Genomic DNA, 111,970 nt, shown 5'->3' with positions numbered 1-111,970 from the left:
CGTACTTCAACCACTTTTACGTATACTTAATAAAGTTCATGAAACATAATATATTAAGTATACGAATAAAATATTTTTTAAAATATTTATTATACGTATTATTCATAGTTTTATCAATAGATAGATATTATAAATATAATATATATATTATAAGTTTAGTATACTATAATAGAAGTGAGTATTATATAAATATATTTATATTTTTATTTAATACCATATTTTTTAAACATTAAGAATATATTATAATAGACCTTTTATATTTGTATATACAGGCCTTTACTGCATATACCTTAATCACAATTTAGATGGACAAAGTTATTCGGCTTTTATTATATTTAGATTTCTCCGTCTTGTAAACCGTTATATATAACGCATAATATTTAAAGCGAGCTTCATTAATCTATTAGACTAGAAGATGAATCGAGTTTATAGAAGACTTCAAGCCTAAAACAAATTAATCTAAAAACGATCGAGAGATTATAAAAAAAAATTGTATTCGATATAGATATGCAGACATATGTATGTATATTTATATTTAAAGTTAAGCTCAGTTCGTTGTCCCGACCATCAATATACATACATACATATTAGCATATTGTTAATTTTTTATATATAGTTTATTTTGAAGCGTTTTTGCTATTCTTCTAGTCAGTTTGTTCCATATAAAAATATATATGTAAATAAAATTAATTAAAATATTTCAATATACAAACTTAATGCTAATAAACACTAATATTTTAGAAATGTCATCAAATCAAATACTGGCAAAAATTTCCCCATCCCAAATTAATCAAAATAAGTCTGTAAATAAGCTTTTTGGCACTCGATTGTTAAACAGATTAAAAAAATTTCATCAAATGCGAATTCCACTACGTAAGAAATAGATAAATATACCGTTGCACGGGGTGTTGGCTAGCCGCACGTGAGACCTGCGCACGCGAGAGAGTGAAAGAGAGCGAGCTAGCAGTAAACCATGAAGAACTGTAGCTTTTACGGCTCCCACGCAAAATAGCGAAAACGCAATGCACTTTGGCAACGGCGCTGACTGAGCAGCAGTAGCAGCAGCGACAGAAGCAGCGCTGACGACTACAAAAACAAAACAGCTGCCGCTGCTACCGCGACTAACGCAAGCAATAACAATTTACACAGCATATGTATGTATGCATGCAAATGTGTGTGTGCATACAAAGACATTTTATTTGCAGAATAACACTGCAAAATACTCTGACGGCGACACTCAAGGCGAGCAAGCTTGTATGTGAATACTTAATATATGTATGTATGCATGCATATTGCACTATATTTGTGTGTATTTAAGTATGCATGTATGTGTATGGTCATTTCTATGCTATAAGTATGTTTAAGTATTGTATTTATTCATACTTAGTGATGCACATTTATCGATATACAATGAGACATATGTATGCCACACACACACAAGCGCGTACTTTCATACATATGTACATAAGCTAGCGCTAGCGCTAGCGCTAGCGTCAGCGTCAGCGTGAGCAGAAGACGGAAATACCAAACCAACGATGACGAACGTAAAAACTACGCACCAAGCAACAACAAAAACAATAACAGCAGCAGCAGCAGCAATAACGCCAACAAAAGCACCAACAATAAAACACAGCACGATAAACAAACAAACATGCAGCGAGCAGGCTGAGGTGAGCTGCGAGTGCGAGTGCGAGTGAAAAAGCAACTGAATGCGATAGAGCTAGAGTAGCATAGCACCTGCCTGGCACAGGCAACCACACATCCACAAAACAGCGCCCTTCCCCCTCCCCCCTCCCAACGATTCGACTAACTCAACTAACGAGCAAACAAAATTAAACAAATACTTACATATACACATACACATTCATACAAACATATACATGTGTATGTATGTATGTAACTAAGCAATGGCAGATTGAGGCAAAAATTCTATCAGCTTTTAGAAATTTTACTACGCCGTAGTAGAAATTTGTAGATGTGTATTTATTGTTAGTGTTATTTTCTGCCCTCGTTCGTTCAACTCGGCCTCGCGGCAGCCGCCACCCGCCGCTCCATCGACTGGATCCAAACCTGAACCGCTCCTGTCTACTTGTTTGTTTAATTTTTTGCCATTCTGCTTCGCATTCTATTTGTTTGTTTGACTCGCTGCGCATGTGTTGGTGGCAAGAAGCAACTAGCGTTCATGCGAGGGCTGTTAGAAGCGCTTATCAAACGTTTGCTTGTGCCAATGAATACATATATTCAAATATCATATAAATACGCATACGTTATTTAAAAATAGCTTAACTATTATTAGACTATGGATATTTATAATTGTTATTGTTAATATTGTTGTCAGTTTACCTAAGAATATTTGCGCATGCCATGATTACTCTTGATTTTATTGCACTTACATATGTACATACGTATGTATGTGTGGAGCTGCCCTCGTTTTTGTGTTTTGGCGCGTACTCTGTTGCTGTTGTTTTTTAAGCATGACAAAGCACCGTACAATTTCACAACAGCAACTTCATTATGATGTTCGGCTTGTTTTTCCACGAAACAACTGTTTACCGAACGTGGCGGCTCTGCCGCTGCAGACGTCAACAGCGCAGTGGTGGCGCTGTCTGTTCTCTGTGCATACATTTGTACATACACACACATATACACGAATATGTAAGTATGCGTTCGTGTGTGCGTACGTTGTGCTTGTTTCATTCAAACGTCCACCGAGAAATTTCATTTCAATACGCAGCCCAGCCAGCGACGCGTCGCAGTCGTCGCATTTGTAGGTTCGTTACAAATCGATTTCGATAAGTTTGTCAGTGTTTGTCGGGAAAAAGCGACGCACAGTTTAGATTCAGACGTTAGCTGGTGTGGTTCGCGAGCGCTTGTATCACAATAAGAGAGAGAGTAAGGTTTGGGCGCGCAGATGAAACTAGCGGTAACGGTAACATCGCGTTTGCTTCTGAATAGCAAGTGCGAGTGCGAGTGTGAGTGCGGGAGGAGGCGACGTGCCATTAACAGCAGCACTCTGCTGTTGCTGTTGCTGTTACTGTTGTTGTTATTGTAGTTATTATTGTGTGTTTGCTGAACAAATAAAGGAAAAACAAATATGCGCATAAAGAAACGGCTTTGATATAGTTTCTGAAATGGAATGCCAAATTACAACAAATTCTAAAATGTAAAATACCAAATACGCAAATTACGCTAAAAGTGTTTTTTTAATATAAGCACACATACATACAAGTATATATATATATATAAATGTATGTAGATATGTATATACCATAATATTATTTTTATTTACTATCTCGCTTGCTGTTTGTGCGTGTGCGTGCGTGTTTACGTGTTTGTGTGTGTGTGTGTGTGAGTGTTTGCAGTTCGTTTTTTACGTGCTTTGAAATTTATTTTTAAGTTTTTGATCCGATTTTTATGTTGTTTACTTTTTGCGATGTTTGAGTTCAATTTGTTCCTATTTTTCGTTATTTTCGGAATTGTCAGAGGCCCACAAATGTTTATCATGTGAATTCGTATGAAAATGTTTTACAAAATTGTACATTTTTAAATAATTAATATAATTAAATAATTAGTTAGTGATGAATCATAAAAACTATAACTATGTAAAGTGAAATAAATTTAAACAAAATAATAACAATAAATTTGTGCTGTGATTAAATATAAAAACTACAGATTTACAAAAAAAAAAAAAAAAAAAAAAATTATATGTACACATAATATTAAATAAAAAAATAAAAAACAAAATCTGTGAACAAAAATCCAAATCGAAGCTGTAATAAAAAGCGTGTCATATTAAGAAAAAACCCAAATACCATTCAATTTCCTATGAAATCCACGGAAATAAATACGAATGAAAAAAATTTAACACGTAAATAAACAAATGTGTGAAAAATCCCATGCCAAATGGAAGTGAATTCCCAACAAGTTACTTAACGAGTCCCTTAAAACTATGCTATTGTCAAAAAAAAGGGTCCCAAAATAATTATAAAAATAAAAAACAAATTATTTGGAAAACAAGGTTAAGTGAATCGATAAGACCAACAAGAAATGCCCTAAAAAGCGCTTAAAAACAACAAAAACAAATATATAAACGAAAGCTGAGTCAGCTGAATTAAATTCAAGTAAAGAAACAAGACACAAATTAAAAAAATTAAAATAAAAAAGGAAAATTACATTTAAAAGCCAACTCAATAAAATTAAAGTAAAATACTATGCACCTACAAAGCCCATTGTTTTTCCCCGTTAAATACACATGTGTGTGTGTGTGTGTGTGTGTGTGTGTGGCTTGTTTGTGTGTTCGCTCTTACCGTTATGATTCATTCAGCTGTTCGCGCAGCAGCAGCAGCAACAGCAGCACTTTGCGCTCTGCGCAAAAAGTTCTGAGCAACGCAATAATACGTGTACTAAAAAAACATTTGTATTAAATACAATGCGTGCTAAGCTAAATTATCAAGCAAATTGTCGTCGCGACACCAAAGCAAACTAGCGAACGAACGAGCAAACGACCGACCACGAACGACTTACCAGGAAGCAAATCGGGCGACAAAGATAGATGTCAAATCGAAATGTCGCTCACTCACACACACCCATGACAGCGTGTGCCTGTGTGTGCGTGCGTGTGCACATAGTCCGTCGCGCAGTTGAAACGAATGAAAGCGCACGTGTCCCTGCTCAATTATGCTTGCGCGTGTGTGTGTGCGCGGGTGCGTGTGTGTGAGTGTGTCTGTGTGTGTTGTGTGTTTTTCTGTGCAAAAAAGCTTCCGTCTATTGTGAATAACTGGACTGTTATCGATGCTTTTATTTTCGCTGTGACTTGTGACATTTGGCGCAAACGTTTTCCTCGTCACCGAGAATTTCTTTTGAAAATGTTAATCGATGGCCAGGAAAAACAACTGCAAGATACTTGAAATGTTTATTTTTCCTCTTCGCTGAATAAGCAATTAATTATAGAATGATACATATGTATGTTTGTATCTGTACAATGGAAATCAACAAAGAAATCAAGTGTGAATTATGATCAGAATTGCATACGGGTTCGGCTCTTTAGATAATTCATTTCCGCTTATCTAGTCTATTATTGCTTAACAAATATTGCATTTATAGGCAAAAACAAATAAATCAGAGACCGTAAATAGATTTCGTTAATCTATTGAATATATGTATGTACAATATAATTCTGTTGGCTAACTCAAGAAGAGTATGTCTATTTTTTTTTTTTTTTTTATTCTTCTTTATATATAAATATATTAATTCTTCTTTTATATATAAATATATTAAAAAAATATACAAGTATTAAAACAAAAAAAAAAAAAAAAAAAAAAAAAAAAAAAACAATAAATAATTTAAATCTTTATGTCTTATTATTACCGAAATTCTTGATAACAAAATCAATTTCCTTTTTATCTATAAATATAATAAATAGATTGCATTGTTATACCCGAATTAAACAAAGATTTTTAAATACATGCATACATACCTGTATGTACGTAGAACAGCAGGAGTGAGTGTATGCATCTTCTAGTCAGGTACTCCCGATTAATTTTACGGGGAAATCCCTCCGAAAAATTGTATTATTCTTGGCTATCTCTAGCCAAACAAGTCATAAAGTCTATGCCTTTAAAGATTTTAATATATTTTCTATAGTATGCTCTAATCGAAGATTAAATCACACTGATTTCCAAACGAGAAATGAAAGACTAAAAAATATAATAATAAATGATTAGGAAACTTTCATTTGTTTAGTATAACAACAATTGAGGTCAAAGTTCGCAAAAATATATAAATAAGTGAAAATTAACTAATACAATTAAATGAATTACTAAATTGAAGCTATTTCCTTCGATTCCAGTGTTGCGAGCTTATCAACAAAGATCAGTTAATAAAATGTTGATTGAATGCATTTCGCGTTGCATTCCATAAACAACTAGAACCAGAGAAACGGAACAGAAATTGAAAAAAAAAAAGGAAAAACTTATAAAGCTTATTAAGCCAAGGGAAAAAACCCACCGAATATATAAGCAAAATAATCCCAATAAAGAGAGAGAGAGAGAGAGAGAGAGAGAGAGAGAGAGTAAAAGATTCAAGTGACTTTTGCTTGAGACAGCAAATGAACTTCAATCCAGAGAGTTTTGTAGCCACAGCAGCTGCAACCGTCCAGAACTCTCATCATCCTTGCCATCAGCCAGAGCAGCAGCAGCACCTGCAGCATCACAATATACCACTGCCGCCCAGTTACGGGATCGAGATCAGTATCGGGTCGGGCAGTGGTAGGAGCAGTGTCGGAGGTAGCGGCGCTGGTGGCGGCGGCGGCGGCAGCGGCGGCGGCGGCAGCGGCAGCGGCGGAGGTGGTAGCAGTTCACCTAAAATCATGGAATGGACCAACGACGATGCCTTGGAGTTAATTGAACAGTATCGCTGCCATACGGAACTGTGGAATCGGGCCGATCCCAAGTACAAGGACAAACTGTGTCGGTTCCGGGCGTGGTCAGAGATTGCGGAGCGATTCGGCTGCAGCAAGGCTGAGGTGGAGCGCAAGATGAACGTGCTGCTGACACAGTACAGGCGCGAGAAGCACAAAATGTTTGTGAAAATCTATCAGGGCATACAGCCGAATCCGTCCAAGTGGTATGCCTTCAAGCGTTTCGATTTCATGGAAGCCGGCGGCGGCAGCCTGAGCGGATTACCAGCCGGCTTGGGCGGCAGTGCCGCTTCGTCATCGTCCAGCACGACGCACAATGGACTGAATGGACTGGCCGCTGCAGCGGTCGCTGCTGCTGCTTACGAGAACAGCACCATCGCTGCAGCGGCCAATGGTGGAGCCACCGGCCCGATGGGGTGTGCAACTGGTGCCACAACAACAGCATCTGGAGCGGCGATGCCTGCATCACAGCACAGACGCATCAAAACCAAAGAGCTCAAGTATTTTGGAGCGGTGAGTAATCAGCGCAAAAAATAACCGAATGCGTAAGCATTTGTTCCAATGACATCGGCATCAGCACGGTGACAAACAAACCGCGAAACTCAGCAGAGAGAGCGAGAGAGGAGAGCGAATGTGGTGTGCATGACCATTGACTAGCCAAGCGGACCTATTGTATAACCCATGGCTGGCCAAGGGGTGTGAATCAGGCCCATGTGCAATACACCCATAGTTATCTATGTGCATATGTATATGTGTGCGTAGGCCTTCATTGATTATTGATAGAATGAAAGAAAACAAGTATGTATGCTTATCGCCAAAAATTTATGAATAGCAAAGGATGATAAAGATTTGTTATTAACCCAATAATGTTTATGATTATGAATGAAACATAAGAAGGGGATTTTTTTTTTTTTTTTAAATTTTTTTTATATAAATTTAAAAATACATGTATAAGAATAATGTGTACTTTTCAATATTTTCATTTGAAAGTTACATTTGCTTTGCAGCAGTCACCCCACACACACACACACACACATGCACACGCCACTCTCCGCTGTCACTCGGGTGTTAATTTCAATCAAAAGCGCAAAGTAAACTGTGTGCTGAATACGCTGAGACTGAGAGTCCAATGAAACGCCATGTGCGCAAGTGACTTGCTGTTTCTGCTGCCGACAGCGAGAGAGCGAACAGCATTTACCTCGACTATCCATCTCTCTCTCTCTCTCTCCCTCTCTCACACACAATCGTTGTTCGTATCATTTTTGTCTTTGGCTGTGTGTGAGTGTGTGTCGGTGTGTTTTGTTGTTGACGATCAAAACAGAATTAAAATTTTACCCATAAATTTTTCTTAGGAATTTGCTGCTGTGTGCGTGAGGTATTGCCCTGAGTTACGAGAGAATCTGTGCATATGCATATGTGTGCGTATTTAAATAATGTACTGTGTGTGCGTGAGTTGTTTTTATGTATTTGCTTTGTCGCGTCAAGCAAGCAAGCAGCAGCAGCAGCAGCAGCAAGCTTTCGTTGCCGTTGAGGGGAACGAGTGCTGCTGACATTTCGTCGCCGTTGTCGCTCACATGCTCTGTTTTTGTCTGATGAAATGTTTGTTTTGCACGGCAAAATACGCGCAGCACTTGCCGTCGTCGACGTCGACGTCGTCGTTGCCGTTGTTGTGAAGTTTTGGTTTGTGGTTGCCCCGTGGCCTGTCTTGCGCCCCTCTCATGCATGTATGCGTATATGTGTATGTGTATGTGTATGTGCATGTATGTACATATGTATATTTGTACATGCATGTATGCATGTGTGTTGATTGTAATTCGTTTGCTGTTCGTTTTCCTTGTGTGCTTTTGTTTTTATTTTTACTTGCGCCTGTGGTTTTCATTTGTTTTATGTTGTTGTTGCTGCCGCTGCTGCTGTTGTTGTTTTTGCTGTGTGTCAGAGTTATCAAAACAAAATGCCAAGCAGCAGTATTGCTTTAGTTGCTCCTGTTTTCATTTGCTTGTGCTGTTATTTCTAAAAAATAAATACAATTCCGTACGCAGTAGCAATTGAATATTCTCGTTTTAGCTGTGTAGGTAAACTCTATTTATTTTTATTATACTGTCAAATTGCATATATTTTAATATATTTTCTCGCGCAACATAAAAGTCTATTTCTATTCCTTGTTCAGCCCTCACACCCACACCCACACACACACTCACACAGAGTGCTTGCTTGCACTTTTTACTGTTTTTCTCAGGGCCGAGTTGTTTTTGTTATTCGTCATTATTTGGGTGCTGGCGCCCACGCTTACGCCCACCCTTTCCACACTTAGCCTTCCACTGTACATACCTGAGTAAAAACATATGTATGTACGCATGCCACTACTTCTATTCTTGTATATCCGTGTATGTATGTATATACTTTGCTCATATTTTACAACTGTTTTGTTGTGGAATTTTCTCCAAGACACCAAATAACAACAATGTGTCTGTCTTGTTGTTGTTGCTGCTGCTGCTGGCATTCGCGTCCCGCAATGTTGTGGTTATGCCCAACGACAGCAACAGCGACGTCGACGTCGACGTCGATGCCGATGCCGATGCCGATGCCGACGTCGACTTGAGGCGTCGTAGACTGCATTTTGATACCGCTACGCCGCCCTTGCCCATTCCCGTTGTTCGTTTCGTCTATTCGCTCGTATCCCTGTCCCTAATCCCCTTTCAGTTTGTTTGTGTTTATAAAATGCACGCCTGCTTCCTATTGTTCTTGTAGTTGGTTGGAGCAGTAGCAACTGTTGTTGTCGCTGCTGTGTGTTTGTAATTTGCGTGTTTTGTTTTCTCTCGCATGCGCTTTTATAAAGCGCCTGGTGCGCGGGCCCCCTACAGAGCCGAGCTGAGCTGAGCTGAGCTGAGCAGAGCAGAGTAGAATTGGGCTAGGGTGGGGCGGGGCAGGGTGGTACCGAGAAGTGCAAACGCAAATAAGCAGCAGTAGTCACAGCAATGCAACCAAAAACACAGACCCAACCAGGCAGCCAGGCAGCGAGGCAGCGCAGCTGGCTGCAACTGCGACGCCAGCGTTTGCTTTTGTTTACTCATTCATTGCGAAGTTGCTTAGCTATGCGCGCAGCGTTGCCAGCTGGGCAAAAAAAAAAAGAAAAAAAAAATAGCAACAACAACAGCTCCAGCAGTGGGGTAAAGGTCCGAAAAAAGGTTAGGTGGAGTTTTGTTTTTGTGAAAGTTTTGCAAGAATTTGGTCTATTTTGCTGCAGTTGCTTACAGGGTGAGTTTTTGATAAGCCCAAAGCACGCGAATATAAATGTTATAGAGAGGGAGATTTGATGACAGATTGTTCAGATTTGCTGTACGATATAGGGAACTGGGGCTTTGATAAATGTGAGCGTATTTAGTTAATTGTTCTGATTTGGGCCATCTAACATCCTAATTTTTTGATAACTTTCAATAATGATCAATCCTATTTCTTTTATTTGTAATGTATAATGTATCTATTTAAGTAATAATACTGCGACACATAAACTTATGAAAGACATGACAAACTCGCGACTAAGTGATGCTCGCTTACATTTAGGCAACTGGTGACGTTCTGTTAGTGCAACTGTAACAGTTGACTGTATGAGTGTGTGTGTGTGTGTGTGTGTTGAGTGCAAAAATGTCGTATAGTCGTTTTCAAACATTTGCGTGACTACGAACTAAAACGACAATCGCTGAAATTAGAGATGATGAAAGAGAGGTGTAAAAAGGATTAGACAATATATACATAGCTAGTATTTGGAGTTGTTGGCCAGCATTGTGTTATTTATATTTATTCGCTGGCTTGCTGATAATCAGTTTGTTTACATTTTTCAGTTTCACTCGACCACACAGGCATGGAGAGCAAATTTTCACACACACACAAATACGAATACGAACTAACAGACACACACACGCGTATATAATTACATACAAACATCTGTATGTATAAATATAAATAGAGCGAGAGAGTTAATTTAGTTTGGCTGGCGACTCTGTCTGTTGAGGCACGCAAAAACAAGTCAGACACGCACATACATATGCACAATAGCTCTAAATACGTAAACAAAACAACAACCAAAAACAGCTGCAGCAATAAAAATAACAACAAAGCAAAACGGCAACGACACAAACAACGAATCGAGTAGTTGGGCAGTTGTTGTTTTTTTGTAAATTTGTAGAAAGTTCTAGGCGCCTGCGGCTAAAGACGCAGCAAGTTTCAAAGACACAAAGAGAGAGAGAGAGAGAGAGACGCGAATGAGTGCGGAATGATCGCTCATGACTATGTACATTATTAGCATGTTGTTTGTCGTTCGCCCCACCAACGTGGGGTAGGTTGTTAATATTAATGAAATACCATAGCTGCTGCTGCCGCAGTCGTCGTTGACTTAGCTTTTCATCTTTCCTGTGCGCTTCTCTTCTTCACATTGGGTTTATAGGTTGCGCTTCACTTAAAGCCGTTAGAAGGCTCTCACTAATGCGCTCTCGCGCTCTCTCCTTCTGGACATACACATGCACACGCATAGGCATACATGATAATGTGCAAGCAACAACAAACTGTATAGGAATCTCCCGTTGACGCTTGCTGTTGGCTCTCTCTCTCTCTCTCTTCTCTGTTTGTGTGTGACGTTATGATGTCGCTTTTTAAAACTTACTACGCCGCTAGAATATTTCGACAATATGAGTTGTGTTGTCGGTGTCGTCGCGTCGTTCGATCGCAGCAAATGCGCGAAAATTTCATATTTGCACTATGCATTATAACAGTAAAAGCCATAAAAGTAACCAGCCTATGGTATCGCCGTACCGCAGCATTACAACTGCTGGAGCTGTAACAACAAAAACTGTACTAAATTTGCTTAAGCACAACAATTTAGTGTTATAATAATATAAATTGGCAAAAACAAAAAAACTACTGCTAGAAGTTGTGAACGTGTATGTAATATATAGGAAGTTGACATTTCGGTGTGATATACATACATATGTATAAATACTATGTGAAGTTTCCAATCCTCCTGTATTTTAGTCCTGTCAACTCGCATATCGCAAGTTCATTTCTTACACACCCATATACATATGTATGTGTGTGTGATATGCACGACCTTCATAAACTAAAGTTTATTTGAAACCTATGAATAATTCGCGATTAAATTTTGTTTACCTGACTATCATATCAAATACATGCATGTAGGTCTTTCGTATAGAAACAATTGTAGTCGAAAATAGATTTTGTTTTAAAGATATGTAGAGCTACCAGTCGTAGAATAGCATTCATAAGAAGCTTCATATAATGAGCGTATACTTTATTGGTAAGCAACAATTATTTATCTTTTCAGTATTTTGGGTGGTGTACTCCTTTTGAAGGTGTACTTCCACGTATTCATTATGATTTAGTCGTATTTGTAATCTAATCGATCTGGGCTTTTTCTTATTGATATTTAAACCATTAAACCATTACCATTATGAACTTTTCTGTGGCATCATGGAACTTAGGGAAAATGTTAAGACAAACTATCATCGTGACAATCCCATATGTTCCACATATCCAGATTCAAAGTAAATGTATGAATGTAGTATTATCTTAGCCGCAGTTATCTGAACAATTTAGAGCTATATAATAACCGTAATACAACATTAATAACTAATGAATTTCAAATCACTTTGTTTATTTTCATAGATGGGCCTAAATATACCTATGCTGATAGCAAATAGTCAATCGATGGACAATTGGAATACGGCGGGTCAATACTCGCCGCCGATAGGTGGCGCTGGTGGCGGTGGTACAGGAGTCGTGGTGCCTAATGCACAGCAGGAGCAGCAGCTGCGCGTTTCTATGCCAATGTCTTATGGTGCTGGTGGTGCCGGTGGTGCCAGTGGTGCGCCCTATGCGGTCGGCGGTGGAGCAGGTGCTGGTGGTGCTGGTGGTGCTGGTGGCGGTGGCGGTGGCAGCAGTAGCAGCGATTTCCAGCCCAGTCCCCATAAAACCATCGATACATCGGATAACGAGGATAACATTATGAGAGATGAGGCGACGGCGACGGCGCTGGGGCAGCTGGCGGCCAAAGTGGAGCGTCGCTCCACGCCGCTATCCTCCAATATGGGCGGTGGCAGCCGCAGCGGCAGCAGAGACGGCGGCATCGGCAACGCCCTGGATGCTGGCGAACATCCTGTCGCCGAGCCAGCGCCCATTGCGGCCGCCTTGAGCGAGGCCGGTTCTAGTCCAATACCCAACACAAACACCAACATACACGAAGCGCATAAGAATCACCTACTGAAATCGAGTCCGGGTTCGGTGCGTGCCGTGACGCCTCGGCATGCGCATGAGCAGCTGCATCATGGCCATCATACGCTGCGCCAGCATCAGGATGAACTAGATATTAAGCAGGAGCTCGTTGATTACTTCCATCCGCCGTCCGTTTCAGCAGCTCCGCCGCCGCCTGACTCACATCGTTCCTATAGCTCGTCCGGCGAGGAGAATCGCCTGCATTTGGACATGGCGCAGGACTTGCGCGTTGCCCAGGCCAAAGCTCAAGCCAATTTCGGCCAGTTCGTGCTGCCGCCGCGCAGCAGCAGCGCCCAATTGGCAGCGGCAGCGGCGGCTGCCTCCATGCCCCTAAATATGCGCAAACTGACGGCCGGCTCCAGTGCCGGCCACATGCTGATGAATTCCCTGCTCAGCTCGAGGGCGAGCATGTCGGATGGCGACGACAATGATGAGGCAACCGAGTCGGCAGCTAGTCCTGGCCACATCAAGAGCAGCGTCTCGGCCCAGGACGCCAGCTCGACGGCGGCAGCGGCTGCTGCGCTATACGCAGAGAGTCTCACCCGGGACGATTGTGATTTCGTGGGCTCCAATGTGTCGATGAAGCTGCGCACCATGGATCGTACGCAGCGCATCATTGCCGAGAAACTAATTAGCGAGGTGCTCTTCTTTGGCCAGTTCAATGAGCTCGAACGCACCGCGTGCATCCAGCCCAAGTGACAACGACATCTGACCAGAGAGTGGAGGCGGGTAGGTTTAGTTACGGGAACGGGAGCGGGAGCGGGACTAGGCATGGGAATGGGAATGGGTTATACAGCTGCGAATGGCATGGCAACGGGTTTGGAAATGGCTTGGAACATGGCAAATAGACCTAACCAAATTTCACTGTGAAATAACCAAGAAAACAACAACAACAACAACAACAAAATACAAAACAGTACAATTTACTTTTAGTTAATGCGAGTCCTAGGGCTCATCTGTACAAAGCACATGTGGGCATATGGGGGGCGGGGAATGGCAGCGTTACTTAGGCATAATAGAACAGCTATATATGTAGTCAGTGACATTCAGTGATTGAATAATAGAGTCAAGTCGAAAGCAATTTCCAATCGACTGTCTATCAAATATACATCTATATATATATATTTGAGCTCACAATTGCAAAACACAAAACTAAACGACAGAATCTCAGTATTACTTATAAACAACAACAAACAAACCAACAAACAAAATACATAGCTATATGTAGCATATACCATATACATACGTACATATATAGATAGATAGATAGATAGATAGAGCAGCTATAGCAATATCTAATCTCAGCAAGCATTTGCCATGTTGGGCCAACAGACCAACCATGTCCACCTGGGGTTACCTTTGCCCAAGAGAATCACGCCCACGTTGGGCGTAAAATGACGAAAGACAAAAGTTGACCAGTTGCTGGTCAAAGTGCTGAATAGAGTGCATTCAATTTGCAATTTGATGGATCGAAAATCTCGTTCGTTTCGCATTGGTTCGGGCAGAACCAAATGATGTACATACATACCTATATAAAATAGCAACATGTACAGATCTATATGTTTTTATAGTTAGTAGTGTTATACATATACATATATATACAGATACAATACATATATATATATATATCGATGTACCTTATTTTAACAACAAAGAGAAATGTTTTTGTAGTCATTTAAGTCTGGTCGTTAACTTACAAACACCAACACACCAACAATACAGCAACTGAAACCAACCAACAAACCAACAAACCAACATAGCACTTAATTTAAGTTATCTAACAATCCATCGGCGAGCAGAGTGCGTAGATCTAAATATGAATATGAGTAAATATATAAATATATGCACTATATACAAATACATATATATATATTAAAATGTATAACTAATGCTATACAGGTCGTCACTAGTTGTTAATAAACCAAACAAATAAACAAAAAATTGAAAAAAAAAATACGAGAAAAACAAAAACAAAAATACACTATTATAAATAAATATTGTAATATTATTGTACATTATTTTGCGTAATGATGTTTGCTTAATGTTTAAGTAGACTTAGTGAAAATACAAAAAAAAAAAAAAAAAAAAAAAAAAAACAACAAATTAAATGAAAAATATTAAATTTATTTATAAAACAAGTTTTTAGTCACATTTTTTTTTTAGAATAATTAGAAAAAGGAAAACTTTTTGTTTCAACAGGTGATAACGTTTAGTTTTTTTTTAGTTTCAAGTCTTTAGTTATTATTTTGGAAGCTCTGAAACCTATTGGAATTGGGCAATCGGAGTATTATATATGTTGCTCTTTGAGTGTTACAAAAAGCGATCAGGTTTACGTCATCTGAGCTCTGCCGTTGTTGTAAAGTTAAACTTGATTCCATCCAATTAGAATATATAAATAAATTAATGAATATAACTATGTCAAAAAAAATATAAAGAACCCATTTCTGACTTGCTTAAAATTGAGTGCAATAACAGGTGCTTTTATTTCAATTCTTTTTTTTATATATTTTTTTAAATTTTTGTAATAGAATGGAATAATAGATTTGTGGGGTTCTTTATATTGGAAAACTATCTTTCTATTTGCCCAAATGAAACAATTATAGAATTATCTAAAATTATAATCATAATAGATAGATGCTTTGATAGATTTTTAATATATTTTGTGCCAACAGATCAACTTATTAGGCCTAGCCAAAACATACTTAAAAGAGCATACAAATTTCGTTAATAAAAGTTAAGGCGCAGTAAAATTTGAACATTTAGGAGAGATGATGGTTATAATTGTAAATTAAAAATTAGGTACTAGGATCGTGCGAGAGACAATGAATGGTCATATTTGTGAAAAAACTTCTATTTTACTTATATTATTATTCAAAATATGTTCCAATTCTAATATATCTCTTGTCATTGAATTATTTTTGCCATTAATTACAAAAGTTCTTAAATAAAAATATAAGTAATACAATAGATTTAAGTCACAAATAAGATCATTTTCTGTAGACTTAACTGGCAAACGAAATAACGGAATTGTCGAGGTACACAATTTAAAATCATCTCTAGCTTTCCCACAAGGCTTATAAAGCGAATTGAATTAGTATTCAACAAATATGCTAAATCAATCTCAACTCTTAGATCTAATGCGAACATAGTGAGCATTGTTGAAGTTACGGAACATTTGTAAGCAAATACATACATATATTTTGGATTAAATTATATGCTAATATACAGTTATTCAATATGGAGTGTCCTGGATTAGAGCGATTCGATTAACTAATAAAACACACAATTTTGAGGCTGCTTAAAACAAATTTAATTGGTTACATACAAGGCAGAGACTTAGGTAATTAATTATCACTTAATTGTTTTAAGACTGCTTTGCTCAAATACCCTTGACTGAGAAAATCATGATCAAGTTTTAGTATTTTACAATTTATTTATATTTTGAATGATGTTTTGCATGCCAAAATGGAAAGCGAAACGCTTAACATAAAGAGAAAAACCCCAGAATTATTTGAAACTTGCTGATGTCGGGTTTTTGGATGTGTTGTGTATTGGGACAAATTAATGTAAGTGTGTAAAATGCAGACTCCGATTTGTGCATGAATTGTCGCAATTGTGTGGCGGTGTGGCTGGCAAGACTGTGTCTGCCTCTGCTCCTCTTCGAGCTCAATAATCAAAATTGAAGGATGCATTTCGACCCCCACTGAATTGGAAGAACGAACGAAACATTTGATTTGGATCGAAGTCAGCTGTAAAACATAGAAATTTTGCATGAATAAAGCGTACCGATTTTCGAATATCATTAATATTACTAACCTTGTTCTTGCTCCTCGATGTCGTGTCCACTGTCATAACGATTTTTCTTGCGAGCATCGGAAAGAATTGCGTAGGCCTCGCCGATTTCTTTGAATTTGAGCTCCTCGTCTTTACGATTTTCGGCACTGCTGCCCGCATGCCTGTCCGGATGATGGACCAGGGCCTTCTTGCGATAAGCCTTCTTAATCTCATCCTCAGTCGCAGTGCGTGATACGCCCAATATCTTGTAATAATCCTTTCGCTTGGACTTCTTCAACGCAAACTTGGCATCGCGCAGTAAACGCTTTATCTCCGGTGTCTTTTCCAACTGTAGAGCTGTCTCATAATCGGCTACCGCCTCCTCAAACTTCTCGAGATCATTGTGGCAGCGGGCGCGCAGCAACAGCGCCTTCAAATACTGCGCGTTGAGCTCCAGCACGCGATTACAGTCAAGAATAGCTTCACGTAGTGAGCCGATGCGCGTATTGACAAGCGCACGATTGTAAAGTAGCTTAGAGTTAATATCCTTATTGTGCTCGTCAATTTTCAGTGCGTCGGTGTAAACGACATGTGCCTCCCGATAGCGTCCCGACTTGAACAATATATTTCCATTTTCCTTCATCTCCTTGAGCTGCTTGCATTTGCTGCGCATGCGCTTCGATTTCTGGTGATCGGGGTCCAGTTGCAGTGCGCGCTCAAAATGCAGTATACCCTTCTCCAGATTGTCCGTATAGTAAAGGCATAGACCACGAACATAAATGGCATCAGCGGAAGTGCTGTCCAGTTTCATGACGCCAACGGCGATATCCAAGGCCTCATCACAACGTCCCAAATAAGCCAGACACTCGGCCTTCAGCAAGCGATATCTGTCAATTGGTAATTGAGTTAATCAAACTAATATTGATCACAGGGATTGCAAATACTCACCGAAGGCAGGCAGGCGCTATCTTCAGAGCGCTGTCCAAATAGAAGACTACATTCCGATAGGCTTGTGTGTCGTAATTGTTCTGTACAGTGGTCTCCAATTGGCGCAGCTTCTGCACGGACTGCTGCTCGCTAGTGAGAGCCGAGCTCTGCGGCTCCAATTCCAGGACAGTCTTAATTGCCTGCTCGGTGCCAATGATGTCGCCCAGTGCCAGGCAGCACTTGGCCACACGCACATAAGCCTTCTCGAAACTGGGATCCAGACGAATCGCATGACGGGCATCCGTAAGGGCGCTGTTATAGTTGAGCAACATCATATAACAGGCGGCACGATTGCCATAATAGGCAGCCGAATCTGGACATAGCGAAATGGCATCTGAGTACAACTTCAGAGCATTCTGATAGTTCTGTGCCTTGTATTGGTCGTTGCCCAGTTTCTTTTTCTCCTCGGCAATACTGCAAAAGTAGAGAAGAGAAGTAAGTAAATGAATTGCCAGTCGGGAGGTTTAATGTGGGGTGTGTGTATATGCCGTATATGCAAACCAGAGGTCAATGTGCTGCTCGCTTCGCATTTTAATTTCAAGAGACTTGAAAAAATAGAACAAGCACAATGTCTGTCAGTTGTATGTTATTAATAGCAAAAGAAATTCAGCACTTTTCTTGTGGAAATCGACTTTGTTTTCTTCTATTTTCTTTTTCTTTTTTTGCAAACGTAGTCATTTGCCATAGAGGACACAGCTCTAGTATTTTCATTTAAAATAGATTTGAATATTGCATGCGCATAGGGCAGGCGCAGGCAGACTTTTCTAGTCAATATTTACATAGAATAATTGCGCGAGATGGCAATAGACGAACGAGCTAACACGAAAACGAATTGTTTCGAATTTCCCTATTTGCCAACAAATAAAACTGAATTTTACTAAACTGAACCCAGAGTTTGTTTTTCAGCATTCTAATTTAATTCAATCACACGCGAAATCAAATCGAACTAACGAAATAGCTTGGGGCATCTCTCATGGCTGCCCGGTAAAACATGGCAAATAGAATCGTGGAAAACCTGATTGAAGAGTGAATCGAGCAACCGCTGGATATATCGATATATAAACGAGGATTCATATTGGCTGAAGTGCCCAGAGCTCTTTGCATAGGTTAAACAAAGAGCAAGATAAGAGACAACATGAGTCTATTCTCGCTGTAATACTCGACGACGTACGATCTCAGAGTCAAGGCCTTATGCATTAATAAATGCATAGAGAGGAGAGTTTCAATATCAAATGTTCCATTTCCATTCCATTTTTTGAGCAAGTTTAGGCATATAAATAGGGAAGTCGACAGTGTTTCCACGACACAGTAAGAAATCGGGTGCCGAGCAGCAAGGTGCTTCTTTATCCTGACTGGAACTTGGATACCAATTTCTCTGAAGCTCTTGCAAACTCTAAAAGCGTCAACTAAAAAGTCAATATGTTTGTGCTGCAGAATAGCATGAGTAAATGAACTCAACGTGCTTTATGCATTTGTGGAGCTGCATAATACCTGCTGCTGACTGCCGAGTGCTAATTCCACAAGGGGTACGGTGCCACCACCTCAGGGCATTGGCTGCATATTGAGTCCACTGTAATATAGAATGCATTGTATGACAAGATTCTCAGAATTGTTCCTAAGCACGGCATCTGTTTTGCTGACGTCTTTCTATTAAGGTTAAACTAAAGAACAAGACTAGAGATTCTAAGCAATGTACAATACAAAAAGGTTTGTAATCGACAGCAATTGGAACTAAATGAAATGGTAAAGGAAGCAGTAATAAATATATATATAGATTTGCTTGATATAATATATAAGTTATATATATAATTATAGGTTATATAATATAATATACGCATTAAGAATATATATAAGCTTTGAGGATTTAGCCAGATAGTTAAGTTATTTATCAATATATAGAATTTATATAAATAAAGTTGATTTTTTTCACGAATTAGAATTTTTTAAATAGATTATCAATATAGTTATATCAACATTAATCAATTTTCCTGAAGATCTGAAGCAAATGAAAACAATGTATGCATGTGATGTATATACCCGTTTGGAATGCTGCTCGGCAAGGCGACACACCTCAAACAAAATTCTCTTGAAAGTTTTTAATGCAACTGCTGTATATATATATATATTTGACCTAATTATGTACAAATCGATGATGAGGCAATATTGCCTATAATGTAGTTCAGCTTAAAAGAATTTTCAAATTTCCTTAGTTAATTTGCTAGAGCTCTTAACTCATTTTCATTTCAAGTTACTTCGTAGAGTTATAGATAATTGAAAATATCTATTAATAAATGAGGCGTGAATAATACCCATACTAAATAAAATAAAATAATAATAAAATATGTGTTATATAATTATAAATAAAACAACAACTTACTATAACATTTTTTACTTTTCTGTAGGCTTGCTGTTTTTCGGGTTTTCTTTCTGTTTTTTACAATTTCTTTTTTTGCAGCTGCCTTACGAAAGCTAAAAATGATTTTCAACGTTTTCTCTGTAGTCTTCTGTTTTCATTTATTTTACTTTATTTTATTTTTATTTCTTTTCATTTTTTCTGTTGTTCTTGCTGTAAATTTGTCTTTTGCCTTTGCACGTTGCTTTTTAATGATGTCTGACACACTTTTTTCACACGTAAGAAAAACTATTTTATATATTTATTTGATTGAATTTTTTTTTAGTACAAGTAATTAAAACAAAAATTTTGCTTTTAGTATAAAGACAACAAATTCAAAGCCCAACGTGACAGCAAGTGCTCAACGACTTATCAACTGAAATTGATATAACTGATTTAACTAAACCCAAAGACGATCAATTACGCCATGCCCGCAAAACCAAATTGCGATCCGACAAACGAAGAGATTTACAGCGATGACAGAAACGCACTGCGATTGCAGACAAATGCAACGCGGCCAGGCGAAGCAGATGCGAAATGCAAGAGAGCAGAATGAGCAAGAAATTCTAAATGCGAAAAGAACGAACTCTTTGGGAGAAGGCCGACAGTTGAATACTCTGCGAGAGATACAAAATATGTAAAATTATTTGTCACATTGCTCCTAGAGAAGGCATTTGATATAGTCAGGAATTATTATACATATATATATATATATATATTTATTATACATACATACATATATATATATATATATATATATATATATATATATATATATATATATATATATATATATATATATATATATATATATATATATATATATATATATATATTGTATATATGTTTAGTCTGCGTAACAGATATCTCTTAGAGTAAGCATATAGCATTGATTCTGATTTAGCTAAGATTTATTACATATGATTTTTATCAAAAACCAACTTCTGTTAATGAACATTTTAAAAAGTTCGCAAACAAATGAAAATACCTCTTGCAAAGGTGCAAACATAATCCAAACGAGATGCGAAACTCGTTTAGTCCCACACTCTTTTTTTCGTAAAACAAAAATTACAATTGGCAACATTATGAAATGTTCTCCGACTATTAACCAAAGAGACTTTGAACTTTGTCTTTGCTATTCGACTTTTTTAAGAACTCTAAAAAAAGAAATTTCAATCTAATACCTAAGATCATTATACGAAATTAAGAGAATTGAAATAATTATCTCTGTCTGTCTATGAATTGCAAATATAATTTATATCATCAAGCTGAAAAGTTTAGAGGACTGTGCTATTTATACATAATAGATATATCATTTTACTGAATATATTATTTTATTTTATTTTTCTTTCTTTCAATTCAGACCGACCCATTTAATATGTAATTGATATTATCATTTCTACTAAAATTATAATAATATAAATTCTTTTAATTTTCAAACATTTCTCAAAATTTAAAATGATCTAACTATAAGAGTTCTATTAACATAGAGCTACCATACCATATCATACCATAAATGATTTTTTTTTAATCCATGCAATTTTTTGAAAAAAAAAGCCGATTTCTTAAAATTTTTTTAAAATTTAGAACTGTAACTCAAAATATAAAATATAAAATTTCATTCATGCTGAAAAAAAATATGGTTTTGAAAAGCTTCTCGCAACTCTCGCAATTCTATGATTCATCATTCACATATTATCTCGACCTGAAATATATATACAAATATATTTGATTGTTGTTTATAAATGTATAAATGAGATAGATAAAAAAAAAAACCCAAACGTGATAACAGCAATATAAAAGTTGATGTTTTGTTTTCAAATTTGTTGTTGATTTTAGAATACATTTCGAGAAAAAACTAGATTTTTCTATATAGAAAAAGAATTTGAATTATTGAAGTATATACAAAAAGAAATAGCACTGAGTTTAGCTCTAACAAGTTTAGAAACCACTTTAAGCAACCGCAAATGTTTTATAACTTAATACAGTGGAAATAATAACCAATTGAGTGCTTATGCACGTAGGAGTATGAGAATACGACGACCTACAACTAAGAACATTCAAAAGTATGTATTTACTCACACTCAAACACATATAGTGGAATATGTATAACTAGCTTAAGGTATGTGTGTATGAAGCACAATATACATACATATACAAGCCACCAATACACTTAAGCTTAAGCGAAAACGTGTTTCTGCACAACAAAGATTTCAATTGGGCAACATTAAATACGAAGAGGGAAGGAGATAGTAGAGAGAAAGAGAGTGAGCAGAGCCAAATGCTTATGCAGCTAGCTGCTTACGCATAGCAAATACCACGCACAAAAAACCACTTTCATCGGGAGTAAGCGACTATGCAATCCTCAATTTAGAGCGAAATTAGCAATTAAATTAATTATTGATGTTTGCTTGGTGAACATAGTAACAATAGACGATGTACGCGATTATTCAAAGACATTGATCGATTATATAAAAGTACAACGAGCTCAAAAATGTATCACAATTAAGCAATGAATAATTGCGTGTCTGCTTTTCGCAGCTACTATGTATTTCAGATTGTTTTTGGCTGTCAAGTTGACTCTGACATTGCCATGGGACAGGGCCACACATACATATGTACATACATACGTACGTTCGTTTCTGCGTGTGTATGAATGTATGTTGCTTTAGTTTTACTTACGTTGCGGTGTCTTTGGGCACAATTTGCTCGATTTCATCGGCTTCGGTCATCTCCACTTCCATATCAGATGATGAAGAGATCTCCTCGCGTTCGCTATCGCTAATTTCGATGACGTCCATTCGCAATAACAAATATGGGGCAGTAAAATGGCCTTTGCTAGGAAGAAGTTTGTTTGTGCTTTTTTTCTCTCCTCTTTGTTTTGCACTAGCAACCAAAATTCGTTTCTGAAAAATGATTTCGACAACTACCCTGGATTTTGTGCAGTCAACTCCGTACTATCGTCACAGTTATGGAAATATTTAATAACGCTGATGTTTTTGATCTATTGCACAAGCAAAAACAATACTATTGTCGCATGTTATTAAATTTGTTAAATTAGTCCTAAAATTTTGACCCGACAGACAGCATCAGCGTGCTTATGAAAGAATGAGTAAAGCTATCGATGTTGCTGTTGACACTTGCGACTATTTTCAGAGATGGTGGTGAACAAAATATCGGCTTTAAAAAAGTAACTATTATAAAAAAATGTCAAGCATATAATAATAATGTCCTAGCGATGGAAAAAATATGTTACTTTAAAATAATACACTTAAAATATATTTTATAATATACAATACTTATAATAGTTAAACAGTGTTTTTACTTATCGATATATTTAGTATTTTTTCAGAAATTAGTAAAAATTCAAATATTTTGGCTGAAATATTTTAAAATCATTTCGATATTGGTTTTAACTTCCACAGCATTGCCTTTATGATAAGACCAAATTATATCTCCATTAAATTTGTTTACATATGTATAATATTTGTGAATAAATATTTTCAGATGTAATGATTTCTTTTGACTTAAAAGAAACCCGATTACAATAATACACTAAGTAATTAAACAAAGTAAGTAAGTAAGTAAGTTATTAAACAAGTAAATTTGAATCAATATATAAATATTTATATTTTTTTTAAAGTAGCTATCGGTCTCGAAAAATTGGGGTTACCATATTCCTCGATACATTTAAACAAGTTCTGTAGCAAACAGCTTTTTGTTATATGTTATTGGCGCGAATTTAAAGCAAATATTCGGATGCAAAAAATAAGCAAGCAAATTTTAGACGGAGAACATATTCGCTTTACACTTTAATTAGTGCCTTTGGAAATCTGGTAATATTTATATATATGCAGGCATTTCAGGTCTTGAAATTGCAATTTTTATAAATATATGTATATTTAGTAGTTGTTTTTTATTTTCCCATAGCTCTCTTATGACCAATAAGATTTCGTCAAAAGACTTTTATTTTACATTTTAGAAATATTTAAATGTTATTTCAGACCAATCCATCACTTGTAGAAGCTGAAAATATACATAGCTCCTTTCCAAGATTCCGTCATTTATTCCGACAATTATAATCAAATCAACTAAAAATGTGATTTGGTTATGAGGCCTAAACCATAACTGAGCATGAACCAAAAAACTATAATTTAATGTTCAAAATGTTGAATTTGTAATTTTAACACAATTTCTTCTAGCAGGTGAGGAAGAGAAGTTATTTATTTATTTATTTTTTTTTTCATATAATGTTATTTAGCTGCGATTCTTGATTTGATGATGATATTTCTACATGAGAAGTTTCATTGTTTTCTTACATATTCCGAGTTTCTTAAATTTTTGTCTTAGTCAAGATCTGTTAATGTATAAAATTGGCAACTTTTATATATGTGAGTTTATAAAGTATATATTAAATATTTATATATATTTAATCAAATATTGATGTTAATGGTTTGAAGTGAGAAGCTTTAATAATTACATATGAAAAAGAATATATGTATATGTATGTAGAGTAGAGAATAAATACAGAAAAATAATTTTTAAACTGTTTAATCAGTTAACCACAAGCTTAAACACATTCAAATATGCGTAAATTTATCAAGAAAAATTGTATTGCAAATCCTTATGACATATAGCCGAAACTTATATAAAATTTACAGAACTTAAGTAGAATTTTAGTTACATAGCCTTGTTTTATGATTTGTTACCTAGCGGATGATGTATCCTTATAATCATTGTTATATGATATAATGCTATGAACTAGAACTATGATCTGGAGCTTTATCTATTCATTAATGATATGCGCAGAGCAAAATATTGTGTTGAGATCAAACTCTAAGAGAATTCAACGATCCCAGTAAACATATTATTAAAAGAGATCAATAGAAAAAAAAAAGAAGTTCTTAAAAAAAGTATGTCCAGAAAAGAGATACAACTCAAATATATATACAAATATATATGTATGTTATATGTCCTTAGCCTGTGGTCCATATAATTTCTATTAAAATTTATTGTACTATTTAAGACATATTCCATTTTTAATTTTTGCTGTTTTTTATTTTATTTTTGTATTCTCTTATAAAGCAAAATTTTAATACAAAGGAATTTCTATAATCGTTTTAAATACATATTTCAGTCTACAGAAAAGCAATGGGAATTATAATACTTGCCATAAAAGTACATATAGACACATATATATACACATATATATACACATACGAGTTCTTATAAATGTGTTTGGATGTATAACTGCAAATACATAAAAAAAAACGTCTATGTATCAACATATACTCAGCTACATACAAACATACATATGTACAATGTGGAAAAAGAGCAGAACAAAAAAAAAAAAAAAAAAAAAAAAAAAAAAGAAATGTTCTCAAAAAAACACGGCAATGAGAAGAGAACGATTTCCGATTGGTGGCGCCAACTGAAATTGAATAAGATACACAAACACATACATATAACAGAAAGAATCGCCAGCGGCAGCCACTGGGAACAAATAATAGAATAAAAGAGAAGGAAACCCACAGCATTAACGCCGAACACACACACACACTCATGCATTCGTATATACTACAAATACATTCGTATATGTACATGGTATGTGTGTGTGTGTGTGTGTATAAGTCTGTATGTATGTATATATGCATGCTTGCTACATTCATATAAAATACATACATATGTATATGTAAATATCAGAAGATGCCACAAAGGTGCGACAACGACAAGTATTTGGTATTTTATTATAAGTATAAGCGCCCCAGGCCAGGCCCCAGGCCAGCCCCAAAAGTCGAACATTCGTACTTCAGTAGGGCTCCCAACTCCTGCTATGTAGCCCAACACACGCACACACACGCTCACAGTGCATGTTTTAAAATGTCAACGAGTGCGAGCGGGATGGAAGGACGACTATTGCTAAACCGTTCAGAATCGAAGCAAAAAATTGCAAGAAATATAAATGCGACGCCGAAGACGAAATGGAAAATTGTGAAACGAATGAGAAACGAAAAGGGAAACGGTTGACAAACCCACAAATAGCATAAAAAAACAGTGAATATATGAGATGGACTTCATCCCGAGCAGTAGCGGCAGCAGCAGCAGCAGCTGTCTCGCTTACACACCCAAAAGCCGAGTTTGATAAGAATAGGGTAATGGCAATTCGAGTGTGTAGAGTAGGTTCAGCCAGCGGAGGGGTTCGAAAAACTTTGTCATTTACTTTTTTAATTGAAATTAAAATGCTTTTCCAATAAGAAAATGAGCTGTGTAGCTAACAAAAATAAAGTAAAACGAATCGCTCGCTAAGCAGCTGCGCACAAGCTGCCACCAAGTCGGAGTCGAGATCGAAGTTTAACGTCGGGAGTACACGAAGTTTTTTGCAAATGCAATGCATTTATTTTAATTTACTCTGATATAAAGAAAAGCAAAAAGTAAAAAAAAGGAGCCAACGAACAGAAATGCAAAACAATTGTCATTTGTTTATATAAGCGACGTCGGCCATTGGAGTGAGTGAGCGCGCGCTACTGGGCAGCGCTCACTCTCAACCATACACACACAATGCAAATATGTAAATGTGTCGCTCACGCTCCCTCATGTTTATTGGTTGCAAGCCACCTGCTCTGTGTGCATGTTGTATGTGCGCGTTGTGTAAGCGAGTGCGGTGCTTGCAATCCATTGAGAGCAAGCGAGAGGGAGATTGAGCGAGAGAGAGAATGTGCCCTGTTGCCTGAAACGAAATGAAATTGAAACGCAAATGAAATGAAATCGTCGCAATCAAAAAACGCCAAGCCAACAAACGAAATGAAAAAATAAATAAAACGAATGTTACCGTATTGTATAGGGCGGCGACAGCAGCGTCAGCGTCAGTGCTGCTTTTTAGGAAAGTTTGAGTGAGAGAGCGCTGTCAATGTATATATGTATATACATACATGCATTTGTGTGTGTGCTGCTTTTGCTGCTGCTGCTGCTGCTGCTAATTTTCTTCCGTCTCAGCCATCGTTCTCGTTCTGTCGTTTCTGCTTCTGTGTTTCATTTCATTTGTGTTTGTTTTTGTTTGTATTTTATTACGTTTGTCATTGTGTTTTCGGGGATGCTAACACAAGCGCACAAAGCCAGACAGCGTCAGAGACATACACACAGCCAGAAGTAACTATTATATACCACTCCCACTTTCTGTTTGTATTGGTGTACAATTCAAACAGCAACGCATTCGTATACATATCGTTTCGGGTTTTGCACAATCGCAGATACACACACGCACACACTCACAGGCACACGCATACATACATCTGATTGTGTACATGTATATGTAATGTAGATGGGGCTGCAGCTACTACTGCTGGCGCTGCGGACGCCGAGCCTTGGTTTGAACACTGGAAACTGGCAACGAAACGAAACACATTTGGCTCGCCTTTCATTACGAATTTGTCATTCGTAAGCAAAGGTAATGCAATAAAAGTTTTGCGCGCGCATTTCCATTTTCGACTCTCGCGACATCGTGAACGAAAATGTATCTCGGTACATAACGGAACGACGCGCCTCGTGGTGTGGGTGTATAAAATATAAAGAAGAAAAAAAAAAGAAAATACTTTTGATTCGTGTGTGTATGGCCTCTCGCTCTCTCACTCTCTTTCTCAGTCTAGCGCGTTACAGCGGCTTTACCAATTAATGTGTCTTTGTGTGTGGGAGGTTTGTGCGAGTAGTGAGTGACGATTCCCATTCGAATGCAATTCGTTTCGTTGATTTCTTGCAGTCTCAGTTATCGTCGTCGTCCTCTCGTGTGCTGTGCTCGTCGTGGCCTCAGCGCCAGCCAAAGGCCCCCAAAAAGCTCAGTGACGCGCCGTCGGTACGTTAACGAATAACGGTTTACGTTCTCTCTCACTGTCGCCCAATTGGCGTTTTGCTGAGTTGGTGTTTGTTTTCCAATTCTGATTTGTGCAAAGATTATACAAGAATTTTGATTGAAAAATTTATAATAATAAAAAGAAACATATCGAATCAATAATGCAAGTTGAAACAAACTAACACAGAAATTAATGAAAAATATATTTAAAGTGCGTGTTCGCCTTATAGGAATATTAACTAAAATTAATTACGTTTAAATACAAATTATTTATGAGGTAAATTTCAGAGGAGTCCAGACTTGCTTGAGCTAATAATTGATAAAAAGAAAAGTAAATCTGAAAAAATATAAATTAAATAAAATACATGTGAAAAATATTTCATAAAGAAAGAATTTTATATTATTTCAGAATTAGGAGTTTTGAAAATTTATATTAGATTGTTTACTGAATTATTTCATGTGCATATAATTTATATTATTTGAGATATATGCCCATTATATGAAGATTAATTATGGTTTATCTTCAGGAAGTACTTCCATGAAATAGTTTTTTTTATATGAGTTTTTCGGTATTTTTCATTTTTATATACTTATATCTGAAAATTTCTTATCTCCAAAACAATATACTTTTCAAATAGATTTCGATGTAGGTTTGCATAAAAAATGATTTATTTCTTCAAGAATAATAAACTGTCAAAGTTGATTAGTAATTTATTAGACAAATAATCAGTAAAATAAAAAATGTTGATGGTTCCTGAGAATTCAAAGTCAAAGCTCACATAGAAGATGAAATAAATATAGTTATATATACAACGCATACAAATTATAATAGCTAAAACGCTTTGAGTTTTTCTATGAAGTCAAGACTCCAAAAATAATTAAAAACGTATTAAACGTTCATTAATTATGTACAACGTGTCCATTTTTTAGTGAACTTTTAACATCGGCTAACAACAAAAAGAAGAAATATATATATATATGTATATAAACGGCAAGAGATAAACGTTTTTTGTTAGCCAATGATGAAGCATGGATTCTATCAATGTCAGTAGCCAATCCGTGACAAGTGAATTCAGTGAACAACAACAGCAACAGCAACAACAACAAGCCGATGAGCGGTCAATGAACAACAACAATAATACAACAACAATCAACAACAACTACAATCAGAATCACAATCACAGCCACAGCTATATCAATTGCAACAGCATCAGTGCACACAAGATTTTGGTTGGCAGCAACATGAATACAACAGCAATGCTAATGCATCATCAGCAGCAACAGCAAGCGGCAGCTGCTGCCGCCGCCGCCGCTGCAGCGGCCCAGCAGCAACAACAGCAGCAGCAGCAGCAACAGCAGCAGCAACAGCAACAGCAGCAACATCAACAGCAACAGCAACAGAATGGCTGCCGAGACGGCAGCAACAGTTCACGTGGCGCTGGCGATGACCGTCCAAATGGACGCAATTCGCACACGGGCAATGGTCGTGGCTCCAGCTGCTCGCCGGCCAGCAGTCCGACGCGTCATGGCAGCGCAGTGAGTCCGGTGAGCTCCTTGAATCACTCGATGATGGCACAAATGGCGCAACAGCAGCAACAGCAGCAGCAACAGCAACAACAGCAACATCACCAGCTCAGTCCGCCGCCGCATGTTGCCGGCGCATTGAGCACGGGTTTGGCTCCTCGCATGCCGCACGGCTTGCCGCCGCATTCACTGGGCCTGCTCAATTCACTGCAGATGATGCATCATGCGTCGCCGCTGGAGCTGATGGCTGCTGCTCATCATCATGTGCCACCGCGTTCATATAACTCACCGCCGCCCATTTCCACCTCAGATCCGAGTGCCAACGAGTGCAAGCTGGTGGAGTATCGTGGCCAGAAGGTCGCTGCGTTCATAATTAGCAACGAGACAATGTTATGCCTGCCGCAGGCCTTTGAGCTATTCCTCAAGCATCTGGTGGGTGGCCTGCATACGGTCTATACGAAACTGAAGCGCTTGGACATTGTGCCGCTCGTTTGCAATGTGGAACAGGTGCGAATATTGCGTGGCCTGGGCGCCATACAGCCGGGCGTCAATCGCTGCAAGCTGCTCAGCTGTAAGGACTTTGATGTGCTCTATAGAGACTGCACCACGGCCAGGTATGAATATGAGAATTGTTGTTCAAATTGTTCAATTTTTACTTATTTCCTGTTCACGTACGGCGGCCCGTTGCGTGAGACCCGACCAAAGCCCATTTACATTTACCCCTCCCTTCCCTCATAGGCATAGGCATAGGCATATGCATATGCATAGGCATAGGTTGAAGCGAAACGCATTGGCTATGCAAATAGTTTGCAAAAATATATCAAGTCTATCGCATATCGATTGATTTCTGGGCGGGGAGGGCACGGGCAGGCAACTAATCAAGAAACTTTTGCCTCTGATGACATTTGGCGGAAATACGCAATGCAAACCGTATTGCACATGCCCAGCCCACTCTGTAGCTAAACTCAAACTGGAGTTTCAATTGTTAACTAACTACCTCTATATATATATATATGTATATACATATATAATCGTTGCGTAAATTTGTTAACGATTCTAACAATAGTTTGCAAATAGTTTTTACCTTTTGTTGTTGCCCAACACACAAATCGCATATTCGACGCGTGCGGTGCCCTGTCAAAGCATTTCCGTTTCGATTATAAATAACAGCAACAACAACAACAGCAGCAGCAGCAGCAGCAGCAGCAACAACAACAACACTGCCTTAACCTAGTTACTATATAAGGCCTTTAAATATTTTTATAAATACATGCATATATGCAATTCGTATTCAGTATCTAAATCTGAAATGATCATTACATTATGGAAATTATTTAAAAAATTATAAATATTTTGAGATCTTGTAGCCTATAAATAATATATGTTATCAGTTCTTTCAGTTATTAAAATTTGAAAGCTTTTAGGAAATTTAACAAATTTTTATTCAGTAATGTGTTGAAAAATCAAGCCTAATTTTAAACAAACAGTTTCTGATTTGATTTAACTAATATAAAGCAAGGCAAATATTTAGAAAATGTATAGACAAATGTTGGGAATTCATTTTGACCAAAGATTTTTGGTATTCAATTTAAAAACAATTTGAAAATCAGTATTCCATGAAAAGGGCTTAAAATACAGTTGGAAAATTATGATGAATAACAAATAGAGATACATTTTTTTTTTTTTTCATTTTCGGATTTATGAAGAGAACATAGAAGAAAAAAATTAAAAAAAAATTACTACTTCAAATATATGATAAATATTGGAAATATGTATATAGCTAAAGTTTTCAAACTGAGAAATTCATGATTTATAACAATTATTTATTATAATAATTGAAAAAATCTGTGCAAAGCATGAGCAATGAAACGTTTTAATATTTTAAAGAATTTTTATATAATTATTTTATTTTTTTCATATTTAATGCAATATATATTTCGACATTATAATTTTTTTTTAAATATTTAAATATTTTGATATTTATTATATTATAAATATTCTTTAAATAAAAGATAAAATATATAACAAATTTTATCATAGGAATTAAATGATTCATAGAATTATAGAATAATAGAAAACTTAGAAAATATTGGAGGTATATGGTTATGAGGTTATATGTATGATAGATATTATCGAAAATATATGTTAAATGAAATAATAAAAATATATATTTAAATATGCAAAACGCAAAATGTTCTATATTTTGTGTGCACGCCATCAGAAGACAACATAAATAAGACAACACACATATGTAATTGGCGAGTGTTTTTTAGTTGGGTCTCAGTGAGCCAGTTGGCCTGTCCTTCAGAGGAGAAAACCACGGGTATCTGCAAAACCGCGAGCCGCATAAATGCAATGAAAAACAATATAGTTAATTATGGAAACAGTGCTCCAAAGTGCACATGCGCTGAGCAGAATTTCCAAGGGCCTCAGTTCCAGGTCTCGGGGTGCGCTCAACCAATTGAAGAACAGTTAAAAATGCGGTTAAACCTATTATTAGCTTGAAAGACTTGCGTAAAATTGAAACAAGTAGAGAATTGGGCGCTGACAGAGCCACAAAACTGACCAAAAAAAGGGTAAAGCTAAAAAACCGCTAAAGGCAGTTGGCAGTTTTATAGAGCCTGGCCAAGGGCCTGCCGGGCGCTGGCTGTAGCTGTTAACGGCAACAAAAGGGCAACACGGGAAACCAGAGGAACAGAGGCACAGAGGAATCGAGCGGAATAGAGGGGAAACGGGGGGGAACAGAGGAACAGAGGAACAGGGCTGGTACAAGTTGCACCCCATTGCGTTTATATTCTGTGAGCCAGGGTAATTATAAAATGTAGTTGTTGCTGCTTGCACGGGTCTGCCAAGGGTTAAGGCGTGTGCATTTTCACACCCGCTTGCCCGCCATGTGTACATAAATGAAACATAATTCTAAAGTTTTTTACAATACGTTTTTCTCTCTCTCTCTGTATTTTTTTTTTTGTATTTTGCTCTGTCGAAGCTTACACACACACACACACACACAATTGTTTCTCCTTTTCTTCTTCTTTTTTTTGTATAGTACGATACTTCACTTGTCTCTTGTTCTTCTCTTTTTAATTGCAGATGCCTATCGATCAAGCCGCCAGAGAGGTAAACACACAAGTATAATAAATAAAAAAAAAAAAAAAAAAAAAAAAAAACTATGGCAATCTGTTGAAATCGCAAATCAATCGTACATTGAGCTGTGCGTTCTGTGTGCACTTGAGAGTTTTTAGAGCGAAAAAAATTGTTGTTATTAAATAAATTGCATAATGCGGAAATGGGCCGAACCGCGAGCCCGGATGTTATAGGACCCTAAAAATTCAATAAATAGAGCGTGTTAATGTTTACTCTTTTACGTAAGGATAACACAAATAGTGATCAAGCTACAAAACAGTTTTACACTCTTGACAAATGTGATCTGATGCCCCAAACCATTCAATGATATTTTGGAAACTTTCTTTATTTTTCACTCTAAAAATACTCGAGAGCTCAGCCGTTTTTCGTTATTTTGCAATATTTTTTTTTTATTATTATATTTGTTTGCCTTTTTGTCGCGACTTCTATTTCAAGACATATCCTCTATTGACAATTTTTGTTATCCTAAAAAACTACACATTGACCCGGAATTGAATGAATTCACTCTTCCCCCCTTATCTGTCAAGCCATCAATCCATCAGTCTATCAAGTCGGAGTCCATCAACTAGTTTGTCAGTTCTTTCAATCGATTGATTTGCCAAATTCTCTGGCAAATTGAATTTGATCTCATCTGACGCTTGGCTGTCTCTTTGGTCCGTCGCATTGACCGAAACGTCGTTTAGAGTTGCGCGCGGCATCCACAAAGTCACTTTTTGTTGTTGTTGTGGTTCGAGGTGGGGCAACAATTCGCTCGTGGATCAACGTTGCTATACTTGAGTTGCCAGAGACACTCCTTTTGACTCGATTCGATTTCGCTTGGCGTGCCTAATAGTTCGACTACGTATGTAAATGAAAGCATTAGGGAAAATATATATGTGTATGTATATAGATGAGTGTGATATAGAGAGTGTGACAAATGAAAATATTTTACTAATAACTAAATTTAAAACTTATTAAATTTTCAACTGCTAATGACTAATTCATCACTAATTATTCATTAACATTTTAAATTTTAATAAGACTGGATATTTCAAAAAAATTTTAAATTTTAATCAAATTTTTGGTTTTATAAAAAAATTGTTTGAGATTATTAAATCAATATTTCAATATTTATAGGTTATTTCTACAATTTGATGTTTATTAGTCAAATAAATCGAAAAACAATTTATACAATAAGATATAAATATTTCTGAAGCGTTTGCCGACTAGCTATACAACTTCATAAGATTTTATTTTTTTTTTTTTAAATATAGTTTTTGAGAAAAGTAAATTTCCCGTTGCACTGCTTCTGTTAGATAGATGTGAGCTTCAATCCGCGGTTGTTTGATGATTCAAATTTGCATTTCTCAAGTGCTACTTAATTGAGTGGAACAAAATAGTAAAGAAGAAGAAGCCCCAAAGCTAATATAAATGAAGCAACAATAGATCAATTTATTTTTATAATAAATAATTATAAAGAAATACAAAAAAAAAAAAAAAAAAAAGGGAAAATGCGGCTAATATTCTCTTAGCAGCATTTGCTACTTATATATGTATATGTCTATATATATAGCATACTAAATCTGTAGTAGAGGACGTTGGAGTTGCAGTGAATGTCTGTGTATCTGCGAGCTGAGTTGTTTGTAAGCAAACACGACACCCAACAACAACGACGACGACGGCGACGTTGTAGCATGCTTTGTAATTCAGTATGCGAACTAAATGAGTTATTAGCACGCCAATTGAAAATTGAAGTCAACAAAAATCATCAAGAGAAACAAGAAAAGCGACTTGCCTGAGGCGAGTGTGGCTACACTCGCTGGACTGTGAGAGCTGCACTGGAAAAAAGAGAGAAGAAAATAAATTACAAATTGTATGCCAGCCTTAGAAATTGCTAGCCAAAATCCTTAATTAGAGCCGACTACTGCGTATTACTTACACAAATATATATCTTTATGGGAGGTCTGGAAAAAAATCGTACTGTAAATTCTGGTAGGGAATGTGAATGTGGCTTAGACACTTTGGTCAAACTGAATTATTCGAATATGTTTGTTGACTGTAAACATAAATGTGTTTTGCCTACTCTCAGCTACTATTTCTAGCTGTCTATTCAAGGTGCATTTGTCAATGGGCAACAGCAGCTAGTGCAATTTGTTAGCTTCCCACTTTTGTGCTCTCCACAACTCAGTGAACTTAAGCCCCCAATTAGTATTGTGTATCTCCCCCTATATGTATATATGTATTCTTGAGGGGCGTAAAACTATGTGAATGTCGTGTCATTTGTACGTTTGCATGTCGTTTTTACAATGAGTTCCTAGCATTGGCTCTAAGCTCGATAGTTGCGTAAGGCGGCGCTTCATGGAAACTCGCGCTGACTCTGGTTCAATCAATCGGCAAAGAAATCGAAGTCAACTTCAAACGACTTGGAGGCTTCTTCTGAGAATTTGTGCAGGTCGACTAACTCTGTGAATCGAGTCGTAGGAATCAATTTGTTGCCCATGTAGATTCAATTAAAGCCACTGTTAGCGGCGCATAATTGAAATATGGAAATTTCGCTGGCAATTAACTGCAGTGCAGTTGGCGATTTGAACTGCAATCAAATGCTTGTGGATGTGAGGTGGCAACGTCGCAATAAATTTAATTGATTTGCCAATGCGAAACAACGATAACAGCTTGGCTTCGGGCAGTGGGTTAAGCACAGCTTGTATGAGATCTCTGGTGTCTGGTCTGGCCTCTCTACATGCTCGACTCCCAGTCCCAGTTCGAATTCGAGTTCTGCCTGTGAAAGCTCTCTGACAAATGTCTGGGCAACGCCCAACAGTTTAGGCAATTGCAATTGCAATTGCATTCATCCAATTCTCTTCTTTTTTGTTCGTTTTGTTGCTTGCAACACTTTGCGCAGAGCAGGACTCGATCACAATTCAATGTTTCACAGATCGGCTGTCCCTTGAGCATTGAAATACACTTGGCGAAATACACAGCTGCAAACTGGTTCGCTCTCTGTCAGTTAAATGCCTTCCTCAGCCGAGCAAATTGTTATATCGTCTGTATAAGTAGCAACTGCGAACCAGTTTGCATGTTTTGCTCCTCTTCCTCTTCCTGACTAGACGTTTGTTGTTGTTGTTTTTTCCTTATGTTATGCAGTTAAATTTTGGGCAAAATTCTCAAGTCAAGTGCATGATCAAAATCAAGAATGTTTGATCTTGAGTTTAAACTGACAGTGGATTATGTTTATACATATATATTTTGACCCATATTGGGAAGAGTTCTGCCTGATTAGAGTGTTAGTTAAAAGGTTAAAATCAAATGGAACAAGGATATTAAAATAAACTTTGCTGAATATACTGCAAGCTGTAATTCGAAGAGAAAAATTTATTGAAAATTGAATTTTTATATGTTTTAAATTATGTCAGCATATTACTTCATCATGAATATTTGTATCTTAAAATCATATATAGATTTTTTGTTGTTGCTATATTTACCTTTTGATTGCGTTAGTTTATTAAAAGTTAATGCAAAAGATATATATATACATATATGCTTGTAAATTTTTGCAATAATTTTCATGTAACATTTAAAAATTATCAAGACTGTCAAACCTTTTTAATTTATCAATTTTAATCTGATTTTAGTTTCTTACGAAAAATAAGTAGCAAAAATTCTGTTGTTTTTTTGCTAACGCAATTTCTCTTGTTGAATTGCCCTAAATTTCTATTTAGCTATGAAGAACATTCTGCAGGTGTAAATCATGAAACCTTATCCATAAAGGTATACAAATTGCTTATTCCAGTTAAACCAATTTCTGACTAGCTCAATCAAAACAGATGTATGTACATGGTATGTACATTTCAAGCTTGAGAGACAGAGCTACTCCCAAGACATGTTTCAACGGAAGCTAGCATCGGAATGGACGCCTGCTTATCGGTGGCCCTGTTTACAGCAATCAGAATGAGAAAAGAATGAAAAAAAAAAGAGAAGAGAGTGTTGCTAGCAGATGTTGTTTGCTCCAGCTGTCGCTATTTCTTTAGTTTTAATAAATTCATTAACTTGACTGACGCTTGTTTTGCACGTCATAGAGAAACAAAAAAAAAAAAAAAAAAAAAAAAAAAAAAAAATAAAATAAAAATTAAAAAAAAAAAAAAAACTTTCGCTAGGGTCTTTCGCTTTGATTCTTTCGCAACGATTCTAGTAAGTGCATTGGAGCTGGCTCTCTTTACATAACCCGCAAGGCCATGTCCACAGTGTCTCTGAGTGTGTGCGTGTGTGTGTGTGTGCGTGTGTGCGTATGTGTCATAGGCACAATTAAATCTTTCGAGTCGGCGCTTACATTCAAATATTGATATTTATTGTTGAAATAACTGTAAATATTTGCAATCGCTTTATGGAGTGCAACTCTATCAGGGCAGTAGCAGCAGCAGTAGCTTCTTCTGGACCCACGCACAATTATAAATTGTTCAATCTGTGCCCACATTGCTACCGGAGTTTATTTACTTGTTGCTGTTTGCCCCAGGTAAACAACAGGTAGGCACAATTTTTTTTTTGTTTTATTTGTTTTTTTTTTTTTTTTAATTTGGGTAATTGTTAATTGTTGTTGACTGCGGCTACTGGAGATAGTTGAGCTGCACAGAGTCTCTCTATTTGCATTTAGTTCCTGAGTATTTGCGGCAGACGCAGCTAATGTTTGTTAATATTTATCTGAATAACTTGTTTATCATAAATGCCTTCGCTCTGACTGCTGTGCAAACTTGTTTGTGCCTTAGCCTTAGCTAACTAATCGTACGTACGTCAAGTATTTGCTTATTTGCTTATTCAAATATTTTTTAAGCAAATAGTAACAGTTTCTAATGAAAATTATACGAGAATTTACATCGCTATAGTCACAGTTGAATTTTTTTTTTTTTTTGTAATAAAACAATGCTGGATATTTAATAAAAAATGTTGAGCCACGTAGTTTGCTTACATTTTCTATTCAGTTATCAGAATTTACATTTATAAAGATCTTTACTATTTTGAGTCTGAATCAGAATATAACCATATATATTACTTCAGCTTATTTATTTTATTACTAATATATTTTTTATTTGCAAAGGTGAATTTATGGTATTTAAATTCTAATAATATTTCATCATTCAACTGTTGTTCTACAACCTGCCTGCTTTTTTTTTTTTCTTACCACTGAAACAGAATTCACTTAGGTAAAATTAAAAATCAAGTAAAATTTGAAAATATTTAAAAGTTTTTATATACAAATACTAATATTATAAAAATTGAAATGCTCGAAGAAACTCTCAAGCCACACTTCTATTTATATTATATATATATGAAAATACATATACATATATATGTGTATATATGTATATCTATAAGCAGCATAAAATAGCCACCGAAATTTTTGTTACGCCTGTAAGTTGTGTGTGATCTCATTTGCCTTAAACCCATTTCGTTTGGTGTGCTACAGCTGCTCTATACTGATACCAAGCCAATTGTCATTGCTTTCAACCCAAACAGTAACTCTCTGCAATTCCGCAGTTCCAGACCGGGTAGACCACCAAAACGTGGCCCAGTTGGCCTCTCGCTGCCGCCCACGCACCTAACACAGCATCCGCAGCTGAAGAAGCACAGACTGGACAATGGCGATTATGCATACGAGAATGGCCATATTAGTGGTAAGTAAAGAAATTCAACATTTATTCAAGTGCAATTTTGTCGTTGCCATTTTTGCCATTTTCCTTAGACCAATTTTAGCCCATTCGCATTGAATATCTGTTATGGCTGTCGGCGCCGCCATAATCACGATTTACAAGCAGCGAACAAATCGATTTTACCAATTGCCGAAACGCACTTGAAATTGTAATAAAATCATTTGAGATTCGCAGCCAAGTGGCTTTTGGGCTAACTGTTTCACTACTCGTGCAGCCAATTGGAAGTTGCAAAAAAAAAAAAGAAATGAAAACTGTGAGAGAGTACGAGAGAGACAGGGCGAAGCTTGTGTGATTTGTGGATGCCTTGATTATAAGTTTGGCGAACGGATACATATACACAATGCGCAATTGTTTCGGTTTCAGCTACAAGTTTGTGCACGTTCCCAACTCTGAGCAGTTGCCAGTTGGCAGTTGCGCGAGTTCCCAGCTTCAAGTTCAGATAAATGCCCATTTGTCCAAGGCAAGCAATCAAATCGAAAACGTTTCGACTCGCCACTATGTGATTTGTACAGGAAATCGCATTTAAAGAGTTACAAACAGATATTGTTCGGACTTATGACTGCTGCTGCTCCAAGTGCTGCTCCGACTCCGACTGTTGCTGCTGTTGTTCGAATTGTGTTTCATGTCTGTATCCAGGCATTGTAATTATTTTAAGTACTTCAAGATACTTGCCCATACCAAAGTAACGCTCGCAATTAATTGATTTTTACATATTTGTTGGCTCTCTATGAATTCCTGAAGCGTCTGACAACTTCGGCCACGCCCCATTTTATTAATGTGTCTGAGCCAACGCACAATATCAGATACATCTATCAAAAAAAGATCTCATCCTCTTTCTTTAGAACCATGCGCCGTCGGCGCCTCTTTACAGAGAACTCGAAATCCATACAGTTGTTGTTTAGCCAAGTCATTCCTCAATCCCTACAAAGCAGCTGAAAATCGAGAGAAAAAAAAAAATTACATCTGAGTGAATTGTGGGGCGTTGATTTTTGAGTGATATTGCACTATTTCCACTAATCTGATGAACCATTGCAACAAACATTTTGTTATTGCATTGTGAATGCATTAAAAATATTTTTAGCATTGAAACTATTTAAGGTTAATCCGTTAATACATATTAAATTTCAATATCTAAGCATATATAAATATATTTATTTACAATATATATATATATATATATATATAATGAACTGTTTATCAAATTTTATTTGATAATTATTTTTGTTTTATTTACGCATCGAAATTTTTAGGGAATTTTTCTTTAAGAAATTTGTTTTTATTTATTTTTTTATAAATAAATATGGAAAAAGTTAAAGAAATAAGAAATAAAGTATCATTCATTAAATTTTAATTTATAAATTTACTTACTTTTAAAATAGAATATTAGGATGTCAAATACTAGACATATCCATAATCTATATTAAATGCGTATGTATCAAATTATTATTATTAAAATGAAACATTGTCTGTCTGCAAACTTTTTGATAAATTAGTCATCTTTACTGTGTTCTCTTTGTTATAATACAATGTTAACAATATCAAACTACTATATGATAAGGCTTCGATAAGCTAATCATACACACATTTAGTTATTCCATGCACAATTCTATTTCATCCATTCGATGAAAAATATCCATTAATGCTTTCATATGCTTGCACAGCATTCCCTTGCAATCAAATATTGTTTTAGTCTTTTCTGAATCAATAATACTCAAAGCCTTTCACAGTCTTCGACTATTTCCATCCTAATTGTGTTGCAGATATAAATCGTATGGAAAAGTCGCCGCTATTGGCCAACGGCTATAATCCTCCACCCATAAACCACATGGCCTTTATGCAAATTAATGCTCATCATCCTGGCGCTGCGGCACTGATGTCACCCGGCATGCCGCCGCATGGGCTCCACGCTCGTCCCGAGAGCCAAATGTTGAAGGCGGCGGCACAAAATGCTGGCATGTCGGCCGCCAACATGGATGCATTGGCTCGATCGGGCATATGGGAGAATTGTCGTGCCGCCTACGAAGATATAGTGAAGCACTTAGAGCGGCTGCGCGAGGAGCGCACGGATGAAAGGCAACAGGCTATATGCGCCGGTGGAATCGATCGTTGCGGCAGTGTTGTGAATGAACGGGAATTGAAGCCGAGAGATCTGAGTTCGCGCAATTGTAAGGCATACAGATGGACGGTGGCTGTTGAGGAAAGTGCTGATAAGTTGTTTCGATTTGCGTACCCCCCAGGCTCCCCCACGCGCCAAAGTCCAGTTCTCAATCTGAGCAAGTCCGGCGGCAATACGGACCACGGCGGCAGCAACTGCGACGCTGGCAGCGAGCGCAGCGATTGCCTCTCGGCAGCGGCATCGCCGCGTGGGTCGCGCAGCCTCGACGAAGGCAGTCGCAGCGTTGGCGGTGGCCCCATAATTGGCGTCGAGGACGATGAGGAGGAAGAGAATCTCAGTGATGAGAACCAATCCGAAGTCGATGAACGTTGCCTGGGCAAAGACGATGAAGGTGAGTAAACTTTGCTTTTCTCTGCGATAAGTGAAAACTCTGACTCGCTGACTGGCTGACTGGCTGACTCGCTGACTCTACTAACGCTGCTGACGCTGCTTTGTGTGCCTTTCAACAGACTTGAGTGACACGGAGCGTGATAATCTATCCACGGGTTCGGCGGCCGCTACTGCCGCCGCTGCCGCAGCCGCTGCTCATTTGCATCAACATGCTGCAGCCGCTTCGCACCATCATCAGGCCCATCAGGCACATCATCTGAGCGTGGTGGGCTCGCCGACCGCCGATGTGGCTGCGGCCGCTGCACTGCAGCATCAGCGCGCCCTCAACTACTCGCAGCTAGCGGCAGCCGCTGCCGTGGCCAATGGTGCAGCCGCTGGAGCGAATGCGGCAGCAGCCGCCGCAGCAGCAGTAGCAGCCAATGGACCCTCAACTGCCGGCGGTCGGGCATTGACGCCTAACGAGGCCTTGTTGTCATCGAATGACGGAACTGCGGCAGCCGCTGCCCTCGCTGGCGGATTGGCGCTGGGTCCGCTCGGCCTCGATTCCCATGCGGTTGTGCCCGCCAGCTCCACGGAAACATTGCTGCGGAATATCCAAAGCCTGCTCAAAGTGGCTGCAGACAACGCCAGGCAGCAGGAGCGCCAGCTCAGCTATGAGAAAGGTAAGCTTCAAGAATAGCAAGACCAGCAATTATGTCTTTCCCATATGCTAAACAAATCGTGCTCTTTGTGACCGTAAATAATTTTGCACTCTTCTCTTTCCTCTCTCATTTCTCGTTTCTCATTTCTCGTTTCTTCACATACTTTTCCACACAGCCGAGCTTAAGATGGATGTTTTACGCGAACGCGAGGTCAAAGATTCACTCGAAAGACAACTTGTGGATGAGCGCAAATTGCGTGGTAAGTTTAAAGATCTAACATAATTATTTATTAAAATTTTGTGGCTGTTTGACTATAATCAATGATAAATTATATAAGGAAAAATCTAAAATTACGTGGGTAATTTGCACATTTATCGAATCGCTGAGCTGGAAAATACGCGTTCTCTAATCGATTACAGAACAATAATGCCGAAACAATTAACTTATTTAATTAGAAATAAATAGCAAGATCTTGGTAAATTTGATTTCAAGTGAAAGTGTTTAGCTTCAATAAAGTGAAAATATATGTATATGAATGCATAATGTATGAAACAAATATGCTTCTCAAGCAAAAGCGCCTCAGTTTAGCTCTGGCTAATCAAATCAGCAACCATTCAGTCAGTCAGTCAGTCAGTCAGTCAGAGCAAAGAGTTGATATTCATATCTAAATATGAACATTTATAGCCTGTGCCTGACTATTTATAATATTGTATGAATTCTGCGTGGTATTGAATTTAGCGCCAAGCCAATCCCTTTTGGCAGAAGGAGCCGAGTCGTTCCAGTCGCTCGAGAGTGCCTATGCCAACTCCAATCGTGTGCGCTTAATGTAAGCTGACTCAAATGACAATGACACCTGATATGTCGATGTCGATGTCGATGTCGACTGGCCCACTCTTGCGCACTTCTCGTCTTTCTCTGTCGGCGCTCTCTGGTGGTCGTTCTGTTCGTTTCGCCGGACTCGAATAGGTTTTAAGTCCGAAAAGCTGCCGTTCTCTCTGACTCCGGCTCTGACTCTGGCTGTGGCTCTGGTTCTGGTTCTGGGGCGACCTTTTCAAGAGAAATCACAATTCAAATGAATTTAATATCATTTCATTATTTAGTTACACTCGAACGATTGGCAAAAAGTAGCAACTCCATCGTCGACTACGACAACGCCACATCATTAGAGGCGGCACTCTGGGGGGGGGCGGGGGCACGAGCACTGGGTCTCTCGACTCGAGTCTTTCAGTCTGGAATTTGAGTTGCTTTTGGTTACAGACAAAAAACTTTGATTTGACGCACACACAAAAATCTTTTAATTGGTTGTTATTATATTTTATGATGACTCCAAAGGCGAGTTCTGAAAGGGTTGTCAAATGCTGCGGGTGTGAGAGCTCTGCCGTTAGAATAGAAACCTAAGGGTGAGTCTGTTGGCAGCAGTGTCAACGCGATCTCAAAAATGTTTCGATTGTAATAAATTTGTGAAATATGAAACCAAAAACAGTTAATTACTAAGATGGCAGGCTATTAAATATCATTCTACTATACCAAACAGAAAAATTAATTTGAATGCTCCCATTTGATAATTATAAATTATCTTATGTACAAATTAATATCAAAGCCAAATTCACATTTTCCATCATTTCTGAGCCGGCAAACATTTTGGGTTTTCCTCTTATATAGCCAACTAATTGTATGATGCCATGTGAGCGCTTTCAAATTATGTTTTGGGGCCGACATTTGGAATAGCCTTCACTTATTTGTAAATGCAAATTTGAGTTCCAAAAATTGTTAACTCTGAACTGTAATTGTGGTTGGCTTCAGTTCGCCTTCATATGCGGGGTATATTGATTTTCAAACATTGTATGTAAGAGATGTAGAGATATGTAGATAACTTTATTTTTCTCTCTTGAATAGAAAGATATGTATATAGATGTGTAAGGTGATATGTAAGGAGAATATATTTAAAAGCTTTATAACTTTTTAAAATCGGGAGTTATTAGTTGAAAAAACTTCTCAAAAGTGCTTGGGTATGTAATTCGGAAAAACTGAAGCTTAAGCGTCAGCTAAGATGAAAATAAATGTTTCTTTCTACTACTACTTCAATTCAGTAGAAAACTTTGCATATATCCAAATACACTGCAGTTGCTAATTCCACCCATAATAACTCAAGTTTCTTTCAAATTGCGAGTAGCCAATCATTCAGTGAGCCAAACACAATTTATGCAATGTTAAAGTCACTAGAAATTGAGCTTTGTGTACGTGTGTGTGTGTGTGTGTGTGTGTGTGGGCCCCACACTACATTGATATTACTTCAGCAACACAGGCATCTAATTGCCATTAATAATAAAGCAAGCCGATAAATATCTTGTGGCTGTCGAACATGCCAGCAAATCGGCCAATGAAATGAAAGATTGAGTGCAGCAGAGCAAAAGGAATGAGATAAAAAAAAAAAAAGAAAAACATAAAATATCTTTGCAAATTTGGTATTCGAATCGATAGGTTCGACTGGAAAATATTTTTGCTTAAGCGGTCTGCAGACTTCGTCTTGCTGCATTTGCTACACCCTTTAAATGGCTATTACCACGCTTGACTAACCTAATTAATGCTAATTTGATGATGTACCAGTTTCACAGACTTAACTGTCGCACGGTAAGAATTAGCACACGTGACGATAAATCGATTGAGTTAATAGACTTTTATATGAGTTCATTAGGCAGAGAGTGTAACTATATATGTATAATATAAGAGAATTGTAATTTATTTAGCCATGAACAGCGGCTTATCAAACAATTCATATCAATCATTTGACAACTATAAATAAATGTTTAGTTAACCTTTTTAAATCCCTTTTCATTTCCGTTCGTTTCACAGTGCTTTATCAGAAGCGTTTTCGACGCGAGCGCAAAATTCGCATTCGATATCAACAGCAGCTGGGCGACGACAGCAGTAAAGGCAACGCAGGTGCGAGCGCCAGCAATGTCACCTGCAGCGAGGCAGAGCTGGGCGCTGGCAGCGGCACGGCTGATGGCAAGTGCAGCAATGTTGGCAGCGATGGGGCTGAGGCGCCAAAAGGTAAGTGCTGAAAAGGCAGAAGAGCAGAAGGCCACACAGACCACAAAAGCATGGCTAACAAAACGTATCCCGTCTATCCCCAACGCCTTTCGCTTTCGGCTCTCTCGATCCTTCCTGCGCCCAACGCTTTGATAACCAACACAGCGCCCTCTGTTTTGTTTTTAAATCCATAGATACTGACTGCGGCAGTCGAGGCGGCAGCGATAAGTCTGACAAGTCCTTAAGCTCCTCGTGTGATGTGACCAGCCAAACGGTGCAAGCGCCATCCGCCCCACACTCGGATCCACCCACACACTTTAAACGCGAGCCGCACTCCGACCACGAGGGCTCCATGGAGCGCCAACAGTGCAGCAGCGCCACGCGCGACAACGAGCCACGCTGCTCCAGTCGTGACCGCGAGGACCAACCACCGCCCATTGCTGCCTCAGTTACTGCTGCCGCTGCTGCTGTCGCTGCCGAGGGCAGCCTGGCAGCAGCCGCTGCTGTTGCTGCCGCTACAGCTGCCACTGGCAACGGCAAGGCCACTTGGAGCTATCCAGGCATCGATCTGATGGCCACCGGCGCCTTCTGGCAAAACTATTCGGGTAAGCTTAAATAGAAAATATTTCTACAAATTTATATTATTTGCGATTATATACTCTGAATCCATTCAAAAGTAAAGTAAAAGTATTTTTATATATCAGACAAATGAGAGTATATATAGATATGTATTCACATATATAGATCTGTAGATATATGGATATGTATTCTGAACTCTGTTCCCATCTTCAAGTCCATTTAAGTTAACTCCTATCGTCGCCATCAGCTGGTCATATATTTATTGCCTATTTCATTATATTTTGAAAGAATCCCTTGCACAGGAGCTGGAAATGGAGCGCAAGACACGCGCTGCGAACGCTGAGCGCGATGTCAAGAGTCCATTGTCGGAGAGACCAACGGCATATTACAAGAACTCGGTGCTCTTTGGGAGCGCTAACTAAGCTCCATTGCGATCGCAGTGTTGCCAAGGTGCAACACGGATATTTGATCTCAAAGTGCAATCCAGGTGACAACATGTGACCGGACCAAATATGCAGAACTCCAACAGTTAATACAGCAATCTTATGTATATAGCTATATATAGGGTATAGTCTACGTTTTAAAACAATTGAAAGAAGTTTGAAATATTTAAAACAAAAGCATCAAAAATGTTTGAAAAAAAAAAACAACTGCTATTTTGTACATATTTTTACATAGCTTAAAAAAAAGAGAAAAGAGTAAAGAAAATAAAGTGAAATTTAATTAAATATTTACTTCCGACACCAACACATAAAGCTTAGAGAACGCTTTAGGCTTATGGATAGCATAACTAGTATTTTGTACATAGGCATGTAAAGGCTTTTAATTAATATTAGTGCTGGGCTGCCTGATTTTGGCTTCGACTAGTACGAGTAGTTGGCGAACGTACACACACATACACAGACACACAGACACAATTTGATCATATAATATACCATTGTATTTAATTTATTACATGTAACTATTTATGTATGTATTCAACTCGGCGAACATTTTAGAGAGCGCTTTATAGTGTTTTAAAAATAGGTATTAAATTATTAATATTGGCGTCAGTGAGCTGCTGCCGGGCGGAAATAATGTTACGATGTTTTTAATTTATTTATTAGCTTAGAAGCGCATTAATCTATACTAATTTTATAAATTAAACACTACAAGTATTTCATATGCTTACCCATTAAACCGAACAAACAATTTAATATTAAAATAATATAAATATAAATTTAAAATATATACATAAATGTATTTATAGTAAATGCAAGAGTTGGGCAAAAATAAAGATTATTAGAAATAAATACAGTCCCGATTGAAAAATGTGTTATAAACTCGACATTAAACATATATATAAAAATAAATAAATATATATATATATATATTTTAACGCTTCATATGCTATTATATATATATATATACTAAAAAAATATAAACATTACATTAACAATAGTCACAATAGTCACTAAACATAAAATCTAAAACATAATGAATACATTGAAACAATAGTGTTAAAACTTATTGTGCAACATTTCTCGCTGCTCGCTGCTAACATTAATATACAAATTATTACAATAATACCATTAAAATAATACAGACAACAATTGCAAATATACATACAAAAAACAAAAACCAGCAACAAGAGAATAGTAACTCTAACAAAAAAGTGAAGTTTAAAGTAATACATAATAAATTATTATTGCAAAAGTATTTCAAAAATTAAATTTCGTTTTCATGTTTGGGTATATTTAATACCTGGCTGGGTCCATTGGTAGAAATAAATCAACATTTGCCTTGGTATGTGTGGATGTGTATGCAGTGTTACTCATTGACTTTGTAAGACTTTCTCAGGGTGTTAAAATCGCTAGCATTTGGAGAAACATCTTTAAAATTTCTTCCACCACCAAGCGCGAGGGAGGATACGTTGAAGTACGCATCTAAAGCAACCAATAAGTGGGCGTGTCTTTAGACTTTGTTTTTGTTTTTGTTTATGACTGAAATTGTGCTATTGGAGCCTCATTTATGGAACGAAGATTTGTGAGAGTAAGTATATATGCGAGTATTCTGCTATTTGTCCCATGAATGAAGTTTTCAATAAATATATACTTTTGCGTAGTATTATAATTTGTTATCATCATCAAATGAGCATTTAACGAAAACAATTTTTCAACTGTCAAAATATGTTGCTGCAGTAAAACATCATCAGTCTTTGACTCTATAAAATATTTCATTATTGATTGCATGCAAGTGCAACAACTCGGTTTGAAAATCCCTGAGGAAAGCACATGTACTTGATCTATCAACATCCCAAGCAATAAGATAGATTGCTTATCTTCATACTATTCAGAGGGTAGATAGAAGTTTTTATATCAATCAAATGTTGCATTACCTAGGGAATTTCCACGTAAATTGATTATTAATGAATTTTCAGATTTATTATCAGCGACTACTGATAAAAAGCCAAATCAACGTATTTGTGAAAGCCCTTAAAATATTGTTAATATTGTCATCCCTAATTGAAAGGAAATACTATATCCCCAATTATATTACCTCTACGGTTTGGGCTCTACGGTAAGGTAAATTTCGCTGTAAAGCTGTTTAAGGAATCACATCAACTATATTTATGAAAACAATATGTAAAACAAAGATATTTTAGTTAATAATATTCTCTATACGTAAACTAGACATATTGCTTATATAACTTACTGTAATGCCATCATAAATATGGCTATACTTTAATAGCTGCTGCTAGAAGCCCAGACAATTTTTTCATTCTATGTAGAGTTTAATGAAATTCAGACTCATAAAAAAGGAGCGTGATCCATCAGCTCGAAGGCTCGAGGATAAACCAACATTAAATGCGTGGCGCACGTTCAGACAGACGAAATAAATCGGTAAACGATCTCACGGTTAGAGGATCAGACTTGAACAGTTATCGATCCAAAAATGTTTTGCTTGATGATTTATGCGTCTGGCGTGGCTTAAGGGATCATCAGCTGAAGCTTCACTGACTGCAAGATTTGCGCATTCGAAAAAAGAAAGAAATCAAACACGAAGCGAAAGAAAAATAAAAATGAATGAAAAAACAAAACAAAACTACGTATTGTAATTATACTTATTGGTAAATTATATTTAATTTACAGTTAAACGATCACGTATGCCTGCCAAATAGCCTGATATACAAAATATTATCTGCCCCAAAAATGCCTTTCGCTCGCTTGACCTCAATTATCGATTTAACTTTATTATTGGTTTAGATTTGGAGTCTTTGATTTGCCACGGTCCTGGCCCGAACATCTCGTGTCGATCACCATGCTGAATCCAAATTAAATGGAATGCTTTTGATTATTGGTCTTCAGCTCATGCATGGGGACAGTGTGTGATACTTCGAGCATATGTCGCGGCATTTGCTACCCAGGCAGCCTGCCAGCCAGCCAGCCAGCCAGCCTGCTAGCCAGAGAGAGCCAAGCGGCACGCAGGCAGACAGGCAGCAGCTCTCTTGATTCTCGTTAATTCCTTTTGGGCTAAGTTCAGCGTTTAGCTAATTGTGGGTTCCTTCGCCGTTTGTCAGTCCCTCAAATATTTTACCAATCATATTTTGTTATATATATATATTTATATGTTTAAGGTTTTTTCTCTCGCCTTAGCCTTGCCGTTCTGTAATTGTTGGTGAGCGGTTTAGCTGGACAATATATAAATATCCATAAATATATATATAACTGTTGGAATAACTAATTAAGTACATAGCTAATAGCTTTATAGTATGTATTTATTAAATGATTTGTATTATCATGATATATTGTATTATTTTATTACATACCACAGTAGTCTGTTGATAAACTGCCATGTTTGCCCTCAATGCCTAACTCCATCATTCGTCTGGCTATAAATACTGACCTATAAACACTGACCCACCGCCAAAGCCACATCCACGCTAAGCCCACTTCGATTATAGCGCCTACATGCCACGAGTGCAATGGTATGAAAAACAAATAAAACCAATTATGAAAGCCATCTGTAATTGCTTAGTAACAATTAAAAGAACAAATTTATTTAATGTATCTTCGATTGAATTCTGCTTTTTTTTGTGTACTTTGTGCACTCCTAGTGCACTGTGGATAAATTATATCAGTGCATCCAATCGACCGATTGGCTTCATAGCGATTGCCGAAGACTTTTTTCTTTTTCATTTTCATTTGTACTAGAGGCGTGTCGCTTCAGCATCGTTAGGAAATAAATTGTATAGAGTGGGTATTGGGAACTGAACGAATTGTTATGAAATTTGGTACATTAAGAATATCCATTGGCAATTTATATAATTTGTATTATTTTGAAATATACACTCCACTTATTTGAAATCTGGCAATATAATACCAGAATTGCTTCAAATTCACATTCTCAGCTCTTTTCATTGGGTAGAGTATCGGAGCATCATTGAATTGATTTTTTAGCGAATTTTGCTGTCAGTTCGCGTGTTGTGCATCAATTGCCAAACACTGCTGCATTGCGTTGCCAACTAATTCGATTTGTTTGACTACAAAGAAACGATCGGAGAGCGCGAATTCTTATACATGGTCTCATAGGCTAAAAAGGTATATTGGTTTTCTGCAAGGCTTAACATCATTAGAAGTTACATAGAGATGCAAATCGGAATGAAAAACAGAGTCTGAAAAGTTTTACAGAGATCCTTTAGGGATAGATAAAAGCGAAGGTTCTGATTAATTCTACAATCTCTCTTCACGAATCGCATAAATGGATTGATTCCATGCCCACAGTTAAAATTCTCTGCTCCATAGCTAAGAATCCATCATAAATATTGATTTTATCGGCAAAGAAACTCCAAGTGAAGCATTGCGCAGTCGGCTACAGCCGGCTTAGTTGTTTTCTTGTAGGACGATTTGGTAAGGTCCGTGGCAAACATATGTTGCATTAATTGTTCATGTTTCTCAAAAGCAACTCGTGTTCAATGAGTTTTATTGCTGCTCAACACACAAACAACAACAAAAGCGAGAGGAGCAGGAGGCGGGGACGAGGCGACGGAGAAGGAGAAGGAGAAGGAGGAGGAGGAGAAGGTGGCGGAGAAGCACGAAACAAATGAAAAGAAAAATTGCACACAGAACATTTTTCATTACTTGATTTTCAAGCATGCCATGAACGAGAGTTGTAAGAGGAGGATAGATACTCGAGCGTCATAAGTGGCGACAGCCGGCAAGCATCCCATGCACGTACACACATGCACACATATATGTACATATGTATATATACATAACATATATAGTACTATAACTACTAAAACAAAGGCAACAGCGAAAGAAGAGGTTTATTTAGGGTCGTCGCCAAGCCATAAGGATCGACATCACCTCGTCTGCATTCCCACACGCGATCCCAATCGCAATCGCGCTGGCCTATCGCGGTGCCGCTTTAACCCACCAAGAATCAGCAACAACTACTACTAAAACAACTACAACAACAACAAGTTTCTATGAGCTGCGCGAATGGTGAAGCGCGACTCAATTACAATTTATTAAAAGACGCGCAACTGATTTATAAGCGGAGTCCAGAAAAAAGGCCTTTTGGGCCAATGTTTACGTGTCTGGGCCGATGACGTTTTCTTGCTTAGCTTGTTGTTCTTATGCTCGTTCACAAATTGAAAAGAGTTGATTGGGTTTGCAGTGAGAGAGAGAAAGAGAGATTCGACTCCCTGAATACGTTTTCATATCAAATTATATATTCCAATAATTTTACATATGTAATATTTCAGTTAGGATCACGTAAACCGAGTTCAGCTAGATCATTACGATTTTATTTTGAGCACCTGCATAAATTGATAAATTATATTTGGTTCGTGAACGAGTATGCTTCAGTCGGCTACTCTCGATTGCAATGTGCTCGTTTATGCTTGTTTTACCTTCAGTTGGGTATGAACAAATTTGCGACTTAGTTGTGTGGAAAGTGCAGGCTAACTGAGAATGGGGGAATGCTTGGTGTCGGTTGTTGGTGGTGACAGTCGCTTGTCAACAGGAGGTGCACTTTATACTAAATATGATAAATGGATCACGAGCTAAACAAACTACATTCAAGAGAGTTTGTTTTAAGCAATAAATAATTAATAATGACCGTTGCGTTAGATCTTATATTGAAAGTACTATGGAGTAGCTAGCGATCAAATTTTTGACGGTGAGGAGGCATAAAAAATAATCAGATCTGTTGACATTCGCATATGTATATGCAGGTGAATGGATATTGTATTAAACTGTACAAGAAGTAGATTTCAGCTATATACATTAATCCGACAGGTGCTGGTACTATTTTTTGTTGTTTGATGCAAAGACAGTTGATGAAATAGCCCGTACTCGCAAAAAATCCGCTTACAATATGCTGTCTCACCTTTTGTTCGCGTTCCCTGGACGAATGGGCACGTAAAAGAACAAGAAAGAAACAATGAAGTATAAAAAACATATTTCATGTGCATTATTTCATAAATCGCACAAGAGCCCAGGCGCTACGACCCCGATTCCCTGCGAAAGCGATTCTAATGCATTCAGGCGAACAAGTTCCCCGATGCGGCTTGCCTCTTGTGAATGGGTAAAAAAAAAGGAACTAAGTACTTATAAATGTGGCTGTATAACATGCCATGCAATTGAGAATTGGAATTAGGCTTACATATGTCGGCTGGAGCGGAATTGCGGTTTGATTTCGCTGCATTATCGGGCCTAGGCCTTGGCAGCTGACGTAACCCTGGGTAATGACAACAATCTGCCCATAACATGATGCAGAGAATGAGCCGTGTTTAAGTTGGAGTTGGTGCGACGGAGCTCACCAGCAGCATGCCGGCTGGCAATTCAAGTGGAAATGGAACTGTACTCAGCCAGCAGTAGTCCGTCCGTGCGTCTGCCTCCGCAGTTCGGTCTGTGCAGGACATCTGATATTATATTGCTAATTCGATACTTTTATTTTGAGAAATGCGCCACCAGCCAGCCAACCAACTGAAGGACTCTCTTGCTGCCTTTTGTTTTCTTCTTCTTGCTCTTGTTCTTTCTCTTCTTTTCTTTTTATTTCTTGCACGCTTTTTGCATATTGTTGTGTTTTGTTTTTTTTTTTTTATTCCTAACTGGGATAGGAAGTTTTCTTGCCAAGTAACCACTGATTATCATAATTTTCTGAAAAATAATCATAAATTGTGTGTGAATGCAATTTGATCCGTTATTTATAAGCATTATCTTTTGTTCTGTGCAACCTTCTCTGGTGTCTGCGGGCTGTTCATGCCCGCAAAACAGATATATTTTTACTCGGTCTGCACTTTGCCGTTGGCCTTAACAATATATTACCGTTATGTGACCAGACCACACATTATGTAAATTTTTTTCGCATTTTTTGCTAGCAGATTCTGTGATTTACACATTTTGTCTGGACACAGGTGACAACAGCTGCAGCCGCTATTGACAGCAGTTACTTAACGTCGCATTGGCGCTGACTACGCTGAAGATACTCGAATACACCCGAATCTCTTTCGCTGAATAACTCACTCATTCACCTTTGCAGCCGTTTCCAGGTGATATGCCCTTAAAGCGAAGTACATTTTTTTTGCTGATTCTGCTGTGCGCCTTTTGTCTGCTTCTTAGACACATGGATGCTATGTTTAATTTTACTCCCTTCCCCCTTCGCGGTAAGCCTGCCTGAAATGTGGAAAAGAAATTTTCAATTTCTTATGGTACGTGTAAATTATACTTATACCCTGTGTGCTCAAAAATGAAAGGCGAATTGAGTTTTGCAAGCAAAAGACTAAATTTTCTGCTTCATAAAATTGTTTGCTGTTGTAAGAGTCTATATTAATTTTTATGTGAAGCACAGTCGAAATGCCAATGGCTAATATATATATAGGATAGGATAGGATATATTCTAGGAGTGATAGTTTACAGGATATATGCTAGTCGGCTACTATTACTGTAAATTCAAAGTTGAGCTGCCGTGTGCTTTTGTTACAATTTATGTAACTTGCTATGGCATTGTGCCTTCAACAATGTCTGCATACAGAAACGTTTATCCATATATACACACATATATCTGAGCGTATAATATAATTGTACATGGGAAAATTGTCTAAGAGTGAACTCTGTACTTGCATTTAAACAGGGTGACATGGCTAGCTAACTAGTGAGAATTTGGATATATTCATAATAAATGAATAAATAATAATATAATAAAAATATTGGTTTTTGTAAGTATCTATTTATGATATATAAAGAAATTTAAATAAGTTCATCATATAACAAACTAATATTGAAAATCAATTTATTCAGTTTATTATATTATTCCTATATTTAAAGATATCATAAATCGATGTCACTGTATAATAGTTGCCAAGGCATTCACACATATGTATGTATACATATATCTCGAGCCACGCCCACTCCCACTGAGCTTCAGACACCAGCTAGCAGTTAGTTGGTGCTTGTTTGAGTAAAATAAACGCCATATTGTAGACATTGTTAAGGTTTTTGAAAATTTTATAATTAATTTTCTGGTTAACATGTTTTTCATATGTGTAAATATGCGCAAAATCCATACAATAAACGACCTTACCTCTCACTCCCCTGCCGCCTTTGTATGCGATGTATGCTTGTCATAGTTGTTATTGTAGCTTTAGCTGCTTCGGAAAGTTCAGGATGTGTGGATGTTTACAAAGAAAAGCCTTTTGTACAAGTATCAGATTCCTGTTCTGATTAAAAAAGAAACTCGGTTGAAGGCAACGGGGTGAGGCTAGAGGTGGTGGTAGTGGTAGTAGCAGTGGTAGGTGGGGTAAGGGCTTGTGCTCTGTGGTTCTTATACACGGCGAACCCTCATTCTAGACATTTTCCTTGCAAGCTACATATATTTATTAAAAATTTAAGCATTGTAAATGATTGTCTGCTCATGCCAAGCGTTTTGTGCGAAGTCCTACATCGACACAAGCGTCTTGCGGCGCCATGACTCAATGATTTAGCGCCAGCGATATTAAACATTAAGGCATTAAAGTCCATCACAATAGGAAACATAGAATTTTGTATACATATATAGGCCTCGGAACATTTTATTGTTTCTTACGTCATTTACTTAAATTCAATTTGAAATCAAACTCTTTCTCAGCCGGCCCGATGTGTTTGATACGGCTGCTCTCAGAAATTGAGTCTGACTGACATGACCCAGTCGATTGGCAGCAAAAGTGTTTCGTCATGCTGCTGCTGCTGCTGCTGCTGCTGCTTTCAGTGACTCTATCAAATGGCACAGTCGTCCAAGATTGTTCTTTTTTATTCAACTTCTTACAACTCGGCTAACTCAACTTGGCTTCAATTTATTCTTTTGCCATTCATTTGGTTGCCGCTCTGTATCCTTTTTCTTTATTATTGATTCAATGTTTCGTGTTTGGTTTTTTCTTCTTTCTTTTTGTGGATGTCATGCCAAGTGATCCATCTTAATTCGTAAAACATTCGTCATCAGTTTTCGGCAACTCTATTGTGTAAGTCGATTTTTTGGTTGAGTTTTTCATTGTTTGTGCATTTTAATTTGTCAGCGCCATGCGCAAAACGTGTTGCATAGAATCGGGCGCATGGGCAGCTGTAGAGGCGAGCTGATCGATGACAACACTATTTGCCAGGATATGCACTACATGATGGATGGATTTGGCTTGGATTGGTTTGGTCTGGACTTTTCTCTGGGGTGGCAGAATGGGCATCAATTTAAATTGAAAGTATGCCGCACTTAAGACGAGAGAATATTTAATTTATTATTCAATTTATGAGATTGAAATTTTCTTGAGCATGGTATATGAAATGATATAATAGTAATAATTTCATTAGTATATTATAAATAATATTTTTAGGTAACTTTAATAGGTTGTGTACAAAATACATCACAAATATAAATTTGTATATATACTTATAATTTTACTATTGATAAAACAGTTTAAGGCCGACAAAATTATGTATGTGAAATTGGGGTGTTTCAAGCTTAAGCATTTATATATATATATATTTTTTTTTTAATTTTTCATACATATTTTTAAGGTATAGTAAATTTGAGTTTTATAGGTAGCCTACCTAAGCAAATTAAAGTCCCAATATGACTTTAAAATATATTATTTTTTTAATATATACATTTTCCTGTTTCATGAATATTTAATAATATCGGAAACTTATCTGACACAATCTTAAATACCGAAACTTTGTTTTGCTTTGGCTTCAGGCTTCACATTCTTATCTATTTGTTCATATGCCAGACGCAATGAGTGCTCGTAGTTCGTGCTTCGAATAACCCCAAGAAATTAGAATGCAACCCTTTGCTGTCTACTGTCTACACAAAAAGTGAATGTCAAACGCGGTTTAGTGATACGTCATCGTGATTTGGCAAATTTGACAGCTGATAACAGATATTGTAAAATCGTGGAGGGTAGGTAAGGATGAGGATGAGGATGAGGCAACCCCTTTTGGTAAATTTTCGCATACATTATCTAAAATTTATACAATATTTGTTTGATTTAACTCATTCACTTTATTTCAATAGATTGCCTGCTAACAGAAGCTGAGATTACGGAGATGATATGCAGGAATTTGAAGCAGGCAAGCAACAACTGAAACAACAACAACATCAATTAGAACACTTTGGCATAAACACAATTCGAAAACGTTTCTTGTGCGTGTCACGCACAGATTTCTCATGCAGTCGCAAATCGAACTGCCAAATTGTTGTTGATATGTTGTGCGTGTGTAACAGTTGTACAAATTGAATGGCTACGAAGAGCAGCAGCCGTTCAGCTCCTCTGTCATCTCTACACACAAAATGACCAAAAATTGAATTATCAGTGGTTAGTGCATCAAGCTTAATTCGTTTTGGCGCTGTACGCGTGCGCACGCAATTTCATTTGCGGGCTCCCCTGCCCGCCAGCCATGAAGACCCCACGCGGGGGCTTAAACACAACCAACTGACATAATCATGAAATATAGGCACGCAGCAATTCTCTATATATCTTGTCGGCAGAGTTCTGCTTGACTTAAGTACAAGCATTGCCATAGTGCTGTATAGTTTTAGATAGTTAGAAGATGATAGTGACATATTCTATGTAAAAGTTATACTTTACACGACTGTACGTAATAACTAATGATTTTGCTAGTTCCTGTGTGCCTGCTACAGCTTTGATTTACAGAAGGTTCGGCGTCTATAAATGGGAGTTGTATGGTTAAAAAGGTTACATTTGAAAAATGGCAACATTTATTTGATTGCATTTGCATGTCTTAGAAAAGACACAGGCAACCACGACTCAGAGTAGCTAGAGGGCATATTACTTACTTAAGGCATAGCCCTACCTAATCAAACTCAGTGTTTTTCACTTTAAAATTAAGATTTAGATTTGTGAATTTAGCAAACACCAATAAGAATAAACGAAAAATATGTATTACAAATTATTATTTAAAATTTATACATTTTACAATTATTGGTTCATTTTTTTTTATTTAAAATTAATTTGTCTTCATAAATTAAAGAGTTAAAAAAATAAAGTAAATAATTTATTATCATAATAAATAATAAATAAATAGAGTCATATTTTTATTTTAATGAAAGTATAAATATAAATGAATAAAAAAAGTTCAAATATAATAAAAAACATTTTTATTTCAATAAACGTATAAATATAAAATATGTATTACAAATTATTATTTAAAATTTATACATTTTACAACTATTGGTTCATTTTATTTGTATTTAAAATTAATTTGTCTTCATAAATTAAAGAGTTAAAAAAATAAAGTAAATAATTTAAAATCATAATAAATAATAAATAAATAGAGTCATATTTTTATTTTAATGAAAGTATAAATATAAATGAATAAAAAAAGTTCAAATATAATAAAGAAACATTTTTATTTCAATAAAAGTATAAATATATTAATAAATCTATTCGTTCATTTTTAATTTTGCCGTGCCCCATGCAATGTCAGCATTGATTTCTTTTCTGGCATTTGGTATTCGAATTTGTAGATAGCTCTCGCATTGAAAAATATTGGCACACTAAGTTTATAGATGTTTACGATTGAAATGGAAATGCCACGAGCTGAGCATAGCAGGGGAATTTTTACGACTGTTTATTTGTGCATCTAAACATTTTGAATGGGGCATCATAAGTCCTGTTAGTGTTGCCGGATACCCCAAAAACGTAAACGCTGCACACGCTGGGTGGTAGACATCGTTGTAAAACATTTTGATTATAATGATATACTGCAAAGTATTTTTTGAATTATTGCATGGCGCACAGTGCGTAATAAAATCTCTGGCAGACTCGATACCAATTCCGATCCCGATCCCGCACCGATGCATGGATGGGTGTATGTGTGTAGTTTTTATTGTTTTTTCCCTTGATTTAATTAAGACCAGGCAAAGCGTGCCGCCAGCGTCGCTGTTGGCCATTTACTTGGCATTTATTTGTTTGTTTTAGGCGCGTCGTCATCAGCATCAGTCTGCCTCCTTTATCCATTATAGCCAGCCCGCATTCAGTGCAGTCTTTCACTCTGTCAGTCTGCCAGTCTGCCAGTCTTTTGCAGCCAGATAGTCGCTCTTAATCTCCAACAGTTTCACACGTTGTATCCATCCATCCATCCAGCCATCTATCCAGCCATCCATAGATGTTTTGTTTCGTTTTTAGTGTGGCAATTAAAAGTTTGAAAATGTTTACGTTCATTCATTGGTGACCGCAAGACCAAAGGAAATCGTTTCACTCTGTTTGTCTACAACTTTAAAGTGCACATACATGCGTACATATACATTTGTTAATTTTGTAAATTTGATTCAGAGCTCATCTGATATAATACTATTGCAATTTAAATCTACAAAATTATTTTGATTTAAATCGTTTTCGATAGGTATTCTTCAAATGATATCTCTTTAAGATAAACAAGTATGAGCAGTCTCCACTTCAGTTCCCAACTTACTTAGACACTGCCTATATAGCATACTTTGTTCGATATCGAAGAATTATAAAAGTATTATCAGGGTAGTACTTCAATAGAAGGCAATCATGTTTATTATTGTATAAAATCTTCCTCTATATCTTAAATGTAGACAATTTTTCGCATATGATAATTATATGTACATTAATGTCAATTGAAATTCTTTATTGTAATCGCAATTAGTTTTGACTTGGCATGGCAAGGTCCATAGGGCATCTCGCCTTATTGGACACTATCGTACAGAGCACTCTTACTTGTTTATTTATACGCAAGCTATTAAACGCCACACACACACACACACACACACACACACACACACACACACACACACACGTTTCTTCATTAATTCCACGTGTTTATTTGTTTAAAATAACCTTTTATGACGCAGTGGCGCTACAACTTATTATGGTCATTACACACATGGTGGTACGCATACACACGCACACACGCACACACACACATGCTCACACACACATTTGTGATGGTGAAATGAGTGCGTGTTGGAAAAGGCGACTCTAGAACTGTATATTACATGGTTAGCTATCCACATCATAGAGAAATGCATCGCCGCCGACAGCTAATTGAATTTAATTGGCGCGAAAAATCGGAATGAAAATAAACAAAACTTTTAGTTTTTAACACAATTTTTCTTTCTCTATCTCACTCACGCTCTCTCTCTTTCTTTCTTTCTCTTGCATATTTCATTTGCCAACATTTATTCGGCTATTATTTATGGCAAATTTATTTGGCGTGTTGAAGTAACAAAATGGTATTAGCCACAATATCTATATATAGCACCTGATTGAATGAATATTTAAATAATAACATACGTGTCTAAAGCTTAGAGAAGGGAAGCTTCTCCGTCTATAGTATTAAGATTTTAATTTTGTCATTGCTATGTCTACCGAAAATTAAAAATAGGCTGTTAGGCAGCGTTTAGTATTATATCATTATTTGTTTGTCCTTTTTTGTATAGATTAGGAGACATAATGTATATACAGATATTCAGTTAATCTACACAAAAAACTCTTTAAACTCTGAGTCTAATGTAAAATTTTATTAAAGAATAAGAAATAAGTTTTGCAATAAAGATCCTCCGAGTAAATTTATGTAATCTTCTTTCATTTCTCATTCAAGTCTTTTCTAAATGGCCAGAGCAACAATAACAATGAATATTTCGAATAATAATGACCCGTCAGCCACGAACTGGGTGTTAAAAATATAAAAACGACTGAAGAGCTCCGAGGAGAGTGCTGCAAAGCATTGGTGCTCTGGCGCCAGTTGGTAGTTAGGGATCAACATTGGGCACTAGGCTTAAATCATGTTGTGTGACAACCCGCTGACTATTGAACGAAAATGACTTTGGACAGCTAAAACGGTGGTTTTTAAAAAATATGAAGTCGATTAACAAGGCTAAAAAAGAAAAACATGTGTCTCGGCTCAACAGGTCCATAAAATCGCGTGATTTATTTAAAATTAACAAAGCAATAAAACAACTGAGTCAAGAAGAATGAACCTGAACAATAAGCAAGATATACGATGAATTCGTTTCTGGAGGAAAAGTTTACTTTTGGAAGAATTAAGAACTTATAAATAAAGTTAGAATAAATAATAAATATAATCGTATGTATGTGAATATATGTTTAAATATCATTTATATCGAATGTATATTAGCAGATGATTGTATTAATTAACGGACAAAAATTAACCTATCATGATTTAAAAAAAAAAAAAAAAAAAATAAAATAATCTTTTATTTCTATAAATTATACTCAATTGAAGATACTTGTAAAAAAAAGCTTCTACAAAATGTATACAAAAAGTTCTCTAAGCATGGCGACAGCGCTGCAGCTAATAATATCAGTGCTATCTGAGTTTTCGCAAATTGACCAAATCCTGACTTTAAGCAACGTACATGCATGCATGCATTTCTTATCGCCCTCGTGGACATCTTCGACTAACCAAAACAATACAACGCGCAATCAGCGACACTTCATCGGCCACCGCCAACAAAAAAAAAAAAAAAAAAAAAAAAAAAAAAAAAAAAATTCACAAAACAAAAGGATACAGAGCGTAATGAGGGCGAAAATATCTTTATTTAAAGAGGTAGATACCCATGCTGGCGACTGTGAGCCTTCCACAGAAGGCAGCAGCCGCAGCAGCAGTCGCAGCAGCCGCAGCAGCTTGGTGAGCTTGGCGAGCAGCCGGCATGGGGAAGCATGCATAGGCAACATATTTGTCATTCGCATGGGGCGCAGGCTGCCAATAATCGCAAAGCAAATATCATGCAGAGGTCTTGTTGCGCCACTACCGCCAATGTGCCTTAATTAGATAAGGCGACAAGCTACCGAAGGGGCTGTAATCGGGCGTCGGGCGTCGGGCGTCGGACCACGGACGTCGGGAGGCAGGAGCAGTTGGAAATCGGTAGTTGGAGTCAAGCTATGAGCAGCAGACACGATCTTTCTGTCGATGGCATATAGCAGAAACCTGGCATCTGAGACTGTAAAGTTGGCCACAGATTTTGCTAAACAATGCCATGTTTACAACTTGTAGACTCTGTTTTGTTTTGTGTCTGTGTCTGTGTGTATGTTTTTTTTTTCAATTTTTCTCATATAGTGAAGATACTTTTAGCCCTAACAAGGACCTATTCCTGTGTAAGTGTGTGTGCGTGTGTGTTAGCTTCATCAAGATCTGGATAGACGCCGCCACGATCAATTGCCACTAAATGCATATTTTGCATTCTGCAAGGGCATTGCGCCAATTGTGAATATTTTATAGTTTCGTTACGCTAAATGAGAACACGATTCCGGTATAAACTTAATAATTGACTAGAGACATCGTGGAATTGATAACGGATGATGTATTAGCGCATGTGATAGACACTGTTATATTTATATTTTTAGTCATTTCTTATTATTATTATATTCATATTAATAGTAGTTTCAGTTGTGTGAATTAATATTAAAATATATATAATATATTACATTATACATTGTACATATTTTAATATATTTTTAATAATCGTATAAGCTATTTCAGCTGCCGCATGCCTATAATAATAATTTAATGCCAACCCATTCTCGTGTTATTGTCACTGAAACAATAACTTAATTTAGTTGTTTATATTCGTGTCGTTGTCAGATGAAATTGAAATTGTTCACCAGTCATCGATCAGCAATCGGTTTCTCTCGCACAGCATTAGCTGGGATCCAACTGTGGACTTGGGCTCCTGTAAGTAGACAAAGGCGAAAAGCGAGGGAATGGCCTATTGAGGCTGGCCAGAGCACAAACGAGTACGGGTATGGGTACGGTATTGAGTATATAGGGCTTGTAAAACGTTTTGCCAATTATACAAGAAATTTAATCAAGTGTGCCCGACTAGCATATATCGAGTACCTAAAGTACCTATTGTACCCGTGCATGTGAGGGCTAGCTGAGGCAAATATTCTTCCAGCTGTTGTGTCTATTCTCTCGCAAAACCTCATGCTCATCTTAAAGCACTCGATGCAGGGTATGACAATTGGCCGGCGCAAGCAGAGTCGCGGCATGTGCCGAAATCTCTGTAAATCTCAACGGCATAGCAAGCTGAGCCAAAGGGAACGACGAAAAAACCATTCAAGCAAGATCGTAGCAAGGCGAAAAAGATAAAGGCGTTTCACTGCTGGGTGCCATCGAAATTCAAAGCGCAGAAAGACAATTTAACCCAGATCCCCGAGCCCCGGTACCCGTCGGCCGATGTCTGATCATGGAGACCGAGTCCAAATACAATGCTACAACATAAAAGCAGTAGTTGTGCCCAGAGGCTAATGAAATAATTTGCGGCGCATTTTAGTTTACAACTTTGTAATTAATTAGTAAAGGGAACTGACAGAGGGCTAGCTGCGGCAGCCAGCGACACAATTTGCAATTCCAACATTTGGTAAAATGGCTACTTGGCTACTATATATATATATATATATATACATATACATGTCTGTATGTGTGCGCATTAGCATTAGAGTAGTCGATATTTGATAGCACGCAGCATGGGGAAGCGATCACCGGTGCACTGACCTCGGAAATCGTCCAGAGTCAAGTCGAAGAGAGCAATGCCACCGAGATTCTTGGCGCGCACATATTGCGCCTTGCTGGAGGCGGTTTCCGGATCGTCATAGCTAACCCACAGTCCATAGAGGCCATTCTCATCGGCGGCGCGATAGGCGTAGCTGCCATAACGCTTTGTGGGGTCAGGGACGCGTTTGATGGGCGCCGCGTGGCCATTGGCATTAACGTTGCTCGGATTTGGCAGCAGTTGACATATCTCAGCCCAGTTTAGGAGTCCCTCTGTCTTGGTTTGCGGCCCCGCATGTGCTGGCCCATCAGCAAGCAGCACCGGCTGTCCGCTGCTGCCGGAGTCAATTGTTAGCTTCCAGGCCCGTCCGTAACTGGCAACACCGATATTCAGTTTGCTCGCCGGCACACGTTGCAGCAGCCAGTGCTCCATTTGAAAGTTGACATTGTAATGGGGCAGGCGATTCTGTCCGAATGCCTCGTAAAGTGGAGCAGAGTAGTCAGCCTCCTCTGGGTTGCGGGCGGGCGTCAGAAAGTCGAATGTGGCGAGGTTGATGAAGTCAACATTTTTGGCGATGACAGGTGCATCGAAATACCCTGTAGATCGAAAGTAGATGAGATGAGTGGAGAAGTTAAGCACACACTTGGACAGACTTACAGCTGGAGTTGACATTGGGTAGAACCGTAAGACTTAGCAGTAGATCGTTCGCTTTAAGTGCGGTATTCAGATCCTTAACCAGGTTTGTCATCTGTGTCTTATGGGTCTCAGCATCGGGGTCGACTATGAAATCGCCGGTAAAGAATTTCTTAAAGCTTTTCCATACCATGCCGGCTTCTGAGTGAACCTTCCGTGGCTTGTTGCGTGGCAGCTGGAAAGCGAGATCCAGACCATCGAAATTGAAGCGTCGTATGATATCTCTAGCCGAGTTGATGAAACGTGCCTGGGCCTGAGTGCCAGCCTCTAGTAGCTTAACATATTTATCTTCTTGCTCCAAATCACGATCACCTCCTACACTTAATAGAAATTTAATGTATGGATATTTCTCTTTAAGTGCCGTTATTTGAGCAAAGTGACGACGCTCAAAATCGAGCGGCTGATTTAGACTTTTCATCTCATAGGTGTCTGGGTTGATGCCAGCATAGCCATATATCACGTGAGTGCAAAACTGCAGCGCCAGCTCCAAATCCGCTAATGAGAATTGAGCGAGGCCTAACAGAGAGCGGACAGTCAGAAGGAGAGAAATTGAACAAACATATTGTTATATAGAGAGCAAGATGCAATACAATATAAAATATATATGCCTGTGTGTGTGTGTGTGTGTGGTTGTGGTTGTGTGTATACATACCTTGTCGCTCATAACCTGCCGAGTCGTAGTAACAAATCAGATACGGAGCAGCGGCTGTGTGCGACGGCAGCTCTGAGAGCAGCACAGTCAACGTCAGGCCGAGCAGCAGAGAGCGCATTGCTACAAAGCTGGAGATAGACGATTATTATAAAAGGGGAAGCTGATCACAATTAAATACGTCCGTACGAAACGAGACACAAAACGCAACTAAATTCAAATGACAACGGAAATCGCATGAAAGCTTGCTTTGCCGTGGACCGACTGAGTCGAACAATAGCCTTCATATTTACTCTCAACGAATTTCTCAGGAATTGTTTGTTGTGTGTTCAGCGGAATATTAAATACATATATTTAGGGGTTTGAGTTCAATGAGATCACGCTGTTCGTCTAGCTTACAAATAACGCATAATATTTGCTGCACAAACTGAAAGCTTTTTACCGTTACCAATTGCAGAATACTCATTCACAGTCCAAACTCTCTCAAACTGCGCAACAAAAATCAGGGCCAGATCCCATTAAAATTGAGAAATCATCAATAGCTATTCCCTTGTATATCTATTAAATTTTTGGAGCTAGGGTCTTTACATTATCTGTATAATTTGGTTTTTGTATGATTTTGATCAGCAGATCAGCTTGATTCTCCTATACGTGTGCACACATTCATCGTTTACTCTATGCGTACAGACTTCTAGCATATTCTATGAATTGCAGTTGATTTTTTGATTTTTCAGCAGTTACTTTAGTTTTGTGAGGTGACACTCTAGCTAATAGGTGACCAAGTGAAGCTATACGGCGATGGTTTAATCGACGCGACCTATTCGATCCTATGTTTTTTCATACAAATTTCGGAATAATATTTCGCAGCTAATTTTTGTTTTTTTTTTTTTCTTATCCGAAAATTTGTATAAGTTGAAATCTGTTACTTCTTAAATGAGAACCCAAATGCTTATACGTATGTATATTCAATAGCGCCAAGAAAAATTGCGTTCATACAGACTGCAAGACGGACATGTACAAATCCAATATACTCATTTCACTTTCGTGAATGAGTATAATAAGATATAATAAAGAGCTTCGCGATAAGAGCCAACAAAAATGTTGTTTATTGTTTAAATGTATAGAAATATTTAGTTTGTGAGTCTTAATTGAAGTGAAAACAAGAAGAAACTTATAAGCGAAGAGTATTCATCGTCTGTTTATTATTTGATAATGCTTTTATATGTTTATGTATGTACAGTTCAGCTTACAAGCGATACTTAATGGAGCGTAATATTGGGTATCTGTCATTGCTGCACTGGCCACGGAAATCATCGTAGCTTAGGTCGAATAGAGCTATGCCGCCCAAATTATTGGCACGGACATAGCCCGCTTTGTTAGATGCTACTTCGGGGTCGTCGTAACTGATCCAAAGACCCTCAGTTACGGCTCCGTCAACGGCGCGATAGGCGTAGATACCATAACGCTTCGATGGATCACCCACACGTCGCACTGGCGAATCATTTCCCTTGAGATATTGATTTTGTGGATTGGGGAGCTTGGAGCAGATCTCTGGGAAGCTGAGTAGCCCAGGCTTCTGTGACTGCAATCCTTCCGGGGCAGGTCCCTCGGTGTGTGGCACCACAGGTGTACCTTCCAGGCCAGATTCGCTAGTCAGTTTCCAGGCATTTCCATAGCTAGCAACACCTAAATTGAGTTTGCTGGCGGGGAATCCTTGCTGTAGCCAATATTTGACTTGAAAGTCGGCATTGTAATGGGATAGTCGATTTTGGCCTGGCAGCTCGTATAGTGGAGCTGTATAATCCGCTTCTTCGGGATTACGGGCAGGTGTTAGAAAATCAAAGGCAGCCAAATTGACGAAGTCGACGAGTCCGTTCAATGCAGGTATATCAAAGTACCCTGTAAAATATCGAATGCTCAAGCATCGTCACATTTGGCAAATTAACAAATGACTTTGAGTACTCACACGTCGAGTTGACATTGGGAAGCACCGTCAAACTGAGCAAGAATCCATCGTTACGTAGGGAGTTCTTCACATCGCGCACGAAAGCCGTGAACTGCTCTTTGTGCAGGGCCGCATTTTCGTCAACTATGAAGTCGCCAGTGAAGAGTTTCTTGAAACTCTTCCAGACCGTACCCAGCTCGCCGTGCACCTTTCGGGGCTTGTTGCGGGGAAACTGATAAGCCAGATCTAAGCCATCGAAGCCATAGCTCTTAACCAACGAGTAGGCCGATTGGATAAAGGCTATCTGTCGCAGCTTCTCTCCTTCGAGAAGCTCAATGTATTTGCTCGGATGCTCCGGATCGATGTCACGATCACCACCCACGCTGAGTAGAACTTTAAGGTGTGGATATTTTCGCTTGAAAGCTGTTACTTCCGAAAATTGATGTTTATAGATGTCCAAGTTTTCATTCAAGCTGTATGCTTGGTAGTTGTCGCCACGAATGCCCAGATATCCGTAAACCAAGTGCGAACAGAACTGCAAGGCTATCTCCAGATCTGGATTCAACAGCTTGCCCAAACCTGCAATGATAATTGGATGTATTTTGAAATAAATAGGAATTAATTATATGAAAGGTCGTATGACTTAAGTTTGTTGTATAAATGGGTGTTAAGGAGGCGTGGCCGACAACCAATCAAACGATATTTTTTCAATATTTTATAACAAATATGAGCGCACGCTTAAGTATTTTAAGATTTTATTCTTCTTTAATTATACAATACTCGGAAATCGTAAAATAGAATCGTAAAAGCTTGAAAGCTCCAGTAACAGCTTGAAATCTGAATATAGATCGAGTGATAATCGGGTATTCCCCACAACAACATTCAAACCTGCTTTAGTTTCGCCTACTCATTTCGTAATCAGGTGCAAATTAGTTTACATAAGCCGTAATTGAAATAGTATAATTGTACAATACAAACGAACTATCACAGAGCCAATAATTAGAATTTACCGAAGACAAAAATCAAATGGGAGTTGCCATTCTACATATGTTGGATGAATTAATCCAGATTCAATTTATATAAATAATATGAATAAATATAAAAAAATATTAATATAAAATAGAGTACAAACAGAAATGACATTTGTCAGAAAAACAATACAAATTTTCCATTGTCCACCATATGTGGGATAACTGTCCACTGTGGACTCAATTAAGAGCAAGCGAGCGACAACAACAAGCTCGTTGAATTCAAACTTGGAGATGTTCATTATTCACTTAAAGTGTAAAACAGTTGTCCAAGAGAAAACAAACATGTGTTGAACAAAATAAATAAACATGGTTGTATGATATGTGAGATTTATATAAAATTGATTTTAAAAGAAATGCTGTCCATTTGTTCACTTTGAAAAATAAAAGAGTATTTGAAACAGCTTTAATTAATATTCTCAGCAATTGTTTTTCAACTGCGGCTTGGCTTTTCACGCTTTTCAGTTTTCATAAATCTACTTTCGTTTTATTTATTGAATTTTGTTCCACTGTTCATAACTGCGTCACAATGTTAGTCACTTGTTGGGTCTCCGACGGAGAATTGTTGCTGGGGCAGTTGTCGCGTTGGTCTCGCGGCGAGTTGTACGCTCAGCTTTGGATTGTGAGCGCGTGGATTTAGTGTAAGAAGCGTAGGCTGTTGTGGTGTTTTGTACAACTGTCATGATTGGATTACAATTTGATATATACTATTGTCGGTAAGTTTGTCGCCAGTCAACCTCGTTCCCAATTGTTTACCTTTAAATATTTTCCTAAACTATGAAAACAACGTTATACGTTTTACGTTTTACGCTTACGTTTTACATTAGCGAGAGAGCGTATTTGTGAGCTCAGCTCTCTGTCGCTCTCGCGACTCAGCTGATAAGCCATTGACCTCTGGACTCAACCAACTGTCAGACTCTCGATATGTTTACAGTCTAGCTAGTTAATTAAGTAAAAATACCCTTCGTTTTATATACTAATATGCTACATTCGAATATATTATATGTAAAGTGATGTTATGCCTCTGAAATAATCTCTATCATAAGCGAAACTGGAAGTGTGCTTGCTCCCGACACACCCTGTATTCATATTTGAGCAGTTTGTGTGGGCTTATCAGCATTACTGAACACAATCAGAAGTGTTTTCAGTTTATATACATATTATATATACATACATTATAATTAAAAATATAAAAGTATTGAAAGACAATATAAACTAAAATAAATATAATGATAAAAAATATGGTATATGGTATATGGCCTATATTACAAATGTTTAAAACATTGAAAGTGTATAAGGCAAATATTTATTTGAAATTGTATATTATTTATACTTTTTATTTGCGTATAAACAGCGCAGCACGTAATATATTAAAGCAAACGCTTCCGCGAAGGGGTAAAGTGTGATAATATCCAGTAAAATAAGTTAACACTTCTATTCATATTATAAATTATTTGTGGTTCGAATTTGAAGTCAAGCAGTTTGACAATATTGTTAAGCATTGACATTGAAATGGAAATTTTGTTGGCCATTAAATATAAATTACTTTGTTAAACTTCTCTGTAGCCTTACCCTCGCGCGTATAACTGGATGAATCATAATAGCACACTAGGTTAGATGCTGCCGTTGTCACAGCTACCAGGTAGCCCGTTAAAAACGAAAGTAAATATAACTGCCTCATGTTTAGCAGTGCTTAGCAAAATACTTATTACACAATATAGCACGACCGCAGTGATGTTTCAATGAAATCGAACTGAAACTGAAATGGAAACCGAAAACAGCGACCGAGAAATGAAGCTGTCGACAGACGATGACGACACCAAAAGCTTCCACCATTGAGAGAAAAACACACAATATTTGTTTACTGCCAGAGCTGAGAAGTATAGAGAGATAGAGAGAGAGAGAGAGAGAGGACGGAGAGTGAGAGAGAAGGAGAGAGAGAGAGCAAGTCGAGTCAAAAACAAGTTTTATTTTTATTATTATTTTACATATGCTCTTAGAATAGTTTAATTGCGTAATCAAAGTTATTGAGCCGATTCAGGCGGCGAGGCCACAAGTCGAAGCATTGAATCAAGTTAGCTGATTAGAATTAAAATTACGAAAAGAAAAAAAAGAAAAGACAAAAGCAATAATCTAGCCTAGAAAATATTTTACTGAGCGAACAATCGGGAACTTCTGGCCCGTGCAAAGACCACGGAAGTCGTCGTAGCTCAGATCGAACAAGGCCACGCCGCCGAGACCCTTGTTTTTGGCGTATACGGCCTTGATGCCCGCAAAGTCGGGATCATCGTAGCTCACCCATAGGCCGTGCTCGCCCTGCTCATCGGCTGGACGTAGCGCATAGTTTCCATATTTTTGCGTAAGATCTGTGACTTTCCGTAACGGTGCATTCGCACCTCGATAGATGGCCGTCTGATTTTGCGGTAGCTTCGAGCAAATCTCTGGCCAGCTGAGCAAGCCCTCGGTGCTGTTAATCTGCAGCCCACCATCACCCACTCCCATGGTGCATGACACAACTGGCGCCCCACTCAGGCCCGAGTCCTTTGACAATTTCCACGCTCGTCCATAGGTGGCGATGCCCAGGTTGATCTTTTGAGGCGGGCAGCGATGTTGCAGCCAGTAATTTAACTGGAAGTCAATGTTGAGATGTGGCAGCCGCTGTTGCTCGTCGAGGAACATGATTGGAGCAGTATAGTCAGCTTCTTCGGGATTCCGCATGGGCGTGTAGAAATCGAATGCAGCCAGATTAATGAAATCCATCAAGGGATGTAGCTTTGGCACGTCAAAATACCCTGTAAGAATTACAAATCTTTGTTATTGCTATTATTTTAAACTACGTTTGACAACATACAAGTGGAGTTCACGTTGGGCAGCACCGTCAATGTTAACAGTAAATTGGCACTTTGATAGGCTGATTTAATGTTTCTAGCCAGTTCAGAAAACTGATCCTTGTGCTGTGCCGCCAGTGGATCAACGACAAAGTCTCCAGTAAATAGTTTCTTAAACTTTTTCCAGTAGGTGCCAATAGTCCCATGCACTTTCCTTGGCTTATTTTTCGGGAACTGAAATGCCAAATCCAGGCCATCGAAACCATTTTTACGCAACAGCAGCATGCTGCTATCGATGAAGTTCTGCTGTTCAGTGCGATTCGCTTCCAGCAATTCGAGATATTTGTTGGGATGTTGTTCATCCACATCTCGATCTCCGCCCACACTCAAGAGCACTTTCAGCTGCGGGTATTTGGCACGCAACTGAGTTATGTCCCTGAAGTGAAACATATCGAGATCCACATTTAAGCTAAACACCTCGTGAGTGCCCGGCTTGAGCCCAACATAGCCGTAGACCAGGTGAGAGCAGAACTGCAGCGCCAATTCCAAGCTGCGCGTATCCAGCTTAGCCAAGCCCGGGCGCAGAAATGAAGTTGAGTCATAATAGCAAATGAGATTCGCACTGCTATTTGCAATGCTCAGCACGCCCAGCAGGCTGAACAATAATAATAATTTCATTTCGCACAATTATTAGCGATACGTGTTAACTTTTTAAATGTTTAATTGAAACTGTCTGAAAACGCTTATATTTGTGTGCTAATGCTCAGCCGAGAATGGAAAGCTTATCTCTGCGCGCTGGCAGCTGACAATTGTTATGACGATGATGCCATTATCAGCGGTTTCGTATTACGAAACAGTTTCACGAGCTTGTGCTCAAATCATACATATTTGAAAAACAATTCACAGAATTGACAAACGTAAACAAAGTATTATATTAGTTGCGTTGCTGACTCAATTTTTGTTTTCGTTCTCGCGTAAAAGCTGTGAATTTGTATATAAAGAAATACAGTGTCTATTTGATTTATAATTCGCTATAAATTACCTTAGGTACATATATTTGACTTAAGCTTTTTGTATTACCTTGATGCTCTGGTGTTTCCTAATGAATAATAAAAAAAAAAAAAAAAAAAAAAAATTTCCCTTACCTCTCAAGTAGTAGACTACCTCATTACATATGACCATGTTATACTTGTATTTTAATGACTATATAAATATATACAGTCAAAAATTGATTGTGATATATGTGCATGTATTTATCATCTACATCTATATAATACTTATATAAATATATACATGAGTTATTCTGACTATATATAAAATATTAAATTACCTTTGTGAGCAATCACTTTGTCTGTCTCTTAATTTTTGTATACTCTCGACTGATAAGAATGAGATTTAAGAGTTTGTGCATAGTGATTCATACTATAGAATTCCTCTACAGACTTAAAGCCTTTTATTGCATATGTGTAAAACATATTATAATCAACTTTAGTATATATGTATGTATTTTATACAAGATAATTTGATAAGTAGGGCATTTCAGATAAAGTCTATTTGGAGTGGAGTTGAAAATAAATTCCATTATTCCATTGCTAGGGTAGCTGCCTGGGATAAATTTTGTAATTCAATAAACTGTGAACTCCTCTTTAACCCTATATATTAACCATACTAATGCAATTTGTATGCCAGTAGAGTCCGACACGTGGAATGTGTGATTGATTTCGTTAATGAACGCATTATTATTTATATTGAGCGTATATTAAATATATGCGTATAGTATATAAAGATATCAGAACAAATAATTGTTCATTATTAAGACTTGCTATATAATATCCATATATTTGCAATACAATTGCTCATTGTTGCTGGCTTTTGTTCAGGTATTTTGCTTTACGAACTACTTTGTCATCGTTTCGCTGATTATTGCCTAAGCTACACAATTGTTAAGCTGCTTTTACAATAGAAATGCGACAACCTGCTGTGCTTTAAATGTGTGTGATATAAACGAGGCAGCTGACAGTTGAGACAAATGGCGAAGCACTTAAATCAAAAATTAATTGAAGCATTAAATACCCAAAAGAAATACGTAAAAATATTTGTAGGCTTACTCTTAGCCGGGTCAAAACTACAACCGACGGCAAATAAATAGCTGTTTCGGTATGTGTGTGTGTGTGTGTGTGTGTGCGTGCGTGTGTGAGTGTGATTCGCATGTGTCACAACCAATTATACAAAGGACATGCGAGCATTATCTGCTAGGGGCTGCAAAAGAATGCCATCCTTGTACGTACTGGAGAGTAATCCTCACACGCTGCTTAGCGTTGACAAGAGGCGTATCACAATGCGAGAGGCGTGCTGAGTGTGCACGGAGGCGCATAGTTAATCTGAAAAGAGCCCTGATTTCGAGTGTGTGCATGTGTGTGTATATATATACGTATCTGTATATGTATGACTGTTGTGAGGCCCAATCGGTGTTAACATCTATGAGAATGTCTGTTATTGTTGTTTGATTAATATCAGCCAGAGCTGGGTGCAACCTATACGCAGTCTGCTCTCTCAGATTAAATATTTGCTCGGCAAAATAGGTTAGCCAAATAAATGAGAAATATAATACTAGTAACACTGTCTATTATGCCTCTTGATGGCCATTGTCCAGTAACCGCAAATCTTTCATTCTCACATGGAGCACTAATGGACCGCAGCTAGTGGCTTATATTTACTCTTGACATTGGCTATAAGCAAATATTCACTTCAATATACGACTGGGTATTGGCAAATATATTGCCAGCCAAACTATAAAAGAAATCATTGTGAAATAGTCATTAAATGTGAAATCAGATACATAAGTATACATTGAGTCAAGAGGACTTTCGTGACTCTGCTGGTTCTCAAAGAAGTCTCCAATTAAAGTTGGCCGTTCATAATTAATAATTAATATGAAAAGAAGTAATTTAAAGTACATGAATTGAGCCTTACACATAAAGTTGCTTGGCTTTTCTTTTCTTGAAATTCGAAGGCATTGTTTACCTCTCAGTGCTTACTCGCCTTAGTTTGGCTTCTGTTCATATTACATTCTTTGTTTCTAGAGCTACCTCCCCTCTTGGCATAATTAAGTCCAATAATAATTTTAACAAATACCTTTGCCAATTTAGGGCACCAGCTCCCATCCCCCATCCCCCATCCCCCATCACAGCTTCCATAATTTCTATCTACTTTGGCAGCAGGTGCACAAAGCCGCAAAGCATTTGCCTTTTTACCTATTTGTAATTAGAAAGCCAGGCAGCTTTGCTCCTGGCTGGTCTGTTTGTTGGTCTGTTCGAGGGGCTTACTTACAATGCAATATGAGACACAAAAGGGAATTTAATTTTCACAAAACAATTGCCGTGAGCAGCGCATAGCACACCAAATGAAGAGTATAGCTCAATTGATGTGCATAATCAGTTTATCAGCTGAGTTTTCTTTACTCTGGCTGTACTGAAGAAACAAAAAATTTGTCGAGGGTTGCTTCCAAAGCAGATTCATCATTGTCAAATGTGGCTTGACATTTTTTAAGGTTGGCTACTAAGAAAAAAACGTTGAAAAATAAACTTTTTTTGGGGGCTTTTGGGTTGGTCTCGTTAGTCCGGTGATATAATTAAAAAATTATAATGAATGTTATTTGCATTGGCCGCAAAAAAGAAACAGCAACACGATGAGACGTCAAAATGTTTCTTAATATTGACGCGCATTTGTGTGCAAATAAAATTAAAGCACTCGCCATCCACCTAAAATAGGGCAGAAGGCATATCAAATTTTCAGCCCAGGGTTCGTCAGTTCATCAGTCAGCCGATGAGATAAATGAGGAGGGTGTTAATGTACCATGCAAATATCAAAGGGACGTTTGAGAAATGAAATTAAAAATAACAGTCCTCTGGCTAAACAACGTTCTGGCCACCAGACACTCGGTGGCCAAAAGAAAAGAAAAAAGAAATTCAACAACATTGAGTTTTCTTTTAGAAATAAATTCACTTAACAAATAATGCAGCTTAATCATTAATTTCTCAGCTTCATATGATTTGAAATTTATTTCTAGTAGCTTCGTTAGCTGGAGTAAATAAAGAATTTTAAAAATACTGGACATTTTAGACTGCATCAAAGTATTCTACTTTTCACATTCCTTCTCTATAGAAATCAGATGATTTTTCTGTTCCTAGTGAAATTCATATAAAATGCTAGCAAGAGCAGTCAGCTTATGTATGATCTATAATAGTTAATAAGGTTTTGAAAACACATACTCAATTCCTACTTTAAGGGTAAAAAGGCTTCTCAGAAGCTAAAATCCAAGAGGTGTCTGTGCAGTTGATTTAAGATTCTTTAAACTTGAAAGACTTCACTTTTGAGGGTGACCTTCGTGCTGTTGCTCATATTCATTATAAGCTTTAATAACTGTTGTTTACCAGCGGCAAGTGTCAAAATACCGGTCAAGGGTTCAACATTGACCAGCGGCTGGCACTGGCGCCTTCTGGTTTTCTGCTCAATTTGCTTTTGTCTTGATGTTCGGTATTGGGTTACCAGTTGCAGCTCAATGAGTTTAGCTTGGGCTCCCTCACGCTTCGACTTGATTCACCAATCTGCCAGGCCAGAGATCTCAAGTGTCAGCATGTGGTGTGCATGAATCCTTACTTGGCGATGACAGTTGGTGAGCGTATTAAAAATCAGAATAACTTCATATTAATAAGAATATCAATTATATTAAATGGGATCACAAGCCAGAATCGAGCTGAACTCTCCATACTTCCTGCATCCTGTTCTGTGGGCCCCAAACTATGGGACTTGAATTTTTAAATACCTTTGATTTTTTGTCTGCATTTTCTGAAATATTCATATGTTTACTTTCCATTTAATGGAGGTGCAATGTGTGTAAAGGCTGCTTTATGCTCCGGTACAGTTATCTATTTGGCCTCTAGCTGAAACTCGAAAAATATAAGCATATTTGTTTTTTCTTCATATTGTTAATTAGTTTAAAAGAAACTTTAAATATCTTCAATTAAATTATGAAGCATATAAATATTTTATCTAAAATATATATATGAAAATATTATCATAAATAATAATTAAAATGTTTAATTTTTATATATTTGTTCGAAAAAAACAATTTTTTTTAATGTACTGGCGTCGATTTTTAGATACCCATTGAGATTTACAAGACTCGAGCGCATTACTCGAAAAATAATGTAATAAAAAATTCTAGTACATAAATTTTCTATTTGTTCATACATTATTATTTAAAAAATAATAATAACAATAATAGATTTTACAGAAAGTTTGTGAATTTTAAAAAGATCTTCAATACATTTTAAGTCTAGGGTGTTTACAGATATTAATTCAAGGAAGAAGCTTTTTTGATACATTTTTTCAACCCTGTATGAATCGGTATGCATATGTGTATGTGCGGGAGTTACATATATAACTTTTTTTTTTGCTGTTTTTTGTATGTGAGAGCATGAATGCATTAATGTCAACGACTTTCATAGCTTGAAAGCAAAATTCCCTCATAATGGTGGCGCAAGCATTTTTAATTTAATATTTAACGCCGCATACAGAATGTAATTAAAACAGAATAACAACAAATTAAGTGGTTTGTAAATAAATTAAAAATGTCCATTGATTTAACTTTAACTGCCATCGTAAATATTAAATATAAAACCCTTTTTTATTCACTTTTTTTTTTTGCTTTCAAAACAATATTAATGGTAATGCAAAACAAATAGGCAAATTAATCCATTGGAAATGGCTAAAAGCTTTTTAGACATACTTTCTTTTTTTTTTTTTTTTTAGTTTCTGTCAAAAAAAATTTTGTTAAATCTGTAAAAGTTGTCTGTACACCAGATTTATTATATATTGGTTTTAAGATCGAGTTTTTTTTTATAGCATGTAAATTTTTAAAACACAAATGGTAACTAACTGATTGCAAATTGGAAACAAACAACTTAATACTTAATTCTACTTTGGTTAACTTAACCTTGCCGGAAAACTTAAAACAATATTATCTTTTTCCGAATCAACCCTAAATTTCTCGAATACTGAATAAATTAAGTCAACATCACAAACCATCATCGTTGACTACAATATACACTCTGTTTATTAATCAGTAAGGTATATTTCATACCCTTGGAAATCAGATTCTTAGCTTTGTGTAATTTCCAAATTGTGGGATAGAGTATACGTTAGCTGGTCATTATCGTATGGAGTATTCCCACTTATTTTTAATGCAACTGTTAAGGTCTCAGAGTGAATTCAGTTATTTTGCTTGAGTCGCAACCCTTTACGCATTATGCGTAAATCTCAAAATGTTTTCTTTGGTGTGCTTATTTTTTAATTGTTAAGTTTTTATTTCTCCCCCGAACATTACGAGGTTTGGCAGTGTACGAAACGTCGAACCCCGAAACGTAGAAAAACAACATACCCCAACCCTTGAGTTATTTTGCCACTGCCAAAAAGTTCAACGAAGTGTATAAAGTTTTTCTGCCTGACAGTACTGAAGCTGCTTTTGCATTAAATTTGTGTAAATGGATTTTGCTAATGGATCCAATAATTCATTTAGATTTTACTTTTCAGCTGGCAAATGTTGTTTGCGTCAAGGTAAATAGAAAATAACTTGATGTACTTTTTGTGGTGGCACAGTTACGAAATCTTTGTAGAAACAAATTAAGCTTGATGAAGTTTCGAGGGTTAGACTAAACTTGGTAAACAGCTCTGGTTTCTTTATGTCCCTGAATGTCTTGGACGTAGATAAATACGAATTGAGAATAATATTATTATTTATGACACTGAAATCCATTTGATGAATGGCAAAAGGCAAACGATTTCACCTCTTGGTTAGATATTTTGTGATTATTATTCATATTATATATAATTATTTGTAATATGTAGAAATGGCAGCTGCTTACAATTCATTAGGCATTTCAGAACAATTTCAGGTGTCAGCTGTAAAGGTATTTAAATTCTGGCTTTTCTGTTCACGCAATGGTCACGCAACAAAAAATGACAAAAAAAAAAAAGGTATGGTTGGACATGAAGGCGATGAGACAAAACTGGGCGTTACTAGGCGTGTGTTTACAATGGCAAAGGGCAAACAATAAACGCTATTTTGTCTTCTGTTGACAAACAAATACCCACACGCACACAAACAGAAACAGACAATCAGACACATAAATATATCAAAAAGGAAAAAATCAGAGGCGTATAATAAACAAAAGCGTCCTTTTTTGTGTTGTTGTGGCTGCTGCGCCAATTTTTTACGTTACGGTTTACATACGCACAAAAGTAAACAGTTGAACTCCACAAAGTGTGTAAAAGCCCCCACACCTTGTGGTGGAACTGCGTGTGAATTAACAACCAGCCAGACTTTTAATTTAACCCTTGCAAAGGGTAATTCAGCGAAATGAACAAACTAAAAAGAATTGTTCATATTAAGATCGATATTGAAATCATTTTGTTTTATTATGGAAACATTTACACTATATTATTAGCAAACTTGTTTTATGAGCATATGAATATTATATTATATATTTTTTCATATATACATATGCATGTTTCTTGACGAAAACATAACCCAAGGAACGTCAAGGATTTCAAGTTACGTTCGCTGTTTTACAAACGCTTGAAGCTTATTTTGAGCACAGTGCATAAATACTTTGGAAAAAATAAGATTAATAAGAAACAAAGCTTCGATTGAGTTAATTTATGTATAATTCAATAATCGCATATATGTATATTTAAATTAAAATATTCAAAAGAAACGTTAACTGACACAAATCTTAGTTTCGTAACATTTATTGAGAGAGAGAGATAGAGATATTAAAAATATGTATATTTCTCTTTTTCTCGAGCTCGGGATCTGATTTGCTCAGTTAACTGAAAAACTCTGAAACCGACATCAAAACTCCACTGTGCCTTGGTCTCACCTTATATAAAATGCATAAAATTCACATTTAGATATAGCTCAGCGGCTGCGGCTTCCATGTTGCTTCGGAGGCCGACTCTGTGCTTCTGCTGGTGCCTGTGCTTGGGAGCAGGATGGGCATTCATCATTCATTCACAGTGATGCGATTTTTCATTACAATATGGCGGAGTCGCAGCCGCGAGTTTAGTCAATCAAATGTCTCAAGTTCATTACAATCTGCAAGAGTTGTTTGGTAAGTAATAAGCAACAAACTGGGTTCTTCTTGTTGCTTCAGTTGTTGCTATTGTTGTTGTGGTTGTTGTTGTTGTTGCTAAAGTTGTTGGGCTGACGGAATAGTTGCTGACTTAGGCGGACGCGAGGCCGGGCCAGACTAGGCCGGGCCGAGGCAGGCCCCCATGCCTTCATCATCATCATCATCTCATCGTATTCCATTTTCGACTGCTACCTTGCGCCATGTTGTTGCCCCCATTGCCCCCGTTGTCTACTTCGCCGCTGCCTCTGTTGATGATGTTGTGGATGAGTTTGATGCATGTTTTGTTAGCTTCTGTTGTTGATTTGGAATGCAGTTTGGTGGTATAGCCCGAAGCCATGATGTTATTCCCGCATCCGCTACTTTGCTTGCTCTTTGCATTTTGATTACTTTTTTTTTTTTTTTTTTTTTTTTTTTGGTAATAACTTGAAGGAGTTCGAGTTTTCGTATTCTTGTGCAGATTGTGCAGAGTGCAAAAGTTGTGCGCAACTGTAGATATTTATTCTATGTGGTATATGTATAAAGCACAGGTATTATGATACAGCTAATGATTTGAACATCTACTTATTATATTATATTAAATAAGTTTCAGTCGGTTGTAAGCAATGTTGTGTTTATCACATGTATAAAAATGAATAGTATTGTATTCAGTTTTCGCCAGATGAAACGTTTAATTTCAAATTCTTCTCATGGAAGACCTTTGACTTTAAAAAATCTGATAATTTCCTGAATTACTTGACTTGATAAAGTATCTAACTGGAAGTTTAATTTTATTGTAAAATAAAAATTGTTTTTATATTCCTGTTTAATTGTTTTTATAACAAGGATTTTATACTCTTGTTTAATTATTTATGCAACAATGTTTATTACATGCTGATCTACCTGTATAGCTTGTTCTTAAGCTCTTTGATCATCTCTCTATTTTTTCTTTCTTTTATATAAATATATATTTATAAATCAGCTCAAACATCAAATTTAATCGATTAAGTTGTGAATTGTCCAATATATCTTGTTACAAAAATGTTAACAACAAATTGCAGTTTTATGTTCAAGTTGAAGACTAGAAGTAGTTTTTTTTGGATTGTATTTTATTGTAATATTATATGTTATGCGTTAACTCCTATGTTATTATATAAGACTTCATACATTTATAAAATACTGTCATCATATGTTAAAATAATTTGCCTTTATTTACTTATACATATGTACATGCATGCATGCATATACTATATAAAGCAGTCGGGTGTGTGAAACCCGTATGTGTGCTCGTATGCGCACATTGCAGAATTTCAGGCATTCTGGTATTTCGCATTTCGAAAAGCATAAAACAGAGCGCCAAAATGGCCGCCACAAATGCTTGAAAAATGTCAACCATAAGCAGAGGCCATTACCAGTTAAAAACAGCGAGCTCGTTGGCTCGTTGGCTCGCTCCCTCGCTGGTAGGAGACGAGCAGCCAGCCGGCCGGCCGGCCAGCCAGCCAACCAAAGCGCCGGCCATACAATACCAGACCACGCCGTTGAAGCCGTAATTATTCTGTAGACCAAAGCGAAATAATTACTTTGATCGCAAATGATATTATTTTGTCGGGCAATGGGAGTACAGAGCACGAGTGTGTGAGGGGCGTAGCCAACCGACTCTATTCTCTGCATGCAATTGAGCTGTGCAATGGCCGCCACCGCCTGCAAGCGGCGACGACAACGGCAGCAACAACGGCAACGGCAACGGCAGCGGCAGCGGCAACGGCAACGACGATGGCCACCATCAACTAAAAGTGCATTGCATTTGGCAAATTTGCATATACGAAATGGGCAAAAGGATAATGGGTTGAGTGTGTAGTAGTTTTGCCCCCTTGGTAGTTTCTGGCGCACATTTCCTCTCTCACACATATATACATACATATGCATCTTGCCCCACTCCTGCCTGCCCTTGGCTGCCCGGTTTCTACCCCGTCGCTAGTTAATTACTTTCACGTACATTTTCGATGGCCTTTCGCACAAAAATTTTATTTATTTCACTGCACTTGCAGCTGCCCCCATTTCCAGTGCTGCATCCATAACCAATGGACGTTGCTGGACATTTGGGGTCTCTTCTCCTCACATCCTGCAGTCGCTATAGCCGTTGCCGTTGCCTTTTTGTTAGCTTGAATGTATTTTCACATTTATATGCAAATTTTTTGGTTTGCATGCGAAATATATTGCTTTCGTTGGCTGTTACAAGAGTACGACAAATGAACAAGAACCATTGACTACTGCGAATGTTGCCAGCTACGTAGAAAGCTCTCGCGGACCGATCCAAATTAAATGGCAACCAAGCCAACCAATAGGCGACCTCATATAACCAAACAAACAAGCGATTGACGGAAGCAAAAAATGCTATTGAGGGATGTATAGTTATTGCTGTAAGTTTTATAGTATGGATCGCATAGATCCAGTATTACTTATAGATTTAACTATCACTAAATATATATATGTACATTCATATTACAAGCATTTAAAATTTAAACAAAACATATTTGTCAATAATAATAAATAATAAATAATAAATAATAAATAATAAATAATAAATAATAAATAATAAATAATAAATAATAAATAATAAATAATAAATAATAAATAATAAATAATAAATAATAAATAATAAATAATAAATAATAAATAATAAATAATAAATAATAAATAATAAATAATAAATAATAAATAATAAATAATAAATAATAAATAATAAATAATAAATAATAAATAATAAATAATAAATAATAAATAATAAATAATAAATAATAAATAATAAATAATAAATAATAAATGATAAATAATAATAATAAAAAAAATACAAAATTTCATATAGAAGTTTTGACAAAGATATATGGGAATTGAAATATGCCTGAGTATTGTTGTATACTTAATTTACAAAGATATTTCTTTTGACCTTTTTATATAAATATAAATTGATTTGAAAAACGAATTGCAAATGTCAATCTGCATGCACATGTAAAAGTGGCATGCATTGAAATATGCTATCATTATTTGTAATCTATGTGCAGCAATTGAGTCCGATGTATAGAAGTCCGATAAATCGGTCTGTCGATTCATAAATTGTTGGCAATGATTATCGTGAAGGACACGAGTGCTTGGGGGGCGTTACTAAATTAACGAGTGTATGGACAGCAAGTGTAACATATTGTCAGCAGGATATATGTTCATTGAAGTCCTTGCATATGCATATGCATATGCATATCCATATGCATATGCATTGAATCTTTGCACAAGGGCAGATGTGGACTGGGATATGTATGCAGTGTGTAAGTGGAAGTGGAAGTGGTACAGACGCGCCGCCACCCAAACAAACACTCGACGCTTTTGTTCTTGCTGATGGAATTATTTGTTCGCACATTGTCAACTTTCTGACATCCCACTCCGTCTACTATCTGGCCTTGTGCATCTCTCTATGTGCAGCCTGGGCCTTTCACACTGTTATGCCTCGCCCCAGCCACCGCAACACGTCCAGGTCGCATGCAATATGCAATTTACCGCCACCACTGCCAAGGTTTTTTGGATGTGTTCGGGGCGACTCGGCTGGGCGCTTATCTTTGGCTTTATTTCATAAACCAGCGACTCTTGCCAGGTCCAGGTCCCGCATCTGTTTCAGCTCTTGCTCTTGCTCTGGATGTTGCTGTTGCTGTTACTGTGTGGCCTAGGCATTTGGTTACAGTTTGTAAATTTTTGGTACCACAACACGAACTCAAAATCTGAAACAATGAACTGCGAGACTCTTTGCTGCAACTGCAATTGAGAGACCATATGTGGTGTTGGTGTTGCTGTTGGTGCTGGTGTTGGTGTTGCTGTTGCTGCTCTGTTCTTGCTGTGTATGTGGACTGCAGTTCCTGCCACAATGTATCATCAGATTTGAACTTTTGTGAGGCTGTCATAGTCAGAAATTGGTTGCATGCAGGCAAAACAGGCGAATTTCAGGCCAGACTGCGACTTGATTTGTGACTTCATTAAGTGATGGTAGATTCTCTACTGGGAGAGCCCATTTGCAAACAGAGGCAAACAGAGACAGCAAAAAAGCCATACACTCCCATAATATTATTTGCTGGGTCTTTACCTTTCCAATTACTGCTGCAAAAAATATGCGATTTGAATTGTTTATTAGATTGGATTAAAGACTTATCAGTAATAATCTTTCACATAGTCAAGAGATCAGTCGAATGAGCCCATCTCGAATTTGACTCATTTAATACAATTGAAATAACGGAGTTTATATTCGATTAACTTATTAGCTGATAAACATTTTTATTTTAAATTTCGAAAATAAATATTAGTTATTAAAATACTAATGAAAGCATTAAAAAAAAAAAAAAAAAAAACAAACAATAGAAATAAACTTAATTTTATGAAGTTGTTAGCTCTCAGCTTTAATAAAATTAGTAATAATTATTATATGCTGATGGACGACAGAGACTCTCAGAGAAGCACTCTTCCAGAAACAAGCCTTTCAACATCTTATATATAAATATATATATATATACACATATATTAAGAGCAGCACAAATTAGTCTGAGTTATACGATATCATGTCAAACACACATTTGATTTCAATTAATTTTTGCCATGAACACCCCAAGCTGAAAAACTTTTATGCAAAAATTGTTCATTTCAAAGGCGCAATAATTAAATTAAAACCCTGGAACTCATAGTCAAAGACCTTTTCAGCGAATCATTTCATGTCTATGCGTCTCCATTTGGCGCTTCGCTTTTTCGACCATTTGAAGCCCTTTTTCGAAGTAGAAAAACAAAGCAACAAGCGACATGTGGGGCTTGAGTGTTCCCTCGTAATACCTTGTAATGAAGAACTGTTGAGTATATCGATTTTGAGACACTCTACAATTTGTCAACGATGATTTTAACAAGTAGTATGTTAAACTGAAGATCATTGCATATCTATTTTATGATATATATTATATATTCTTTTTTGTGGAAAAACGACTCGCAAAGAAAAGAAATTCCTATATGTACTTTCCCAATTGTATTGTATGCTTACATACATAGACTTTATGCACGTAAATATGGAATATGTTTAAGTAGCATTGACTTCTCTATCTAAATTGTAGCCGTGCAAATTAGGGGATTATGCGAAACAATATATAATTCACATATTTGTATTTATCGATATTTGCACACTTCAAAGTCTTCTTTTCTAGCTATAGTTTTAAGTAGAATGTTAAGTGAAAAGAAATGGCAATGCGAAGTGACGTCAACATGTGACAGCTGTCGCTTTTAATTAGCTCTACAGGTATCGTATCGGTATTGCCATGGTCTATAGTACATCCGCCATTGCCATTTGAGTTGGGCAAAAATTTGCAATTAGAACGCTCTTCCGACTTGTGTTTGGTGTGTTGTTGTGTTGCCGTCGTCATGGCTCATTCACATCGAGGAGCTGTCTATTTTATCTGCCCCGCGCCACGCCTTGACGCCTCCACGCCGCCCTTGCCATCATGCCAAACAGCTTGAGTTCAACACTTGCGACAAGTTTATTCTTGCCAAGCATGCAAAGTCCAAGTTTCCGTCGCGTCAAAGGTCTCTCAGTCTTAGATCCAATTTAAATTAATCAAGCCGAAGCTGTTGCATTCCCAGTACCTGCCGCATGGCGTGCCGTTGGCCAATTTATGTGCGTTCTAATAAATTTTTAATTATTTGCGAGGTAAACCGAAAAAAGATTTGCTCAACTCCATTCGAAATTGAAACTACATAGACTGAACCCAATCCCGGCAAGCACCCACTCCATCATTTTTAGCCACACAAATAAATTGCCGGCAATTACGGCGTTAACAAGTTTTATTGACTGACTAAATGTGTTTGGCTCCCCAATTGCATGGAGTCAAGTTCCCTGACCAGTTACCAAAACATTCTTTTTCCTTCTTTCTTTCATCCGCCCTCTCTTTCTCATCGGCCTCTTTGGCAAGGACATTTCATGGGCTTGTACAAACGTTTAACTGTCTGTTCTGAGCCCCGTTCTCGCTAGCACAGAAAATTTATTTGCGCTTTGTCACCGTCTGGCCAAGTTTTTGTTTTTCTCTACTGAAATCGCTTAGGGTGGTCTGCCCTTTTAGGAGCGAACGAACAATGAATAATACCTCCAGTCAGCTAGCGAAAATCGCCTGCAGTCAGCCAGTCAGCCAGTCGACCAGTCGGACAGAGTGAGCCTGTTCATTCCCCGTTGGACTCGCACTCACCCACTGCTCGTACAGCCTCATTTATTCCGCCAGATCAATCTTCGTTGAACTTCTATCTGTGTCCACATACACGTCGCATAGTTGTCCATCGGTTCGACACTTTGTTGGATGGAAATTTATTAGCAGCACTCGTCGCCCCAACTTAACTCCCATGTGAGCCGCGATAGCAAATAAAATCCGAATCATAATCTCACGTCTGCCATAGAGCAGCCTATAGAAATTAACATCAGAAAAAAGTTGAGAAGAAAAGCGCTATGAAAAATTGACTGGAAAAATTGAAATAAAAACTCGTAATGTGGCACTTGTTTTGCTTTGTGTGTGTGTGTGTGTGTGTGTGTGTGTGTGTGTGTGTCTAGGGATTCGACAAAACGACGTCGACGGCAGCCAATAAAAAGATAAAACGTCGCCCCACGTTTTGGGTGTGTTTCTTCTAAGCATGTGCGACTGTCTGGGACATGTGTAACGGCCCCGGGTGGTTTGCCTCAGCTCGAGCGGCGGGCGGGGGCTATCAGCATATGCGGTTTAAGTTGCGGTTGACATTTATTTCACACACCATTGCACAAATAAATGCGTTGCGGCTTTGCTATTCGTTTATTGATCAGCCCGGGGGAGGCAAATACAATATGGATAGATATATTATCATAGCAAATGATCGGGCGAAAATTACGTTTTACTTTTGTTCTGTCTAAAAAATAACCTTCATTATTCCTTTAAGTGTTGTTTAAATAATGATATACCACCCTTATATTCATATAGTATATACTTAGTTTAAAACTATTATTTCTAAAATATTATACAAATTTATGTAAATGTTCACAAAATGTTAAGGTATAGTTGCGTCTATTCGAATATAGATCGTGATCGTATAAAGAAATATATGTTTTATAATATCATCCCTTATATTATCGTTGCTCTCCATAGTATCTACTATCCTATCTTCTGTTATAAATTATAAAAAAACTGTATTTACTGTATTCAATACAGAAATACATATTCTTTTGATATGCATTCTGTCACAAGTATTTAATAATAAATATTCAAATATCAGATAATTGTTTTATTGATCTTAAGATTCGTTTTCATGCCTACACATGCATATGTATTGGAACATTTGAAGTTAGTCGTACCCCCGGCAGTTTTAATTCAAACTTTCTGAGTCAGACGCACATGGGCAAGCCCTTTTTCATTTCTTACTTGTTATTAGTGCAACATCTGGTAACGCCCACAAAGCTTGGCCCCTTTTTGTTCTCTCTTCAGTTTCTCTACTTGTCTGCTTTGGTGCGACTTCTTCACTTGATTCTTTTTCTTGTTCATCTTTTCTTCGATTTTTTTTTATATTTTTATTAAGTTTAATTTTACGCTTGAAAATTTAAAATTTTTGTACATTTTGTGTTCTTGGATGTTGTTATTGATGAGCTTCTCTTGTGGCTAATTACTTGGTCTAAACATCAAAAGTAAAGTTTCGAACTGCTGCACGAGAATTCTTGTCACGTACGCAAAATTTTAATTGATGCCATTAAAAGGTCAGCAAACGAGAGAAGACCAAAAGGGAATCCATGTTTGGAGGCGGATCGAAACAGTAGTGTCTGACTGTGTGTATGTGTGTGTGTGTGTGTGTAAAATGAGTAAAACTTTGCATTGCTATAACAGAGCATCAGCTGAAAGCTACTCGTAAAGCTTGTCATTTATCTAAAAAGGTCCCGAAATAATTTAGTAAAACTATGAATGAGCTTGCAGAAGGAGTTGGCTGAAAGACACAGAATGCTCCAGCCAGTCGATTAGCTCAATGATTGAGCACATTTTAGTGAAGTGCTCGAAAGTCATATAAATCATTTGAAGCGTCTGTTTTTTTCGATTCCGAAATTGACTCGCTTTAACAATAATTAATAGAAATGCAAACGCCACATGTCACATACATAGATCACATGACAGGCGAATAATACGGGGGACGCATGGAACAGTGAAGGAGTGGAAAAGTAAAGGAAAACAATGTAAGGCAACTGAGAATTTTAATTGCTATCCCACGGGACAGGCTTGTGTGAATGTGTGAGTGTGTGTTGACTTTAATTGTGTGAAAAAGCAAAAACATTCTAATTTACGATGCTATGCTTATTAAGTGCGCGAAAGGATGCAGGACATGTGAGCCATGTGAGCCATGTGAGCCATGCGAGCCATGTGTGCGTGGAATGTGATAGTATAATTATTATGCGGTTTTGGGTTCGTGCAAAGCACTATAAAGAATATAGATGGTATGTTCGCAAAAAGCTGATTTAACAATAGCAGTGGCGCTGCTTTCTCCTGCTGCCTGCTCCTGCTGCTGCTTCTGTTGCTGCTGCTGCTGTTGCTGCCTGAACAATTGCAACCAAGATTAGGTAGCTAAGCCGTCAGTTTTCCCTGCTTCGACGTAGTCGTGGTCCTTTTGTCCCTTCAATGTTTGCTCTTTGCATAGTCGCATTTGAAAAGGCAGCCGCCAGTTGGCATCACACGCGCTCAAACTCACACACATACCCAAACACACACACGCACACCAAATATGAAAATGTAGTCTCGGGAAAGTGTTTTATGCAATTTGGCTTTGTTTGGTATTGTAATTAAGTTGACAATCCATCATCATACATCATCATCATCATCAGGCAAAGGCAAAATTTATTTGTCTCCGCATTGATATGCTCATTTGTATTTGTGTCCTCACTGTCTGCGTGTACAATTACTAATTTTCAAACAATTCGTTTTACATTCTGCAAAATTAATCTAAAAATTACCATATGGGGATTGTCTTGTGGCCAAACATCAAATTCGCTTGACGAATGAGAACGATTTTGAAATAGGTTTGTCGTATAACTTTTGTAAATTATAGTCTGTATATATGCCAAACTAATTTAATGCAGTTGTGTATTCATTTTTTTAGAGTACACAACATAAAATAATATTTCACAAGCTTAATACACAAAGTTGAGTCTTATATTTTGTTTCTTCGTTCAATGCATTACTGCTATCCATTCAAACAAGATTCCCAGTATTCATATTGTCAGTTTGAGATGATTGCAAGCAAACTTATTGCATAATATAATATTATAGTTAAATGCAAATTGCATTGGCTTTGATTGGCTTGGATTGCATGATATTCGTCAATTATGGACGCTTCTATAGATATTTCTATGCAAAGGCTATGTATGTGAAATATCTTTTAATATCTTAATACATTTGAAAACTTTTGAAACTTGAACAAGAATTCGAAAGTCACCTAAGATTTTCTTACTTGTTTACAGTTTCATCTCCATCAAATAATATAGATGCATTTACTATAAGAATATATAGTATGATAATGAATGAATATACCACAAGATGACACTCCTAATCTTTGGCCTTGCCACCACATTGAACCCCTAACAACTTCTGTCATAAAACAAAAAAAAAAGAACTTACTAGCAAAAAAAGAAAAAAAAAAAGGCTCGGGCTGCAAAAATAAAAGCAAGCGATAGAGCGATGAAACAATGATTCCGAAAGAAGTTGGTCTGTATATATGTGCATATATCTGTATGTGTGCATGTGTATGTGTTTAAACTCAATTAGCATAAAGTGCAATCCATCATACAAAATGTCAAAAACTGCTGAGCAAAGTTTTCACAAGTCAGTCAGCAAACTGATAATAAAAAAATATATGAATTCATGGCTAGGGGTTGGAAATCGAAAATAGGAAAAATGTACGGGTGAAATTCTAATATATTAAGCAAATATGATAACAGAAAAAAAAGGTTCTATTCCAGAAGTTTGTTGATAAAATGATTGAACTAAGACAAGCCATATTGAAGCGCTATATAGAATTTTCTTAGGGAATAACTGCTTACGGAGTAAATGAGTACTTTATGGTCAGCATAAAACTTGAAAAATGAAACATAAATTGTTTGCTTGAACTTTTCTTATACTAAATTTATTGTATGTAGTATTTATTGTATGTAGTATTTATTGTATGTAGTATTTATTTATGTAGAAATGTGTATACTAAATTTATAAGAGATTTATACTTATTGCATATTAAATTCACATTTATTTTTATTTGACTACTGCTGGAAATTATTATTTTTTTTTTTTTTCAGTTTTGTTCATAAGAGAATAACTTTTCAAAAACAATTTATGAAAAGAAAAGTTTTTGAAAAAAAAAGATAAAAAATATCTTCTAACTGGTTATCAAAAATTTCTAAGCTCTGTGGCCCTGTTAATAACTTCATTTTAAATCTTATAGGTATTTATGAGCATTTTATGCCACGAAATAAGTCGTTTTGCCAAAAATTTGCCAGAATAAAAAGAATGACGGAGGCGAAGCGTGTGGGCAGCCAAATGGTAAATGGTTTGGGTTTGATCATAAATTTTTAGGTGAAGTGAAGCTAGTCTTTTGTGTAGGTTTGAATTATTGTCACTTCTCGGGCGATGTTAAACTTAGGCAGTGTCATAAACTTGTAACAAAGGACACTCAGGATATGGCCAGGCACAGGATATGAGCAGGCACACACCTACATCTAAATTTACAGAATTGACGGCACAGTCTGATCACATGATAAGAGGTAGAGCCATAAAAAGATAGAAATAAAAAACGCTTACGAATTGAAAGTTTGCTCATATCTGAACTATGCTGAAGCTAGCCAAGCTAGGTAGGCTATGCACTACCTAAAGAGCATGTGCATTATATATATGCAAAATAAAATACATAAAAGTATATATAAAATATTACATATACGAAGAAGGAAATGGTTTAGATACTTTTTAAGTTTCTTTGCTTCCTTTCATTCTTTTCTTTGATAATACTTGAACCAAAGCCAATTGCAGTGGCATCCAGGAATTTCAATGGCTGATGGAAACAGTAACATTGCAACAGCTAAAACACATAGAAAAATTTTAGAAAAGGAAAATGAAAATCAGTAACAAAGGAGACCCCAGCAGTAGAAGGAAATTTTCAGTAAGAAGTCAAGAAAATTGCATTGCGCAGATGTTGCCAATTGCATGATGCTGTGTGCTCGACATGGTTTGGGGTAGTTAAGAGCAGAGCTTAAGAAAATGCTATAAAATGAAAGCAACACGGAAAACTGCAAATGAAATTCTGCGGGTTTTTCCTGTCAAGCAATAAAAAAAAGAATATATGTATAAGAAAGCAAAGAATACATAGAAAAATGTAAGTAAACCAGATTTTAGTTTGCATAAATGCATAGGAATAAAGAAACAAATGTTGTATTTTATCATCGACATAAAATTTTCATTAAAACTACAGCAGCCATAAATATTAAATTGGTCGAAGGCCAAAAACAACCAGCAGTCCGAAGCTAACAGCGGCCCAAATTAAGCAGAGACTTAAATCAAAATATTATTTTTACCTTGGAAGCAAAATATTTATTCAATATTGTACAATATTTTCTTGTTTTTGGGAGGGTGGGGATTGCCCGAAAGGAACTACCTTTAAATTGTAAAACAAGATGCATAAACAAATGCATAACAGGACAAAACATAAACGCACACATACAATAATAAAACAGAAGCGAAAGCTCTTAAGTAAATAATGAAAAAGGTACTCTTAAAATCCAAAGTCATATATACTATACTACAAAGACAGCAGCGAATTCAAAAACAAGCAAAGCAAAACGCAAACACACAAAACCCACTCGCGTCAGTACATAAGAGACGAAATGGGAATGGAACACTGCGGCGTATCGTGTTTATGGGCGGAGCCAAGCGACGAGCATAGAGACGAAATCTCGCAATGAAATAGAAATGGAAATTCAACTACCATTTCGTCCACACACAAGCAAGCAGGCAAATACCGAGAGAGAAACAGGCCATACATACAAAGCACGCATGCTCAGAGAGCAGGGCATAGCTAACAAATACCAATGCAGACGAGAGAGAGAGAAAGAGCTGAACCCAACACAAAATACAAATATCTGCATACAAACAGATGCAGCAGCAGTTGGCGTTCGGCTCTTGTATTGGCTGCCAAAAATACTTTGCATTTGTTGTTGCTCAGACAGCACCGTCTGCAGATGCTATTTAGTAACTCCAACGCTATTGTAAGTATTAATGTAGACAACAACAACAAAAAAAGGCAGCGGCAATGTGAATAAATATTAATAAAAATAAGTTTTTATTTGAATCCAATATAAAAGGCAAATTGAATATGAAAAAAGTATAAATTATTCACATTATGTTTGATTTTGCATCATTTAATTTCTGGTTTCGCTTCTCATATGCTGACAATCGGTTTATTAATTTAGATACACATACCAATGTATGTATACGATTATAAAATAATAAAATAAATAATGGTTAATCTGTTAAATTTTTTTTCGTATTATCTTATTTTATTTAAAACTCATTATAAATGAGCCCTGCATTTGGCAAATGATAATATCTGTATTTCAAGATAACTTTTTAAGAAGAAAACAAATATTCATTTATTTTGACTTTTCTAGTATTTAATTATCATGAGATCTATTAACCTTTCTTTGGCAAATCTACTTTTTTGGGTTCCACAAAGTCAACATTTGCTTAACATATAATATATATTTATATAGCATATATCGAAGAAAATGTATTTGCTTAATATTTATTTTGCTGCATTTATTTTGTATGGATAATGGGGTAACAGTCTAATTATTTATTAGTCTTTCGAAAAGTGAGCAAATTTAGGGAAAAATAAAGATGAGTCCAGATAGTCTATATACGCATTATGCAGCATATAATTTATGGGTCTTTGGAAGGTCAACAGCCATTCACCTACAAAACTGTATGTGCGGACAAAAAACTGTGAGAGATATAGTATATTTTTTAGATTGCCTGTCCGTTAAATTATAATTTGTGCAGCTGCTCATCAAATGTCTTAATTAAGTGTTGATAGATATTTAAAAAGGAAACTAAAATCAAATTTGCCAATAGAATAGACTTTATGAGAACACGACTTTTTATATGTACTTAGAGACAAAAATCATGTTTAATTTATACAAAAATATAGAAAATTTTGCAGCTGACAAATGATAGATTGTTTTAAAGAAAGCATTGCAAAAACAAGAAATTTGAATAAATTATATTGGTGGTTACAAACCTTTATACATGGCTCTTCCACGAGGGTCTGGAAATTAAGTTGAAATTCTTACAACTAAATCAAATGTTTTGATAAATTGCAAAACACACGCAAACTGTTTCGTTCAACAAAATGGCTGAGCAGCTCTTGATGCTTATCTGTTATTAAAATGGGGCAAAAGTCTGGAGACCCCTCTCTTAGCCAATTCAACAAACTATGTAAGCGTAATGTGTTTTGCGTGCTTTTTAATATTTTTGTCCAGAGCCTAACCCTTCCGATCGTATTGTGTGTAGGAATAGTGTCCTATACATATTTATTTATGTATATATTTTGAAAACGTTAAGCAGTCTCTAGCCATCTTAAAGAGCATTAAGTATTACCTAGCTCAGGTATGCTTTTCTCAAATTATACTTGATTTATAGAGGTGGAAACAGTCAAAGCTGTCAGCAATGAAAATCTCAAGTGTTCCCAGTTGTCAACATATATTTACAATTATGATTATTAAAAGCCGCTCCCAAGCTTTGAACTGCATAATTCTCTTGGATAAATTTGTATTAAATTTATGGCGCTAATGCTACACAGTCGCTAGTCGCTTTATATAGGTGTCGTTTATTTTGGCCTTCTATTTTTATGCGACGCGTGTGCGAACTCATTGGGTGGAAGATAATTGTACAGAGTATTTGCATTATTATTATTAACAATAAAATGAGCAATAACAAAAGGACAATGAGGGGGCAGCAGTAGCAGCTGGAGCAACACGTGTGAAAATCAAATTCCATGGCATCACCTACGCAAATTACAAAATGAGCACACGCACCAGATATATATTTACATGTATAAATATATATGTGTGTGTGCGAGAGGTCGGGCTTGGTCGTCTGGTCAGGCATCTGGGAAACCTTTCATGGCGTTGGACATCCGTTTACATGGCACAACGAGTTAAGCGCATTCGCCATGCCAAACAGGTCATTTCTCGCTGTCCGCTGTCCGCTGCCCGCTGGCTGCGGCTGCTGGCGGCTGTCGACTGGCGGCTGGCTGCTGGCTGCTTACTTGCTTTGCTGTTCACTCATATTCATTCATCGATGATTATTGCGTTAATTATTATCCTGCTCGGGTTGCCTGGCTGGCACGCCGGCGGGTTGGGGGCATATTGTGCGTAAAACTTCAAAAGGAATGCCAGCTATTTTCGTGTAAAACCGACTTGTTGTACCTGAACCCTGTTCACTACTCGACTCGAAGCACACATTGGCATGTAACACGACCCTCAACGACGAGCCCCGAAGTAACACATCCTGACTGCCCGCCCGGCTGTCGCTGCGGTGCTTCGGGCTAGTCAACCTCTCTTCTGGACCTGAACTAATAATCCTTTACAAAGTGGTCACTGGACAAAAAATATTGCCTACTATGTTAACGTTTTAACAGCCCCTTGCACGTTGAGTACTAAGCGCTTTATTTGGGCCACTTTTTTGGCTCGATATAAAGCTTATGCGGAACTCTATACGATTAGCAGATCCCTACTAAGCCAGATCAGCTTACAGGCAAATAATACTAGATTAACTCTTCAAATATTGGCATTGAAATCGAATAACTTAGTTGTTATTCACGTAACTCTATTATAGGCTTCATATCTAAATATTTCCAATAACTTTAATTCACACAGTTCTGTGTTCCATGGGTGTCTGATTGGGTGCATGGCGTTTGCCGGAGGCTTTAATCATATGAAAGACTTAATCGGTTTGCTAGCAAAGCGAGAAAACGCTTAGACATCATTAACTTTTAACTCTAGTTTCCCAAATATTTATATAACTTAAATTAAGGCCACCGCTGAAACATAACAATAATCAATCAAAAGAAACAAAAAAATGTGTTACTTAAGCATGGGAATTCGTGCTAACGAATGTTCAAATTCGTCAATTACACACGCCAACAGCATTTAGTAATCAAGAAGCAGACTATAATAATACGAGGGCTTCTGATGTGCTGACAATCAAGTGAAAACCAATATCACTTGAAAGTTGTGTGCAACGGAATCTAGTCAAGAAGTAAAGAAGAAGAAGTAACTTCCCATAGAGGATGTTCCTTGAAGAAGAGGGAATATGCTGATTATCATTTCGATTTTTAATCTAAGCTAAGATTCAATAAATTTTGTTGTTCTGTGTTATTGAACCGGCTAAGCAAGAGAATGCAATGCAATGCAATGCAAGCCGGCTGCACATTGAGAACTGCTGTCCTGTTGATTTATTTCCTCACATACACAGTACGATGTGTGCGTGTGTGTGTGTGCGCGCGCCTTAAGCGAGTGCCAATTAGGCATTTTGTTCATACCACAGGTGACAATTATTTTCAGGTCAGGTGTCTCTTGGCCGATATTACGAACATTCGCTCGCATTATTTGCTGTTTGTCTGTGGACTAATCGAAATTAAATGACGTGTGAATGCTGGCAGCTGTCGTGCATTGCTTTCAATTGCTTTTTCTGTCGCCAGCTCCCATTTAGCTGTGTTTGCCTCTTGCCAATTTTCGATACCCAACTGCCACTGGCTGTGTTTTTTGTGCATGTGTGTGTTTTTTTTATCAATTATATTGTGACTTTTCGATAGGGGGAATGTTTACATAGCCTCATAAATTATGACGATTGTGAAATACCAGTGCGAGTAGTACAAGTACGATTGTATTTATGATTGCTAACTGCCGTTTGTGGGCTAATAGATAGGCACAGTCAAATAAAACAACTGTCAAAGCTTCCATCTACCGTCCCATTACCCTTATCTAGTCTGGCAGCTTGCATATATTCCCAGCCTAAGCAGTAAATTGACTCTTAATATGCTTAGCAGCTGTTTTAAGACAACTGTGAACTGCATGATTATCATCAATTTGATTGATCAGTGCATTTATATAATAAAAGCCAATAGGCTTCACAATAAGATAATCAAAATATTTACTTTTGATATTGCTCTGTGTTTCAGTAAAAGAACATATAAGATATGAAACTTGGTCCATTAAGCCCATGTCCATAGAAATATGTATTGAATTCATACCACTAAATTTATCAATGACCCTCGAAAGTCTTCTCTCTCGAGAAGCCGCACATAGTTGGCCAGCAGCTGTAAAGTGATTGAAATTGTCATTAAATACTACTCAATGTGTCATTATTTGCAGCTTTGTAACCGTTTCTGTTTCATATTTTTTTGCTTCAAGACTGGCTGACGAGCCACAAAACGACGTCGCCAGCCAGCTAATTTGCATATAAATTAAAACTTAAATGTGGCTTACAGGGAAGACGTAGGACACATACGCACATAATTTGATCATAATACTAACTAGCATGACTGCAACGGGACAACAGAATGGCTGGCGATGCCGATGTGTCTGGCAATGCTAGTGCCGTCGAAACAGTGAAAATCTCGCATCTCGAGTTGCTGGCACTCAAGTTGTTCGTCTAAAATTCCACACAAATTTTATAAATGTCAAGCAAGGGCGGCTCTGCCATAATTCCAGCACAAATCTGGTATTGGTATGAGTCTGGCATAAAAAAGAATGCCACATGTGCCCAGAACAAACACTTTTCACTCCACATACATAGACATAGACATGTCCCGTTGTAGTTATATTAGCTATAGCCCGAGGACGGCCATCGTCCCGGCTGAGGCATCCACAATAAACCGCAAAATATTTGAATGTCTTTGATGGTTTGCCCTATGTATGCGAGAACTAACCAAATTGCAAACTATTCTCTGCTCGCCAACAAAATACTCAATGAATTTTTGTTTCAGCTCACGCATATTATGTACTTCAAAGTATTTTATTTATTTCACCAGTTGACATGCGCATTGCAAATACTGGCGTTCAGCTATATTGAAAAATTAATATCGCATTAAGCCACATTACTTCTACTTTATAAATAGAAATGCATGAGTAAGAAGTTTATAAATGTCTTCAGCCAAATGACAATTTGAAAGCTTGGAGACTAATTAAAAAAACATGTCAAGTGATTTTATTTTTAAATCTTAAAAAAAAAGTAATATCTTTATCATTTCACTTAACTAAAATATCATGCAAATTCGAGGTCAAAGTTCATTGATTGTAAACATGTTTAACCTTTAGTTTAATGCGCGTAATTTAAGCTTAAACTCTATAATACTGTCATTGAAGATCTAACACATTTATAATTTGGACAGTTAAGAAGTTAAACTACGTTAACATGTTCAATATATCATGCCACACTTCAGATACCCATTACAAACGCAAAGAAGAGAATAAACAAAGAGTAATAGGAAAGTATATGCTACCAGTTTCTTATACGTTTTCTATGAATAACCGGCCTAAAAGAGTATTAATTGTTCTGATCATTAATAACCTTCAAGTTGATTTTTTCAGCCTGAGCTGAGTCGCCTACTTTCTTGCTACATTATTTGTTCAATTTCACGGTACATATTTATATAGATACAAGTTTCCAATTATACTCTGTTTTCAAATAACCAAAATGGGGTATATTATCACTGTGAATGTTCGTTATTATCTATCTGCGAGTTTACGCATATAACACATAATTGATATAATTCTTAACTTTAAATCTAATTTTTATTGAAGGTGAATAGAAGTCACATGATTGATTTTTATGTAATTAATATTGAATACTGCAATAATAATAAAAAAAAAATACAGAGTAGCTCACAGTCGAGAGACTTTATTGAAAACATTTCAATACTGTTTTTTTTTTTTTTCTATGCAATCTATAAATAATTTATTGATGGTATCTGTGAAATTCAGTTTTAACAACTCAGCCGAGTCATTTAAAATATTTTCTGGCATTGCTAATGAGTAGCTGCTGCTTAATTAGTTTTCAAGCCACTATCAATACAAAAAAAAAATAAATAAAAAAAGAAAGGAAAAAGTTAATCAAATGCTCGAATATATTAGATAGAAAAATATAAGAATTAATATTATAAAATTAGAAATTTAGCTACAATTATTTTATTCGCAATTTTCATCTTTTTTGGTTTAATTTAGATTTATTGTTTAAACAATTGTGCTTGTAAGATATGTGTATGCCAAGTAAAATAAATATTTTGCCTGCCTCCTCTCTGTCTATTCTTACAAATACAATTTACGCTAATAATTTTACACCCAACACAGCCCCAGATGCACACTTTAATTGCCATAATCCATTTATACAAAACGACCCTGACGAAAACAATAAAAAGCCAAAAAAAAAAAAAAAAAAAAAAAAAAAAAAAAAAAAAAAATGAAATGAAAAAAAAAAGAATCATAATAATAAGCCAGGCGAGAGGTCGCTGCAATATGACAAGTCTACTACAAAATAGGGCGCCACCCGCACTGACCACCTACGGACTCACTCACTCACGGACTGGCGGACTGACGGACTGGCAGACTGACTGGCTGCTGTGTAATAATAAAACGAAATACGAGATGCTTTCGACATCGAAAATCCTTTTTATAAGTCTGATAAAAGCGGCAAATGGGCAAAACATGAAAAGCCAAAAGGCCGTCAGGCGATTTACATTACTTACTTTGTGGCGTCTCTGATTCTCAGGTCTTATTTGGGGGAATCGTACAAGAAAATACTGCGCTTATTATAATTTCCTTTGTGCATTAGTCGTTGTTTCTCACCCTGTACAGTTCAGCCTGCCTACTGTGCACAGTGGGTTACCTGCGATAAATGCCATTTCGCTGTAAGCGATTCCTTTTTTTATACACTTGCTTACGAATAATGTGAATAGAGTATATTGGTTTCATTTTGATGGCGTCGACTGTTTAGCAGTTTATTTGTATAAAATGTATACACTTAAATTTTGAAAAAACAGTTTCTTTATCGAGTTAAACATATAAATAATTTGTATATAAGAAGTAAGAAGTAAGAAGAACAATTAAGAACTTGTAGGGATATACTCCAAGTTATTTTAGCCCTCCGATTCTACCATCAGACTTGAATATAATTGCATGCCAAGTTCTGAGTTGAGTATTGCACAGTCTATAACACCCGCTGGCACATTTTCACTTGTTTTTCCATTCATGACAAGCTCGAAGTGCATTTGGCCATAATATATTTTCAAATGCATTGGCTACCCACACTAAAAAACTTGTTTTCTTTGCGACTCGCTACCGAAAAAAAAGGAAACCAAGAAAGTCGCTTAATTTTTTAACAAGATTTTGCGGTGTTTTTTCTAACAATATCATGAAAACTCCCGCAGCACGTGTTTCCTTTATAAGTTCTCCCCTCGACCATTAAATTTGTAACAAAATTTACCCCAATATTCCAAGAATGTTTGCATTTTTTTGTACAAAATATCTCCTTCCTAAATTTGGGTTTCACTTTCATTTGGCTTAGGATGATTTTGATTTGTGTGTTTATCTTTTGAATTTGTATTTTGTTTCTCCACGCGGTTGATATTAAAATGAGCGGAAATAATGCTGTCCCAATATCCGCTTATTATTTTTTGTGGGATGAAGGCTAATTTTTTGTTTTGCTTCGGGCAGCTGTCGAAAAGTTGCGATTCGAGCCCAACGTGGCTTTCGATAAATTTATTAAATTCTCTATTGCCTGAGTCCAGCTACAGCTGTCAATGTGGAGTACTTGGTAAATAGAGCAACACCGACTGATAAGGCAATGATAGAGCTAATGCAGTGATACAATTGTTTACAATGTTGTTACACGACTGACATTGCATGTATGCAGCTGGTAGACGAGACAGTAAATTGTCTGGGAAATATTTTGGCCGATAATGAAATAGAGATTTGAAATGGAATTTGCATAATGAGCATTCCGGGTATTTCAGTATTTCAGTATTTCGGTCAGACAACAAAGTTGCTGTTGGGGCTTTGAAGTGGCCCGCTCGGCCATTCAATTTGCTATATTCACACCTACCCAGAACGTTTTGTACAGGAGCCCACACAGAGAAAGAAGAAGACAAGAAGACAACAAAACCGATGAGTTCTAAGGAAACAAAATCTGACAAAACGTCACTGACGACTCGTCGGTAGGTGATCCAGAGACGAGTCCGACGACTTCTTAGTCGTTTCATTTATTGATCGTTAAACATGATTTAGGCATGACAATGAGATACTGTTAGTAGCAGCGAGCCATAAACTCTTGCGGTTTTCTGGTCTCGGTTTTGGTTTCTGCCACTTTACTTTGCAAGCAAGCAATTTGCAGCTCAAATTAAATAATTTTGTTGAAGCTGTTTTGCCGGCTAAAGCCAAAAAGCGGCTACCGTTCGGTTTGCCTCATCTTGCATTGCGTTCAATTATTTCACGATGTATTTAGCTGTTTCTCTTATTCACATTTATAAACAGATAGATATACATATAAATATGTATATTTTCTCTTGATATTTTTGAAGAGCCTGAAAACTTGAAGTTTCAATAACATATCGGATTTTGCATTTCGAAGTAGCCAACATCGATTACACATTAGTCAACTTCAATGCCATGCTGCTCTGGCTGTGGCTAAATTTCTCTTACAAACCACAATTATTTAGCCACGTTAAATGCACAATGATTGATTGTTGGCAAAGAGATGAAAGAAATTAAACTTGCTATCAATGAAGAAGAAGGCATTGAGAAATAATAGCAGCAGAACATAGAATAGCCTACACCCAATCAAGCAAAAGTTTTTTTTTTTTTTTTATTTATTTTTGCAGCCACCGTCAAGTGGAAGTCGCTATCGAAGACACAGCTGTCAAAGCGACACATCAAATAAATGACGGGCGCAGTCAAAAATTTTTGTCACGCAGCTACCCGAAAAGCCTTAGCCTCGGTGACGACAGATGTAATCAGTTCCGCTTACGCAAGTCAGAAGTCGAGGCTGTTGTTGTCTGGAGCCTGAAAAAGTTGCAACTAGCGGTTGGCAATAGATGCTTTATGCTTAAAATCATATGGGGTCTGGGGCTTAGGATAAGGCTGATGATGATGACTGTCACTGTCGAAGCAGGGCGGCGAGCTATTGGGGAGTGTGTCCCGCGTGTGATTGACAAGGATTTATGATTGTTGTGCAAATGTTTTTAGTCAGTTGAAATTTTAATATCGAAAGGATGTGGGAGTGAACGACCTATCCATAGCATCCATAGCACATTTCAAAAGACTCGGCTCACAATATTCATTCATATGCCGTGTAGATTACATAATATACATTACACTAAAAGTCTGGTTCACTCACCTCGACCACTCGGAGAGGGCCCCAACCAACACCTGACGCTGCGTAAACCAGATGTGCAAACATTTGCGAACAAATTTTTCTATGCGCATTGCATTTCATCTCTAAGTCGAGATATCACAGACCCTTTCATGTTGCACCCACAGAAAGTGCCTAAACAGACATGCATACATACATACATCTGTATACATATCTCTATATATCTGTGCATGAATATTCATGCCTTGTTTATGCACATTTGCGTGTCAAGTGAATTGCTCCCAGCCACAGAGCCACAGAGCCACAGAGCCAACCCCCTGCTAACGTTCCATTTCTTTAGCTTTGCTCTCCGTCTCGCTTTTATTTTGCACTCCTTACTGCTGCTGTCGCCGTATGAGCAATGCTTCCCCTAATTCTGATTCCTCGTCTCCGCCAGGACGCATTCAAGTTGTTTACCTTCGCAAATGTGAACGGTGTGACGGGCGCTGTGTGAAAAATGTCTGTTTATACTCACATTTCATTTGAACGTGAGCTTGTTTGTTTGCCAATTTGAAGTGCCAAAATGACTGGAAGTGGGTATATATGCCTGTCCTCGCCTGGCCTGCTTTGGTCTGTCCTGCGCTGCCCTGCGCTGCCCTGCTCTGCTCTGCTCTGAGCAGAGCTGCCATAGATGATGCAGCAGACTTTGATTGCAGTTTATGCTGTGTAGGCAGAAAAAAACCGTCCTATACATATTCATGGTGAGCCAGCAATGATGGCCCTAGATTTGAGTGTTTCGTACAATAAGTGGCAACAAAAAAAGTCTACAAGCAAATATACACATTTTTTCGATATCGAGCAGGGCATTCCAAAAAATTGGTATATCCCTAAGTGGGAAAAAGTCCGATTCAACTGTTAATTCAATTTACGTTTTGAATGATTTTTAACTAGTCGTAAATTGTTTTGTTCGCTTATAAAAGAAAGTAGATGCTGCCTTTGTAGCTTGCAATAAATTGAGCAAATGAGCCTTGATAGTGTCAAAGCAAACAGAACATAAAGCTTTCCACGACGGTGCGGCGGCACATTGTGCGTGGATAATTGAACAGACTAAGCTAAAAGAAATGGCCAGCAAACATCAGTAACAAACAACAACAGCAGCAGCAACAACAACAACAACAACAACAACAAGAACAATCAGAACAACTAATTAAATGCCGCAACCCCCCAAAGTCAAAGTTTGTGAACTCGTTTTCATTACGAGTTAATTTGAATGTAAATGAACACAGAGGGCAAAACAGAGAGCAACGAAACAGAGAACATAACTGGGACAGAGTGGATAAAATGTTTTTGGCTAATGTTTCAATTAAGTAGACAGTGAAAAATTTAATTTTCTTTCATTTGGCAAGCTATGTGGAATGATGGAAATTTGCTGAACAAGAGCCACCCAGGCCGAAACCCCCTAACCTGCCCTACCCTATCATCCTCTTTAAAAGTTGGCGATTCTGTTGCGCGACTGTAGCTTCGGTTGTCCTGGGTGATGTTCACAAGGAATTTCAATGTTCCACTCATAATTTCCATTAATTACATAAAATTAATGCCGTTCAAGTCAGAATCTCAGGCTGTGCGAGTATACCCCGCTCAGTAGCGATTTCTATAATTTGCGACGCACTTTAAAAATAGCTGCAAGTCCATGAAATCATTAAACAGCAACCGCAACGGCAACGGCAACAACAATCAGCCATAGACATTGAACAGCAGCAAACTGTCTGTGCTAATTTCGGACTTCTGATGGCCGGCTAGCTACTGGCTACGGTTACGGCTACGGCAACGGCAACGGCAACGGCTACGGCAATGGCTTCGGCTTCAGCTGCAGCTTCTTTTTATTTTAAGGCGATAAGCAGCCAGTCACTGCCTGTTAAAAACAAAAACAACAAAAGAACTTATCCGCTTTGTAGACACGATCATGATTTAGGTATTCATACACATACCCATACCCATACCCATACCTATACCCATACCCATACCCATAGCAGTGCAAGTTCTTGCAAATACCACTCAGGGGCATTTTGTGCTGGGCAAGCTGCAGCTTCTGCAAGGAGCCACTATGCAAATTTGCTGTTGAAGGCTGTGCAATATGAATGGCCACGCCCATTTCTGTGTGCCCTGACATGAGTGCATGCAACGTAACCAAGGAGCGCAAAATCGAGTCCATATTGCTGCAAAGATATTGATTTACCAATAAAAACTAAATAATAATAGAAACTATACTAAATTAATAATATTAAAAAAAAAAAAAAAGAAAGTAATTTAAATCCAACAGATATGATATACTTGCAAGAGATTTTACCTTTTTGAAATATCCTGATCAATAGAATATAAAGTTTATCCCAACATTCCCATTCGATCGAAATATGTAGGTATATATAGGATATTCTTAAAATTGTCGTCAGCTCATTTGAATATTCACAAAGGTATCTGCTTACACAGCCAAGTTAAAAGGCTTCTTGCTACAGTTTCTAGAATTTCCTCAACTTGGTCTCACAATGATATCATTTTGATGCTTGTCTATAAGTTGCCCGGGCCAATGAAAACAAGAAAACAGCAACACGTGTCCGTTTTAATTAAAATAAATAAATAGGCGGAAACATAGAAGTAAGCCGAATAGAAAGAAAAAACTACCATGCCACGCACTAAACAATCCAAACACCCAGAGCTGAGCGGTGTGGGCGTTGTCCCAGTTCGTGTTGCCATTAACATTACCTATTGCCTACTGCCTATTGCCTATTACCATTTCCATTTCCATTCTCATTCCCATTTCCATTTGCGTTTTCGTTTCCATTTGTTTTCAAAGGCAAATGTCAAAAATTGTACGTACTATTAAATTTCATGCGTCTATTTGATTTGCCACCAAGGGGACGCCGTGGCCAAGCGAGAGGGATACGCTCATGCCCCCTCGGGCAAAGGGTTTGCCAGAGACGCTTTCTCATTGCGTGGGCGCTGCAGGCAACATAATATGTATTGGATGCCTTCTTGTGTCTTCGGCTTGTGCTTGGGCTTGTGCCTATGCTATTTGGTATATTATTTTTGTTATGAAACGTGCGTATTCGAATTTGAAGCGAATTATTATTTGAGCAACGGAGAAGCCCTTTGGGGCAATTTTAGCGCAACTGGAAAAAGTTTCTTGGAAAACCATTGCACAACAACTTAATTTTTCTCTTTCTTTCTTGTATTTTGTGTAGCTACCAATTTGCATGCGGCGTATAATTTACAATAAATAAATCAAATGCAAATCGCATAAATGGAAGACCAGCAGGCCAACCCCATTCCCATTCCCATTCCCATTCCCATTCCCATTCCCATTCCTTGACTATTCCATTAGACGGCCAGACACATTCGCGGCGCTGTGTATGAGTGAGTTATTAGCCGAAGCCAGAGTCCAGGTCTTGCCCTTTTATGAGAGCAGCCCTTTGTCTGGCCAGGATTAAGACCATTTATTTGCTGCTTGTCATGTTGTACGGCAGTCTTACAAAAGTATTTACCATTCGGGCTGCTCTGTATGAAGACCGTTTACCGTTTAAGTCTAGGCAAAAGCTTTTCGAATAAGGCGATTTAACAACGTGGTCCAAGAAATCAAAATCAATGCAGATTTGTGGCACAATCAACTTGAATATGTAGTGGCATGGCTTCCAGCTGCCTTGTCGGGAATCATCCACATTTAAGCCCACTGCATCCATGGCTTGACTTAGCTGCTGCAAACTTGAAACTTAGCTAAACTTTTTTATTTGCCTTTTGACTTAGGAGCAGAGAATAAAGTTCACAGCCGAAAATCAATAACAAGTTTTCCTGTTTCTGTATCGATTAAATATATACTACTAATTTCATATCTGCATATTATATGTATTTTTTGCACGATACAAATGCATCTCCTGTATATGAGAGAACTCAATAATAAAATAGCGTTTAATAATTTATTGTTGCACACACATATGTACATATGTATATGTGCAAGATCGGAAGATGGATGTCCTGCCTTTAAATATAAATGAATATTTTTTTGATTGATTCAATCAAAATGAAGGAAACCGTAGCGAAGATCGCTGGAGCTGGCTCATTCGATGGTACGCGTTTTGGAGTTGAAGTAATCAAGTTTTCTGCATGCCTGTCACGTAATTTATTGATTTAGCTCTTGGGAATACGAAACGGCGATTCAAGGCATCAAAAGAAAATCGTAAAAAATGTTTGCCACCGCGCTGAAGCCTGAAGCCAACACAGCAGTATCAGCGGGAACGAGATGCAGGAAAGTGGCCTGAGTGGCGTGAGTCTGGCTGACTGGCTGGCTGACTGCCTGGCTGTCTGATTGGTGCATGTTGATGTGATCATAAGGCTGGCGGCTGCAAATTCAAATGCATTGGCCAGATCTGCGAGTGCAACTGCGTAAAGGTGGGCAGCCATTTACGCATGAACGCCTCGAACGATTCAACATCGGTGCTGCGTCTTCAACTCCAATTTCAACTCGGACTGGATTGTCTGCCAGCGATTATCGATCGACAGACGCGAATGAAGATAATGGCCGCCTTTTGCCATTTTGCATTTTGCATTTTTGCATTTGTAATGAAACCAAAAACCAGAATGAAATGTAATTTTTGATACCAAGCAGCCATATTCACAGCCAAGCCCCAGCCTCTGCCCCAGCCCCAGCCCCAGCACCAGACAGCAAAAACAAAAACTACGTCCTATGTGATGCGAACTAAACGGCGCATTGAACTTCGCATTTGCACAGAATCCACATCAATGTGAAGAGATAATAACCAAAATGAAGAGGGGCCCAATAAAATGATATAATTATATCACATTGAGAACATTTAAAGTTGCTTCAAAAATTGGCATATAAACATAAATTTGATATTTACATATTTTGGTTTGAATTTTTTTTTTGTGAATTTAATTTATTGACAAACATTAAATATTTTACCAAATACAAAAAAAAAAACAAACATTAAATATTTTAGCTAAAGTAACTCCTATATATATAATATATATAAATACATACTATATAAAAATACATAAAGCAGGTGTTCCAGGTAAGAATATACCTTCGTATATACAATATACATCAAGGCCTGCTCATTTTGACTAGAGAGGAATTATTGGGTTAAGTTTATGGCATATTTAACTCACTTTGAAATTGTAGCTTACCTGTAAAGGCAGGTAAACACATAATAAATACCGAAAATTGAGTTCACCTCTTCCATTGCATTTGTAGCTACCTTCAGTCGATGTCGGAACGCAGCTCGAAAATGTTGATTGCGATTTTGCTGCTAGGCCTTGTCCTGCCTAGCATACAGGACAATGCAACGATATCGGAAGAAGTGCCCGCCATTTATACGACCAAAGATGGTTGCGAATCCATATTGAAGGGAAACAATGAGTGCGAGTGCCAGGATCAGCGCATCAAATGTGGAATGGTTACATTGATCAGCTCCAAGCAGCTGTACAGTGTCAGTTGCAGTATTTTCGATGTGCGCGGCTTTGGTTACTTGCCACCGCTCAAAATCGGACGCATCGGTCGGCTAAGTATCGACAATTGTGCCATACCAAATCCCCAAACCATTCGCAGCCTGATTACGAAGCTGGGCATAACCAACTACACCGAACTGGAGATCTCAAACTATTTTGAGGCTCGCGATGAGCGGGACGAGCTGCTTGAGCAGCATTTTACAAACTATCCAGGACTCAAGAAAATCTCTTTGATTGGCTTTAAGGCTGAGCTGCCAGCGAATTTCTTTGAGAATGTCACAGATATTACGGAGCTCACTTTGAAGGGCCGCAGCGATTTGCCAGCCACCTTGCTGCATCCCCTAACGCAGCTGAAAAGGTTATCGATTGTCGTCAGGAATATGGCCAGCGTGGGCACCGAGATCTTTGCCAAGCAGACGCAGTTGCTCCAGCTCTCCTTGGACTGTTCGCTTAAGAACAGCAGCGTGGACATGTCCTTGCTGAGCTCCAAGGAGCTGTGGCACATGACAAAGCTGCGCGGCTTCGAGCTGCACAATTGCGGAGATAATGTGCCAGCCGAACTATTTTGGAAATCGGAAAATCTATCCTACATTGGCATACGCAGCAACATCAGCTATCTCGGCAGAGACTTTCTTAAGTCCCAGAAGCAACTGCTAATGCTGCACTTGGAGCGCAACAACATCGCCAGATTGCCCGATGAACTGTTCAGTCACTCGCCCATGCTGCTGGAAATTCACTTGGCTCATAACAATTTGGATCGAATACAAGGGTAAGTCGCAATTCGCTTAGAAACCCTGCTGTATTACCTTAATATACTCTCCATATGCCAGGGGTCTGTTCAACAAGCTTAAGAACTTGCTGGTATTAAATCTGGAGCACAATCCAATTACAACTGTCGCGTCCAATGCGTTTTCTGCAGTCTCCACTGCTCGCATTTATATCGGAGATCTCTTCAAGCAGATCAACAATGCAGATTGGGCGCGCTCTACCAATGCCACACTGTGTGAGGAGGAATTCATCAATGGCGTTTGTCTATATTGCAAGCGTGATGAGTATCTGGATCACTTTTCTGCCAAGGAAACATGCAACAAGCCCAACGACCCCGGAAAACTGATCGAGGTGCTCAATCGAAAGATATTCGAGCATCGCCTACATCGCCTACACATGCCTTAAAATCATTTTCAATTACAAAAGTGAGTAGGTAAATTATTTATAATAATATAGTATAAGAGAGTCCAAAAATAGTGAGAAATATTTAGATCATTTAAATGTAATTTACACGTCTCAGCTTTTGAATTATACGTAAACAATTGGGGCAGTTTGAGTGTAGGGTATCATCACAACACAACAAACCCGACTACAAATGTTTTTAAAGAGTAGCTTCGGCAGACTGCCGTCAGTTCAATGTCCTATTTTTATTGGTTTCCGCATACAAAATTTTTACTTATATAAATCATGAACAAAAACAATTTATCTTCGGTTTGTTGGCAAGGGATGCTCCTGATGAAATATACAAAACTTTGCGTTTGTTCATCTGTTCTTGTTTTATTAATGGAAGCAGGCGCAACATGTTAAATCTAATATGCCCAACATTATTTGTTTCCTTTGGAGCAAACACTGTAAGTTTGACTCCCAACTTTCTACTCTGAGGATGGGGTAATTTATGCAGCCTGACCGAACTGCACTGGGCAACAAAACGACAAATTGAAGCCTTCAGATTAAGTAGGACATGTCACGCAAAAGCTACATCATTTAAAGTCTTAGCGATCGATACAAGGTCAACAGAAAATTCGCGTAAAACAAATAAAAAGTTCTCCTTTAATCTAGCTAACACTTTTCGGATATTTTAAAGCATTAATTATTAACAATTAACGAAAAATATACAACAAACAAATATCATCAAAACCCTTGTGCGCATGCATTGCATAATATGCTTAGCATTGAGTCAGATTTTAGTGCGCATTAATGCATGCCATAACTCATCGGCCTAACGTGCTCTTTCTGGGATTCCACACTTTCAGTTGTCGTCGCTTGGCTCTAATCTCATCTTGCTGTTTTAGGTGCCACTAATGAAACGCGGCAACCTGACATCGCCACCACCATATGTTACAGCAAAAGCATTTAATGCGATTGTTGTTGTTGTCGTTGTTGTTTTTGCAGTCGTTGTTGCATATGCAACGTCCATCGGGATATTCCTCTTTGCGACAAACATAATTTGTTGTGGGACATGTTGGAATGACACTGATAGCAGCTCCATGCGATACGCTAATGTTGACCGACTAGAGTTGCTTCCATGTTGAATTTTAAATACCGAAAATGAAACAAGGGAGAAAGGTAGAGAGAGAGAGAGAGAGAAAGAGAGGAAGAGGCAGAGGACAATATATGCTCTATATATCGGCAGGTGGTTTTAGAACATGCATAAAGAGATTCCTCCCAAGGATGGGGCTTATCATACTCTTTTGCTTTTCATTTAGCAATAGTAAATATAATTATCCTAATTTTAATAATTTATAGCAATTCTACTTCTCTATGCAAGAGCCTGTTAATGAGAACCTCTGCCCACGTATAGAAACTGTAACTTAAAGCATTAATGCTACACTACAGGGTATTTAAAGTGCAGGCCCTGTCGCCTAGTTCACTTAAATCTTAAATTGCCTTTATTTTGGTTTTATCGGGTTTAATTCCAATCCCAGTATTCTAAGCCAACAAACAGACCGTACAAATGTCAGACGACTCGTGCTTGTTCCGAAACGTAGCTATGCACCAGTATCCCAGTATCTGGCGGACTTATTTCAAAGCAGTACCCAGTGAATGAACAGCGAGGCTTTATAAGCTGCGCTGCTCTGCGCTGCGCTGTGCTTGTGCTGCGTTTATCGCTTTGTAGAGGGCAGACGACAACCAACGGCAGCAGCAGCCAGGAACAAACAAAACCAAAAAACACAAACGCCGTATATGAAATTTATGGCCATCAACGTTCATTTTGAAGCGGGCCAACTACGACTGTTGGCCAACGCGGCGTGGAGTGTGAATGAGGACGAGGATTCTGTCGACGATTCTCGTGTTGGCTGTCTCTACTCGTATAGCTAGCCAGTGGCTGGCATAGCATTTGTAATGCCTAAATGCTTTGGCGAATTGATTTTTGGTGTAAACGATGTGCAATTTTAATGGATTGTGCTGCCAGATAAGAAACTCATGCAAAAGCCAGCCTGTCCGTCTGTCCGTCTGTCTGTCTGTCTGGCTGTCTCTCTGTGCCTTCCACTTTGGCTTGAACTGGCCGCCACTCGGCCACTTCGTATTTCATGCTGTTTAATTGAATTTGTTTTGATTAGTTGTACCCCTGCATTGCTCATCTGGATGAGAAGCCTTCTACAAATACGAACTAAAGGTGTTCGGCATGCAAATTGACATTGAGGAAATTTAAAGTCGCCCGGCTGCTATACGAAGTATTTTTGTTTCATTCGCGGTCACGAGAATTTTCATTAAAATATATATATATATATATATATATTTATATATATACGTAACGTCACGATGTTAACCTTTTTGCCCTAAGGCTGCTTGCCGACAAATTGACATTGTTCATATTCACAATATGGGCGTGAAAAAAATGCAAGCCAGAACCCTGACAAAAAAAAATGAAATGTCAATTTAAATATTTTCAAATATTTTAACAAGGCATGCGAGGAAGCCGTGCTAATTTATCAAAAACTCAACCCAAGTGTGCGAAATACAAATTTTTTACATTTTTACGCTAGCGGCAGAAAAAAAAATATTTATAAAAGGTGCAAAACTTTTTTAATTAATTAAGCGTCCTTACGAGCTGCAATTTTCACAGCATGAAAACAAAAATGAGAAATATTCCGAGCATACCAAAAAGCAGAGCAATTATTCGGTGACTAGGATTAGTTAGTTCATTGTCTGTTAGCTCAAAAAAAAAAAAAAAAAAAGGAAAAACTCAAGTACGGCAGTCAATTGGAATACGAAACAACAATGAAATTGCAATGTTCTGCAGTCTGGCTTAAGTGAGAATAGGTTTTCAGGGCTCAACAACCGATATGCAGGCAAATTGCTGCAGTTAACTTGTTGATTTCGAACAAACTAGTCTACACTCAAATTGTTTGTTTTGTTTGTTTTTTTTTTTTTTTTTTTTTTTTTAGTAGCCAAGGAATTATAGGATAATAATCATTTTTAAATTTAGTGAATGCAATGTGAAAACAAAAATATTATTACATTCATCTCTTTTGGTGCTTCATTGCAATTCAAATCAGCATCCTAATCCACAAGAGCCAAACTGAAAATTTGTAAACTGGTGTAGCCCATAATTGTGCATCTACCAGAGAGCCTTGCAATTTCGATTGTTTGTCCGTAAAAGTCAATTTGTGAGCTGACGCAGAGGTTGTGTGCATTTCAATTAGAATAAGATTGACAGCCAAGTGCGGGGTAGGCCAAGTGCAGAACAATGAACGTTGGCTGGACTCCAATGGCAACTCCACTGGCACTGTGCGATAAGGCTAAGCGCCCACCCAAGACAAATGCACTTGGCTTGTGGTTTTTCGAATTTAATTGAATTTAATTGATATGTTTTTGTGTGAGGGGCAAACACAATCCGTCAGATGGCTTATGCAACGTGAGAACGCTTGTCATGGTATTTCAGACTTAAACGTTTAAATGGAAACTTTAAACTTGAGTTTTCATTGACTAAGGATAAATAGAAAAAATTTGATTGATTAGCTAAGATTAATAAACAAATTATTACTAATTTGAATGTATTCAACGCTATATATTTATTTTTCGCTCTACTAATTTATTAATCTTTTTATTTTTCAGCTCCAAAATAAGGCAGATATATGAACCTTTTACCGATTATATAATTATTAAGGGTATTTTTACATAAGTTTATTTACAATAATTACAATGTCTTTGAATGAATCCTATACATATACTACAACAAAATATGACAGACTTACGAACATGTATAACAGATAAACATTTCCAATAAAAATCTATGAAAAATTATTTTAAGCTCTGAGTACGTTTAATATCTTGTAAATTTCAGCTGCGAGCTATAAACTCATATCACAAGCATAAAATGACTAAAAGTACACATAACATAATTGCAAGTGCTATACAATTGAATTCCGGGCATACTGAAATGTGTAACATATGTTAGAAACGGTGTTAACCCCATACGTGTAGATATGCATTTATAGGCGCAAACACACAGTCTACTCAGTCTGTATACTACTATAAATCAACACAGACCATTTCCTATGACTGTATGAAACTAATATTTGCCAATATGCCAAAACAAAACAAAACAAAACAACTAACATAAAATCACAATAAAATAAAACAAAGCAGAGAAAGGCCAGGCTAGCATTCAAAAGGGGAAGAAGAATCTTTTCTCACATCACTCACTCATTTTGGGGATGGAATTGCATGGAATGGAATGGACAATCGTTGGGGCAATGCTGAAAGCTTTTTCGTAGTCACCATTATACCTTTGTCTTCTCTGCTCTGCTGCGCTGCGCTGCGCTCTGCTCTGCTGTGCTGTGCTGTGTTTACATGCTGATTTTTTGGCACGCGATATCCTTTTTGTTGCTCCGCTGTTTGCCATCAAAATGGTCCTGTTTTCTTTTTTATTGTGTGTTGGGTTGTTTGCTTCACGTAGCCGAAGAATTCCCTGACACCTTTGTTTGCACTCTGGCAGCAGTATGGCAGGCTTTTAAAGGTCTTCTCTATGAGTATGCTTCGAAATTGTTTCTATTGCATTGTTCGCTAAACAAAAGACTCGCTTCAAATAATAACACTATTCGATTTGCTTTAGTTTTATTTATTAGCTACTCGCATTAGTGAACTATAGACGGCGTTCTGCACATATTATTTTATTGTCTGAATCGGAGAAGTTTCTATGAAATTCAGGTAAAATACTTGGTTGATAAATATTTGCAATCATTGATTTTTGATTATTTTCCTCAGAAAAGTGGAGTCAAAATTTAATTCTTTCGCTTGAAATATTATTAATATATATTGAGTAGTTATGGCTGTTTAATTTTATACCCAAGTACACATATATATATATATATATATATATATATATATATTAATATTTCCCCTTTGGGTCAACTTGCAAAACGAGAACGACAAACCGAGCATGAAAAGAGCAAATTGAAGTAATACAAACTCACGTTTCAAATATACAATGCTGATGTGACGAGATTCCCACATCGTAGCTAATGCACACATTAGCCAAACATAAAGCACCTAAGCTTGAACAATTAAAAATGCTTGAATGCATTTAATTATTTTCGCTGATTGTTGTTGCAACTGTGACGATCTAATCAAAAATGCAATCCCAAAATATTTGGTGGAGAATAATTAAAATTATTGAACCGAGCTAAATGAACGAGTCAATAAATAGAACAAAACATTAGAATAACAAATTTCAAATGAATCAAATTCAAACAATTCTAGTTTTTGAAAGGGTTATTAATTATTCATTACAGCAAATAATAATGAAAAATTTTTAAAGTTAATTAATACGATAGTACTTAATAGGCAATGCAAAAACTCATAAATATTGTATCAAAATTATGTTGAAAAAATTATATGCCAGTCTGTAATTTACATTTACAAGAAGTAAATAGTTTCTTCATCTAAACAATCCACGAAAGTGAAACTAAATCTCTAGAAAATAATTTTCCACTCATTGGCAAGTTTGTAAAAACATTAGATCGTCAACAAATCTCACTACATTTGAGACATGTCAATTAAATGTGTTAATTGAAACATTAGAGCAAAACAAAAACTTTTGCCTAATTTATATGTAAATTTACTAAAAGAATTTACAAGAGAAAAAAACGTATTTTTGCTTGGGCCGTGAAGGAATACTTCATTTGGTGCTCGGTCCCGTCATGCTAACGAAAATTCCAAGGACAGCAGCCAGCCACCCCAAATGTCTTGCAGACAGACAGACAGACAGCTCATAAAAACGTAGCCATTAAGACGTTTTAATTCTTGATTTTGCACCCCACTAAAAGCTGAGCCAGCAATGCGCTCCAACCGCAACTGAGACCAGCTTCAGCCCAGAAGTTTGTGACCTACACTCTGTCACTTTTCGTGCTTAATGCTATTGTAAGTTCATTTTGTATACCCTTCAAAAATGTATGGAAAATACCTTAATAAGCTTGGCATATACAATATATAATATAATTTAGGTTAATATATGTTAAAAAGAAGAAAATAAAAGTTGTAATAAACTCAATTAATAATTAAATGTAATGAATCACTTAATTTAATTTTGTCCTATTTTAGAAGAGCATACGCAATTCGGTGCGACGTAATTTCTTTTTCTTATTTTAATTTTTTTCATTTTTATGCTGTTGAGGCTCATTAGATTTGCAAAATGTTTTGGGGCTATTTCTTATGGTTACTCTGGGGTCATTATTGTTATTAGATTCTTGTTGTTGGGTTGGTCAAAAAGCAATTGGATTAAAATGAAATTGTATTTCAATCCATTATATTATGACTGTAATTTATATTTATTATACAATTTTATGCTACATTACAGACGAGTTATTGATATAACAGAACTGAATTTATGCAAAATGTAAGAATGTCACTGAACGAAAACGAAAATAAACAAAGCTTTCACAGACACACACACACACGCACACGCACACATACACGCAGACAATATTGTGAAAACATCCGCTTGGAAAAATTCTCATTTATATTCTCATTTGAGGTCTCGGACAGTCGCATGTGTCAGGGTGTGGTATAGTGGGTGGCGGCCAACACTTAACAAACAAATTTTGACAGCAATTAGAGAGCAGAGTATGGTGTCGCTATTGCTGCGTTTTTTAATATA

The 111,970-nt window shown here is 37.3% G+C and overlaps 7 protein-coding genes and 1 long non-coding RNA gene across 31 annotated transcripts; 3 read left to right on the top strand and 5 right to left on the bottom strand.

Annotated features, from left to right (window-relative positions):
• The first annotated feature begins 2,716 nt into the window (after positions 1 to 2,716).
• On the top strand, positions 2,717 to 14,760 carry LOC6576224 (serine/threonine-protein kinase minibrain). 9 transcript variants are annotated; one of them, XM_044008630.1, is made up of 3 exons: positions 2,717 to 2,771; positions 5,849 to 6,931; positions 12,095 to 14,760. In XM_044008630.1, the coding sequence occupies exons 2-3, from the start codon at positions 6,107 to 6,109 to the stop codon at positions 13,397 to 13,399; spliced, it is 2,130 nt and encodes a 709-aa protein (XP_043864565.1). In that variant the 5' UTR covers positions 2,717 to 2,771; positions 5,849 to 6,106; the 3' UTR covers positions 13,400 to 14,760. The 9 variants fall into 9 exon arrangements, with proteins under 9 accessions (XP_043864565.1, XP_043864563.1, XP_043864564.1 ...); XM_044008628.1 differs by lacking the exon at positions 2,717 to 2,771 and adding an exon at positions 2,799 to 2,892; XM_044008629.1 differs by lacking the exon at positions 2,717 to 2,771 and adding an exon at positions 2,809 to 2,923.
• Positions 14,761 to 15,335: 575 nt separating this feature from the next.
• LOC6576223 (dnaJ homolog subfamily C member 7) lies at positions 15,336 to 22,976 on the bottom strand. 2 transcript variants are annotated; one of them, XM_002002183.4, is made up of 4 exons: positions 22,536 to 22,976; positions 17,423 to 17,875; positions 16,517 to 17,361; positions 15,336 to 16,449 (listed from the first exon to the last, which is right to left on the bottom strand). In XM_002002183.4, the coding sequence occupies exons 1-4, from the start codon at positions 22,652 to 22,654 to the stop codon at positions 16,367 to 16,369; spliced, it is 1,500 nt and encodes a 499-aa protein (XP_002002219.3). In that variant the 5' UTR covers positions 22,655 to 22,976; the 3' UTR covers positions 15,336 to 16,366. The 2 variants fall into 2 exon arrangements, with proteins under 2 accessions (XP_002002219.3, XP_015020533.1); XM_015165047.3 differs by lacking the exon at positions 22,536 to 22,976 and adding an exon at positions 19,839 to 20,336.
• Positions 22,977 to 25,511: 2,535 nt separating this feature from the next.
• Positions 25,512 to 27,180, bottom strand: LOC116803894. Its single transcript, XR_004363904.2, has 3 exons — positions 26,783 to 27,180; positions 26,683 to 26,722; positions 25,512 to 26,580 (listed from the first exon to the last, which is right to left on the bottom strand). It is a non-coding gene; the product is annotated as an uncharacterized LOC116803894 (long non-coding RNA).
• Positions 27,181 to 27,302: 122 nt separating this feature from the next.
• On the top strand, positions 27,303 to 45,404 carry LOC6576222. 14 transcript variants are annotated; one of them, XM_044008659.1, is made up of 11 exons: positions 27,304 to 27,699; positions 28,627 to 29,834; positions 32,311 to 32,337; positions 37,852 to 38,009; positions 39,773 to 40,210; positions 40,283 to 40,552; positions 40,671 to 41,213; positions 41,368 to 41,451; positions 44,046 to 44,246; positions 44,420 to 44,830; positions 45,093 to 45,404. In XM_044008659.1, exons 2-11 carry the CDS (start codon positions 28,726 to 28,728, stop codon positions 45,224 to 45,226), a joined length of 3,375 nt encoding a protein of 1,124 aa, XP_043864594.1. In that variant the 5' UTR covers positions 27,304 to 27,699; positions 28,627 to 28,725; the 3' UTR covers positions 45,227 to 45,404. The 14 variants fall into 14 exon arrangements, with proteins under 14 accessions (XP_043864603.1, XP_043864594.1, XP_043864599.1 ...); XM_044008664.1 differs by having other exon boundaries at positions 27,304 to 27,973; positions 37,879 to 38,009; positions 39,806 to 40,210; XM_032729020.2 differs by having other exon boundaries at positions 27,304 to 27,973; positions 37,879 to 38,009.
• A 16,191-nt stretch (positions 45,405 to 61,595) lies between these two features.
• On the bottom strand, positions 61,596 to 63,378 carry LOC6576221 (chitinase-like protein Idgf3). The gene is made up of 3 exons (XM_002002181.4): positions 63,166 to 63,378; positions 62,478 to 63,029; positions 61,596 to 62,416 (listed from the first exon to the last, which is right to left on the bottom strand). The coding sequence occupies exons 1-3, from the start codon at positions 63,281 to 63,283 to the stop codon at positions 61,764 to 61,766; spliced, it is 1,323 nt and encodes a 440-aa protein (XP_002002217.2). The 5' UTR covers positions 63,284 to 63,378; the 3' UTR covers positions 61,596 to 61,763.
• Positions 63,379 to 64,333: 955 nt separating this feature from the next.
• On the bottom strand, positions 64,334 to 67,893 carry LOC6576220 (chitinase-like protein Idgf2). Its single transcript, XM_002002180.4, has 3 exons — positions 67,708 to 67,893; positions 65,129 to 65,686; positions 64,334 to 65,061 (listed from the first exon to the last, which is right to left on the bottom strand). Exons 1-3 carry the CDS (start codon positions 67,814 to 67,816, stop codon positions 64,409 to 64,411), a joined length of 1,320 nt encoding a protein of 439 aa, XP_002002216.1. The 5' UTR covers positions 67,817 to 67,893; the 3' UTR covers positions 64,334 to 64,408.
• Positions 66,725 to 109,116, top strand: LOC6576218 (leucine-rich repeat-containing protein 15). 2 transcript variants are annotated; one of them, XM_044008550.1, is made up of 4 exons: positions 66,725 to 66,851; positions 103,847 to 104,869; positions 104,931 to 105,293; positions 108,928 to 109,116. In XM_044008550.1, exons 1-3 carry the CDS (start codon positions 66,817 to 66,819, stop codon positions 105,271 to 105,273), a joined length of 1,401 nt encoding a protein of 466 aa, XP_043864485.1. In that variant the 5' UTR covers positions 66,725 to 66,816; the 3' UTR covers positions 105,274 to 105,293; positions 108,928 to 109,116. The 2 variants fall into 2 exon arrangements, with proteins under 2 accessions (XP_043864485.1, XP_032584337.2); XM_032728446.2 differs by lacking the exon at positions 66,725 to 66,851 and adding an exon at positions 89,350 to 89,444.
• Positions 68,085 to 69,692, bottom strand: LOC6576219 (chitinase-like protein Idgf1). Its single transcript, XM_002002179.4, has 2 exons — positions 68,987 to 69,692; positions 68,085 to 68,927 (listed from the first exon to the last, which is right to left on the bottom strand). The coding sequence occupies exons 1-2, from the start codon at positions 69,639 to 69,641 to the stop codon at positions 68,269 to 68,271; spliced, it is 1,314 nt and encodes a 437-aa protein (XP_002002215.1). The 5' UTR covers positions 69,642 to 69,692; the 3' UTR covers positions 68,085 to 68,268.
• Positions 109,117 to 111,970: the final 2,854 nt, after the last annotated feature.

The sequence above is a fragment of the Drosophila mojavensis genome, unplaced genomic scaffold, assembly GCF_018153725.1.
Source record: "Drosophila mojavensis isolate 15081-1352.22 unplaced genomic scaffold, ASM1815372v1 contig_36, whole genome shotgun sequence".
In the NCBI taxonomy this organism is placed as follows: domain Eukaryota; kingdom Metazoa; phylum Arthropoda; class Insecta; order Diptera; family Drosophilidae; genus Drosophila; species Drosophila mojavensis.
This window is presented reverse-complemented; position numbering and strand designations above follow the sequence as displayed.

What these genes read in the sequence shown, in the direction of transcription:
- LOC6576224 (XM_044008630.1), top strand. Translation starts at nt 6,107, where the DNA reads ATGAACTTCAATCCAGAGAGTTTTGTAGCCACAGCAGCTGCAACCGTC. An exon ending in AGCTCAAGTATTTTGGAGCG is followed by an intron (nt 6,932 to 12,094) that starts GTGAGTAATCAG and finishes TTATTTTCATAG; the next exon opens with ATGGGCCTAAATATACCTAT.
- LOC6576223 (XM_002002183.4), bottom strand. Translation starts at nt 22,654, where the DNA reads ATGGACGTCATCGAAATTAGCGATAGCGAACGCGAGGAGATCTCTTCA. An exon ending in ATAGCGCCTGCCTGCCTTCG is followed by an intron (nt 17,362 to 17,422) that starts GTGAGTATTTGC and finishes ACCAATTGACAG; the next exon opens with ATATCGCTTGCTGAAGGCCG. An exon ending in CATCGAGGAGCAAGAACAAG is followed by an intron (nt 16,450 to 16,516) that starts GTTAGTAATATT and finishes TATGTTTTACAG; the next exon opens with CTGACTTCGATCCAAATCAA.
- LOC6576222 (XM_044008659.1), top strand. Translation starts at nt 28,726, where the DNA reads ATGGATTCTATCAATGTCAGTAGCCAATCCGTGACAAGTGAATTCAGT. An exon ending in GGATGAGCGCAAATTGCGTG is followed by an intron (nt 41,452 to 44,045) that starts GTAAGTTTAAAG and finishes TTCGTTTCACAG; the next exon opens with TGCTTTATCAGAAGCGTTTT. An exon ending in CTTCTGGCAAAACTATTCGG is followed by an intron (nt 44,831 to 45,092) that starts GTAAGCTTAAAT and finishes ATATTTTGAAAG; the next exon opens with AATCCCTTGCACAGGAGCTG.
- LOC6576221 (XM_002002181.4), bottom strand. Translation starts at nt 63,283, where the DNA reads ATGCGCTCTCTGCTGCTCGGCCTGACGTTGACTGTGCTGCTCTCAGAG. An exon ending in GGCAGGTTATGAGCGACAAG is followed by an intron (nt 63,030 to 63,165) that starts GTATGTATACAC and finishes GCTCTCTGTTAG; the next exon opens with GCCTCGCTCAATTCTCATTA. An exon ending in ACCCAATGTCAACTCCAGCT is followed by an intron (nt 62,417 to 62,477) that starts GTAAGTCTGTCC and finishes TTCGATCTACAG; the next exon opens with GGTATTTCGATGCACCTGTC.
- LOC6576218 (XM_044008550.1), top strand. Translation starts at nt 66,817, where the DNA reads ATGATTGGATTACAATTTGATATATACTATTGTCG. An exon ending in TTTGATATATACTATTGTCG is followed by an intron (nt 66,852 to 103,846) that starts GTAAGTTTGTCG and finishes TTGCATTTGTAG; the next exon opens with CTACCTTCAGTCGATGTCGG. An exon ending in AATTTGGATCGAATACAAGG is followed by an intron (nt 104,870 to 104,930) that starts GTAAGTCGCAAT and finishes TCCATATGCCAG; the next exon opens with GGGTCTGTTCAACAAGCTTA.
- LOC6576220 (XM_002002180.4), bottom strand. Translation starts at nt 67,816, where the DNA reads ATGAGGCAGTTATATTTACTTTCGTTTTTAACGGGCTACCTGGTAGCT. An exon ending in ATCCAGTTATACGCGCGAGG is followed by an intron (nt 65,687 to 67,707) that starts GTAAGGCTACAG and finishes TTATCATTGCAG; the next exon opens with GTTTGGGCAAGCTGTTGAAT. An exon ending in TCCCAATGTCAACTCGACGT is followed by an intron (nt 65,062 to 65,128) that starts GTGAGTACTCAA and finishes GATATTTTACAG; the next exon opens with GGTACTTTGATATACCTGCA.
- LOC6576219 (XM_002002179.4), bottom strand. Translation starts at nt 69,641, where the DNA reads ATGAAATTATTATTATTGTTCAGCCTGCTGGGCGTGCTGAGCATTGCA. An exon ending in GCCCAACGTGAACTCCACTT is followed by an intron (nt 68,928 to 68,986) that starts GTATGTTGTCAA and finishes TAATTCTTACAG; the next exon opens with GGTATTTTGACGTGCCAAAG.